Source organism: Kogia breviceps, chromosome 6 (genome assembly GCF_026419965.1).
Source record: "Kogia breviceps isolate mKogBre1 chromosome 6, mKogBre1 haplotype 1, whole genome shotgun sequence".
In the NCBI taxonomy this organism is placed as follows: Eukaryota; Metazoa; Chordata; class Mammalia; order Artiodactyla; family Physeteridae; genus Kogia; species Kogia breviceps.
Genome location: NC_081315.1, coordinates 113297495 through 113441673, shown reverse-complemented (window position 1 = coordinate 113441673; position 144179 = coordinate 113297495). Strand labels below are relative to the sequence as shown.

Below are 144179 nucleotides of genomic sequence, written 5' to 3'. Positions count from 1 at the left end.
TATCTTAAAGTCTGTAACCTTAATTACATCTGCAAAGTCCCTTTTGCCATGAAATGAAATCTATTCACAGGTTCTAGGGATTAGGGGTATGAGTATCTCTTTGGGTCCATTCTGCTTACTACAAAGGAATACCCAGACTTTTGAGGACATTTGGACACAAGGCATGAGTTGATATGTATACCTAGAGGCTCAAAGAATTATTATTATTTTGCTCTAAGAATGGAAACATATGGAGGCCAGATAGTAAATGGAGTCCTCAGTAAAATTGGCTCGTGATAGGCTCCTTGGATCCCCAAATTCACCCAATAGTCATTTCCCCTTTCTATCAATGGAAAGTTGATATACTTGGTAGTTGGAGCAACCCTCACATTGCCTGTGCACTATCATAATGGGAAATGCCAAGCAGGAACTTCTGAAATGTTTTTGCTGTTCCTCTCCCAATATTCCAGTTAAGATTGTAAATAAAACATAACATTTTGAAGGGGTGGTAGAGATTAGTGAGACCATTAAAGACCCAAAGAGAGCAGTAAGAGTCCCTATCATATCTGTTAAATTTGTTATTCTTTTTTATTTTTGTATACATTTATTTATTATTTTTTTATTTTTAGCTGTGTTGAGTCTTCGTTGCTGTGTGTGCTTTCTCTAGTTGTGGCGAGTGAGGGCTACTTTTCGTTGCAGTGCGTGGGCTTCTCATTGCGGTGACTTTCTCTTGTTGTGGATCATGGGCCCTAGGCGCGCGGGCTTCAGTAGTTGTGGCTCATGGGCTCTACAGCACAGGCGCTCAGTAGTTGTGGCGCACGGGCTTAGTTGCTCCGCGGCATGTGAGATCTTCCCGGACCAGGGCTCGAACCCATGTCCCCTGCACTGGCAGGCGGATTCTTAACCACTGCACCAGCAGAGAAGTCCAAATTTGTTATTCTTGTCTCTGCAAAAACTGGATTATCCTGGCAAATGACTATAGATTACACCAATCTCTACCAAATGGTTGCCCCTGTAACATCTGTTTTTCTATATGTGTGTTTTGCTAGAGGAGATGAATAAGGCCCTGGGTACATGTTATATAACCACTGTTTTGTCAAATTCATTATTTTTCATTCTAAGTTAAAAAGTAGATCTAAAATAGTTTGCATTAATGTAGGGTACACAACAATTTTCATTTAGTTTTACCAGTAGGCTATTTTAACACTCTCCCCTCTGTTATGCTATAGTTTGAAGTAATCTGACTGGTGGCCATCCCACCAGTCTTCAGACAGATCCATGAAATATATGACATCATGCCAATGAGACAGGATGAATAAGATTTGGCTAGTGAACTGGAAACTTTGGAAAGACACATTCCACCAGAGTTTGGGAAAGAAATTCTGTGTAGTTTCAGGGACCTGCTTCTTCAGAGAAAATTTTAAGGGTTTGGTGGTTAGGGTACAGCTATATCCACTCCAAAAAAAAAAAAAAAAAAACCCCTCAGACAAATTGCTGCATAGTGCATCCTCTTTCACCAAAAAGGGAAACATAGGACCTGCTACACCTCTTTGTGTTTTATAAGCATCCTAAATATTCTACAGACATTAAAAGTATAATAATTAAATATTACAAACAATTTTATGACAATAAATTTGAAAACCTAGACAAAGTGGACAAATTCCATGAAAGACACAAATCGTAAAAACTGACTCAAGAAGAAATTGAAATTCCAGATAGTTCTATATCACTTAAAGAAAAATTTGTAATTATCTTCCCACACTAAAATTCTTTAGGCCCGTGTGGCTTTACAGCAGTTGTAACATTGAGAAGACATTATGAAGAATTGATAACATTTCTATACAAAAACGTTACACTGCCCTAATCATTTTATTGAGGCAAGAATTACTCTGACTCCAAAATCACACAAAGACATTGTATTAATTTCCTGACTGCTATAACAAAGTACCACAAATTTGTTTAAAACAGCAGAAATTTATTCTCTTAGAGTTATGGGGACTAGAAATCTAAAATCAAGGTTTTGACAGAGCCATGCTTTCTTCCAAGTCTATAGGGAAAGAACCTTCCTTGAATCTTCCAGTTTCTGGCAACTCCAGGCATTCCTTGGCTTTCAGCTGCAGTACCTCAATTTCTGCCTCCATTGTCACATGGCATTCTCTCCAGGTGTCTGGGTCAAAATTTCCCTCTTCTTATAAGGATACCAATCATATTGAATTAGGGCCTTCCCTAATGACGTCATCTGAACTTGATTAGTTGTGGTATTGACCTCGGTGAAATGCAAAGATTTCTTAGGTGAAACAGAAAAAAAGGAATCATATAGAAAAATTAATAAATTAGACCTCATGAAATTTAAAAACTTCTGCAAAGACAAGTCACAGATGGGGAGAAAATATTTGCAACAAATAGCTACAAAAGTCTTGGATCACAATATGTAAGGAGAACTTATGGTTCAATGATAATAAGAAAAAGGATCTATAGTAGTAATGGACAATATATTTTAACAGTCACTTTAAAATAGAAGATATGCAAATGGCCAGATGCTCAACATCATTAATGTAATGAAATTGCACTTTAAAAATAGCAAGTTACCACAATATTTTCAGGTCATGGGTCAAATTGTGTTATAGCCATACTATACATACTATTAGTATGTATTGTACTATGACTATTTATACTATTTCACTGTAAGAAAGAAATGAAATACTGGTATACTCAATACCATGGATAAAGTTCAAAAATATTATACTGAGTCACAAATCCAGTCCAAAATAATACATACTTTATGACTTCATTTTATGAAACAGACAAATATAGCCTTTTGTAACAGAAAGCAATCAGTCATTAATCATCTGTGGCCAGGTGAGGGTGGGTACCTAACTGCAAAGAGCAGCAGGGAAATTTTTGAGGCAATAAAAACACCTTATAAAATTGTTTTGGTGGTTATTTCAGTGTATACACTTGTTACAATTTGCCAACATGTACAGTCAAAGTTGCTTCACTTTACTGTATTTAAACTGTACCTAATTAAGTTGATTTTATAAAACTCATAAAGTCTCAAATAAGAAATTTAAGTAGCAGTATTAGACGAAAGTGGTCAGAGCTGTCTTTTTCTCCATTTAGTCCTAGTAGCGCATAAGGGCATTTTCCCATATGGTTGGGTATAGACCCTCACTACAATAGATATGACTTATTCATATGAAATATTCACAATTTGCATTAAAACAAACATATGTACTTACACACACTTTAAAAAATGTGAGAGCAGGCTAACCTTGTCAGTGTTCTTCAGGTGAGAAGCTTGATTTTAATAAACTGAATGAACATGTGTAGAAACAATTTGTTTCCTATGAGATGAGGGGAGATGAAGAGAACAGGGGATTTTGCTTGGGAGGCTGTGGACAGTTAGCGGTATGACCGGGAGTTACCATAGAGCCAATGAGTACGTTTCTGCCTATGTTAGCTGGCAATGTAGAACCTTTGGTGTTGGTTTAGAACTTGCATCTTTGTCATAATGTTCCAAGTGATTGCTATAAATGTGCATACCTCTTTGATGCTGTCTCCTGAGAACTCTACCTTCGCAGAAATCACTCTCCCTCTCTTTTTTGTTCTTCCTCTCTTTACTTCCATACTCAGGATGCATGGTCACCCTATCTAGGTGTCCTAGCAGTCAAGGAAGCAACACCTTTTTCCGTATCTTTGCTACCAGCTCTTTCTTACTTTTCATTAAAGTGGTTTCTTAATGTCTGAAATGTAATTTACGTGGAAGAGGATCTCCCATGATCCCACACAATATTTTTAAAAACCCACACCTGGGTCTTTTCTATAAGCCCATTTTATTTTTCTAGCATCAACTCTCATGCAGCTGGTATTCTTGGCTCCTCTCCCTATATTAAGCAAATGGAGAATGCAGATTGAAAAAAGTTTGAGAAGAACCACTTCAGACCTCTGTTCTGTCTCCCCACTGGTTCTCCTTTTCATTTGCCTCTACCTGTTCATGCCTTCAGTTCTTTTTAGATTCCAAACTAGATGCCATCAATCTTCTTATTTCTTTAGTACATACTCCTTGCCCTCAACCTCACCTCACTGTTCTTGCAAATCCTCTTGACAACCACCCATGTAATCTGGTTTCCTGGGAGACAATCTTGCTTATTCCTTGAAAGCTTCAGTTACCCACATTTACACAGTGATTACCATTCTCACCTCTTATAGACTCTCTGTATACATTGGATTCAAGAAAGCACATAATAAGTCAAAGAAGTTTCTCCTTACTATACTCAATACATTCATAATTGTAATTAAAAGCATTTAGAAACAGCTATAACTATGGAATACCTTTGTCCTAATACCTTTCTTTTTTTAAATTAACATTATAAGGATATCAGAAGAATAGAGTTAGTCATAACTTCTACTTTTTCATTTCTTTTTGCAAAAACAGCAAATTTTCCTTCTTTATGTCCCTCTTCTCTGAGAAACTTTGATTTTGCTTGTGTTCTCTCTCTCACTTTTTTTTAAAATGGAGTTGTTTTCAGCAGAATTTCTCTTTGTTTGCATTAGTTCTAGTTTTACTGTCACTTGGGATTTGAAGAGTTTTCCAAGGGAACTTCTTAACAAGTTTATTGGGGTTCAGAGTTGATGTTCACATTTTATTTTTCTTGGTTCTCTTGGAATCAGTTTTACTGATCTGATCTGATCTCTTGGAATCAGTTTTACTGATCTGCTGTTTAGAAAGGCTATAGTTACAGAAGTTGGGAGGGGGAAGTCCTTAAGATTAGTTAGCTAACATTTCCTGTTATAATATGAAAATTTTCTCAATCCTCAGCTTGTGGACAGAAAGCCATATTATAGCACAAAATCTGAGACATTCTAGAAGCTCAGTAATATTTGTTGAATTGTCAATAGATATATTCACCATGTTCCATATGTTATCTTTACTGATCAAGATAGAGGATGCCTTGTCTCTAATTTGAAAGAGAGGTTTGTATTGAAAACCTGTTATATGAGGAAAATTACAGTAAACACTTGGGTTCTTCTATCATGTATCACTGGTCAAAAGAGCTAAGAGAGTCTCTTAGCTTGACTTCTCCAGAAAGCAGAGTCAAAGCAAAAGGCTAATGTGCAGCTATTTTATAAACTGCATCTCTGAACCATTCCTGTGGAGGAATGGGAGAAAGTAGAATAATCTATCTACTAGCTCTTGTAAGCCATTGGTAAATTTTACCTCATGACATAATAGTGCCCCCGAGACCTGCACATTGTGCATACAGGGTATGGGAACTGAACAGAGTCCTGTGGTATCAACTGCAAGGCAGCCCCGGGATAGGAGGACAGAGATACATACATGGAAGGGGTGTAAGATGGGGCATCATCTGGTTACATCTGTGTGTATTTGGTTAGAACACACGGAGAGCTGGAACAAGGATGCCAAAATGAGGATCTGAAGAGAAGGAAGATTGGTGTCTGATACAAAGGTCTTTGTTTCCTTTATTTCCTTCTGTAAACATACATGATCTAAACATATTCTCATGGATATGAGACCCTGTGCGCTCAGTCTCTGCACTGCAGACAACTTCCTTCTTATTGGAATTATCTCCCTATTGGATATTGCTGATGAGATTTCTGCTACCAAAGGGTGATGCATGGGGGACATTTTAAGATGGATGGCGGGCCTCGTGATCCATACTGTAGAGGGGAGAATGTAAAGCATGCTTGGAAGTACAGTTCTTTCCTTTGATTCCTTTCTTGGGAGTAATATTTATGGAGAATTTGTGCCTTGTTACAAGGATCACTCACAAATGTGAGGGCTGTATATTACACACTTGGGAGTAGCCAAGAACAGCTAGTAATATAGCTGCCAACGTTGTAACTGACAGAAAGAGGATGCTCTGAATCGGTGCCCTAGTGAAGATGTGCAGAGGGATAAAATAAACTGAAAATAATGCTAAGAACAAGTCCTGGTTTACAGGTCACTACTGATTTCAGATTTCTTTTAAAACTGTTAGGCATAGATATTACTTTATTTACTTCAAGTATATTGCTATAAATTACTTCATTTTCAGCAAGGAAATTTGAGTAACAGAAAAATTAAACCCATTAGTTTTCTATTGACTTTAGTTTTGTCTCCGGGCTAGAATCCAGTCAGATTTTGCCTTTTTGAAGGACGTAGAGCTCCATCCTGAAAGCTATGAGTGGGTTTTCCAGAAAAATGCACTTTGCACATGTAACCTTATGCATATGGGTGCATGTACACAAGTTTGCATAAAATTTCAGACCCTTGAAATCTTTCTCTAATAAGGGCAGAAACAGAAAGATAATCTTACATGGTCTGTTATGAAACTGTGAATAAGAATTAACTTTAAGTAAACCTATTTCCCAAGTAGAATTTCATGCTTACTTTCTATCAAATTAGGTAAATTATACATGGTGCTATTTTTTTTTCTAATTTTCAGGAAATTACTAAATTTTGAATGCATTTTTTCTCTTTATGGATAAATTAATGTAGTTAAGAGGAAAACCACAAAATATGAGAAATTCAAGCAGGGTACGATGTATGATAAAAGTTTAGTAGAGCTGGGAATTTCCCAATCTGGAGAAAAGGCGGCTAAGGGAAGACATGTTAGCATCTGAAAATATGTTAATGGATATTCCCAGGAGGACAGGGACCAATTCTCATTAGTTAATGAGAGCAGAGCAGGAAGTAATGGGCTTAAACTGCACCTGGGAAATTTAAGTTAAATAAAAGAAAACTTTTTAACCATGAGAACAATTAAACAGCAATACAAATTATCAAGGGAAATAATGAATTCACCTTTACTAATAATATTCAAAGTAGCACTTGACACTCATACATCAGGTATAAGTTAGGAATAATAAAAATCAATTCTACCAACATTCTGGGAATAGATTAGATGATCCAAGAGGGAATACTTTTCAAAATCCCCACCATGGGGCTTCCCTGGTGGCACAGTGGTTGAGAGTCCGCCTGCCGATGCAGGGGACGTGGGTTCGTGCCCCAGTCCGGGAGGATCCCACATGCCGCGGAGCGGCTGGGCCCGTGAGCCGTGCTCGCTGGGCCTGAGGGTCCGGAGCCTGTGCTCCGCAACGGGAGAGGCCACAGCAGTGAGAGGCACGCGTACCGCAAAAAAAAAAAAAAAAAAAAAAATCCCCACCATGTACAAAAATAGACTCAATGGAAAGAAGAACTTTTAAAATATGTAAGATGAACAAGATATTCTACAAATAATTATTTGTTTACTACCACGTGCAAAGCTCAAATTTAGCCTCTATGGAGGAAGTAAAGATAAATCCTAAATGACTCAAGCCCTCAAGTTGCTTATTTGGTAGTAAATTGGTGCCCCCAATTTTTTAAAATTATGTATCTTTATTAGGAAAAATATTTTGAGCACTCAACGCTAATAAAAGTATATTAATTTATTTATGGATGTAACATATACACAGTAAAAAATAAGTATAATATAAATTTAAAAGGGTAAAATAAAGATGAAATAAATCTTACTTTAAAAATAATTTGCCAATACTTGTACACTTATCTATCATTAACTTGTTATTTAAAGTCACGATAATCAATTAGACCAGTTTCATATTTAACAAAGATAATTGTTACTCTTTATGTAAAATCAACTTCTTCATTAGGTTAAGGTTCTTGGCTGGCTTGTCACATCTAATTAGACTGTCATTATTTTTACTTTGTACAGTGGCCAACAAAGAACTCATACTGGTTATAGGAGAACTGTGAGCTCTGCTACTATAGATTGTTTTTTATGCTTCAATTTAGTGTAACTTGCAATCTGTGATTTTTCTACAAGAATTTTTTAAGGTTCTTATCCCTTATATTAGGCTTATTTCATTGGAACTAGATAATACAATTCATAAAGCTACTTAATTGTTGACTGTAATATATATCAATATTTTAAGCAAAAATGCATTCATGAAGGGATCCCTATCAACTCTTATCTGAGTTGGGCAAATTCCTCTCTTTCCTCAAGACCGCATGTTCTGTAGGTGACTTTTGACCTTAGAATCTGTGCAATGAGTGATGGCACATCCCTCAATCTGTATATTGTAGTATTTGTAAAACTTAATTATGTTTATAGGTAAAATAATAGAAATAGACTACTGCTTCCAGAATTATAGGAAGACTATAATAATAGAATAGATTATTCTAAAAGCCTTCTGGTGCAAATCAATTTAGATTTTAAATGAACATTTTTTATTTATTTATTTTTTTATGGTACGTGGGCCTCTCACTGTTGTGGCCTCTCCCGTTGTGGAGCACAGGCTCCGGATGCACAGGATCAGCGGCCATGGCTCACGGGCCCAGCTGCTCCGCGGCATGTGGGATCTTCCCGGACCAGGGCATGAACCCGTGTCCCCTGCATCGGCAGGCGGATTATCAATCACTGCGCCACCAGGGAAGCCCTGAACATACTTTTAAATGCATTGATAAACTCACAGGAACATTTTTTAAATCCCCAAGGATTTTCCCCCTCAATAAATTAAAAACTAGAAAATAATATTTAGATTTTATGTACAATAGAAATATATTTTCCAGTAATGAGGGACTTCATTACAAATTTACCCTCATCAATCAAAAAAAAAAAACTTCTAAAGGATGCATATAATAGAAAAGAAAAATGGCCATAGTAGATCTGAAGTGTAAGGAATAATAATGAACAAAGGTATTAGTGAGCATGCCAACAAATGTAGACATACATTGTATAAAAAAAGAAATGGTTATGTTCAGTGTATGAGGTTAGATTAACTAGAAAGCAAGAGAGAACTAAAATACTAGACAGTAATATAAGGTCATTTTCAATGGAGGCAATCAGAGTTAAAGTATAAAAGTTGAAATATTCTAAGGTCTTTTTATTGTCTGGCAAGAGGAATAATAAAGGGATTTTTTAAATGTTAAGAATACAAGGTAAATTTTCAAAGATAACCACCAAGAACATAGAGTCAAATGGTGTAATGAAATTTAAAAAAATCAATGCAATCAAAGCAAAAGAAAGAGGAAATGAGAAAAAGGTAGCCTAAAAAAGTGGGACAGATGAAAAACAAAATAAGAAAGTAGAAAAAAATGTACCAGCAATCACAATAAGTGTAAGTGAACAAAGTATTAAACTCATTAATGAAAATGGTAATATTTCTAGATTGCAAAAATGCCAACATATAGCAAAAGCTGTTTTCCAAGGACACACCTAAAACATAAAGGTAAACAAATATTTTAATGTAAAAGATGGGAAAAAAGGCAAAACTAGCCTGAAAAATTTAGATAAGAATAATTCAAGATTTTATGTCAAAAGCAATACCAAGGTGGAAAGGACTCACTAGACAGTGATAAAGTTCCAGTTCACTTGGAACATGTAGCAATTCTAAACCTGTGTATACCTGATGAAATAGCCTTGAACATATAAGGTAAAACTTGACAGAACTAAAAGGATACATGAACAAATCCACTATCAGAATGGGAGATTTACACATCTCTCACATTATAGGATATTATTTATTTTTGAATAACACAACAGTTTTAATGAACTTATAAAGAACTCTGCACTCAATAATTATAGAATATCCATTCTTCTTCAAGTACCTTGAAAAAAAAATACAGATTTCAAAGGATAAAATCTGTGAACATTAGACAATGAAATTAAGCTAGGAGGTGAAAACCCTCTTAAACATTTTGGGAAAAGAACCTCATAAATAGAAATGAAGGAATCTTAATAGAAGTTTGGACACATTTAGGATGGATAATAACAAAAACACTTGTGTTAGTTTGAGTCCTCTGAGAAGCAGATACCAGTACAGAATGAGATGTACATGAGCTATTTTGGGGAGATGCCCTTGAAGAATAAAGAGGGACGGGGAAGGATTAGGCCACCAGAGGCTTCCGACTGAGATGCAGGACTGACGTCTGTGAAAAGACAGAAGGAAGGAGGATTGGGAGGGAAGAACTTCACACAGTCGCAGTTCTGAGAAAGTCTCAGCCAAGCTGATGGGAGTCCCCAAGTCAAGGCTGCCCACTGAAAGAGTCCCATATCCAGCAAATGAGGCCCTGCTCTGGCACCCTAGCTGTGCTTGGTCCTTGGCTCTGAGCAGCCTGGGAGGGTATCAGAAGGTGCAGCAGCTGCCAGTCAGCCATGTTCTCACAGCACAGCCTTTCGAAGGAGAGATGAGCAGTGCACCTCCATGGTCAACACAACACAAAGCACATGCACCGACGCTTCTGGAATAGAGTTAGACCACATTTTGAGAGAAATGCATGCTAGTGAGTACTTACATTAGAATAAAAGCTTAAAATTAATGAGCTTTGTGTTCACTGTAAGATAGAAAAAAAAATGTCAACAGAATAACCCCAAAGAAAATAGGAGCAAGGAAACAGTAAAGATAAAAGCATAAATTAATGTGATATAAACCCCCCAAAATATGGAATACACGTTAAAAATAAATTGTTGAAACAGTTAGTGAAATATATACACCATTGGCAAAATGGATCAAGAAAAAAAAGCATAAAATATTAACCTAAAAAGGAACATAATTGTAGTTACAATATATAGTTAAAATGATAAAGGAATAATATGAACAATGTGAATTATAAATAGAAAACCTTAGATGAAATGGATAAAATTGCTAGAAAAATATACCAAAAGTGACTCAGAAGAACAGGAATACCAAATAACCCTAACTAATCTAGAAATTAAATCAGTATTTTAAAGTCTTCTTACCAAGAAAATACCAGGGCCAACTGATTTTTATGTGAGTTCTGCCAGACATTTAGGGATATGATCATTCCCAATAAATAAAAATTCTTCTAGAAAATATAAAATGGCAAGCACTTCCTACCTCATTTTACATAAGCACGTATAAAATTATAAATGTCTATTATATATAACATATAATACTTATATATAAATATTTGTATATACATAGTATAAACTTTAGTACCCAAACTCAGTAAAAAAAAAAAAGTATAGAAAATTATAGAGCTAACTCATTGATGAATACAGATGTTAAAATCCCATCATTTGTACACATCAAAACGTACGTGTCTCATTAAGCATAAGTAAAAAAACAACTTAGAAACTGCACGCAGCATGATATAATTTTAGAAAGTTCAAAACACAGAAATAAGCACTGTATTGCTTAGAAATGCATGGATTCATTCACGAGATCATTTAGAATCGAGACTACCTGTGCATGGAAGGGAGGAGAATAAGGTCTCTGCGGGGACATGGCAGAGATTCAGTGTTATTAGTAATGTTCTCTGTAGTAAGCTGGGTGGTGGCTCTTTGAAATTGTTTTTGTAGTATAAGATACTTTTAGAGGTGGAAAGGACCTCTGAAATAAACAAGTCTGGTTTCTCATTTTACTAGTCAACAAACCAGGCTAGATATTTCTAAGTGCTTTACATACAGTCACACTAAATCATGTGACTCTTTACACATGTTCTTTTCATCATAAAACACTTATAGAAGTCGAATGATTTTTCTGTCTGGATTTTTTTGGTCCATTTAAACTGTCATTAGGTATGAAATCCTTATGCCAAACATTAAATAACCCATTACTTGGCATTCACATTTTAATATTTGTTTCAATCATTTACTTTACATATGGTATCAGAAATTATTTTTAATTAGGGAAATATAAATTGCTATCATTTATTAATTGCTCCCTATGTGTTGATCACTGTGATAAATTCTTTTTATTTATTTATTTTTTTTAAATTTTTGGCTGCATTGGGTCTTCATTGCTGCGTGCAGGCTTTCTCAAGTTGAGGCGAGTGAGGGCTACACTTCGTTGCAGTGTGCAGGTTTCTCATTGCAGTGACTTCTCTTGTTGCAGAGCACGGGCTCTAGAGCGTGCAAGCTCAGTAATTGTGGCTCGTGAGCTCTAGAGTGCAGGCTCAGTAGTTATGGCGCACGGGTTTAGTTGCTCCGTGACATGTGGGATCTTCCTGGACCAGGGCTCGAACCTGTGTACCCTGCATTGGCAGGCAGATTCTTAAGCACCGCACCACAAGGGAAGCCCTGTTATACATTCTTTATAAATATTATTGACTAATTTGATGTCTGGTTTTATCAAATTTAGAGTCAAAGTTTATTCTTGGGAACAATTTTCCTGATTGCATCATTATTAACTGTAATATAGTGACTTAATTTACAGAAACACTTAGGGGGGTGAGGACAGTTTTCCTAGAGGAGTACAATGAGAAGAAGTCGGTTAGGTAAGAAATGGAATTGAAGGGGGCAGAGGAACAGGTTGCACAGGAGAAGAAGAGAGATGCTCTAGGGGATAATGGACCCTGCAAGTAGGAGGACAGTGGAGTCCTTACGTCCTAAGTGTAATGAAACAGAAACAGCAGAAAAGATATGGATCCTGAACAGCAAATGTAGGCTAAGGTACAGGGAGATCTTTTTAGAAATCTTGAGGTCCAGTTGTAAGGGATGTGCTACTTAGCTCTCCATTCCAACCCCAATGCCCATGACCTCAGAGAGGCAACATTACTTGCGGGGACCCCTAAAGGAACTTGTTTTTTTTTTTTTTTTTTTAATCAGTCTATAGAGTAACATCTCTGAGATGGAATTTCAAATGAGTTGTAATTCTTTTTTTTTTTAATGTCAGTTCATTGGTTTGTTTATTTTTATTTATGTTTGGCTGTGTTGGGCCTTCGTTTCTGTGTGAGGGCTTTCTCCAGTTGCGGCAAGCGGGGTCCACTCTTCATCATGGTGCACAGGCCTCTCACTATCACGGCCTCTTTTGTTGCGGAGGGCAGGCTCCAGACGTGCAGGCTCAGTAGTTGTGGCTCACGGGCCTAGTTGCTCCACGGCATGTGGGATCTTCCCAGACCAGGGCTCGAACCCGTGTCCCCTGCATTGGCAGGCAGACTCTCAACCACTGCGCCACCAGGGAAGCCCGAAATGAGTTGTAATTCTTAACTGTCTGCTTTTGTGGGTTGAATTTCACACCCACAAAGGAGTGATTAGCACATACTGTTGAAGCCATGGGAGACAATGAACATGTTACATGAGAGTAGAGGGTACCATTGGCTGCAACCTGAGGGACAGCAGCATTTAAAAGAACAGAGGGAGAAACACCGGCGACTGCAGCTGAAAGCACATCCATGGAGAGAAGGGGGAAACCTGACAAGTGTGGAGTCATATAAATTGAGGAGAGGTGGAGGATTTCAAGAAGTTAGGGTGAAGTCAGCAGGGCCAAACACTGCTGAGGATTTAATGAAGATAAAGGCTGAGATGTTCACACTGGATTTCGTGACAATGAGCTCACTGCTTTCGTTGGAGTTGTTGGGAAAAACAGATGGCAACATGTAAAGCAGTGACCACTCAGTGAGGAAGAGGAGACAGCCAGGGTGCGTGACAGTTTTGAGATGTTTGCTTCTGAACAGGTGATAGAGATAGGACAGCGATTGAAAGCAGATGTGAGCAGGGGGAAAGGTTTCCTTTGTTTTTAATGTTTTTGAAATATAGTTGATTTACAATGTTGTATTAGTTTCAGGTGTATAGAAAAGTGATTCAGCTATACATATACATATACCCACTCTTTATTAGATTCTTTTCCCATGTAGGCCATTACAGAGTATTGAGTAGAGTTTCCTGTGCTGTACAGTAGGTCCTTGTTGGTTATCTATTCCTTTGGAGTGAGTGAGAGTAGAAGATAAAGAAGATGTGGTACATATCGGGTTGGCCAAAAAGGTCATTTGGGTTTTTCTGTAAGATGTTTTGGCCAACCCAGTATATACAATGGAATATTACTCAGCCATTCAAAAGAATGAAGTAATGCCATTTGCAGCAACATGGATGGACATGGAGATTATCATACTAAGAGGAGTAAGTCTGACAGAAAAAGACAAATATCACACAATATTGCTTATATGTGGAATCTAGAAAAAAATGATACAAATGAACTTATTTACAAAACAGAAACAGACTCAAAGACTTAGAGAATGAACTTATGGTTACCAGGGTGGAAGAGTGGGGGGAGGGATAGACTGGTAGTTTGGGACTGATATATACACACTACTATATTTAAAAAAGATAACCAACAAGGACCTACTGTATAGTACAGGAAACTCTGCTCAATATTCTGTAATAACCTAAATGGGAAAAGAGTTTGAAAAAGAATAGATACATGTATATGTGTGACTGAATCACTTTGCTGTACACCTGAAACTAACACAACAATGTTAATCAACTATACTCCAATATAAAATAAAAATTAAGAAAAGGGAGTGGAGTGTGTTAAGTACCAATGGGGAGTGGACAGAGCAAATAGATGGGAGTGACTGGTGGAGAGAAATTATAGAGATTGTGGGAAGGGACAGAGCCAGAAGAGAAGTCTAGGGACTAACCGTAGCTAGGAGGAGGTTCATCCGTGACTTTAATGGCAGAAAGGAAGGATAAAATAGTTTTTTTTCTGATAGCTTCTATTTCCTCCATGAAGAAGGAGGCAAGGCCATCATCTGCTGTGAGTTGGAAGGAGAAGATTGGAGAACTGAGGACCGTGTCTCTAGTCAATGGGTCTTACCCTTGTCTACACATTGGAATCACATGGAGAGTTGTCAAAACTCCCAGACTGTACCTTAGGCAAATTAAATCAGATTATGTGAGGAGGGGAACCCAGAATCAGTACTTTAAATAACTTCTCAGGTGCTTATTATCTGCTACCGAGGCTGAGAACAGAGCTGTAAATCCTGACTGTGTTAGAATCATTTGGGGAACTTTGAAAATTACCAATGCCTCGATCTTGCCACCAGAGGATCTGATTTTATTGGTTTGGGGTGAGGCCCAGTTATCAGGATTTGTAAAAAGCTCCCCAGGATTCTAATGGTAGCCAGGGTTGAGAATCCCTGATGGAAGTGGTGGTCAGGCAGTGTTGAGGACTCAACACAGATTGGAAACCTCAGGTCTATAACAACAGCAGCTTACAGAATTGAGTGATGCCTGTGGCACTCAGCAGTCCTGATACAGAATGCAAGGATGGAAAGTTGGATTCTTCTGAACCCAGGGTTTTGTCAGTTGTTACTTTCTTGGAAGGAAAAATAGAGAACGAGACTTGTAGATTTTTGACAACAGAAGGATTTTTGGAAAGTTTTATTGAATTATAGTTGATTTACAATGTTGTGTTTAATTTCTGCTGTACAGCAAAAGTTGTACATATATATTCTTTTACATATCATTTTCCATTATGGTTTATCACGGGACATTGAATATAGTTCCCTGTGCTATACAGTAGGACCATCCTGTATATAATAGTTTGCACCTGCTAATCCCAAACTCCCAATCCGTCCCTCCCCAGCCCTCTCCCCTTTGGTAACCGCAAGTCTGTTCCCTATATTGACAACAGAAAGATTTAAATGATGGATTAAGAAATGTAAGCTTAATAGGGAAAGAGGTAAAGAGATGAGGGGTTCCATAAGAAAGAAAGAAAAAAGGATCCTGAGGCAGGAGCTTCCTATGAGGTTGAAGAACAAATGTAGACAAGCAACTGTGTGAAAGAGCTGGTAATAATTGTGGAGAATAATCTAAAATTGTTTAAGTTTCTGAACTCTTTCTTTGTTGTTTATTGACATCGCTGACATAAGCATATGCTAATTTCAGTAGTTATGCAAAAATGAATGAACTGATGAGTATTAGAGATGATCCTTATGTAAAACACTGTGCCACTTTAGGATAATATAGAGTAGACACAGAGTCTTACATTTCTGTGTGTATTTTGGAAGTGTTGACTCGTATTTGGCCTTGGCATTTAGAAGTGGCAGTTATGACAGATGCCTGATTCTGATGCTGTTTTAAGAGATTGACCTCCTTTACGATCCTGCCATTTGCAACAATGTGGATGAACCTGGGGGACATTATGTTCGGTAAAATAAACCAGACACAGGAAGGAAAAACCCTGCATTGTCTTACTTATATGTAGAACCTAACAAAGTTGAATACATAGAAGCAGAAAGTAGAACAGTGGTTATCAGAGGCCACTGATGGGGGACATGGGGAGATGATAGTAGAGGGATAAAAAGTTGCAGTTATGTAGGATAAATAAGTCCAGAGATCCAGTGCAGCATGGTGACTATAGTTAACCATACCATGTTGAATACAGGAAATTTGCTAAGAGGGTACATTTCATGAGCTTATATGACACACAAAAATGGCAAGTATGTGAGGAGAAGATGTTAATTGGTTTGAAAGTAGTGATCCTTTCACTGTGTATAGCAAGTCATCATGAGGCCTTAAACATGTATGATTTTTTTAAACAATGAAATTTAAAACAAAACAAAAAATATGTTGGCTTCCTTTATATAAACTCACACAGAAATCTCCAAGGCTTAAGATCTCTCTGAAGAGGTTGCTCTGTAGAGGTCTCTCTGTGGCCTTAAATAAGGCATTTAGTTGGGCCACCCCTCCTTGCTGTGTACCCTTCTTTTTGAGGGTGTTTCATCTTGATAAACTGCCTCGATCATGTGTGGCTTTTAGGGATAGGGTTGCTATCTTGTTTACACTTACAGCTTAAATGATGACATTATTTTCTTTTTGAATTTTATGATTTCTTTTATACAGCAGTTTCTTATTAGTTATCTATTTTATACATATTAGTGTATATATGTCGATCCCAATATCCCAGTTCATCCCATGCTCACCCCGCCCCGCTTTCCCCCCTTGGTGTCCATACGTTTGTCCTCTACCTCTGTGTCTCTATTTCTGCCCTGCAAACCGGTTCATCTGTACCACTTTTCTATATTCCACATATATGCATTAATATACGATATTTGTTTTTCTCTTTCTGACTCACTTCACCCTGTATGACAGTCTCTAGGGATGACACTATTTTTTCCCCAAAGTTTAATGAAACAGACAAAACCTTCAGGTAATAAAGGAGAAAAGAAAAAAGAAAACTGTAAAAAATAAAAAAGTTTAAAAAAAAATTCATGTTTCCAAAGCCCAAGTTTCAAATTCTACAATAATTGATTCAAAAATTTTGAAGAGATTTGCTGGTCTTGATTTCCTCCCTGCTTCTCCCAGCGCTTACATGGTGTATTTGATTTTATTTCCTGCCACACGGAAGAAGTTTTTAGGGAACTTGTATCCTTCTGAAGCGAGTCTTCAGTGTTTGATGTAGTCCTGCTGCCATTTTTGGGCTCCCCTGTTCTGTTGGGTTTGTACTCTTACAGGGTCAGTGGCAGGGCCACAGCGAGACGTACCTAATTTTGGAGTAGGTCCTTCTATTGCCCAGTCACCAGGGAGTACTTTTATTCATTATAGATCAACTGAATATATGTATTATACAACTTTAATTCATCTGTATTAATAATAACAGCTAATACTTGTTGAGCATGACTATGTATCAGACACAACTCTAGATACTACCATGTAATCTTTATAACAACCCTTTACTTTACAGATGAGGATGCCGAGATAAATGAGTTTCTCAAGATCATATAGATGATACATGGTTAAATTCTATTTTTGATTTGAAAATTAAAGTATCTTTCAGATAATATGGTTAACTAACCAAGGCTGTTGGTTCCCTCTTCAAATCCAATATGGGAAATGTCAAGGTGTTATAAGAAGGCAGGGATTCCTCAAGAAACCCTTGAGGAGATAGAATGCAGTTTCATCTAAGCTTGGGATTAAAAATCAGTCTAGCGTGGAGGAGGGTCAGCATCATAGATTGGGACAGGCTGGTAAAGTTTACTCTAGGTAAGCCTGTTATCCCCTGCCCCACATTTCCCTGAGGAATTTCCCCTTGCCATCATCACTGCAAAGCAGACAAAGCAAAATTTCTTGGCTAAGGTGCAAGATATCAGCTAGAGTGTTTAATGCCATTTCTTGTGTTAAATCTATACATTCATGAATTACTGAATATCAGAGCCAGGTCTCCAATTAAGGAACTATGCTTCCTATTCCTATGTCTTGGGCTAGCCTAGCTTTCCCAGCTGGAAAAGAATCTATAACAAGGCTTGATTGGGGGTAGTGCGTTTTGGGAAGTGATTTCCTGAGGCCGTAACATTCTTGCACTTCTAAGCTGTGCTTGTGTTAATACCTAGTGAGTCTCTTTAAACTCTACCTTGGAGACCTTCTGACCTTCACAGCATGACCTGAGTTTATAATTAGCTAATCTGAGGTTGTTATTCTTTTTTCAAGGTTCTTAAGAAGTTAACAAGTCCATGCTGTAGTAAGTCTGTGAGGATATGAGGAGGGGGAAGTGTAAGCTGTGACGAAGTGAGAGAGTGACATGGACATATATACACTACCAAACGTAGGGTGGATAGCTAGTGGGAAGCAGCCACATGGCACGGGGAGATCAGCTAGGTGGTTTGTGACCACCTATAGGGGTGGTCACCTATAGGGAGGGAGGGAGAATCAAGAAGGAAGAGATATGGGAACATAAGTATATGTATAACTGATTCACTTTGTTATAAAGCAGAAACGAACACACCATTGTAAAGCAATTATACTCCAATAAAGATGTTAAAAAAAAAGGTCAACAAAAGGGTTGGTAATGGGACATTATGTCCCTTTCACTTCCAGACTGCTCTCTTGCAGGGGTCTGGCAGTTCCCAGAAGTGTCCCATGCTGCTGAGGAGTCATTGAAGCCCCAGAGCCTAAAGCAAGTGATATTTGGAGTCCTTGAGACAAGGTACTGTCAGGATTGATTCTATGTTTCTGGTTATGGCAGTGAAGGCTAACGTATAAGATAGGCCAAGGGAAGGGCACAAGAGAAGGCCAGTCCATGCTTATTAAATACAGTCCTCCATTCTGGATACTGCTACAAGTGCTCCAATATACCTATTCTGTCTTAGAACATCAGAACCGAAAAGAACTTTAGGGATTTTCCTTCATCTTGGGATCTCCTGGCATGGGACTCTGTAGTACATCAGTGGTCCATATTTGACTAGTAACAACATATCAAGATAATCCGTTGATGAACTGGGTCTGCATGTTTGTCTCTTCTGCCATTTGGGTTATAACATTGGCAACACCCCCAGGAGGCCTTAGGCCTTAGTTGAGGGAAAGTGTTGGTTGAACAAAAGTAGGAGAAATAAGATTCTGGGCCTTATGCTCATAGAATTTCCTTGTACTCTCTGGACCTCCTTGCACACAATCCACCTAACCATCACTGCCTCATTTACCCAAACTTATGGCTCAATGGTTGGGATAATATTCAGCTAAGAATAGATAGCTTTGGTGGCATATTCACTGTGCTCCATGGTCAAGGTGTTCTGTCTCTACTAATGCTTGGTAGCAAGCCAGGAACTGCTTTTCAAATGGAGACGAGTTCTCTGCATTAAGACTCAACTAATGGAACTTACCAGACCCCACATTCAAACTCAGAACCCAGCAGAGACACCTCTAGGATCATTGGATCCACTGTGTCTCACGGCCCGTTGGTCAGGGCAGCTTGCACTGGAGTGAGGAGCTTCTGTAATGCCATCTCTTGCTCTGAAATCTACTCAAAACTGGCAACCTTCTGTGTCATCAGATAAATGGGTTTGAGGAGGATTCCCAAGCGCAGTGTACACTGACTCCAGCATCCAAATAGGCTTACTAGATGCTGTACATCTATACTGGTAGTGAAGGTGCAAGGTCCAACACCTTGTCCTTTGCCTTACAGAATTAGGTTAGGGTTTGGGGATGCCTTGGCTTGCCCCAGACCTTTTGACCCCTAAACTTTTGTTGATGTGGCAGGCTCATAGGTGTAGATTCTTTGGTCTCACATTAAAAAAAAAAATCATTCTGTTATTTCTTTTTTCTGAGGCTTATGACTCCTTCCTCAATCCTCTGCTAAGGCAGAGGATATCTCTGTATTATTTATTGTAGACCAAGCTTCAGGGTGCCATCCTAGCAGCATACTGAGAATGGTTCTAGGTTTCTTTGCTAGAATGTTAAATCCTAAAACATGAATGCTTTGATGTCAATAGATTTTCTTTCATGCGGCATTACAATCTAACCTCCTGGTATGAAATTCTCCAATCTCAGATCTTGGAATACCATTGATTTTCTATCATGTCTTTGACATCGGTATATAAAAGTTATATAAGCCCTGCAATTCAGTCTGCTTACAATTAAATGCAGGGCTCCGATTGGAGCAAAGTCTGCTTTGCAGATGCAGAAGACAAGAGCCCAAATACTTCCTTGGGATTCTTATGACTTATATAGCCTCTCAACTAAATTTTGGTGCTAGACTCAATAATGGTGAGGGTACAGCATGCTAAGGGTTATCAGGACTTCACCTGCTACTACAATGATGAGGTCTTTATCTCAGTGTGTTTGGTGAATGATTCCGTTCCAAAATCCCACCCTGAGGGTCTGCTCTCCAGACTTGTTTGTAAGTCTGTGATCTATCAGCAAAACATAGCACGAGACAAGGGCTTATGTTCAGGTAGCTTAATTTGGGAAGTGATCCCAAGGAACAGGAGTGGTGGTTTAGGAAGTATGAAATGGGGAAGAGGGAAAGCCAGTAAAGATGCAGGCTTGAGTTGGTCCCCACTGAGGGGAACTGGGTTTTCATCCTACCAGGACCCTCTGAGAAGCCCTATAGCATCACCTCAGAAATGTTTACTTGAGGGATAGAAGAAGGGGAGTTTTGTCCGTTGGATCTTGTCCTTCACTGATGAAAGTTTTCCTCATTGGGGTTTGACTTCCTTGCACTCCCAGGCTTCCCATGTGTGAGTGCTGGTGGGTTTCCTGAGGAGTCCGTATTGTGCAGTGAGGTTACAACGGAGGGAAGCCAGTTGCTGCACTGACTGGAGTGAAAGCTGGGCCAAGAAGCTGTAAGTTTGGCACAAGAAGTAACCAACCATACTCCTTTCTTTTTTCTAATGCTTTCCTCAAGTCTGGTCTTGCATTTTGGATTCTACTCCAGGTGTTTCATCAATCTGTTTCTGTCATAGAATCATAAAATCTGAGAGCAGAAAGGAACCTCAGGGAACTTTATTATGAGATCCCTATTATCCAGATGATGTTACTGATGTACAAAAAAAGCTCAAGAATTTGGGCAAGTCTCACAGCAAATCTGCTACAATTAGCCTTGGAACTCCAAACTCTTGGTTACCTGTATCTGGTACCTTGAAACTGAACTTCTTGGAGTCCAGGAGGTCATATAATTGCTAGTATGTAAATGATCTTAACATTCATCTGTGTTCTCTGTTCTCTGAGAATAACTTCAGTAATGTTTCTTATATTTATCCAGTACTTTACACTCTACCAAGCAATTTCATGCATATCAGTCCATTTAATTCTCACAGGAAACCTAAGAGAGCTGTGTTATTGTTACTTCATAGATTAAGAAACAGAAGTTTACAGATTCAGTCACTTGTCTGCTTATGGTCTCAGTTAGAAAATAGAAAGCTGTCTTCTGAAATAGTTGGGATTCTGTCCTCCAGATTTATTTATTACACACCATGGGAAAATGCTTTATAAATGCTAAAGGGGTACATGTATATAAAATCGTCATCATCAAGCAATCTTTAATATATTGTGGAAATGTGTGAAGTTCAAATATAATCACACACACAAACACATACACGGGGAAAAATAATTAACTTAAAATACATAAGCTCTAGATGTCATGCACAAAATAATTATTGTTTATGGTATTCATTCATTCAATAAAAATTACTGAGTACTTATTGTATGCCAGGCATTTTTACAGCACTGCAGATTATAGTGAAAACAGATAAAGCCTTGCTTTCAGGGAGCATATTAATTATATTAAAATCCACATAATTTGTTATTTGTACCTATGGCTAGAACTCAAACTGACCCCCTGGGTACTGTGATGTGTTTATTAAGCAAAGCACAAAAGAAGAAGTCACTTAATGCCTAGAACAGAGAGGTGAGTTGGAATACACATTCTTTACATTGTAGGTGATTTTCAAAATTGTTTCTCTGTTAGTAGGGAGATCAACAGGAGGAAAGGAGATGAAGCAAAGAACTTCTGCTTCCGCTAAGAGTTTCCTTACTCATTGGTACCATTTTCACTTACGTAAAATTATCATACCCTCATCTCCATTCCTCTTAGACCAAGTTCTCAATTCTGCTCTGCCACCAATAAAAGCATTGTCCTCATTTCTAACTTTCAACACTTGCCTGCTACTTCTGCCAGCTTGTGGTTACCTATGGAAGGCATTTTATGGACTGCAAATGCCTGGCTTAAGAAACTTTTCCCCCCCAGATATGCATAGCAAAACTGATGGTAACATATGGCCCTATATTTTTTCCCTTCTTGCCAGTTCACTAAAATAAATTTACTTTCAATTTACATATTCTTGTCTACATTTCAGAGCTTTAAAATATATTTGTAAGGTCTGTCCTGTCTATCTTTTTCTGAGATTATGCAACAGCTTTGCATGCTGTTTAGGAAATAAGAGGAACTTTTATGATTTTTAGAATCTTTCATTTCCTAAGAAATTTAGAAAAGTTTATGAGATCAGAAAAAGAAAGGCCAGCATATCCTTGGAAATGTAAAATTAGGTAAAATGTATTGTTTCTATAAGCTTGATAGTAACATACCTTTCAAATTTGAAAGCACGTCTGCTGCTTATAAAACTCTAATAAAATTCTATTAGATAGATTTTGCTGTCCTTATACAATTCTGTTTGGACCCTTTAATCAAAGGCCATATTACTAAGAATTGTAGAAATATGAAGGTGCTCATAGTTAATTTTTAAATGAAGAAGAAACTTATCATGGACCTTTGAATGTGCTGAAGTAGAAATAATAGTAATTTCATCTAGAGACAAGACTATTCTTTTGTTCTGTGAAAAAACCTGGCAGACTCTAAGAGAATGTCTCAGAAGACTGACTTCCCTCTTCTGGGTTCCAACCTCAACCTCAACCATTCTTGAGATTTTTGTCAATAGAGTGTTACACATAACAAAGGATGTCTTGTAGGTAAAGAGCATCATGTGCTCTTAGTTAGAGTGTTCCAAAAGTATAATGTGGAGACACCAGGTCTGCTTTGCTTGCTTACCATCTAGATTCTATTGTGGAGAACAGAGTTGTAACTGGGTCTTTATAAATCTGTGATGAAGCTGGGTCATCAACTTCCTTTTCTGAGCAACCAGGAGGCTGTTTAACTGTTACTATTGGGTCATAAATATGGAGTGTTTAAACTCTAAGGACACTTGCCTTTGCCCTGAAAACCATAGCAGGTAATATTAGAGATGCTTGTGAAGTCAAAAGTAAAGTGAGACATTTTAAGATTTTTAGAAGAGTGGTTGGTTCTCAAATGGAAGTTTTGTTTTCCAGGCAGGGGATGGATATCTGGGCTGTGCCTGGAGACTTTCTTGGTTGTCACAAGTAAATGAAAGGCTACGGGCATCTGGTGGGTAGAGGCTACAGATGTTGCTAAACATCTTACGATGCACAGGATGGTCATCACAACAAAGAAATCTTGGTTTAGAAATTTGATTTGTCTTTTTTTGGACACAGTCATCTTAATGTCCCAAACAGCCATATTAAGATACAAATACAGCTTATTGTTACCAAGTAATATGTGCAAAGACACTCGTTGTTTTACACTATCCTGGAGTTTACCCCATTCCTCCCTTCTTTGCTGAGTCTCGCATCATTCCCCATAATATCCCCAAATCTCTCTCCACTCCAAATGCCCATTGTATCCCATTCCTGACCCCATTCCCGAGCATCATCTCATACCTGAGTTTCAACTGAGGGATTGGATTCAAATATGTTGTGTATAGAGAAGAAGAAAGAAAGAAAAGAAAGACAAATGGTTTAGTTCTTTAGGCTGCAAAATGGCCTTACCGAATATGATGTGCCCATGAAGGAAGACGCTTCACCAACACATCTTACCTATAATACCCAGGTGACTTCTGGCTCCTTTTTCATTCCTGGTATTTTGCATTGTTGGGTAGGCATGCTCTGACACAGGAAATGCATATTGCCTCCCCCAAATGGGCTGCAAACATTCATATCTATGTAGGCCATGGAAAGGAGACACAAAAATAATTAATAATAAAAATTAGGAGTGGTTATTTTATTTAGAAAGCAAAAGAATATGATAAAGCATCATACAACATTCATTTTTTGCATAATGGAATAGATAACTTACGTTATCAGAGAAGAGAAGTAGAGTAGGATTCAGTCTCCAAATTATCAGAAAGATAGATATTTCTTAAATTGATAAGAACTACTAGAGAGTGATGGTCAAGGAGGGTAGAATTAGTACCAAGTAGGAGAAAAATTATAAGGCTGGATGGCAATTTGGAATTCGTAAAAAGTCCTACGTTTAAAATATATTTAGAGAGACGGAAAGACAAGATTAAAGATGCAGTAAGGGGGTGGCATTGCTGCATGTGTGTTCAATCATGAAGGTTTAAAAACAGTATAATTAAGCTTGCATCTCAAAGACAGCCTGTGTGATTGTGGGGAAAAGTCTTATTGTGAAAGATGGAGCCGATGTCATGCTTGTGAGACATGACAACAGAGATGTCTGATTTGGAGAGATCAATACTTTACGATTGTGGAGTTTGACATTCTTAATCTGATAAAGAAAAAAAATCTCTCACATGGTACAGTGCTCTCTGCTCCTCTTGACAAACAAACTGCGTTTAGAATGTGATTTATTTATTTTTTTGTAGGGAGACAATGAAAGACAATCATATGAAACTATTCCTTTCTAGGCATTTTCACTAGAATACAATGTCATAAAAATGCAGAGAGAAAGGAAAGATTAACAAGAGCTAAGGGTTCATTTTGCTTCACAAATTCTTTTGGAAGGATGGTCTCACCTTCTGATCACAATGGCAAATCACACTTTTTTTTCATTCCCAATTAGAATGTATTACTTGTGTTGGCCCCTTTTGAATGCTCCCATCTCCACCCCAAACACTTTTCCTCAAAAGGGAAAGACTCTTTTTACTTTTAATTTTACTTTAAAATTTCTCTAAGCCACTTTTTGTAATAGATTCCTTTAAACAAATGAGCCCAGCCAATTTGCCTGGGGAGACAAGAAAGGCTTCATGTCCTGAGGACTTTCTGTCTCCCATAGAGAGTTGAAATTTGGCTTCACACAGCCTTGTCATAGCCAAGAAATTAAAGGATTTTCTCTTCCAATAGCTAGCTGCATTCAAAGATGTTAGCCTAATAGGAACATGTGTGTACAGCCACTAGCACCTAAGACTGATAGGAAATGAGATGTGTCAGAGAATTCTCTCAAAAATTGCTGCAGCTGCTGGGTTTCTGCTAGAAAGTAAATAACAAATATATTGACATGCATTTTCCTTAGAAGAGCAGCTGCAGGGATCAATGTTGTTAGAGGGGCTGCCTGGCCAAGTCGGGGGTTGCAAGTGACAGTCTGAGTTGATGCCACATAAACTGATGTCCTTGTTAGTCTAATTTGCCAAAGGAGAGTCCAATTCTCCCAAATTGAATTCTCTGGATACTCTTCTAATCCGACACTACAATTTTATGTCATTTAGGGGTGATAATGAGGACCTCTTCGGTGTTTTCTCATCACTGACATTTCCTGAGTTGAATCATGAGGAAGGTATGTGACTCCCTTGCCCTCACCCTCCAGCTCTGTTTCTCCAAACAGGCAATAAAAACATTTTACATAAATAAATTCCCAATCATCACTAATCATATGAAAGCTGACAAAAGTATGTTATCTTACACTATGAAAATACTAATCAAAGCAGCTTGTCAATTGTTAAAGTTAATGATTTAGATCTGTAACACTCTGCCTAAATTTTGTAGGTAATTACATAATTATACACAGGTTAGCACAATCAAAAATAGTAATTGCCTCTTCAGTCTTTAAAATATGTCAAGGTACCACAGTCCCATTCTGGAAATGATGCTTATCTCACAGTGTTTGAGAGCCTGAGTATGGCACAAATATTCAACTTAGGGAAGATTTCCATGCATCTGGGTCAACTCCTTTGAGGAGGAGATTTGTCCGTTAGTGCTCAATCAAATTTATTGTTTAAAACACTGTATTTACAAGTTTCTATCTCTTCTGTAGAATGAGCAGGCTTATTAGACGTTACACGATGATCCATTCTAATTCATGGTGTCCATTTTCTGCATCTCAAACTTAGGGATTTAATACAAATATCTGTTTATAGATGTGAAGTGTTTCAGGACAGTTTCCCTCAAAACAAGTTTCTGGAAAGCAACATTTACCATTTTGATTTTTTTTTTTTTTTGTAATTTGAAAATTTAATAATTAAACATCATTTATATTTAAATTTATGCTTCTCTTTATATATATATATATTTAACATCTTTATTGGAGTATAATTTCTTTACAATGGTATGTTAGTTTCTGCTTTACAACAAAGTGAATCAGCTATACATATACATATATCCCCATATCCCCTCCCTCTTGCGGTTCCCTCCTACCCTCCTTATCCCACCCCTCTAGGTGGCCACAAAGCACCCAGCTGATCTCTCTGTGCTATGTAGCCGCTTGTTTCTCACTAGCTATTTTATATTTGGTAGTGTATATATGTCCATGCCACTCTCTCACTTTGTCCCAGCTTATCCTTCCCTCTCGCCGTGTCCTCAAGTCCATAGTGGCTGTATCAATTTACCTTCCCACCAAGAGTGCAAGAGGGTTCCCTATTCTCCACACCCTCTCGAGCATTTATTGCTTGTAGATCTTTTGATGATGGCCATTCTGACCAGTGTGAGGTGATACCTCATTGATATTTATTGTACTCTTGAAAGCATGTTTCAATCAGAAAAATATCTCCAGAGGATTGACTTAAAATATTTTGTGGTACAGTACATGAAATATTGTGATGTTTTCTAAAACTTTCAAAAATATGTAGCATTATTTTAACTTTGGATTCTCTTCTTCAAATCCAAAATCTGGGGACAAAGAAGGAAAGGAAGGAGACTGATAGAGTACATTCCTGAGGATTTTTTTTTTTTTCCTTCTCCTCTTTGTCCTTGTTCCCCTCTTTGGCCTGTCCCTTGGTTCCTTTTTCTCCAGTCCTTATCATGTCTCAAGGGTCATGAAACATATTGGGGATATAAAAGCAAAAGCAACACAATCTGAAAATTTAGGGAATTCCCACTATGGTTAAAAGGCCAGTAGAGCTCATCCACCAGAGAGCAGACAGCAGAAGCAAGAAGAACTACAATCCTGCAGCTTGTGGAACAAAAAACATACTTACAGAAAGATAGACAAGATGAAAAGGCAGAGGGCTATGTACCAGATGAAGGAACAAGATAAAACCCCAGAAAAACAACTAAATGAAGTGGAGATAGGCAACCTTCCAGAAAAAGAATTAAGAATAATGATAGTGAAGATGATCCAGGACCTCGGAAAAACAATTGAGTCAAAGATCAAGAAGATGCAAGAAATGTTTAACAAAGAGCTAGAAAAATTAAAGAACAAACAAACAGAGATGAACAATACAATAACTGAAATGAAAACTACACTAGAAGGAATCAAGAGCAGAATAACTGAGGCAGAAGAATGGATAAGTGACCTGGAAGACAGAATGGTGGAATTCACTGCTGCAGAACAGAATAAAGAAAAAAGAATGAAAAGAAATGAAGACAGCCTAGGAGTCCTCTGGGACAATGTTAAATGCAACAACATTTGCATTATAGGGTCCCAGAAGGAGAAGAGAGAGAAAGGAACCAAGAAAATATTTGAAGAGATTTTAGTTGAAAACTTCCCTAACATGGGAAAGGAAATAGCCACCCAAGTCCAGGAAGCACAGTGAGTCCCATACAGGATAAACCCAAGGAGAAATACACCGAGACACATAGTAATCAAATTTGCAAAAATTAAAGACAAAGAAAAAGTATTGAAAGCAGCAAGGGAAAAATGATAAATGACATACAAGGGAACTCCCATAAGATTAACGCTGATTTCTCAGCAGAAACTCTACAAGCCAGAAGGGAGTGGCTTGATATACTTAAAGTGAAGAAAGGGAAGAACTTACAACTAAGATGAATCTACCTGGCAAGGATCTCATTCAGATTCAATGAAGAAATCAAAAGCTTTGCAGAGAAGCAAAAGCTAACAGAATTCAGAACCACCAAACCAGCTCTACAACAAATACTAAAGGAACTTCTCTAGGCAGGAAACAAAAGAGAAGGAAAAAACCTATGATAACAAACCCAGAAAAATTAAGAAAATGGTCATAGGAAGATACATATCGATAATTACCTTAAACATGAATGGATTAAATGCTCCGTCCAAAAGAAACAGGCTTGCTGAATGGATATAAAAACAAGACCCATATATATGCTGTCTATATGAGACCCACATCAGACCTATGGACACATACAGACTGAAAGTGAGGGGATGGAAAAAGATATTCCATGCAAATGGAAATCAGAAGAAAGCTGAAGTAGCAATACTCATATCAGATAAAATAGACTTTAAAATAAAGAATGTTACAGGAGACAAGGAAGGACACTACATAATGATCAAGGGATCAATCTAAAAAGAAGATATAACAATTGTAAATATATATGTACCCAAAATAGGAGCACCTCAATACATAAGGCAACTGCTAACAGCAATAAAAGAGGAAATCGACAGTAACACAGTAATAGTGGAGGAATTTAACACCTCACTTACACCAATGGACAGGTCATCCAAAATGAAAATAAATAAGGAAACAGAAGCTTTAAATGACACAATAGACAAGATAGATTTAATTGATATTTATAGGACATTCCATTCAAAAACAGCAGATTACACTTTCTTCTCAAGTGTGTACAGAACATTCTCCAGGATAGATCATATCTTGGGTAACAAATCAAGCCTCAGTAAATTTTAAAAAATTGAAATCATATCAGGCATCTTTTCTGACCAAAATGCTGTGAGATTAGAAATGAATTATAGGGAAAAGAACGTAAAAAACACAAACACATGGAGGCTAAACAATACGATACTAAATAACCAAGAGATCACTGAAGAAATCAAAAGGAAATCAGAAAATACCTAGAGACAAATGACAATGAAAACTCGATGATCCAAAACCTATGGGATGCAGCAAAAGCAGTTCTAAGAGGGAAGTTTATAACTATAGAAACCTATGTCAAGAACAAGAAAAATCTCAAACAATCTAACCTTACACCTAAAGGAACTAGAGAAAGAAGAACAAACAAAACCCAATGTTAGCAGAAGGAAAGAAATCATACCATAAAGATCAGAGGAGAAATAAATGAAATAGAAACAAAGAAAATAATAGCAAAGATCAATAAAACTAAAAGCTGGTTCTTTGAGAAGATAAACAAAATTGATAAACTATTAGCCAGACTCATCAAGAAAAAGAGGGAGAGGACTCAAATCAGTAAAATTGGAAATGAAAAAGGAGAAGTTACAACAGACACCAAAGAAATACAAAGCATCCTAAGAGACTACTACAAGCAACTCTATGCCAATAAAATGGACAACCTGGAAGAAATGGCCAAATTCATAGAAAGGTATAACCTTTCAAGACTGGACCAGGGAGAAATAGAAAATATGAACAGACCAATCACAAGTAATGAAATTGAAACTGTGATTAAAAATCTCCCAACAAACCAAAGTCCAGGACCAGATGGCTTCATAGGTGAATTCTATCAATATTTAGAGAAGAGCTAATACCCATTTTCAAAGTCTTCAAAAAAATTGCAGAGGAAGGAACACTCCCAAACACATTCTATGAGGCCACCCTCACCCTGTTGCCAAAACCAGACAAAGACACTACAAAAAAAGAAAATTACAGACGAATATCACTGATGAATATAGATGCAAAAATCCTCAACGAAATACTAGCAAACAGAATCCAACAACACATTAAAAGGATCATACACCATGTTCAAGTGGGATTTATCCCAGAGATGCAAGAATTCTTCAATATATGCAAATCAATCAATGTGATACACCATATTAACAAATTGAAGAAGAAAAACCATATGATCATCTCAATAGATGCAGAAAAAACTATTGATAAAATTCAACCCCCACTTATGATAAAAAACTCCAGAAAGTGGGCATAGAGGGAACCTAACTCAACATAATAAATGCCATATACGACAAACCCACAGCAAACATCATTCTCAATGGTGAAAAATTGAAAGCATTTCCTCTAAGATCAGGAACAAGACAAGGAAATCTACTCTCACCATTATTATTCAACCTAGTTTTGGAAGGCCTAGCCATGGAAATCAGAGAAGAAAAAGAAATAAAAGGAATCCAAATTGGAAAAGAAGAAGTAAATCTGTCACTGTTTGCAGATGACATGATACTATTCATAGAGAATCCTAAAAGTGCCACCAGAAAACTACTAGAGCTAATCAATGAATTTGGTAAAGTTGTGGGATACAAAATTAATGCACAGAAATCTCTGGCATTCTTATATACTAATGATGAAAAATCTGAAAGAGAAATTAAGGAAACATTCCCATTTACCATTGCAACAAAAAGAATAAAATACCTAGGAATAAACATACCCAAGGAGACAAAAGACCTGTATGCAGAAAACTGTAAGACACTGATGAAAGAAATTAAAGATCATACCAACAGATGGAGAGATATACCATGTTCTTGGATTGGAAGAATCAATATTGTGAAAATGACTATACTACCCAAAGCAATCTACAGATTCAATGCAATCCCTATCAAATTACCAATGGCACTTTTTATGGAACTAGAACAAAAAAATCTTAAAATTAGTATGGAGACACAAAAGACCCCAAATAGCCAAAGCAGTCTGGAGGGAAAAAAATGGAGCTGGAGGAATCAGACTCCCTGACTTCAGACTATTCTACAAAACTACAGTAATCAAGACAATATGGTACTGGCACAAAAACAGAATCAAAGGTCAATGGAACAAGATAAAAAGCCCAGAGATAAACCCACACACCTGTAGTCAAGTAATCTATGACAGAGGAGGAAAGGATATACAATTGAAAAATGACAGTCTCTTCAATAAGCGGTGCTGGGAAAACTGGAGAGCTACATGTAAAAGAATGAAGTTAGAACACTCCCTAACACCATACACAAAAATAAACTCAAAATGAGTTAGAGACCTAAATGTAAGACCAGACACTATAAAACCCTTAGAGGAAAACATAGGAAGAATACTCTTTGACATAAATCACAGCAAGATCTTTTTTCATCCACCTCCTAGAGTAATGGAAATAACAACAAAAATAAACAAATGGGACCTAATGAAACGTCAAACCTTTTTCACAGCAAAGGAAACCATAAATAAGAGGAAAAGACAGCCCTCTGAATGGGAGAAAATATTTGCAAAAGAATCTACGGACAAAGGATTAATCTCCAAATATATAAACAGCTCATGCAGCTCAATATTAGAAAAAGAAACAACCCAATCCAAAAATGGGCAGAAGATCTAAATAAACATTTCTCCAAAGAAGACATACAGATGGCCAAAAAGCACATGAAAAGCTGCTCAACACCATTAATTATTAGAGAAATGCAAATCAAAACTACAAACCTCACCCCAGTTAGAATGGGCATCATCAGAAAATGTACAAACAAAAAATTCTGGAAAGGGTGTGGAAAAAAGGGAACCCTCTTGCACTGTTGGGAATGTAAATTGATACAGCCACTGTGGAGAACAATATGGAGGTTCCTTAAAAAGCTAAAACTAGAATTACCATATGATCCAGCAATCCCATTACTGGGCATATACCCAGAGAAAACCGTAATTCAAAAAGACACATGCACCCCAATGTTCATTGCAGCACTATTTACAATAGCCAGGTAATGGAAGCAACTTAAATGCCCATCAACAGATGAATGGATAAAGAAGATGTGGTACATATATACAATGGAATACTACTCAGCCATAAAAAGGAACGAAATTGGGTCATTTGTAGAGATGTAGGTGGATCTGGAGACTGCTGTACAGAGAGATGTATGTCAGAAGAATAAAACAAATATCATATATTAACGCATGTATGTGGAACCTAGAAAAATGGTACAGATGAACCAGTTTGCAGGGCAGAAGTTGAGCCACAGATGTAGAGGACAAACTTATGGACACCACAGGGGGAAAGCCAAGGGGGGGTGGGAATGGTGGTGTGGTGAATTGGGCTCTTGGGATTGACATGTATACACTGATGTGTATAAAATTGATGACTAGTAAGAACCTGCTGTATAAAAAAATAAAATTCAAAAAAAAAAAAAAAGGCCAGTAGAAAGGTAGGTGCTGTCTATGAGCAAGGTGTTGGAATAGAAGTATAAATAGGAGGCAGAAACAATTTTGCAATGAGAAGGAGGGACAGTTGGGGAAGTCCAAAAAAGGTCTTTATCTGAATCATCAGTTTTCAAGGTAGAAAGTATGTGTGCATACGTGTGTGTGTGTGTGTGTGTGTATGTGTAGGATATTCAGGGGGAATGAATAGCTTGTGCAAGGACATGGAAGTCTGAGAGCTTTATAGTGTTGTGTTTCGAGAAGTTCAATATATCCAGAATTTATGTGTAGAAGTATTAGAGGACACCTTCAGGAAAGTCTCTTATGGGGCCTAATACTTCTGGAACCACAATGTAATAATTTTTTTTTTTCCCATCTCACATAAACATATAGGATTAATAGGCAATCACTAATTTCCTAAGTTGAGATATGTCAAAGTCTTCTTGTCCTTTCCTGAAGATGCAATCAGGGTAGCATCTGTACCATCTGTAAATCCACAACTGAGAACCTTGTGTTTGTGCTTTTTATCCTTTTGTGTTTCTATAATAAATAGAGTGCACTTGATCCATAGTGTTCTGAATTAGGTAAAGACTTTTGATTAATATTATCATGGGCCAATAATTTCTGCTCATGATGGCATTCAATCAAAATAATGAAATTCATCAGACATCCACGTTTAGCCTTAGACAACAGAATGAATCTGAGGTGAAATCTATACGTTAATGCTTTATTGTAGAGTACAGTTCAGGGGCGGCAAGAGTGAAGGGAAAAAGGAAGTGAGGAAGAGATGAAGGGAAAGCAGAGGTAACACGATATGTTATCGAAGTGGCCACAGCTTCAGAAGAAGACATAGACATTTAAGTAGTCTTTTGGGATGGCTCTGGGGAACCATGTGGAACCATGGTTTCTTGTATAGTCTGCAGAGGGGAGGAGGCGAGAGGAATTTATCTTCTGGATTTCTCTGTTTACTGTTCAAAGTGTATCCCATTGAACATTAACTCCCTCCCCCTTCTAGGTTGCCAGCACATACCATATATGGCCATGCTACAGCCTGAGGTTCCAGAAGGAAAGGAATATGGAACATAGTAAAGCCCAATGCAAATGGGGAAGAGAGTTTGCTGAGAGGGTAGGAGTAGACTTTGAGGTTTAGAAATGAGTCTTTTAGCCAGAGGTAGTATGCTGAATGCTATCAGGGACAGGAAGGACTGCTCACCTTGAAGGATGTACTTACTTTACTAACCATATGTGTGCCAAAATTTTCTAGGTCAAATTTAGTCCTTGGGGAGTACTTGTAGATTAAGACAGGCTTGAGGGAATGCAATTCCTCTGAACAGACCTAGTTACCATAGGACACCAGGAACATCTGAACTATGGCTCACTCCTCTGACTGCACGTTGAATGGCTGGAAGTCACTTCAAATTTCATAACTAACATTAAGAACATTTATCAGAATGACTTTCCCCCTAGTTAACAGAGACTCTCCCCACCATCTCTTCATAATATGGCCTCTCTTTTTAAATTGTTCTTTACAAATGTTAAAACTTTCAAAACCTAATTCTAACTTTAAAAAAATGACAGTAGTTTTGTAAATGTCGTTACAAAAATAGGGTATTTTCAGTTTAGGCTGGCCGATTCCTTCTAGGCACAATTCCTGCATTGTAGGTAGCGGATCTGAAGTAGGCAGCATTGGCTATAGATTGTGGAACTCAGACTGAATGAGTTATTCTTTTCCTAGTATGATAACTTGAGATAGAGGAGAAAAAATATCACACTTCCAGGCTAGAGTATGAGTTCTTTAAAATACACACACACACACACACACACACACACACACACACACACACACACACACACTATATATATATATATATATATATTTTTTTTTAATGTCACCTTTCACTATTATTTTAATTTTGATTTAGACAACAGGAATATAATTTCTACTCTGCAAATTACATTTAAGAGTTCATTTCTCAGATTTGGGAGGCAAGACTGAAAGAAATACCAATACCTAAACACAAGTATATTTTTAATCTATTTTTAATTTCTGTTTCAGTCCAACCTGAAATGTTGATCTATTGTCCTTTGCATTGCATTGAACCTATTCGCTGCTCTGCTCACAAATGCTAATATTTCTGTGACACACGGAGCCTGGCTCCTGCAGCTTTTGCTTCAGGCATCACCTCATTATTCTTTTCAGCTCCTTATTAGAGAAAAGCCACTGACCTCTTACCTGGGTCTCTCTATCCAGTTAGTACTTGTGAAAGGGTAACTCATCTCAAGGCTTCTGTATACCTGCTGTGTTTCTAAATCACCTTATATTCTTATCTTTCCCATTTCCACCTCAGAATAGAAATATATAGACAAGGTACCATCCTTCTTCTCTTTCTTCCCTAGTTCTCAAAGAACCCATGATAACTTACCTCCATTTTAAAAATGGCTACTTTCACAATATTATTGCTGATGAAGAGAAAATTTCCTATTTGTCTTTTTAAAAATCACTTCTCTCACTTCATTTTTCTCCTTGTTAATGACTACTAATGAGTATTACTTAGAATACACAACTCTGATATTATATTCCCTATGTGCTTTTAAGGAAACCTGGTTTTATTCATCCCCACTCCATTTTAAATTTGAGTCCTTTGCAGGACCAAACTTTTTTCTTCCTTACATTTAGACATATTTTGAACATAACATGTCAGAACTGTTTTTAAATGAAGTGTTTGGTCACAGCAACCAACACTAAAGTCTTTCCATTAATGGAAATCTTTCCCAGGACCCACACCTTCAGGTGCGTTAAAGCTGATCATTCTAGAGCCTGAATTTAAGATACTTCCATACAAAGTCAACCAAAGAGAAAATTTTCACAGATGAAACCAAATTTCAGTTTCTTTTCTATTTTTGTGAGTCTGATTTATGTAAGACTTTTACTTTGATCAATGACCCTGAATGAGAATACGTCTATCATTTGACATCTGTGCTTCTGACCAGGTTGGAAGATAGGGTCAAACGGCCATGTACCACGTGAAATGAAAACATCAGTGTGTACAGATGATAGTTTTACAGAAACCAAACTGCTCACTACAAGGGAATAACACTAAAAGATGAGATAGGAGCAGTTTCAGGAAAAAAAAAAAAGTCTTTGAACAATAAGAGAGTAAAATATTTATTATAAATAACTGCAAGAGAATTATTTTTGTATGCTATAATATTTCTCAAATCAACATAGTCTCCTCTTTTGTCACTGAATGACTGGGTAAAGGCAAGCATTGAGACTGGACCAGGTAAAGCCCGATGTTTATGTGGGAGGGGTGGTGGTGCATACATTAGTGACTTTTGCTCCTCCTGTGCCTCTTTTCTTTTTGGAGTGCAAATCCTTTTGTCCAAAGGTTTCTTCCTCATTTCTCAAAATGCTGGGATTGATGGAGAAGAAGCAGAGTTCACAAAGTCTCTGCATAAATGAAATTTTTAAAGATATATATTTAAATTGAAAATGCTTTAAATTTTATTAAGTTAATCATTTTATATGAAAAAAAAGGGCCAGGATATTGAAAAAAAATTGGTTAAATATTGGGCAGTGAATTATTTTCTCTCTGATACAATCCTTGTGTTTGTGTTTATATCAGTATTGGTCACCAAGTGATTTCTCCAGCAAATGATATTATAGAAGACTGAAGAGAGTCATGTCTTTGTTAAGCATGAGTGAAATCAGAAATGGGAAAAAAAAAAATTTGTGCATAGAGAAAATAGACTTGAATTGCTAATCTAGATTCTGAAGGCTGGCATACTAATATTTCTGGACATTATCTAACAAAAATCTGAGGGCCACTTACTTTCCAAGTATAAGAGGTACCAGAATTCTTACCCACCAATTCTTGGATGCCAACAGAGTGTCCAAGGATTCACCTCAATTCTGACACTGTCTACCTGCAGATAGAATCAAATTCCACAGGTAGTTGGCTCAGTCTCACAAGACCACCCACCACTCAGATTCCAGTCACAAGCCCGTTATTTCCTCTACTTCTGACCAATTGGCTATATATTAGAGGTCCCCATGACCCACTCCTTGGGTTCAGTTAGTTGGTTAGAAAGGCTCATAGAACTCAAGAAAACCCCTTTACTCACTAGATTATCAATTTATTATAAAAGGATATTAAAAGATATGAATCAAGAGCCAGATGAAGACATACATCTTGTGAGGTCTTGAACAAAGGCACTTCTGTCCTCCTGGAGCATGGGATGTGGCTTGGTGGCACATGAAAGAATTCTGGTTTCCCAACATGGATGCTGTCCAAAAAAGGACCAAAAAGCTTTTCTGGGGAAGGATTTTATGGAGGCTTCATTACATAGACATGATTGACCAACTCATTGGCCAATGGCAATTGATTCAACCTCAAGCCCCTCTCTCCTTCCCAGAAATCAGGGCGTGGGACTGAAAGTTCCAACCCTCTAATCACTGGCAACCAGCCTCCACCCTTAGCTGCTCTCCAAAACTCAGCTCATTAACATAACAAAAGACACTTTTTATCATTCTCAACATTTAGGCAATTCTAAGGATTTTGGGAGCTGTGAGCCAGGAACCATGGATGAAGACCAAATATGTATGAGAAATATATTTGGGTCATCTGAATGACTAAATGTATATTTTTTATTAATCACAATATCATGACTAGTATATAAATTCATTCATTATTCAACTCTTGAGGAAATAAATGTTCAGTTTTGTCAAGCTACTTCCCCAGTTACACCATGCACTGCATCTGTTTGTGTTATATATAATTCCCTGAAGGTGACTTTTGCATACATTGTTCCTTTAGCTTGAATGTCTTACCATCCTACTCTTAGTATATTGGTCAGACCATGACTTAGTTTTTGAAAATCAGCTCAATATCACTCACCTTCAGAAAAAAAAAAAAAAAAAAAAAAAAAAAAAAAATATATATATATATATATATATATATATATATATACACTGTATATATAGTTTCTGTTCTCTGTATATGTTTTCATTGTTTTGCTCTTATCAGTCTTGTCATTTTACTTGTTTGTCTCTCATACTGTAAGCACTTTGAGGGCAAACTCTAGGCCTAATTCGTCTTGCACACCAGTGTATGGCTTGATATTTGGTGCACAAGTGTTACAAGATGGACATTTTTGTAGGAAAAGTGGCTGGATGAATCTAGGAAATTAAACTGTCCTAAATTGTTTCTGGACACTATATAAGTCCAGCACACTTAGTCTGGAAAATGGATCCATGTTCAAAGGTCAGTTCTGGATTTAGGGACATCTCCAAAGCAGGCTTAGAAATCTCTTATTAGAGTGGACCCTTTACACAATTTCAGAACTGCCTTAGCTGTCAATAATGGAGACAGTTAAGGTGATACTACTGAGCAAAGTGAAAGTTCTTTGTCCCAAACCATTGGTGTTGCCTGGTGTTTTTTTTTTTTGGAAGAAACCACTGAATAAATATTTTAATAAATTAATTAATTTTGAATTGGTTAGGTGTTTTAAAGATATATTTATTAAAGTAGAAAAGCTTGACACTTTCAAGTGAAGTAGCACATCTGCAAAGCACTGAACCAACTTGAAATCACTGACCTATATAGGATAGTAAGTATAAATAGGGAAGATAGGGAAAGAGTGGCTCTAAAATGAAGATAGTTTGTAATGAGAAGAAAAGAGGAGCATTAGGAGATGACTTATTCATCTTGCACCTAGAGCAGGGCTTGATACTTGGTAGATGCTCAATATAGTTTTGTTGAATAATTGAATGACAGAATGAATGAAGAAGCCAGGCAGACAGAAGGAGGGAGATATGAAGAGCTGCTATATTTGGGTGAGTTTTCAGTAGAAGATCACAGAATGAAAAATGTTCTACTCCGATCAGGAATAAAAAGCAGAGAAATATATGAAGTATTAGTAGAAGGAGAATAGAACAAGCCTTGATTTTTTTTTTCAAACTTTTTTTTTAGTGGTTTTAGTGTCTTAGTATTACGTCAGTTGTCCCTTTTAAGTGCCCTCACCATATCCTTGTTGACACGTCTATCTTATTTATCACACGTATAGCTGTGATTTTGAATAGTCCTAACTCCCCCAGAGTTACAAAGAAGAGACAGTTTTCTTATTTCTCATATGACCCCCTTCAAATGGCTTTCGCATTCAGTAACATCTCAGGTAAATCCCATGGTTGTCTGATCACTTTCAGGTGTTATAAAAAAGATCAGTCCCATCAAATTAAAAATTCTAACCTCATATCCAGGGTAACACTCCCATCTTTCCAGCCCAGGTTTGACTAATAGCTTGAGTCAGGAGTGGAGCTTATCTACTCAACTCCGATTTCCATTTGGTTTTGTGTTGAAACAGGTGGGAGGGATTTGATACAGGAGGTTGGTTCTGTTTCTTTAATGGCTCCTTCTGTAGACCATTGTCAGTCACTGCTCTTACCCACCCCCAACCCAATCTTCAACTGGTCATAGACAACATCTGCGGGGCAAAGTACCCAAATGATTGCACTTCTTTGGGGTTCACATGTGGACACTTCAGGAGTGTCCTCAATTTTGTGACACAAGGATCCACTCTAGCCTGACTTCTGACCTCTCCTCAACTCCTTCTTGATGAACCCCCCGCCCCCATCCTACAGCCTCTAGATGTCTGGGTGTTTTTGCCCAGTTGCTAGCCTTCTTAGGTATGGTATCAGCATGCTGATTTAAGTCCAGCTACTTCTTAGGCCATAGGAAAGGCAACAATTCTTGCTAATCCACTCCTGAGGCAACTGGTATAGCACCAAGCAATGTTCTAATTACACATCCTATTTCAATTGCCTGATGGCTGACTTCTACTACACTACCCTGAAAGAACCTTGAGCATGGGAGAGGGAGGGGATCGTGGTCATATCTGAATTTTCAGAACCAGGCTTAGTGCCTGGTACAGAGCAGGGGTCCATTAAATAGCTGTAAAATTAGTGAGTAGATAAATTAACAAATGCACTTTTACGGTTCAGAAAATCCCAGGATATTGATGATGTTATAAAGAAAGGTAACCATTTAGTTGAAGTATAGTAGCCAACTCTTTTCCTACTATTTAGTATTTTTAAAATTCCAAATATGAAATCCTATGATACTTCAGATGAATTGAGTATTATTTGTGCAATATTTATGCCCCATTTATAAAGCTTATCAATTTGGGGATAAGTTGTGAGTCATGGAGACTGTGTGACAGACAGATTTCAGGACACCTCAGCCAGGCAATCACTTTACTTAAACGTGTTGTCAAATATAAATATAGTTGACACTTGAACAGCACAGGTTTGATCCACTTATATGCACTGATCCACTTATGTGGATTTTTTTCAGTAGTAAATACAGCAGTACTACATGATGTATGGTTGGTTGAATTGGGATCTCGGATATGGATGGCTGACTAAATTAGATGGCATTTTTCAGCTGTGTGGAGGATCCGTGTTCCTAATCCCCAAGTCGTTCAAGGGTCAACTGTAGTCTTATAGCTTTGAAGAAACACCCGTTGTCCCTGGCAACAGGATGAGTGACATTTCTCTAAGCCATTCAGTTCACAGTCCACACTCCATTTCACCTCAATTCTTAGAGCCTAGAATTTCTACATGTGAGCATTGGGACCTTCAGGGCAGCGTGTGAGTTTTGTTGTTGCTGTGTGTTTGCTTTGTCTAGGCAAGGGAACATGGAAAACACATAATAGTAGCATTTTCACTTTTGACCAATCACAAAAATTTCTTATTGTGGTAATTTCTTAACACTACTGGTTTATTTTTATTTTTTTAATAAAAGTAAAAAAATACTAAACTGCATTTTGTAAATTAGTATTTTTGCTTTACCTTTGTATAAGTTTTCCTTAACCAATCCTAAATTCTACTCTCTACCCCCAAATTGTCTGTTAATTAAAAAAAAAAAAAAAAATTACAGACAACCCTTTTTGTTAACAAAGCTTTTTAGAAGCTACTTTAAAGTATCAATGGAAACAAAGAAAAGGGCCTCATGGGACAGGTGACTGAGTGCTTGGATTCAAGGCCCTGCTCCATTATTTCCTAACTGAGGACCCTAGGACAGTCAACCACATCTCTGCATTTTAGTTTCATCATCAATAAAGTAAGGAAAGTAATATAACTTACCACATGAGTTCATTAAACAGAGAGCCAAGGACTAACCTAATCTATCAATAGGTGAAAAGCTCTGGATTATTGACATTTGACCAAAGGTGTGTTTGTTTTAAGCACTCAATGTTCAGAACACATTATAACATGAAAAACATCAGTTTCAATTTCATTACCCAGGTTGTTTGTAGATTAGAAATCCAAGGCATAAAGAGTGGTTTGCTGACAGATATACATGCCTCCTCTGCTCAGTCCAAACATCCTGAATGTGGAAAGTACTTGAGAGGGGTATCCCTTGGCTATGGCTTCAGAAGGATGCTCCTGGAGGTCCCCTGTTCACTGAATTTCCTTCTGAGAAATGCTCTTACAAGTGCACAGCTCTTTTCCATTAAAAATGTGCTATGAGCTTTCCTAAAACTCTGAAAAGTTGTCAGATGAGGGATTACTGTCCCCATTTTACAGATAAGGAAAATGAAGCTCAAAGAGGTTAACTGGGGCACACAAGGTCACATCACTATTTAATAGCAAAGTTAGGATTAGAATCCCGTTCCTCTGCTTTTCAACCCCAGATTCCATCTGCTGCATGTTGGCAGAAAACCTGAAAGGTTATCACAACAGAAAGAAAGTTAATTCAGCTGCAGATTGATTAACCTAAAGGGGAATCCAATCAATGTTGGTAGAGAGCCAGAAGTGCTTTTCTTTCTACACTGATGTTTTTACCAGGACAGCCCAGTCTCTCGCATCTGGATCAAAATCAGAATTCCAAATATCAGAACAAGTTAAATGACTTTTTCCTCTCTGTAGCTGCATCTGTCTATTTTGTGTGGTAGTTAGATATATTGTTAAAATTTCTGGCTGACATCTTGCAGTAATTCTCTTCATTATACTGATTTTTGTGGTCATCACCAGCATCTTTCTGGATTTGTGATTGTTGGATGATGAATCTAATAAAAGATTAAATATTCACATGATTCAAAGTCAAAGTACGAGGGCAGCTTAGAATTTCTGTTAGATCGATTACCATTTAGAAGGGTACATCTGCAGCAAAACTTCCTCCTTTGAATGGAATACTGGCTCGCATTCAGGAAATGACATTTTAAGTGCGGCCTTACCAACTTGAACTGAGAGCTTGTTTTGCTTAACAACCCGAGGGAATCAAGATCTAGGTAAAACCAGGAGGGTAAGATTTTATGATTACTATAGGAATATGAAATATGTGAGTTCCTTTCGTTTTCATAACACATAGTCATAACTTAAAGCCATCTACCTGTTGCAATTTTGCTTTGTGTTGCCGTGATCCCCTTTTTATTTTTTTCACAGTCAATTTTTCTTTGTGAGCAAAAAAGTCTGGGTATTCATTTTGTATTAATTGGAATACATGTGCTACTTTTAGCAGAAATGTCTATATTTTCATTTATTATAATCAATTTTTTCTCATTAATTCGAAAACTATCCCACCTTACCATTCTATATTTCTACAGTGCATTACCATCTGTACTTGTACATTCATGATCTTATTTGATTCTCACAATATCTGCTGAAGTAGAACTTTATAAAAGATGTTGTTTGCCATTGTAAATTTGTATATTACAATGAGATGAGACTTTTTGCTTTGAGGAAAATATTATTTTGACTTGAATATTGCATAGTTTGTGAATGTGAAAACAACTGGGATAGTCCCTTAATTCATAACTTCTTAACTTCAGGTGATTTTCCAGAAATGCTTACTCCTTCAAAGTAAAGACACATTCTATTATTAAAGAATGATTAGAAAAATGGGTAACAGTGATTACTTAAGGAAAAAATTGGGGCAACTTCATCTTTAATCAGAAAAATGAAATAATTCTGTAATCTAATCTGTCTCTTTAAGATGTGCAACAAGGGCCAGGAGCAAAGACTCTGCAATATTCTTTATAATTTCATGGGGTCTTCTGAGGAAATGTGCCAATTTTATGGGGACTCGTAGGGAAAAATTTTGATTTCATGTGGATTTGAGTGAAAAGGTAAATTTCATGGGATTTCTAAAAATGGCTGGGTTTCTCAGGATCCATGAAATCTATAGCAGCCATGGAGAAAAATGTGCTGCTCTTGTTATGGAGTAAATTTTAGTACAGTTTGGCAAAACTTTATTTCTTATACACCTGCTATGATGTACATTACACATTTTGAGTCTTTTTTAAACACTTACCTTTTCATAGAGGTGTGTGAATACTAAATAAAGGTGGTACTTTGTGTACATAATGACAAGGTGGTTACTTTGTCAGCTGCTTAGAGCATATGTTAGGTGGTCACTAACACACATGTGACTCATGTGGTCACTTATGTTGGAGCCAAGGTCAGGATGGTGGTGCTTAGAGTTTTGGTGCTCCTAATCAGGGAATGGATAGAAGCCCCTCATTCCCATTGCCATAATCTTCAGCAGGTCAGAGAACATTAGGCTTAGAGGAGATCTTAGACATCATCCCGTGTAGTGGTTCTCCAAGGTGTTCCAAGGCCTTAACGTCTGCAAGCGTCCCCTGGGGACCTTGTTAAAAATTCAAACTCCTTGGCCTTACTCCTTGAGAAGACTCAGATTCTCCGAGGGTAGAGCTTGAGAATCTGCCTTTTAAGTTCACCTCCCGGGGTAATTCTTATCCTCATGTACAAGTACACTGGAGTTGGAGCGCCACTGTACAAATCCAATTTTCTTTCCAATTCAACTATTACATTGTCTCTCATGACTTCTAGATCTTCTTTAAGACCACTCCTTACAGGAGGGTTGGAGCCTGGTGAGGTACCATTAGCAGGACTTGTGGCTGGAACTGGGGCTGGGCCATAGAGAAGGCTGTTGTGAGAGAAAAGATGTCAAAGCTCAGGTCTGGAAGCTTGGGCCCGTGGAAGCATAGTCACTACAACTGCTATAATTCAGGTGTGCTACATCGGTAACAAACAGTGTTTCCATGATGCATTTTTTTTTTCCTCCTCTGAAATGGTGAACAGCTCTTGATAAAGTCCCAAAAAAACAAAATACAATTTTACCTCAGTTTATATGGTACCCGCCTTCATGCGAAATTCACTATAAATTAAAACAGTGAAAACCACTTTGTTTTAATATGTAAAATGGTGCTGGATTCTAATTCAGATATTAGGAAAAGATTTTTCGCATACGTGATTATCCAATGCGACATTAAGAAGTAGTGTTTGGTACAGGAACAATCTTCCTTGTTCAGAGCTGCTGGCATTGGGAGACCTCCAGCATCCCTGTCCTTTTGTCTTCTAAATGCTCATAATGCCTCCTAATACTGTGACAACAAAAACTTCCCCAAATTTTCAAACTGCCTTCTAGGGTGGTAATTTCCCTCTGAGAACCATTTTCACTGGTTTTCTTACTTTTCAGCCACACCATGTATCGATCTTAGTAAAATGGAAATCTACTCATGTAATTCTCTTGCTTCAAGTCTTTCAGTGTTTCTCCATTCCTTTCAGGGTCAAGTTCAACAATTTAGCTTAGCACACAGAAACCAGCATGGTCTGGTCGCTTTCATTCCTCTAGTTTCATCACTCATAACTCTAGGCATATTGGTTTGTTTAAGCACCATGCTACTTTACACCTCCATGTCTTCAGATGTGCATTTTTCCCCCCCTAGAGTATGGTCTCTCTTCACTTTGCTCATCTAAAGCTCAAGCGTGACATTTTTGGCAAGGCCTCTTGGGCAGCCAACTTTGATTATGTGGCCTCTCCTCTGTGCTCTTGTAGCAGTAACCTAAACATACATTTTACTGTGATTGTTGGTTTATTTAACCTCTTAAAGTAAGAACTTTGATGTTCCTTTGTAAAATATTTATATTTTTTTAACATGGCCTACAGAAATCTTCAAGGTATGCTCTTGAATATCTGTCTGGCCTCATGGCTCGTCATCATCCACCAACACTTAGTTTTTCAGCCATATCTAAACTTTGCCTTACAATTCTTAGAACTTCTATTACCCTAGAGCCTCTACTCTTGGACATGCTGGAAAAGTCATTTCTTTTCTCGTAACTGGTATAACTCTTGCTCATTCTATAAGTCTCAGCAGAGATTGTCATCAAATTCATTGGGAATCTATAAGGGGGTATGTATAGTGGTTGGTTTTGAGTGAGGGTGTAGAAGTTATGGAGACATGGCCTTAGTTGATATGGAGCTAGTAATCCAATGATAAATCTTCCCTTTCTCCTGAGGCTGGATTAAGAGCCCTTCCACCATCCAGTCTCTAGCACAGCACTTAATATGGACTGTCAACTTCTTGAGGAAAGACAGTGATTCATCTCATTGTCAGCACCTGGCAGAGTGCTTGACTCATAGTAGGCACTCCACGAGTGGGTGAAAACCTAGGACGTTCACTAATTATCAAGACAGCCAATATACTATTTATTAAAAAGTTCTTGAGTAACAGTGTTGAGGATACCTCCTTCTTATTTTGAGTCCTGATCTTTATCTAGTACAGTATTTTGAAATAGATCCTCACATAGTTTTCTAGTGATTTTTTTCCTTTCCTTCTTCATTTTTTAGTAGAGTTTTCCTTCTTGATAACAGTCCTGGAGTTCTGACTTACCACTTCTGACCTCTCTAATTTCCTATACAGGAGAGGTCAGGAAGGGGAGGTTAACATTTATACAAATCACTTTGTGTGGACCCTGGGTGCAATGATGGAGGTCAGCTGTATGTGCCCTCCACCCCCCAAATTAAATATCTGAAAAGAAATATTACTTCTTAAAATCCCCCTGCTTCCTAGTTACCAAAAAGTTGAAAGGAAAACACATGGCAGGCCTGGATCCTACAGACTGTACATTTTCTTAATTCTTTATGGAATACTTGGTTTTCTAGTTAGGTAAAATCTGATTTTGTTTATCTGCATATGAGTAGGCTTCTGGGAAATATGAAGGAAATTTATAAGTTCTGGAAAAAAGTCTGCATGTTTATAATTTTGATTCCTAAAGCACAAGACTACAAGACAAACAGATGTCCCTTCCCAGTTAACACAAACTAAAAAATGAAATTTCTTGGAATTTACTATTCTGTTTATTTAGAATGAAATGAAAAAATATTAAGGCCCTTTCTAGCATAATAAGTGACCTTGAGAAAAGTTGTAGAACTTTTCATTCTGGACTCAGGGGTAACCTTTAAAAAACAGAAAATACCCACCCTCTGTGTAGAAATATACTGAATGTATATTTTTTAAGTATTGCATAAAATAGTTATTAAGTTATTTTAAATATAAAAGTCCAGTAAAACTAAACATGTTACATGCTATGTTTACATAATGATCTTAAAACAATCTTATCAAATTCCCTGCCAGTAAACATTTTTACTTTTCTCTTTGAATTACAAAATTACATTTGAAAAGTATGTTACTTTTATAGTAGAAAGCAAGAAAGAAAAATTCTCAGATAAGAGATCCATGGACTCGGGGCACAATAATTAAAAAAAACATCTTTCAAATAATGTAGATTGGGTACTGGGTCCATCTTCATTGTCCACTGGTCTAGACCACTACTCTCAGAGCCGAGAGGAATTGACTTCTGGCCCTGGCTTTACTTTCTTCCAGCCAGGGTCCTTGGCAAAGAACCTTCAATTCTCTGAGCTCCTATTTCCTCATCTGTATAAAAGAGAATTTCACTTCACAGGGTTGTTGGTATATAGAAACAATAAAATGAACTGTGTGTAAAAAAATATTCAAATAAGCTAGATACTGTATGATAGTAAAATATTATTATAATTATTGCAATGTCTTATTCTTGCCTAATGTAACCTCTAATCCTAACTTTGTTCTTTGTGAAGATAGAAGTTGCTCAGATACACTTGATATACAGAAACTCACTAAGCTTTTAAAAAATCTTTTAGGGTACATTAGCATTCATCCTGCTGGATGCATTCTTAAGATACCTCCATGATATCATTAATACTTTGGGTACTTGTAGAGTTAAGTGATTTTCATAAATCAAGCCCTTAAATTACAGAAAGTAAGCAGGGTGGAGAAATGGATATTTAAAATAGAAAATTAAAAATACATAAATTTCTTTAAAATCAGCCCCCAGCTTTATTTTGGTGGCTTCAAACATTTTAAATAAAATAAATTCAACAAAAAACTAAACATATTACTAATATTTAGCTCTATTTCCCTTCCAAAAGGACCATGGCATGATTTTTAAGAAAATATTTCATACAGCTTCATAGTATGTTGTTGTTCTTCCTTGTATAATTACATCCTTTTTTTTTTTTTCTCATAGAATCAGAGTTTCTATTTTTTCTAGCTCTTGGTACCAATTTCACTACTGAATTCTGTGAATATCAACCTGGGCAATCAAAGGAACTCATTCAAGTGCTCCCACCCCCTTGAGACATGATCAAGACACAGGGCTAAATTTGGGGTTCCAGATCCTACCCCCAAATGGCAGTGGACTGAAGCCACGCTTAGCCTTTATAAAAGATTCATGACAATCCGGGGACTGGCTGGGCTCTGACCCTGTATTAGGTATGCGAAGATCCAAGCTGCTCTCTACATAACTCAGGGCAGAATAGGGATTGCTTTGTAGGTACCCCGGATGTTTTAAAGTTTTCTTTTAACCCAGTGACTTTGAAATTTCTCAGCATTTTTTTTTGTGTGTGAGTGAAGAGAGTCAGAGGAGAGCTGACGTTCCCTAGGGGCAAATCCTGTTTTCAGCTCCTCTTTATACCAAAGGTCTTCTTGCATTTTATCTTATATCTCCTCCTACAAGCTAAAATTTGAGCAGCTCTTCTTTTCTGACGAGATTTAAGGGATGGACGCTGCAAGGACATCCATCGTCCATTGGATCTTAAATGCTTTTCTCGATGTATAGAAAGTAAATGCAGGAGTTTTCATTCATCCCTAACCTTCTTGTTTGGCCCTTAGGCCTTTTTATTAGAGTTCCTCGATTCCCAAATCCCTAGACATTTCTCGAGAGATATTTGAAATCTTCACTTCAAAAAGCAAATGATAAAGTGATATTTTTATCATAGGATACTTTAGAAGAATTAGCTACAAGTATTTTTTGTGTTTTTCTATGAAGACAAAGAGAGGTAGTAATAAACTTTCATGCCCCAAGACCACTTGGGTGTGCTACTACACAGTAATTTAACTGAATTTTCACACAAGTCCTAGTGAGTAGGTATTATAAATGCAATTTTAGATGGGCAGAAACGGGCTCAGGAAGGTTAGGTAACATACTGACATCACACAGCTAATATGTAGTTGATCCAAAATTTTAAACGAATTTTGTCTGATTCTAAAGCCCACGCTTTTTCCACTGACTCCTAATGCCTCACAGGAAAAAAGAAATTGAGGTACATGACCTAATCAGGGAACGATTGGAGATTTATGTTCCAGTTCCCTGGTTTCTGAGTAATTCTTCAACGTAGTGGTGATAACATCACTATATTTCGTTTCAGGGTTGTCGAATATAGTGGACACTGGTAACTAGAACCAGTAAAACAACGTAACATCTCTACCTCTGTCCTATTCACAGTCCTTCTAAAACTTGTATAAACACTTCCTCTCAAGAGATTTCCTCTCCCCTCCACCCATGCTTTGCTTTGCTAGAATTTTCTTGAGACACCTACTTTCCCACCTCACTTGCTGCATGGCACTATGAAACAACCAGGTAGATAAACGGCATCAGAGAAGAAGGAAGGGAACCATAATAGGTCAATTAGGGCTTACCTTCTCCTGGATTAAAAATGATGCATGAGGTATTTTGGTAACATGACTGCCTAGTAATTTCTCATTAAACAAAAACTTCTCATAAAATAGAGCAGAAATGAAAAAAAAAATCCTTTTGCACTTGACTCATCTTTACTTCCTAGTCCACAATTGGCTAGGATCAGGTGAATTTTAATCCTTTATTTGCCACTGACAGTAAAGTAAGCCACTATCTGGCTGGAACCAAAAGGGAGGCACTTCCATGGAAGGGAACTAAATTTATATATTTATTTGGTAATATTTACTCAACCTTATTTTATAACAGAAGACTGTGTTTGCAGCTCCAAAAGGTTCTAAAGAAATAGAATAAAAAATATCCAAGATTTTCCTGTCACTATCAGCTGTTTCTGAGGAGTCTTTAACAAGACTCTTTTGCCTTTTCATAGAATCATTTATTCACACTTATTGACAAAACTTATGGGTTTTGAGACTTTTGCTAGATGTCAGGCACAGTTCTAGGTACTGGGGGGTAATAGCAGAAAACAAAACCTGAACTTTTGGTAAGCAGCTGGTATTCCAATGTGTGTGTATATGTATGTGTTCGTTGAGGGAGAATTTAAGGGTGTTTATGTGTATATGGCAGGAGAGAAACAGATAATAAAATATATATATATAATCTATTAGATGTCATAAGTGGATGCCACTGATGATGGTTGCCATAAAGAAAAGTAAAGCCAGGGTAATGAGTTTGAGAGTGACTAAAGGGGCTGGTAGTTCCCATCTTAGAGTGTCCAAGGAGCCTCTGATAGGTTATTTTTTGAGCAGAGACCTGAATAAAGTGAGGAAATGAGCCTGGTGATTATCTGGGTAAGAACATTCCAAGCAGAGGAAACAGTCGAGACAATGGCCCTGAAGCAGGAGCACATCTAACATTTTTCAGCTACAGTGAAGAGAGCAGTTTGGCTGGAAGGGAGGAACGAGGGGAGTGGTAGGAGCATCATCAAAGGCTGAACTTTATAGGGTCTTCTAGGCCATAGCAAAGATATTGGACTGTACACTGTATGAACTGGGAAGCATTAGTGGGTTTTGAACAAAGAGGGCTCGCTCTGGCTGATGTGTTCAGAATAGACTCGAGGAGTATGCATGGACCTTTGTTATATTTATTTACCTCCTCTGGACAAAATTATAAGGTTGTAGAGGGGACTGAGGGAGATAATACATATAAAGGGCAATTAAGTTCATATGCACTAAGATCCTAAAACATGAAAGTACTCAGTACGTTGCTGGAGAGCCAGCATCATTAAGTGGTTTGGAGACGAGCTTGGGCATTTCACTGTCTGGCTTCAATCCTAGCTCCATTTCTTATTTGTGTGATTTTGGAAAAGTTACTTAACTCCTGCATGCCTTTCATTCCTCGTCTATAAAGTGTGAATAACAATAGTGTCTACTTCATAGAATCATTGTGAAAATTCAAATGAGCCCATCTTAGTAACATACTTAGAGCATCACATGGCACATAGTAAACACTCAGTAAAAGGTTGGGAGTATCACTGCATAGCATTTTTACTTTACAAAGTGGTTTCATGTGCTGTGTCTCATAAGAGTGATCCACATAAGTATTGTTATTCCAACTTTGTTGATTAAGGAGTTGAGGTTCAGGGAAGTGAGGTGGCTTGCTCAAGCTCACCTAGCTGGAAAGCAGTCAGGCTAGGATTAAGCCCAGATCTTCCAAATCCAAGTCCTCTTTTCATTATGCTCTGCTGCCTTTGAATATTTACATGAGTCTAAGAGGAAGTCAAGGTCAGGCCTCCTGACTCTAAATTGATTATTACTTCTATTTTATCATAGCTCTTAATAAAGTCTTTGTGTAAAAAATGAATATATGCATTAATGAAAGAAATGACATGAGAAAGGAAGACCCTTTAGAGAGAAGATAACACGTTCAGGTTTCTAGAACATGAAACATAGATTTGGGAGACTAGATATCAATCAGTTGGTGACACACTGTATAATTCTGAGAAAATTGCCTAACATCTTGAGTCCTTGGTTTCTTCATATGCTAAATGAAATCTCAGTATATTCTCATATCTGCTGGCTAGATTTTTGAAAATATATGCCAAGATAAAGATGGAAACATTTAGAAAAAAAATGCTACATATACCACATGTGTTGCTACTATTAAACTTCTCTGAGAAAATTCAGATCTAGACACCTCTAAACTACCTTCTGGGGTTGGTTAGTAAGCATTTGCTCAAAAACTTGAATTCTCTGCATTTTTTGGAGGGGGAGAGTAGATTAAAAACTTTTTTCTAGTGGCTTGAATTCATGGGAATTTTTCCAGCTAGCTTGGATAAAGTCATCCATTCCCACCTTCTTCTTGACTTTTCATGGTAGAAGAAACCACCTAAGTTCTTTCCCAACCACTGGTACCATGGGAACTTGAACATCCCACTCCTGGGAAACACTTAACAAAACTGTTGGTGTTTGTTTGACACCAACTGTCTGTTCGTGTCACTGAGCAATTATTGTGCCGTAATAGAGACTTTTACAAAGTGCTTTTGGGCTGTAGTAGTTCAAAGTATGCCTAACTTTGGTGCTGGGTGGGGAGGATCAAGGAAGATGGGCCACAGATGATGCTTAAACCAAGCCGTGGAGTATAAGGAAAGGTTTTCCAGGTAAATAATTGGAGTGGGAGAAAAGGTATTTAAGCAGAGGAGGACCTTTTCAATGTCATCAAGCACAAGAGAATGTATTGTTCTCAAGGACATTAAAAGGCTCAGGACAGGTTGGATGGAGCACAATGGCAGGGGATGAGATTGAATACAGAAGCAGACTTTAGAGCACTTTCTCTGGGGGTGATAGAGTAAATGGCCCAGATTAAGCAGGACAGTAATGTAATCAGATTTGATTTATAGAAAACTTTGCTAATGGATAGATTGGAGTCTGAAATATCAATGAGGTTGCTATTTCAGTAGGCTGAATGAAATATTCTTGAAGCAGGAACTAAGGCTATGAAGCTGAGAGATGGAAACTGAATCTAAAAAAATAACACTTTTTTTTTTAAAGTAGAATGTATAAAACTGTTGACCAATTGGATGTGGATGTTGAAGAAAAAAGAAAAATCTAAGATTATCTCTCCATTTACGAGTTTTCATTCACAGAGGTAAAATGGGAAGAGGAGGAGGTTGGCAGATAGGCAACGGGACTTAAGGTCAATGAGTTACAGCCATGCATGTAATAAGCTTGGGGTATGTGAGGGACAGTCAGACAATGTATTTGTAGACAGTTTCATATAAGGTTTTAGAACTCAAGCAAAGATTTGGAATGGAAATACAGAATTGGGAGGTTCAGAATGTGGGTGATAATTAGATAGGGAAATTCAGGGTAAATAATAGAGTGAAAAGGAACAAAAATAATGAGATCATCTTGGAAACACCAACTTGAAAGAGTACATAGAGTGAGAGGAATCCAGGGGGGAAAAAAAAAACAAAAAAGGAGGAGCAAACAGAGCAGTTGGAAGGACAATGAGGAGGCCCTGATGTCTTTGAAGCCAAAGACGAGAGTTTGAAGCAGAGTGTAAACCCCACACTGAAAATGCCCTTTGTGTTTGCCTATCGGGAGGCCATTAGTGACCTTTACCGAAGCAGTTTTACTGTAATGGTGAGGCCAGAAGCCAACTTGCTGAGGCTTGGGAGTTAATGGGGTCTGAGGGCTGTGGAGAAGCAGAGCCCATGAGTCTGTGCTTTTTTTTTTTTTTCTCTCCCCCCCCCCACCCGCCGCCGCCACCGAGAGAATTTCTAAAGGGATGGCATACAGCTGTAACTAGAGAGGACATTTTTGGTGGGGAGATATTTGAGCATACTTACAGGTTGAAGGGAAAGAAAGAGACTGATGTTTTAGAAGGGAGGAGAGATTTAACAGAACGAGGTCTTAAGGAAGGACAAAGGTTGAATCTGTTTGGAAGGAGGCAGAAAAATTCTTTCCATGAGACTGAACCTCTACTCAGTGGATGGACCAAGGAGGCTCAATCATCCACTGTGTTAAGGCTGTTTTCTGGATTTAACACCTTTCAATGTTCAGGGAGAGTGTAACCTAGAGCACATACATCCCCATAAAGAAGAACAAATATTGGTTTGCCCCTAAACCATGAGACAGTTGGGTGTCAAAATATTTCATAACAGTGATAGACCAAAGCATGGTAAAACTGATTTGTATAGGTCATTTTTTTGAATTTCTACCCTCCCTCCAGAGGATAAGAACTAGTCAGGTGATTGGAAGAAGGTCCGAGGCTCTATGGGACTGACCAGTTTAGATAAGTACTCAACATTATCTGATGTTTAGCAAGACTGAACCCGAATTCCAGACCTGGAGGTTTGCCCAGCTGCACATCCTATCTGGCTTATGCTTCTTCCCATAGGCAAATAAGTCAGGATCAGACAGCGGGTGGCAGATACCAGGCCATATGCATATTTATAATATTGCAAACTTGCCATCAAGCTGACTAAGCCAAATTAAGCACATAAGAAATGAAAAGTTTAGATGGAAGCTGATGTTTTTAGGATTCCAGGATGTGGCTCTGCCAGATCAGTGTGTTAACTTAATGAGAGAGAGCAGCTCGCATTTCAGGAAGGAAAGCAGCCACATTGCCCTGACAAACTCAATCCCTCCGTGCAGGTCGTGTGCCTTGTAGAGCCCCTCCCCCCATCCCCCCACCCCAAAAAGCAGTCATTTAACTCACTGTAAAAATACACCCAGGGTTAGGGTACTGCCTGTCTGATATCGGTAGCCTTTTCTGCAGGTGGCAGTAATTACTCTATAAATACATTGCTTCTGAATTCCCTTTAATACACAGTTCTTTGTTCCTTTCTGCTCATGTCCTCTTTTGCTTTTGAGCCATTTCCTGTCTCTCCCTTCTCAATACGCAGCGGAGTTTTAGACACCTCAGTAATTATCCCTTCTAATCTCTTTTTTTCTAATGAACATAAAGCTAACTCCCCCCACCACCTTCGCAGTTATAAACATTGATACTATTTATCATTTTGTTGCCATTTCTGTGCCTTTCCAAGCCTCTGATATACTTTCTTGTAATCTACTTGAAACCTTGCACAGTATTTCAGTGGCCTATCCTACTGTGATTAGTGTCCATTGCTAATTTTTGTCAGATCTCTAGTTTTATGTCACTCTTTGTTTTGAGTGTTTTACATGGCACTGAGTAAGTGGTTTCAAATTTCTACTTCCTTTTGGCTCTAGATCTTTCTCTTGGTCCATATATACTGTCTTAGTATGTTTGGGCTGCTATAACAAAAACACCACAGACTGAGTGGTTTAAACAACAGCATTTATTTCTCACAGTTCTGGAGGCTGAGAAGTCCAAGAGCAAGATGCCGGCAGAGTCTGTATCTGGTGAGAGCTCAGTTCCTATTCATAGTCTTTTTACTGTGTCCTCACATGGCAGAAGGAGTGGGAGAGCTCTCTTGAGCTTCTTTTATCAGGGCACTAATCCCATTCGTGAGGGCTCCACCCTCCTGACCTCATCACCTTCCATAGGCTCCACCTCCTAATACCATTATATTGGGGGGTTAGAATTTCAACATATGAATTTTGGGGCCACGCAGACATTCAGTCCACAACATGAGCTTAACAGATTGTGAGCATTGCAGGCTTTATTTTCTTCTGAGGTCCCAGCCTGAAAATAAAACAGGACTTCACTTGTCAAAGTGTGGAGTGTAAGGAAAAATGTCAAAGCTCTTCCAGAGTGGATTTATGAAGTCCATGATATCAATGTTTTTCCAAGTGAAATGCTGTCTCTCTTAATTCATTCCCCTTTACCTACTAAGCTTACAGGTCCAGTCTGCTCTTGTTTCCTCTACCTTCAGCTTATGATCACCAAAGCAAGCACCTAATTGCAGAGCTAGATGGGGAAAATTTCTGTGCCAGATGGTAACCTCTCTCCCATCTCTCCATACCTTACATATATACTGAGAGACAGACTGGGCCAAAGGCTAAGGAATTGTTCTGGCTGCAGAACCCTCACTTTTTCATTTTCTGTGCACAGCAGTTAACCCCCAAACAGACTTACTTCCTGTTAAAAGTACTGTGTATCACACTCACCTTTCTGTCTGGGAAAGGAAGTTTATGTGGGGCTTTCCACTTGCACATTTGATAAAATTAAGCTTTGTGGGAGACAGCAACATTTTGCCTTTGTCTCATTTGGGTGACGCAGGGAAGGAAAGAGGTCCAACAAAGGAATATTCTGGGAAGAAAGTCTATTCCCTAATAGTTCCAGTTTATATATAGAACCTCAAGAACCTCATGAATTTTAAAAAGAATTTAATTTGGAAGTATGCACATATTTTATCTTCCAGAGATGTGGTGGTGACTTTACGCAAAAACTCAGATAAGAGGATACCTTCAGGGCAGTAGCTCAGTGGTTTACTGAAAGTATATCTTTCACAAGGCAGTGAGCCTCACAACAAAGAGGATCGAAGTGGCTGCAGGAGGACTCTGGTGGAGGGGGCAGTCTGGCCATTTAGCATGGGGGATGGTGAAGGGTTGGTAGTGTTAGCTCACAAGGTAGAGAAAGGTTGGGGTAGTTGAGGGAAGATTTCCACTGCTGCCCAAAGAAATTCTGAGATGCCCACTGTGGGAAGAGAGATGGAGCCCTTCCTGTGTAATGCAGGCATTTAGGAGGAGTGGGCAGAGTTAGAAGAAGAGGTGACTCCAACTGCAGTTTGTCTAGGACACCACGATACAGCATCTGGAGAAGGACTCCCCTGGGGTAGAATCCAGGCTGTGGTCCAGTCCATCCGTGGTTGCGGGGATGATGGGATGTACCAGCAACAGCTGCAGTGATGAAAATGGACAGCAAAGGAACTGAATCCTGGCTCTTACCCATTCTTTTTCCCTAAGTGGTACCTGAGGGAAATATTATTACTTGTACAGTTAAGAAGAGAAACTTCAACTCATTCAGGTCAATTTAACAAACACTTATTTGGCCCTTTATATCTCAAATACTTTGTAAGATTCTGGAAAAATCGGAGGAGCGGCACATGGTATTGCATTCAGGTTGTGTTTTGGGATGTTTGCTGATGTGAGGAGATCACTGTTTTTCATGAGGTGATGTGTAAGACCTCACACAAATGGTCTCTGACTAATTAAAATGACAAGTTGATACAAGTTGCTGGTGAGGTGCCATGCGTTCTATTTCCTGGCCAAACAGCACAGATGGTGATTGCATGTAATAGAATATGTTCAACCTGGTTAAACCCTTAGGGAAACTTGAGACCACAAAGTATGCATACTCTGGTTCCTGACCTAGTTGTGTCTTTAAAGACTTATATAACTGCCTACCCTTGTAACAAGAATGAAGGGTAGGGCTGTTTGATTTAGGGGTTTCAAATGACTTACTTATGGCAGGGAAGTATCCAAGTTCAAAGGGTACAGAGACAAAACAAGTAGAATTAAAGTGGCATAAACAGAAACAGTATCACGTTTGTGACAGAAACTGATGGAAATAAAACAGTCATGGCTAAGGTGAAAATCTTGCTTTAGATAGTACTGAAATAGCTGTCATGTTTCTGACCACTTTCCCCTATTCCTACTACAGTGAGGTTTTCCATTTTTCTATTTTTTCCTTTTTTATTAAGTTCTTTTTCATTCCATGAAGACAAAGGAACATACCCAAGGACATAGGACCCTGTATTGGAGCCAAGGTTGGAGCTCAGATATTTTTGGCTCTCAATTCTCTACTGAGTCCATTAGACTATGTCTCCTCTTAGTTCCATTATTTGATTTGCTGTTCTCTGTGTGTTTACATTCTCGAAGTGATAAAATACATTTTTGTTCTTATGTTACTAATGCAGTAGAGGTATTTTTCAATTTTGCTGAACTACGGCGCTCTAAACATGGCAAATAACTGCTTTCAACAAAATGTTTTCAAGGCATGACTTGAAATGGGAGTTAAAAATAGGAATGCAAATGTTAATAACAGTATTGATAAAAGAAACTCTGGCTTCAAAAGCGAGAAATTCAATTAGAAAAAAAAGTGAAAGTATTTGAGGAAAATAGAATATATGAGAGTACTAATGGAAAATTCAGTCCCACAGCATTATTACAAATTAGATAAAGTTTTCCACAACATAGTTCCCTGCAGGTCAGCTAAGATAATAGGGGAATGGTTTGGGGATTGCCAGTTCTCTTTGACTCTAGAGGTTACATCCTAAAACTTTGATCCCTTTGATATTTGTAAACAATGAAAATCAGGACTATTTAGTCAAGGGTTTACCCACTGGACCCAGCTTCTTAATGTTCAGACACTCATGCCGATCCTAAACTTTATCCATCTGCATTTCAAAGAGGTTAATGCCTACCTATGTTTTAAAATCATCTAATATACAAGTGCTTAGGTATGTTGACAAAGGCATTATTATATGAAAGTACTTTAATTTTTATTCGGTTTTCCCAAAAGGAGCTCAAAGTATTTATTAGACTGTCTGTTATTAATTTTCACAGCATGTCTGTGAGGGAAAATCATCCTGTTCATTGCTGTTATCAACATTTTTAGACAATATACTCTTAAGAAACTCTGTGAAACATAAGAAAGCTACTGTGTCCATCTGAACGGTGCTTACAACCTAAGAGAGCCTGATAAGTTCAACCTCACAGATGTCAAAACCATTTATAGTAATGAAATGTTAAGTGCTTTCCAGAGCCAAAGATTCCATGTTCTCCCTCCTTAACACATTCCAGTTAATAACTGGAATCTTAATATTTTATGTTTTGATATAAAGCTGCTTACTCTGGATCTTTCCTCAAAGGACATACAGTTCAGCTCATCACTAAACTTTGTGGGAAAGACCTGAACTTATATCTCTGAAGACCTTGAGTGAGCAGGAAATTTTCATATCAGATTGGAGTTTTCATATAACTTGAACAATTGCCCATAGTTGATGTGGGGATGGTCAGGATAAAAACTTTTGAGTACATATAGATATGTGGAATTCTTTTATATGCTGTATATTAATAATATTATATATTTAGAAAAAGAGTTGGGTGAGGAATAATTCTTAAGCCAGCATTTTAAAAAGTATATATTCAGGAACACCAGTTGCATAACATGCTCTTGAAATAAAAGGTCATTAAATTTGGTAAAGTCTTCATGACTATCTCTCCTTTAAATATTAACCATATGCAGTAAGTAGTATATTAAAGACTCTGAGATGTCTTTAAGAAACATGTTTTAACCTTGTAAAATATGTCCAAACTTATTTTAACACCAAACTATTTATCATGCAGCATCCATAAGGGACAAACACTAGGAAAATAATCTTAATTCATTTCATCTGTGTATTTACCAAGTTTAGTGCATTCCCTCTACACTAGGGGAGATATGTAAGCCATGGTACTTAAATTCAACAAGATCACAATCTAGAGGAGATCTTGTATTTTGTTCATGACACTAAAAAGTTTAAAAAGTTGTATAAAATTATAAATGCTAAGTTCCAAATGACTGAGGCAGGCAAGCACATGCCTTGGAAGTTCAGAGGAGTAGTACAGGAAGTAGATTTTTGGTGTCATCTTTGAATTGTTTGTGTCTCCCGAATACACGTTGAAACCTAACCTCCAATGTGATGGTGCTTGGTGGTGGTACCTTTGGAAGGCAGAGCCCTCATGGATGCAATTAGTACCTGTTTAAAACACCCCCAGAGAGGTCTCTGGCCTCTTCTGCCAGGTATGACACAGAAAAGATAGCTGTCTAGTAGCTAGAAAGCAGCCCCTCAACAAACACTGAATCTGTTAGCACCTTGATTTTGGACTTTCCAGCCTCTAGAAATATGAGAAATAAAGTTTTGTTGTTGATAAGCCACCCAGTCTTCATGGTTTATAAACCACCCATTATAGCAGCCTGAATGGACTAAGGCAGTTGGACAGTCTTGGGCTATGCAGGAAGAAACAAAGCAGTCAGAGTGTGTGTGGGCGTGGTATGGAGTAGAGGCTGGGTGAGGGGAAGGAGGCATGGAGCATGGTATTGCATCTTACAAGGATGAGCAAAGAATGCCTGATGGACCATCTATATGCATAGTAATGACAGGTTAAGGAAAATAAGCTTCATCCCCTGATCATAGGCTTAACTACATCAGTAGAGCTTTAGACTTCACCTCATAGACTCCCACGTGGCTGCTGCCACCACAGTTACTTTTCATTGAAAGGCAGCCTCCAGCTCTGTTCATTGCCTCTCAGGTTCCTCACCTCTCTGTCCAGGCACATCCACCAGATCTGCAAAGTTGGAGCAGGAATACTATTTAAGACCTACATACTACATATCTAAATACTTAAAATAGTAAAGTTGGAAAACTCTTAAATAGTATATGTTCTATCTTCCTACATTGACAAATATGCCTTCATAGAAACCTTCAAGGCTGGGTTCACATTTCTAATTCTTGTGGTAGGCAGATTTCTTAAAGTAGTCCCTAGTATGAGCTGAATTGTGTCCCCCCAAAATTCATGTGTTGAAGTCCTAACCCCCAGTATCTCAGGATGTAACTGTATTTGGAGATGGTATCTTTAAATAGTTAATTAAGTTAAAATGAGGTCATATGGGTGGGCCCTAATCCATTATGATTGGTGTTTTTGTAAGAAGAGGTAATTAGGACACAGACATGTATGCAGAGAAGATTATGTGAAGACACAGGCAGAGGGCAATCATCTCCAAGTCACTGAGAGAGGCCTTCAAAGAAACCAACCCTGCTGACACCTTGACCTCAGACTTTCAGCCTCCAGAACTATGAGAAAATACATTTCTATTGTTTAAGTCCCCAGTCTATGGTACTTTGCTGCAGCAGCCTGGGCACTAATATAGCTCCCAAACATGTCTGGCCCTGATCCCCATAACCTGTAAATATGATGAGACGTCATTCGACATGTAAGTTTGTAGGGTACAGATAACCTTAAAATAGGGCTATTATCCTGGATTTTCTTGGTGGGCCAAAGAAATCACATGAGCCATTAAAGGCACAGAACTTTCTCCGTCTGCTGGCTGAAGAGAAAGTCAGAGAGATGAAAACTCCATGAGCTATTGTTGGTCTGAAGATGGAGGGGCCATGTGAGGAGGAATGCAGAGGGCCTTAAGGAGCTGAAAGGCCCCCTGAATAACAGTCAGAAAGGAATTGGGACCTCAGTCCTACAACCATGGCGAACTGAATTCTGCTAAAACCTGAGTGAGCTTGGAAGCATATCCTTCCCCAGATCTTCTGTAACACCCTAGCCCAGCCAACATCATAGCTTTGGCCTTAGGAAACCCTAAGAAGAGAATCCATCTGAGTCCACTTGGACTTCTTACCTGCAGAACCGTGAGATAATAAATCGGTGGTGTTTTAAGTTGATAAATTTGTGGTAATTGGCTTATGCAGCAATTGAAAACTACTACAACACCCTTAGTGTTTTAGCTCAGAACAGGAGAGTGGTGGGCCTACAGCGCATACCCTTTCTCTTCCTACCCCTAGCTCCATCCCTCACTGTGAAACCTGGGGCACATGAGCATACATGTTTCAACTTTATTCACACCCTCTGTAAACACCTATTCCTTGGCCACTCTTTGGACCCAGACTTGGACAAATTTGCTTCATGACTCCATCAGGAGGACAGATTCAGGGAAGAGGGCCACACAGGCTCCAGAAGCAAGCCCTAGGCTATTTGAGAAGGAACCATCAGGGTCACAGGTATCTGGAGCGTAGTTCAGATTAGGGAATGAAAAGCTCTCCACGGGTAACTGTCCTGCCCTATGGATTTCTTGTTGGGGGTAGAGGGCAGGGAATTGCTGGGAAGACATAGTCAGAGGAGGGCCAGGTGGGATCTCGAAGTGTAGGACCCAGGATTGGGTCTAGCGATGATACAGTCTCCTAGTTAGTGCTTTTGAGATCTCAGAAAAACAAGAGTTCCTGTACAAGATAGGTTAAGAAACTTTGTTATATTGGAAAGGTAATTAAGCTTTTTCCTTTTAAGTCAGAGGAATGATGTGATAAAAATGGAATTTGAGTTCTCTTTAATTCGAAGTTAGGTATAAGTTGGATTTTGAAGTGGAAGAGATTGAAGGAAAAATTTCCAGACGAGAATGCATGGCAGTCATCCGAACCCAAGGTGAGGACCACTCAGATGCAGGGAGTAATGATGGGGATTTGTTTAAAAACAGAGGTGGAAAATATTTTTTAAAAAAATATTGGTGTATTTGAAGTGTTCCAAATGGAGATGTTTGATGCAGTTAATACTATGAAACAGGGATTCAAGAGAGAAAGAGGGACTTCTCTGGTGGGCCAGTGGTTAAGACTCTGTGCTCCCAAGGCACGAGGCATGTGTTGGATCCCTTGTCGGGGAACTAAGATCCAGCATGTCTCATAGCACAGTCAAAAAACCCACAAAACACAACAAAAAAAACAGAGAGAAAGAGGCACTTTAATATAATTAACATTATGAGAATACCTAAAACTGTTAAGAGTATAAGGTTTTCCGGGGGGCGTGAAAGGTGTGAGAAGAAACCTTAGAGGACTATCAAAGATCAGGCACAGAATAAGGAAAACCACAGAATAAAAAAGAGAAAGGGCATGCACAGAATGAAAAGCTTTTCCAGAAGTTTCCTATGGAAATGCACCTGAGTGAAAGAAAGGGGCAGGCTCTGAGTCAGGTGAATGTAATCCTCCCTTTCCTTCCAAGATCTGCTTCTCTCTTGCAATTCTTGCCTCTGAACCAACATCTGATTCTCTCTACGCTGTTCTGACTTTGGGTTGATAACCTTGTTTGGATATTCTGTCTCTGAGCTTGTTCCTGTTCACGGACTCTTTTTCCTTGCAGGCATATCCTAGACTCAGTGTTTCTGACCTTACCTTTGCCCTCAGTTCTCCCCCATTAGAGATGACTGCACTTGAAGGTTTGAGACCTTTCTGTAGCAATACTGGGTAGTCCTCAAGGTTAAATGCAGCGATAAGGAGACTGAAGGTTAGGGGAAGGAGTAAGAGTTGAGGTAGTCATCGGTGGCCTTGAAGTGACATCTCTTGCCAGAAATATTAAAAGAAAAATCAATGGATAAATCAACCATCTAAACTTAGTCTTATCACTTTGCATTATTGATTTTCTAGGGAATTTTCAGAGCGTCCAATCTGAAAATTAATTTGGTGCTCATTATTTGGAGGAAGAAGGTAGAGCCAGAGTTCAGGGAGTTTTGTCATTACATTTCTCATTTCTGTCCTCTCAGAATGTCAGAAATGACCCCAACTTCATTGATTTGACAGGACAGGAAGCAAAGTACCACATGAATACTTAGCTGAAGATGCTATGTAAACTATGAGGGTTCCTGTAATCAGGATCTCAGTCATATTCAGTGGGCTGTCATCCAGTGCATACATATTTATTGAGCCCTTACTCTGCACTGGGGACTATTCTATGTGTGGGATTTAGAGTGGTAACAAGAATTATAAAATCCCTGCCCTCAAGAAGTTTACGTTTTAGGAATGTGGAGTAGGCAGAATTAAACATGAAAACAAATGAAATGCTTTCAAATACAGAAATCACCCATCGCATAGTTTAAAATCCAAATCGCTTTTTCATGTGCTCTTCAAATTTCTTCTAATGGTAGCATTTTCTAATCTTTACCACAACAAAACTTTACCATGAATTTTAAACCTAGCCTGATAACTGGATCTTTGTTAGATGTTGTTTATTTGCCTCCCCATGACTGTAGAGTTAGTTCCTAGTATGTCTTTGATTTATTAAGTAACCTAATCAGAGACCTAGGAATCACTATAGACTCTGTTCTTAGCAAGGAAATCTATTGGTCCCTATATCTTGTCATTTTCACCTTTTTGATATGTCTAGAATCATCCTTGTCTACTCCAGTTCCATGGTTAGTTAACCAGATGGGCACTATATATTGCTTTGGGTTATTTAGCTAGTTTACTAATTGGTCTCTCTGCTTCCCAATTTGATTGAGTCTCTACACTTTACCCCTTACCCAGAATAACCTTAAAGCTACAATATGATCATGTCATTTCCTCATTTAATATCTTTCAAAGGTTTCTTGTCAACTAAGAATAAGGTGTAAACACTCTCACTTGGCTTACACAGCTTTTTGTGACCTGTGTCTGTTCAATTCACCAGGCTCAATCCCACCACTTTCCTTCCCCCCTGACTCTGATCCGGCTGCACCAGTGATCCTAAGACTTTGGAAAGAACAGAGACCGTAGAGATGCTTGGATCTTAGTTTCAAACCAGTCTCTGACATGTCAGACATTTGGTAGGTTACTCAAAACTTTCCTGGGCTCCATCTTTTCTTCTTTAGGATGAATGTAGTATCACCTACTTCATTAGATCATTATGAGAACCATATAAGTTATGTTAATTTGATAGTTATGTACTTGTACATTAAGAATCTAACACATAGCAAATGCTTTAAATGATAGCTGTTATTATGATTACTCACCCTTTGTCTAAAATATTCTTCTCCAATGTTCACCTGTTCATAAAACAGGCTCAATACTTTCTTCAGAATTCAGAACAGACATTACCTTCTCTGAAATACTTTGGTTAAACTCACAAGAATTAAGTTCTGAGTTTGTTACAACTGGGTTCTATCTTAGTTCCATTACATGCTGTTGGTATAGCTTTCATCAAGTAACAATTTCTCAGATCTTCAGTTTTCTCATTTGTGCAATGAGGATGAAAATCCCTATCTTATGGGTTTCTGTGAGTATTAAAACATTTTTGGAAAGGACAAACAAATCTATGCCTTCTTTCCCAACACATAAAGGTTCTCTCACTTCCACTTTTTCTCTCCATCTCTTCGGTGTTTTTATTGTTTCAAATAAAAGGAAAGCTAATTATATTTTCCTAAATTATGAGTTTATTATTTGTCCCCTTTCCTTGAAATCCTCGGAATCATTTAAATTATTTCTTTCTATATTCCTTTCAGAAATAGGAAGACCTTTATTTATATTTCATAGGATCAAGGTATGAGTCAATGTGCATTTTTATGTTTCTATTTATCAAATATAGATGTGTGATGCTTCATAAAACCTGCACCATCAGAGCCCAGCACCCATGGAAATATCCATGTATAGTGGACAGAATTAATGAATGTAGGTGATCTGGTTTTGTGCTGGATATTGGCAAATGAAGTACAAGTCCTGTGTGGGGTGAGAAACACCTAGTTTCTCTGGAAAAAGAGATAACTTATTTAATGTGGTAGAAGAGGTTCTATTAAGGATAATGGGCCAGCTCTGGAAAAGGCACATTTTCATGAGCAGAAGAAATTTTAAACAGGCACCTTTAAAAAATTACTACATGGTTATTTCTATAAATATGCACAAAATACACTTTGATCATTGCCTTTTAAATAATAAGGGCATAATGGAATAAGGTAGAATTTGCAATCTGTGGTGTTTATACATTTCTTTTCTGTTTGTATTATCCATCTTCATTAGTAATTTGCAAATACATTCCTTCACAAAACTCTCCTGATAAAACTTCAGAATCTCTGCACAACCATGTTATTTGAATAATATGCACTATTTGAATGTTCATATCAGGTGTTGAACAGAATTGATAGAACATCTTCCTAGATTTTTAATAATGAGAGGAGTGCTTATACTGCGTGGTGCAGGCATTACTTGTAACACTTAACAATTAGTCACTAAATGAAATCTACAGTAGGCAACCCACAATCTCATTTCCATCTGCCTCTCTCTTTCTAAACATAATTGTCTTCAATTAGTTCTTACTCTATGTGTTTTTAAAGTCATGTAGAAGTGCTTCCTTACTGGTACAATATGGGATATCGCAACTTTATCCCCATCGGTTGAGGTGTGTCTGTAATAACCTCTCGAGTTTATAGGTGTTATACTAGCAACCGATTGCTAAGTTGCTATGTACTATACAGTCTTATAAAAGTTTTCATTTTCTTTCAAAATGTTTGCAAACCATTTGGGCCATGCTGAATGATTTCTTGAATAAGTTGACTCATCTTTGGCTGTTTTCACACACACATACTCCTGAAAGAGATGAGTCACCAAGATGAGTGAACCCTGAGCACAGACTGAAGCTCTGCCAAGGTAAATAACAAGCCAACTAAATCAGCATTTCCTTCAGCTGGGTTGCCTGTGGACTAAGGAAGAATAAGCTACACATACACAGATGCCCTCAAATCTCAATGAATAGAGAGGAGAGGGAAGCTCCAGGGATGAGGAGATCCTGACACAGCCAACCAAATCGTTCTGGATTGGAAAGGCTGAGGGAAGCTAGAAGATAGAAAATGCCTTAAAAATGCATCAAGTTAATTTCACGCTCTTCCACCTTCAACTTTTGCACAAATTAAATTTAATGCTCCTCAGCCTGACTGGTCTGCATGCAAAATGGTACCACAGTGGTTGGGGCTGATGGAGATAAAAAGAGTTCAGTGTTATTTACAAAATAGTAAGAGAATATTTGTTCTGTGCTCATGAGTAACTTCACAGTAATTAAAATGTCCTCTTCTCCTCTCTTTAAATGTTCTGAAACTCTTGTAATTCACACAGCATTAACATTAAACCATTTACTGTTCCTTGATATGAGATACCAAGTTAAGGTAACCAAATAGTTCAACCTCTCTTAATTTCCATTTCAACATAGAAGTGAGGGCTTTTGCTCATTAGATAGTTATCTTTGGTACCTTGTTGTCCTAACTCTTTAAAATTTAAATTTTAAATTGGTAACTGTCTCAACATCAGTGTTAGAATAAAACGCCACAGGACAGGGAGATGTGGTGTGTGCATGGCCTGTAACATAGGTTAACTAGATGTTAACTAGACTTATTGTGGTGATCATTTCGCAATATATGCAAATATCAAATCAATATGTGGTACACCTTAAACTAATACAACGTAGCATGTCAGTTACACCTCAATTTAAAAAAAAGAATAAAGCTCCACAGGACAAGGAGATGTGGTATGTACATGGCCTGTACCATATCTAGAAACAGACACATTTCTTTTTTAAAAATTTTTAACTTATATTGAATTATAGTTGATTTACAATGTTGTGCTAGTTTGACACATTTCTGATAGTCACTAAAATTGCTGACACCAGTCTTTACCTAAGATGAAACAAATCCAAACTATCTATGCCCACACAAGATACCCCTCATCAGTACCAGAGTGTTTGACCTGTAAATATTTGTGAGAAAATCATAAACAAATGTATTCTGCCTTCCTCTCCTATTTGGTCTGACTTACCAAGGTGCTCTGAAGAGTTTTGGGACTTAAGGAAACGTTCACCTCTTCTAGATCTGTTCCCTCAGGAATGAGGAAATGATAGAAACTGTTAGGAAATATGTATGTTTCAAGAGCTGGAGGGAGAATCTGGGGTCAAGGAAGGAACCTGGCAGAGCTGTCAAAAATGTACTTGGTTTGTCCATTTCTCATCTCAGTTAACATACTCCTCCTGCACTTACACACTCCGGGAATATTTTTTTTCTCTACTTTATCCTAAAACATGGTTATGTTCCTAATAACTCTTGAGAGAAGCTTTTCCTGACAGTACCTCCTGTATAACCCATTGGTCTTGGGATGGTGAGTTAAAGCCGAAGTCAAAAGGTTGCATTTTTGCTGGTTGTCTTCACTGGGTTGGGCTTGCTTTGCTATAATGTTACTTTTTTGTTGAGGCAGAAGAGGTGCTGAGAGCTTTTTTTATTTTAATCTTTTCCCAATCTGGGAAGGGATATAAGGGCACTCGAAATGCAAATGCAGACACTGGGTTGCCATAGCGGTCGTCGTCCTTTCTTCCTATTGCAAGGTCACTCTTAACGAGGAGAAGAGAGGGCAGTGGTGCCTTCTGAACTGCACCACGAGAAGGCGGATGAAAGACAAGAGAAAGTGTGATCACTTCAAACTAAACTGATCCTTCTTCCCTGGATGATGCTTAAAGGTGTCTTGATAATTTTGTTTACTGCAATATCTCTATCAAGTATGACATGAATCTCAAAGATTTCATCTTTTCGGTAGGAATTAGAGGGACGGCATATGCTCTTGCCTTGAGCAATCTCAGGCATTTGTAGAAAAATTTTTTTTTTCTTTAGTCCATGCAAAGCATCTTTGAGAAATATTATTTCATTTTCCCCTGAATTTCATTTTGTTCTTTTTTTGTTTTTCCTAAGCCTCCCCTTAAAATCTTGCAGCTAAGCTAATACCCAGGTTTTCTCTGCTGGAATCCACCCCCCTCCCTGCTCCACCACACACACACACCCAACCCCTTGGTCTGTAGTGACTCTCTCTCTTCCTTACCCATCCTCACTGCCACCTCACGGACTGGTGGCCCCTTAATCATCTTTTTAAAAGATGTTTAGGTACCTCTGTGAAACTTCATCTGTCCCAGAAGAATTAGTTGCCTCATCATTCATGCTCCCAGAGTACCATGGAAACCCTCCCATTACCATTTATCTAATTGCACTGTGGGTATCTGCTCACATCTGTTTCTCCCACTGGACTGTAATATCCTTCAGGGCATGACTGTGCCTTTGTCAACTGTGTATCGCTAGTGTCCAACCTAGTACGTAGACACTCAGTAAACGTTTGATAAATGAATGAATCAAGAGCAGGATAAAAGAGAGGAAAGCAGAGAGCTGCATTAAAGAATGAGAGCAAGCATATAAAGGACAGCATAAAAGGCTTTCTGCTCTCTACTATCCCTACCCATGTCCCCTGGGGGAGATGGTAGGCAGTATCAATGTGGACAACATGAGGCAACTTTGAAGAGGAAGCTGGAACTGGTCAACAGGACGCAGCAAAGCAAGTAAAATCACTGATCTGGTGGACTCTGGCCAGGAAGTAGAGGTTGTCAGGTACCTGTGTGATAAAGGACTGGTGATTTTAAAAGCACTTAGGTATGCTTGTAACTTGTAGATACAGTGGTGATCTGGAATAAGTGACAATAATAATGATGAGATACCGTTTATGAACTACCTACGAGGTGTCAGATGCCTACTGTGCTAGGCAATTTTTTACATTATCAGTAATCATCTCAGTATCCCTGTATCATTTTTCATAATTTTATATATAGGGAGTTAAAAAAAAAAAAAAACTAAGGAAGTTCAAGAACTACTTCAGCTTGGGCCACACAACTGTTAAGTTTTGGAACAATCCAACCTGGCTCCATTAAATGAGGCCAGAATCAACTGTTGCCAGAGATCCATGCCGGGAAAGGTTCCTAGAAACCAATTTAACCATTAGCCATGCAGCAGTGGATTATTTCTGATGTGTCTAATTTTAACTGTCACTGGCCTCCTATGACTTGCTGCTTTTTGCCAGAAGAACGTCAGAAAGGCCTTAATCATTTCTTAAAAGTGTTTCATTAGAACTTTGGCCAAAGGCTACATTTTGCCAGAGTCACCAAGCTTACAGCAATTTAGAAGCTTTAGCCTGCAGAAACACCAATACAACATTCCTCCTGAGTTTCATTTAGAATCTTCAGAAGGGAAAATGCCTCACGCTTCACATTCTCTTTTTCTTGTCCAAAGTCATCATGAAAGTCTCTGTTGCCTGTTCCTCTCACGCCTACTCATTCTAGGACTGTCATGTGGTTCTTCCCAGATTCATTCTCCCACTTCTTTACTCCCTCCTCCTTCCCTTCCTCTGGTACCTCTGTAACACTGTAAACAAAGCTTCCCACACCCTCAGTCTCTTCTTAGAAAGCTCCTTCCACTTTCTTCTTTATCTGAAGCTGGAATCTCCCTTAAGGACACACACCTTTCTCCTGCACCCATCTCTGGAGACCAGGAGTTGATCTTCTCAGCCTGAAGAGCTGCTGGTGAGGGCTGCCCTGTCTCATCAGTGCCCCAAACCCCAACTGAGCTGCCACTCTCAGGCTTTGTCACAAATCTCTGCTCCTGCTGGCTAATCTTTAGTTTTTCACTGTGATTTGTATAATCTTCCTTGAAGGCAGGAGCAGGTTTTCATATCTTTGACTTCTCCTCAGTAATTGGCAATTCTGTAGATATGCAGCATTTTTTTAAATAATAAAAATAATAGCAAAAACCTATCTTATTTATTTTTTGCGGTACGCGGGCCTCTCACTGTTGTGGCCTCTCCCGTTGCAAAGCACAGGCTCCGGACGCGCAGGCTCAGCGGATATGGCTCACGGGCCCAGCCGCTCAGCGGCATGTGGGATCTTCCCGGACCGGGGCACGAACCCGTGTCCCCTGCATTGGCAGGTGGACTGTCAACCACTGCACCACCAGGGAAGCCCTCTTTATTGAGACTCCTTTCTCTCTCATCACCTACTTCTGCTCATAACTGATCTGGTTGTATTCTGTTGTTCTTACTTTTTTGAATAGTATTTTTGGTTTTTGTTTTTGGTTTTTTTTTTGGCTAATTAATTTTAGCCTCATGCATTTAGAGCATTTAAGAAAAAAATTTCCCCCAAATTTCTACTTGCACTGCATCTCTAAGTTTTGATATGAAGTACTTTCATTACTGTTCAGTTCAAAATTATCATTTTGGTTATGATTTCATTTTGATCAATGAATTTTTAGAACTTTTTTAAAAAAATTGTAAATGTTATGCTTTAAAATATATCTGTTTTGCTTTGGAAATTTGTAGTCAGAGTAGATATTCTGAGGACACATATTCTTTGAAATTTAGTAGAGGATTGCCTAGTATTTGCCCCTGCCCCACTTGTAAAATGTGGCTCATGTGTATCCAAGAAGGAAGGAAATTCTTTAGTTATTAGACCTAGGGTTCTATATAAGTCCTCTAGATCAAGATTGTTGTATTCTTTATCTTCACCAAGTTTTCCATCTACTTTACCTAAGAATAATGTGGAGAGGTGTGTTGAAACCTCCCACTATGATAGTGGGGTATCTACTTCTCTCTGTAGTTCTGGTATTGTTTTTGTTTTGTAATTTTTAAGCTGTTTTATAAGGTGCTACAAGTTTTGAGTACATTAATCTTCTGTGTTAAAACTTTTATCACTAAATTGTGAGCCCCCCTTTTTTAACTCTACTAATTCTTCCTTTGACATAAGATTACTATAGATACCCTTGCTTTATTTTACTTGATCTTTGCTTAGAATATTTCTTTGCATCCTTTTACTTTCAACCTTTTAACAGCTTGTATTTTAGGTGTGTCTCTTTGAAAACAGCGTAAGGTTGGATTTATTCCCAAGCAGAAAAATCCTCTCTTGAAAGGAAGTCAGTTCATTCAGTTATGGTTGCTGATACTTGGATTTGTTTCTACCACCTTACTTTGTGTTTCCTAATTGTCTCACTTTTCCATGCATTTTTTTCTTGATTGATTGAGGATTGTTTGTTTTCTCATTCCATTTTCTCTACTTCTTTAGAAGGATAAAATCTATTTTTATTCCTTTAGGAATTATTCTTGAAATTTTAACATCCACGCTTAACAAAGGTTAATCAATCTTAATCTACTCCCAAAGAACATTAGGACTTCAGAACACTTTCAGATCATCTCTCATCATTTATATGCTGTTGTGATCCAGTATTTTGTCTTTCTCCTTTTTATGAAAGCATTGTAAATGAAATATTTTAATATTTTATAATGTGGAATTGTCTAACTGATCACCCGGCTTCCATTCCGGCATCCTTCAGGTCAATTCACAGTAGAGCAGCCAAGGAATCATTTGTCTTTAAAAAAACCAAACTTTACTTGTATTAAAATTTATAGTATGCATGTAGAAAAATACAGAGACCTCACATGTACAGCTTGATGAATTTTACAAAATGAATACATTCATACAACTATCCATCTCTAGAACTGGAAGATTACCAGCATCCTAGAAGCATTCTTTGTATCCCCTCCCAAACATGAGACCCTTTGTTCTCCTCTATGGGAGCCACTATCCTGACCTGGAACACCATAGATTAGTTTGTCTACTTTTCAATTGCATGTAAATGAAATCATGCAGTACATATTCTTTTGTGTTTAGCTTCTTTCACTCAACATTACCCATATGAGATTCATCCTTGTTGTTTAATTTAACAGTAGTCTGTTCAGTTTCATTGCAGTGTAGTATTTCACTGTATGAATGTATGAAAATGCATCCATTCTACTATTGATAGACATTGCGCCTTTCTCCAGCTTTTTGCTATTTTAAATAATGTTACCAAGCACATTATCATATATATTTTGGGAGCACATATGTATACATCTCTGTGTGATATATCCCTAGAAGTGGACTTATTACAAAATAGGGCATGTATAGGATTATTTTGAGAAGAGGTTAAGTGGTTTTTCCAAGCATTTGTAACAATTTATATTTTATACTGATGATGAACATCAGTGTATAAGAGTTGCTCAATATCCTCAATTCTTTCTAACTTACTTTTGAGATAATCTTAGACTTACACAAGAGTTGCAAAAGTATGACAGAGATTCCTGTTATCTATTGCCTAGACTCCCCTTTAGTAAACATCATACAAAATCATAATGTATTTATCAAAGTAAAAAATGAACTTTGGTATAATACTAGTAATTAAACTACCCATTTTACTCAGATTTCACTAGTCCTTACTAGCCCTTCTATTAATGTCCCTTTTGTGTTCCAGGATCCAATCCAAGGTCCCACTATACACTTAGATGTCATGTCTCCTTAGTTTCTCCTTTACTTGGTGACCTTGTCTTTCATGATCTTCATATTTAAAAGGTACTGGTGGATTCGTATGTAGAATATCCTTTTATTTGTGTTTCTCAAATATGTCTTCATAATTAGATCAAGGTTATGCATTCTTGGGAAGAAAGCTGCAGGGATGATGTTCCCTTCTCAGGGCATCAAATCAGGTTAATGATGTTGAAATACACTCATCTTGATGATAACTTTGATCATTTGGTTAAAGTGTGTGCCAGTTTCTTCATTGTAAGCTTACTGTTTTCTCCTTTTTGATGAATAAACATATGGAGGAAGATGCTTTGAGAATCTGCAAATACCCTGTTTAAATTTTCACCATGACTTTTCGCATCCATAGGTGAATCCTGCCTGCATAATTAGTACCATGCTCTTCTAATGGTGATTTTGAATTTTCCTCATTTATTACTTGTAATTTTTATAAGGAAGCATTATACCTTTTATCTCACTTATTCACATTTTTATTTATATTAGTATGAACTCATGGATATTTCTTTTATTTTATGAGTTAGAATCCAGTACTATTGTTGTTTATTTTCTTACTCAAGTTTTTATCTCAGCAATAAGAAGCCAAAGGGAGGATATACCCTTATTCTAAAAAAAGATTATTTTTGCATACTTTTTTTTCTTTCTGGTACCACAAGATGCTTCAGGTTCCTCTTGTGTCTTCCCTGCCCCACCCCTGGAAACAACCACTTCATCAAGAATCTCTGGTTGCTTTCATTGTAGAATAATAATTAGAAACCAGAACATCTGTATACTAGTTGTTCTCACGGCCACAGGGATGTCATTGCTTCTAATACTTCTTGTCAATAGAGCTAGGAAATGTGTATATGTATACAAATCCAGGCATAAACATATGTCACTGTTTATCTATTTATCAACCATCTGTCTATCTAATATATGCTTCTTTATGTATCTATCTTAAATAAAATCCAGGAGTCCATACTGACGGCTATGACTTCAGCACTCTCCAGTGTTCATGCTACTGTTCTCCATTTCTTTTTCTTTTAATTAACTTTTATTGGAGTATAGTTGATTTACAATGCTGTGTTAGTTTCTGCTGTACAACAAAGTGAATCAGCTATATATATACATATGTCTACTCTTTTTAAGATTCTTTTCCCACATTGGTCATTACAGAGTATTGAGTAGAGTTCCCTGTGTGACATAGAGTCAGGTATCTGACAACACGTTTTCTTACAGAAGAGTTCCATCACCCCCAAATTCTCTTGCTGCCTCTTGTAACTAATATGCAGTACCTTCCCCATTCCCAGCTTACTTCTTTTCTGTATCTGTATTTTTGCTTTATCCAGCGTGTCACATAAATGGAATCACTCAGTTTATAGTCTTCGGGGTCTGGTATCTTTCACTTGGTAAAATGAACTTATGATTCATCTATGTTGCATGTTTGTTCCCTTTTATTGCTGAGCAGTATTCCATTGTATGGATGTACCACATTTTGTTTATCCATTTACCATTTGAAAGACATATGGATGATTATGTCTTTCAAAAGCTGCTATAATGCAAAAAGCTGCTAAAAATATCTATATACAGGTTTTTGTGTGAAACAGTTTCTATTTCTTTTAAGTTAATACCTAGAAGTGAGATTGCTGGGTCATATGGTATATATATGTTTAACTTTATAAGAAAACTGCCACACTGTCTTTTAAAGTGATGGTTCATTTTAAATTTCCACCAGCAATGTATGAGCACTCCAGTTGATATACATCTTTGTCAGAACTTGGTAGTGCTATTTTCCTTTTTAATAAGAATGGGTGGTATCACATAGTTTTAATTTGCATTTCCTTAATTAACTGCTTATTTGCCATTCACATATTTGGTGAGGTGCCTGTTCAGATCTTTTGCCAATTTGTTTTATTGGGCTGTTTGTTTTATTACTGTTGTGTTTGGAGAATTTGTTTTATAGTATAAACACAAGTTCTTTGTCAGAAATGTAATTTGCAAATGTTCTCTCCCTTTCATTCTTTTAACAGTATATTTAGCAAAGCAAAAGATTTTAATTAGATAAAACTCAATTTATCAATATTTTCATTTACAAATTGTGCTATTAGTGGTATGTCTAAAAGCTCTATCAACAAAACCAAGGTCATTCAGATCTCCTCTTATATTTTCTTTCAGAAGTTTTAAAGTTTTATATTTACACTTAGGCCAATGATATGTTTTGCATTAATTTTTGTGTAAGATGTGATGTACGGATTTCCTGTTGATATCCAATTATTCTAGCACCATTTATTGAAAACACTAATCTTTCTCAATTGAATTGACTTTACATATTTGCCACAAATCAGTTAACTATTTGTGAGGGCCTATTTCTGGGCTCTCTATTTTGTTCCACTGATCTATAGGACTATCCCTCACCAATACCATACTTTCTTGATTAATATAACTTTATAGTAAGTCCTGAAATTGGACAGTTTGATTCCCAGAATTTAGTTCTTCTTTTCCAGAATTGTTTAGCTATTCTAGTTTCTTTAGAATCAACTTGTTGGTATCTACAAAAAGTCTACTACAATTTTCATTTGTATTGTGTTAAGTCTGTGGATTAAATTAAATAGAATAGTATTCAGTGTTCTAACACATGAATACAGTATATTTCTCCACCTACTTAGGTCTATGATTTCTTTCAGCAGTGTTTATAATTTTTAGCATACAGACCTTGAGATTATGTTTTTAGATTTCTATCTAAAATTTTATTTTTTCAGTGCTACTGTAAATGGTATTCTGAAAAATTTCCAATTCGTTGCAAGCATACAGAAATAAAGTTGATTTTTATATATTATACAATATATATTTTTATATATTTTATATATTATGTATTTTATATATTATACAATATACACAAGTATATTGAACTTGTGTCCTGCAATTTTTCTAAGCTCATTTACTAGGAGCTTTTGTATAGATTCTTTGAGAGGTTATCTACAAAAAGAGACAGATTTTATTTCATCTTTTCAGGCTGGATATCTTTTGTTTCTTTTCCTTGCCTTTTTGTACTGGCTAAGACTTCCAGTGTGTTATTGAATAGGCATGATGAGATAAGACATCCTTACCTTGTTCCAGATCTTAAGAAGAATACATTAACTTTTTCATATGTATCATGGTAACTTTTTTTTTTCGAGATAGGCTTTTTCAGGTTAAGAATGTTCCCTCTATTCCTAGTTAGCTGAGACTTTTATCACAAATGGATGTTGAAATTTATTAAAACCTTTTTCTCCATGTATAAAGATGATCATATGTATTTTTTCCTTTAGTCTCTTAATACGGTGAATTACGGTGTTTGATTTTTAAATATTGTACCAGGTTTACATTCCTGGAAAAAGCACCTACTTGGCCATGATATATTATCCTTTTTACATATTATTGGATTTAATTTGCTAATGCCTGTATTTTTAAGGTTTATTGGTCCACAGTTTTCTTTTCCTGTTATGCCTGTTTGGTTCAGGAATTAGGGTATGCCTGCCTCACAAAATGAGTTGTGAGTTCTTATCTCCTATTTTCTGGAAGAGATTGTACAAAATTGTAATTATTTGTTACTTAAATGTTTAGTAGAATTCAGTGGTGAAAGCATGTTCTGGATCTTTCTCTTTTCTTTTTCTTAAGATTTTAAACTTCAGTAGAAAAGGTTATCTATTTCTTCTCAAGTGAGTTTTGATAGTTGGTGTCTTTAAAGAAATTGGCCTATTTTATCTATGTTTTTGAATGTGTGCATATAGATTTTCCTAGTATTATTTTTTAAGGTCTATGGAGTCTGTAATAATATCACCTCTTCTGATATCTGTAATTTTTATTTTCTCTCTCTTTTTTCCCTTTAAAAGTCTGGTTACAGGTTTATCAGTTTTATTGATTTTTACAGTATTAATTTTTGTTTTCATTGTTCTTTTTTCTATTTTTTGTTTTTAATTTCATTGATTTTTGCTATTAACTTTAATATTTACTTCCTTCTGCTTAATTTGTGGTTAGCATGCTCCTCTTTTTTCTACTTTCTTTCTTTTTTTTTTAACATCTTTATTGGAGTATAATTGCTTTACAATGGTGTGTTAGTTTCTGCTCTACAACAAAGTGAATCAGTTATACATATACATATGTTCCCATATCTCTTCCCTCTTACATCTCCCTCCCATCCTCCCTATCCCACCCCTCTAGGTGGTCACAAACCACCTAGCTGATCTCCCTGTGCCATGCGGCTGCTTCCCACTAGCTATCCACCCTATCTACTTTCTTAAAATGGAAACTTAGATTACTGACTGAGAACTTTCTACTTTTCTAATATAGCATTTAATACTATAAAGTTCCCTGTAAGTATTGTTTTAGCTGCATCCTGCAAATATTGCTATGTTGTGTTTTCATTTTCAGTCAGTTCAAAATATATTCTAATTTCTCTTGAGATTTCTTCTTTGAACCATGTGTTACATAGAATTATATTGTTTAATTTCCAAATACTTTAGAATTTTCTATGTATCTTTCTGTTATTGACTGCTTCTTTAGTTCCATAATGATCTGAGAACACACTTTGTATGAATTTCCAATGTGGAATTGAAAAATGTGTGTATAAACACATTTGTATCTATATTATGGTGCTATTGTTGGTAGAGTGTTGAGGACTCTCAAGGTTCCACACCAGACAATCTTCTATTCTCATTATTATGCAGACTCCTGGCTAAACTATCGTATTCGTTTTGAGAACTGTAAAACCTGTCTCTGCAGGATAGATATTTATTTTATGTCCAGGCTTTTGTGTACACTCAAATATTTATTGCACTTCTTTTCTTGGAGGTCACAAAGGCTCTTCAAATTTAATAGGTCTCCAAATTATTTATAACAAATCTACTCTTCTTTTTTTTCTTTTTTTTTTAGATGTTGGGGGTAGGAGTTTATTAATTAATTTATTTATTTTTGCTGTGTTGGGTCTTTGTTTCTGTGTGAGGGCTTTCTCTAGTTGTGGCAAGTGGGGGCCACTCTTCATCGCGGTGCGTGGGCCTCTCACTATCGTGGCCTCTCTCATTGCGGAGCACAGGCTCCAGACGCGCAGGCTCAGTAGTTGTGGCTCATGGGCCTAGTTGTTCCGCGGCATGTGGGATCTTCCCAGACCAGGGCTCGAACCCGTGTCCCCTGCTTTAGCAGGCAGACTCTCAACCACTGCGCCACCAGGGAAGCCCTACTCTTCTTATTTTGATGAGTATTATTTTCATTATCTACCCAGTTGACCAATCCAGAAATATGTGGTTCAACCTTGACTCCTTCCTTCCTTATCTCCCATTCCAATAGGTCATCAAATCCACCAATTTTCTCTTCATCAACATAAACAGTCTTTCTTATTTCTTACCCCGATTTTTCAGTAGTATCCTAATATTTCCTGTCTCCAGACTTCAATTTCATCCAATTTAGTCTCCATAACATTATTGATCTATTTGAAACATACATTTAACAATTGCCTTTCACCCATCTCTCCTTAAATTTTTCTGACTTTTGCTTGCCTTACAGTTGTTAGAACAAATTAGCAAACACTTTAGCCTAGCACAGTAGGTTGTTCATAATCCAGCTCTTCCCTGCTTTATCTCAGTTTTATCAACACTATTCCAATCTGCTTCCACCTTAAATTTTGACCACACTAAACTACTAGCAAAACCTTTCCTACCCTCATCTGAAATAATTTCATCTTGTACATTACTTTTGCTCCATACATTTATGTTTAATTACTTAATATATCACTATAATTGTTAGCTATTTTGTGTATCTCCCCTATTAGATTATGAGATCTTTCAGTTTAGGGAATGTAATTTCATCATCTACACATCACTTCCTTATACCCAGCAGAGTATCTGACTCATAATAAATACTTAATAAATCTTGCTTTGAATGAATGACTAAATGAATGATTTATTGAGTAAAAGAATAAGCAATTGAGCCAGGACTGGAAACCACATATCCTACTTCCAAGTAACACATTGACTTTATTTTCAGTAGAACAATAGTTACTTATTGCCTTGTATACCATTTCAGTAAAGGATAGGTCTTACTTTATAAATGGGTAAAATAATATTTGCTCTTTGATTTTACTTTTTTAACCATGTTCCAATGTCTTGAATATTCTGCACATATACTCAGGTCTAGTATTTTTAAAAGGATGTAACTGATGGCTAATGCATTGCTTTGCAATTGCTCCCATAGGAGCTTGGCTACCATTTTTATGCCATCTACAGTCTCACATTATCTTGCTACAACATACTCCCATCTGTTTCTTTCATCACTAACTAGAAGAGCTTAGTGTTATCTGTAACTCATGAGCTCCCTCCAGTTAATTTATAAAAGGTTAAATAAAAATTGTCCCAGTTCAGGTTAAATAACAAAAGTCTTTATTTTTATTTTATTTATTTATATTTTTGGCCACACCCTGTGGCATGCATGCAGGATCTTAGTTACCCCACCAGGGATCGATGGAACCCACACCCCCTGAATTGGACCACCAGGGAAGTACCAACAAAAGTCTTTAACTACTCTTTATTTTGTAAATCTCAACTAGTTTCTGATCTGCATAGTAGTACTCTTATCCTTTGGGGCAGAGCTTTGCCAAAAATACTTTGAATATTTAAATACATTAAACTCAATGTTTTCTTCCCTTATATAAGAGCCTAGGTTTACCCTTTAACATCTGTAAGGCTTTAGCCAATAATAAAGTCTCCTTACAGACATTGAATTGATGTGGCATGGTAAAGCTGTAGAATTTAACAAATAGATGCATTGGTTATTCAGGAAGTCCAATAAAATGTGGTACGTGGGTATCCTATAAAGAAATTTAGATTTTTTTTGATATAAATGTTTTTGAAATATTGCCTCTTTAGGTCTGATTACGGTGGATTAAGTGGTGGATTAAGGATGGATTATGGTGGTCTGTAAGGCATCAGGGCAATTCACTAGGCACAGAGGTTAGCACATAGTAAACTCTTAATAGATGCTAGCCTTTATAACTATTCTGTTTTGTTTAAATTTACTCTTCAGGAAGCTGTAAAAATGAATGCATTAATTTCTGTAAAATCCTTAGTAATCCTAGAAAACATTTTAAAAATGAGATTCTGCTGTTGTTTGATTCTTGTTAGTGATATGTCTTTTGGTTCTTATATTGTATTCTATAATCTAGATTGTGAATATCAAAAGGATTATTTGGTCTCAAAAGAGGACTGTTTTGGAAGCCCTGTTTGTGGCCTTCCTATTTATTTCTACCTCCAACTCAACATTCTCAACATGAATTATAAGAAATATAAGAGTTTAGTATTAACTGTTATGATTTTATTTTTCCTTCTCATCCATTTTCTTACTGAGAAGAGAATTATGTGCATAATGTCCCCCTTCCTGATTGAGAAGGATAAATGGAATGATGTATTTTCATTCATTGAATATGGCACATTTCCTCTTAAGGATTAAGTTAATTTCCCTTCAAAATGTCCCTCTCCACCATCTCATGGTGTTCCCCTAATTTCAGATGCTCATTCGCAGAATAGGACAATATTCTGCATGGAATAACAAAACCAAAATGTAACAAAGATGGAAAAGCAGATCTGGTATTTGGGAGACAGTTCTAATATGGCACAAATTCTCACATTCTAAGATGGCTGCAAAGTTAATAGACTTATTGCATGTCCTGTGGCACCCTTGTACAGAAAGAACTGATAAGGAAACAAGTTAGCTGAAACAGAGTTAAGACACCTCCTTTGTAGTGATTGATTAAAATTTGGTTCACCTTATATTATTCGTGACTGATGCAAAACAAGGAGTCAAACCAATTAAGGTCGTTAAAGAGCCCAGAGAACTTTACTCCAAAAATCACGTTTACTATTGCTTCCAACTTAAAAACATTGTTCTCTGTTCACCTGAAATTTCCACTTCACTCATCCTATTCCTTGAACAGAAAACCTCAGAATGCTTTCTCACGATTAACCTTGCTTTGCTCTCTTTCCTATCCTGCATCTCTATCTGCTCTCCTCACTGTAACCCACACCCAGCAGATCTTTTGAACATCGGCTTCATTTAATTATCAGTTTAGCACCTTCTCTTAAGATGATCATCTGCCAAGAAAACCATAATCTCCCCAGCTGTGTTCCCTTTACCTACCGAAATCACTTTCACAGGTATTCTGCAACAACAGGATGACAAGTGATCGTCCTGGTTCTGACCCTTCAAGCTATATCCCTCACCTCTTTTCTTCACTCTGCATGCAATTCATGTGCATTAGGATCTGTTAAAAGAAATGCAGTACATCGGGAGGAAGTAGCCTTACTGTCCTCTACAGTGGTCAGGGAACACCTAAAAGAAGTGCTTCAGTCAGTGCTGGCACCACTTTTTAAAGGGGACATTGTCAAACAAGAAGTAACCAGTAGAAGGTGTTCAGGTTACTCAGGAGTATTAAAAAGATATCAAAAGATAGTTGGAGGGCTCCTCAATACGGAAAGGAGATTTCAGGAAGGTCATGTGTACTGCTTTTCCGTACTTGAAGGGATTAAACCTATTCTGCATTTCCTTAGAGATCCAAACCGAGTCAGTGAGTGAAGATTATGTGGAGACCTTGTAACTCAATTTAAGGAAGTAAATCCTATTGACTCAACTTATACCGCATATTCTGCTCTTTCCACTTCCCTTCCCCAGGCCAAGACACCACCATCACTCACACCAACTGCATCAGTAAACTTCCTGGTCTGGTCTTTCTGCTTCTACTCTTTTTGTCACTCTAATCCACTCTCTAAAGAGCAGCCAGAGAGATATTTTTAAAAACAAAATCATGTTGTGCATTTTCTACCTAAACCCATTCTAGTATCTTCTTACTTAGTATGAAAGTATAAAATTCAAGTTCTTTTCCATTGCCTCCAAGGCCCTAAATGACACAGTCCCTGACTACTACCTTTTGCCCTCTTCTTCCCTGCTGTTCCATGTGTTCCCGCCATACTGGCCATTATTCTTCTCTAGGAATATGACAGACTCCTTCCCAATTTCAGACCTTTGCACTGGCTGTGGCCCCTAATGCTCCCATTGCTGACTCCTGATTGTTATTTAGCATCAACTTAAATGTCACCTTCTAAGAGAGGCCTTACTCAAGCCAAAGGAACTCTCCCTTGTCGTTGTAATTTATCTTTATTTTACTTTTCCCCATAACCATGATCACTTCCTGAAATCATCCATTCTACTTACTTGTTTTCTAACTACAGTATTAGATTCATGAGAGCAGAACTTTGTTTTAATCACTACCACTCCTAGGACAATGTCTGACCCATGACAGAGAATCAGTAAAACTTTGTTGGTCTTGGTTACCTCTCCAGCCCCTCATACTCTAAGATTCCATGATTTGAGATCTCATTATTCCTTTTTTTTTGGGGGGGGAGCTTGCTACACAGCATGTGGGATCATAGTTCCCCGACCAGGGATTGAACCTGTGCTCCCTGCAATGGAAGTGTGGAGTCTTAACCACTGGACCAACAGGGAAGTCCTAGGTCTCATCATTCTTAATTTCATCATAACCGAAAACAACTTCAGTGCAGCTTATTCCTTAAGTGAATGCTTATTTACATGTAAATATTGTATCTGCAGCATATTTTGTCTACCACATGATAGCACAGTAGTTGAATGTGTGATCCTGGAGTCCCTTGGACTGTGTGAATTTCCAAGACTAGATTCTAACTAGATTCTGTCGAGTAACATTGTGATAGTTAATTAGACTCTATATTTTAAATATTTTCATATACAAATTGGGGATAATAAGAGTGCCGCCTCATAGTGTGTTTGGCTGAGTTAATAAGATATATGTAGAGTACATAACACAGTACCTGACATAGGCTACATTTTCAAATATTAGTTATTCATAGTAGTAGCAGTTTTAATGTTTTTACACAATTGTGCAACTGTTAAGTAGGTCCTTTTATATGAGAATAAGTCAGTACCAAGGTGAATTGAATAATGGCCAAGAATTTAAGTATGTCTTTAAAGTTGTTTAGTCCAGAAAAAGAAATGTATACCACTTGTCAGTGCTATCCTCTCTAACCTTACATGTTTATTTTGACAGGTGATAAGTTTTCTGATTACTTCAGAGAGAAAGAGGGGGGAAAAAAAGAGAGATTTGTAAGGATATTTCCATCTTTTAACCCTTATGTAACTCTGGAATATTCTCATTCTAAGAGATCCTGGTGCAAAAATAAGAATTTAGTGTGATGATAAACAACTGTACTCATATTGTACATATATTCTAACTACTTTCACTTGTATGTGTTATTTTTATGATAAAAAAAGGAAAAATACACTGATTTTTAATATGAAAGTGAGATAATTTAAAAATACCAGTAACTATGTAATCAACGTTATTTAGCAAGAGAAATGAACCCTGCATGTTCTTGTCTGCATTCATAAGAGCATATAGAAGTCAATACAAGACATACATAATTATGCATATCTACTAACTGTTACAATTTAACTTAACTATTAATTCTTCATTCATATGAATAATTAGAATTAGCTTTATTTTCATTTTTTTAAAGTGTTTTTGAGAACTAGCACATTTCTAAGGACTAAATACGCTTAATCTATGCTTTTTCATCATCATGATTCAATGAGATTGTTCTGCTTTCTATTTTTCTTTGTACAACATATTAAGTAGCCAACCCACATTAGGTAGTACTTCATGACTACCCCTAACTCTTGTCAAGGAATAGCAAACTTATAGTCCTGTCAAAATTATTAGCAACTGTAGACAATCTTTAGCTACCTATAGATTTCATGCATATTCATATTCTTAATATTATAAATATAATGTTTGGTTGAAAAGTACATTGGTTCAATCCTATTTAGTAAAGCTCTCTCCTTTACTAAAGAATAGGTGATTATTCAGTTTATCCTGTACATTGTATTTTTTTAGCATGGTAAGTATGATTTCCTTAGCAAGGTAAATTTCCTCTGACTTGTGAGGAAAGTAAATTAGAAAATGAACCAAATTATTTTCAATAGGAACCCAAGGAAACATGCTTTCAGGAGTTTCAACAAGTGCCCTGTTAGTTAAAAGAAAATCATGTGTGGGCTGAGTATCTAACTAAGCTCCTAATTTCTCTGCACATATTTATCATTAACCTATAAACCTAACTACTCATTTTCACATCTGGGTGTACACCATGGTTATTGTTACAGAATCAGGTATTTCACCAGACACACTTTTTTAGCACACAGCAAACATAGTGTGTTTGCCTCTTTCATTCAACTCTCAACAACTAATGCTTAAGTCAAGTATGCATTTTCCAAAATTTAATGAAACTACTATCAAAATAGAATGTCAAGGTGCCAGCTGTCTCCTGTTTGGCTTTCTGGAGTTTTATTTATTGATTAAGTGGCTTGCATCTCTACAAGGCCACCACTCACTTTTCTTAGGCCTTGACCACAGACCAATCTATTGCTTGGCTGTTAAATTTTCAGCAGACAGTGTCTACTTGGATATAATCTACCAAAAGTTCAGTCTTCTGATATAAGCCACAATAAATCAGTGGATAGATACTTAACCCTCCCAGAACTCAACCTAGGGGAAACAATTCTCATCCTCAAGGAGTCATAACAACAACTGAGAAATGCTTCAGGGAGAGCCAAATGTGCCTATTTATGGGTTATTTAAGCTTTGACTAAGTAGGAGTTTTATGTTGAGGATACTCATGAACCATGCTTTACAATTTTCCTAGTAGGATATATTGCATATGTGATGATCTAACTACATGTGGAAGTTGCCTTTGTATGTGGGGAATTCTGGCAGTGACACCTACCACTCCTGATAGACAGGAAGCTCTTGATGATAGGACTCTAGGAGGGTTTTTCCCTCCTTCTTGGCTACATAAGCATTTCTCCCTTGTCTATACACTCCCTTTGGAGTATCTTTATTTTGAACAGTGGCAAGCATTTGGGATATAGTTAACTGGGGTTACAGGATTAGGGTTAAGGAATTGAAGTGTTCTGTGAGTCGGTGATGAGGGCCTTCCCCTAGGGGCACATATTACCCTTCCTTCTTGTACTAATGAAGAAGTATGCAATGGGTACTGCCATTTCTTCTAAGCCTAGCATCTCAGTGATGTCACTTCAACTTCGCAAGCCAGGTAATAAAAGATGTGGTAATGGAAGGGAATGGAGGGAGCCCAGAGAGAGAGAAACAAAAGGATAAAGGCTATGCTGTACGCAAAGCCTGGAAAAGAAATTTGTAGGCTTTTATCACGATTTTAAAATAATAACACTTACCATTTACCAAGAAGACAATATACCATAGCTGAAATATTGTAAGAAGGAAAGAAATTTTGTATGCTAAACAGTGCAAATGTATACAAGTGACAACATGAACAGTCAAATTTATGGGGATGGGCAGATAGAATGGGAAGCAGATAGAGGTGGCATGATGATGACAATGTCATCCATGATGAATAATATTTGAGTGCTTATTTGTGTTTTTTTTCCATATTGATAAAACAACTGTCATTTTGTACTGAATTTCAACTAAGGGTGCAATCTAGAATGATGAAGGTAAGGCAGCTGGTCATGGTCACATGCTTCAAGTTGGGTGAATAGACACAGATGGCACCAGATACCACTGGCATGTTGAATATTTGGGTCATCTGTGTCATTAAACATGATTATTTTTTCCATTAATGCATTAGGAAGAAATAAGACATTTTCTTTCTAAAAGAAGTCTATTGAACAGAGATTATTTATAGACATTCACATGGAATGTCTGACACACAACAGGAGAAAAGTAATGGTACATTCAACTAAGTATAAATCTGTGAGTAGATGAAGTTAGATGCCTTGGAAACAAAGTAACAGATTATGCAGAAGAAATGTAGTTAAATATATAGGGCTGGGATAATTGGAGTATCACACCTACATAGCTAAAAAGCTGAACACTATGGGTAGCAGCTAATTTGCAAAAGGACACACATAATGGTAAGGGAAATGCAGATTCCTACAGAGGTACCATGTTGAAGGATAATATCCGCAATCCAAATCTGAGCACCATGATTCTAACCAATCGTCTTCCAGAGTTCCCAGTGCCCGGTTCTGGAAGGATATATTATATCCCTCTGTGTTGAAAGTCTGTGGAATATTTTTGTCTCTCATTTTGAGCATACTGACATACATACCAAGAAAAGGCCATATTTAATAACTATCATCAAGCATAATCAATAAGTCACAGAAAGAGTACAATTCTAAGCATTCTGTTAAATTGGTTCAATAGATGTGGCACTGCCTTATATCCATATCTTTGTGCAAGACTTGGTATTTGGTAGGTAAAAGGGTGGGAGGTATGGGGAGGAGGTCAATGAGACCAGTGAGAGTCCTGGATCAAGCTGGAACTAAATTGATTAGCAAGAGGGCAAATAAGGAAACAGGATTGATATGTATTAAATGTATGTTGTGTGCTACACTTTGTCATGTATTCTACATATTCTATCTTAATAAATAAAAAAGCCACTGTAACCTGTTATTCCTAGATGCTCTGAAGTATCACCTGATAATGTCTTCTCTGCCCTTTAAGCTGTGCTGAAAGTCTCTGCAATTTTAAAGTCTGTCATTTTGAACATACCACCCCCCAACATTTTAATGACCATCATCACCAATTAGCACTTATCAAATATTCACAGAAAAAGTGTCAGTGTGAACATTCTGTTAAATTGGTTGAATAGGGCTGGCACTGCCTTACAGGCAGTTTAAAAATAAATTTTATAGCTATGTTCTAATTAAGAAAGTAATATATAATAGTATAAAAAACTGGAAAATATTGAGAAGCATAAAGAAGAAAGTAAAAGTCATCCAGAAGACTCTCACTTATATTTGACCATTATTTATAATATTTGACCAAACTTTGACAAGTATTTATGTATTGGTACATTTCTATTCCTCTTCATATAAACATGCACATTTTAGCATAGTTGAGAGCATATGATACATAAAGTGCTATAGTTTACTTTTTCATTAGCCTTTACTTTTAAATAATTTCCTGTATTAAGAACTTCAGAAAACATAATTTTGATGCTTGTACATTTTGTGTACTATAAATTATTGAACCACTCATAGGATACGCAGGCTCAGTGGCCATGGCTCACGGGCCCAGCTGCTCCGCGGCATGTGGGATCTTCCCAGACCGGGGCACAAACCCATGTGCCCTGCATCGGCAGGCGGACTCTCAACCACTGCGCCACCAGGGAAGCCCCATAGGATACTTTTTTTTCCCCTAATTCTTCATTGTTTCAAATAGTACTGTGGCAACTGTCTTCCCTCCTCTTTATTTGTTCTTTCAACAGATTGTCATCAAATGCATTTTATGTGTCAGGTATCCTATGCCAGGCACTGTGCTGGGCTTTGGAAGTACCAAAGTGAATAAAAGAGGAGGGTAGCTTATAAACACAAACAAGTACACTAAAATATGATAAATGCTAACATAATGTTGATATAAATCTATGTTTATATTTCTAATCATGTATTATTGGGTCAGTGTGAAAAAACATTTTGAAGACTTCAGCTATGTGCTGCCTAATGGTTTTCCAGAATGATTCTCTCAATTCACGAATGCACTGGGAGTGTGTTAAGATCACATTTCTCACCAAACCACTATTAGCATATTAACATTTGATAATTTTATAAGTAAAAATATTTCCTAATTGACTTATTTCTCATTTCCTTATTAGTGAGGTTAAAGCATATTTTCATATGCTAGTCAGCTTTTTCTATATCTTTTATGAGCTATTACTCCACTATCTTTTCATATTATCTCATTACAGCATTAGTATTTTTCTTATCCATATGTACTCTTTACACAGTAAAGTTATTTACCGTTTTTGTGATATGATTTTAGTAAATATTCATACTCAATTTGTGTGCCCTTAAATTTTATTTATATTTTTGCTATGCATTAAATTTAAAAATGTAAATGTTTATTTTGATATTTATTTTGGTGATTTATTTCCACATAGAATTATATATTTTTTCATAAGCATTTAGTTGAAAGGTGTATTTAAGTGTTTCTCATTCATATATAACTTTTTTTTTTCAGTTGTAAAGACAGTTTCTCATCTAGGTCACCATGAGATACAGAGGGTTTATTGACTGGTACTAGAATGGGTCAAGGTAGACATCAGGAATGTAGGGAGCTCTGGCAATCCCAATCCGCTGGTTCTAGCATCTCCCTCTGGTGGAATTTCAAGTATCTCCAAGTACAAATTCCCCCCTGTAACTTGGCTTCGTCATGATCCCACATGACCTCCACTTACTTCATTCTCTCTCTCTTTATATAGACTGTTCACATTTGCTGACTGAAGCTCTCCATGTTTGCCTATTCAGATTCCAAGCACCATGGCCCACTTCATCTTTATATACCAGATCTCAATCTAAATAAATTGCTGGTCAATATATAGATTGGCTGTTCTTGTGTTGGGGTCCACCGAACGAATAGGAAAGGAGTGTAGTGCCAGCGAGTCAAATTGAACAAGATTTGTCTGTGGGCTGGCCGGTATCCCTTAGAATGGATTGTGGGTGTTGGAAGTCCTGTGATTGACACTGCTGTCAAAAAAGTTGCAGGTAGAATGTAATTGAGCATTCAGGAGATGACAGTCCTAATCTCAGCTCTGCTGCCAACCAGCTCTGAGTCCTTATTCAAATCTCTTAACCTTTCATAAAGCACAGTTTGCTCATCTGAAAAGTGTCATAATTGTATAGTCTTTAAGGTTCACTCCAATTCCAAAATATCTACAGTTCTTTTATACAGTATTTGACCATCTGAAAAAAAAAAAAAAAAAAAAAAAAAGCAGTTCTCTCTATTCCGTAAAGCTGCTGGCTTTGATGAGTAATCAAAGCACTAGTGAGTATTAGCATCACTTAGCTGTGAACTGAATGAAGCAACACATTTCAGAATATTCAAGTCTTGAGGTAGTTTAGAGAACTGATATTCAGGAGGAATAAATATGCAGAGTCTTTGGTTGATTACAAGGTAGTTCAGTTAATAATATGGTGTGAGCAACTATTATTTTAGTTATTTCTTTTGAACTCAATAATAAAATCTCCTAAATTCCTGCAGAGAACAATCGGCACAAAATGCTCCTCACACTACCAAAGCTAACACTTAAAACACAAAATCAGTAGAAAACTTTTAAGGGCAGGTTTGTTATTCAGGGATGATTGATGCTAGCTGCCATAAGAACCCCCAAATCTGAGTAACTTAGTAAAGTAAGTGTCTATTTCTGGATTATATCACAGTTTGGATATTTGATGTGTGGCCTTTTGCATGATGATTGAAGGATCCTAGCCCTTTCCATCTGTGGCACCATTGTCTTCTAGGCCTTCTTCAAAGTTCTCCATAGGTTTCTCTGCTTTGAACTGGCAACAAGCAAAGAGTGGGTGAGAGGAGCTCCTGGTCAGCCCTGGAAGAGCTATAGAATACTTCCACTCATGTTCTTCCAACAGGAGGCAGGAACACAGCCCTACCCTGAACACAAGGGACTTTGGGCAACAGTCTTCCTATGTGCCAGGGGAGGAAGCAGGACTGATAACGTCTAGCCAGTCGCACAAAGGGGGAGACGTGAACTATATGCTAAAATGAACACTCAAGGGACCACGCAAAATGATGTTTCTATCTTATGGCTGCACCAATAATAATGAAATTGTCTGAAGCAAATTTACTTCCTAGAAACTGGAAATAAATTTTTAGATAGAAATAAAAATCGTTTACCAAGATAGTTTTGGGGAATTCTTATTGATCAGGGAAAAATGTTGATAAAGTTTACATCAAGCGATTACATTTAGCACAGAATTTGGTGATATTCTTCCCAAAGTAAATTTTTTCATGAATTCTTTACAACAGAATTTTAGATCTCAGGCACATTGATGTAAGGTGACTGCCAACAACACTGACAATGTCTAGGAGGAAGTGTTTTCATATTGGTAGAGATACACATTATAACAAACAGCTCAGTAGGAGAGTCTGGATTTTTACATATTATTTTGTACACAGATGTCAGTCACCTTTTTACAGTTTTTTTTTAGTTTCACATAAGAAAACTAACAAGAAACCGTATTTCTTTTATCTTCTAGCTTCATTGATCTTAGTATCCTGAATTACTCCTCATACTTGATTTTTCCTTCTCCTTTCTACTCATCCTTCATCCATACCCCTAAACAGAGTATTTTCCCTCGTTTCTACTATCTTATTCTTTCTTTATGAATTTTTTTAAGGCTTCCAGTAGACTCCTTAGCATCTTTTCCTTAAGCTATATCTCTATTCCCAGTACTTTTGTAACTTGTCTATCAGTTACACTTACCCAATGATTCAGAGTATATTTAAAAAAATAGAACTTTAATTAGTGTTAATTAGATGACCTATATACATTCTGTCATGCACAGAAAAATAATATTGTTGTTTAGAATATGGGAGTAATTTCTGACCACATTCAGTTGTGTTGTGCAATGCCATGTTAACCAACAAAAGAAACCAGTGCTAAAATTCTAATCTGAAATGATTTTGATTTTTTAATAGTGTTTTGTTTTCTGGCTGATTGATCAATATATGTATATTTACATTTAAGGTTTCCTAGATTCAATTGTTTGGGGCCTGAAGGTGACATTTTTTTATTTCATATGCTTGACATAATTCTTTTCCTCAAATAGATAGCATAGAAGCAATATCTTGCATCTTTTTCCTTTCATACACAATCATTGCCTTATCAGAAAAGCAGAATATAAAGCTTATTCTCCATCATCTTGGTTAGAAACCCATTTATCAATAAATAGTCTTCCTTAAGTTGTCTTCATTTTGTCACAATAAACCATCAACAATTCCAAAGAATGTTTCAATAAAAATATTTTTAAAGAATCATAGTTGTTATGGATACTGCTGAATATTCTACATTGTGGAATGGTGCATTATTGTGAGATCTAATATTTATCAACCCTTAACCCTATTAAGACCTTATAAGGAAAAATATTATGAAATTTACATTTCAGTCTCAGTTCCACAATTCTGAATAACAGCATCAGGTGACAGTTCCTAATGGAGTCATTTTGAATTGAACATCTAGTAAAAGAGAATTATCAGTATAAAATTGAAGTTTTGCAATACCACTAATTAAATCTACTGGCTTATCCCCTCTTGTGGTAAAAAAACATTATTGTAACCATTTTTACGATTGATCTACACTAACTGAATACTTACTAAATACAAAACATTGTTTATTTTGCCTATAAAAAATAATGGGCAGTAACACACGTATGCCCAATATATTTATTTATATAATGTATATAAATAAGTATGAACATCATATGATGGAATGCTAATTAACCATTAAATGATTTTTTAAGATTGATATTTGCTAATGTGGGAAATATACACCATATGTTTTTAAATGAAAAACTAGCAGACTCCTTGATATCTGGTTGTCTTGCACAGTAATATGTTCTGAACTTACTCTTGATTCAGCGGCATAATCAATGTAGTTTCCGGTGCGAATGGATTGTCTTTTGGTCTATCTGCCTAATGCACAGGTCAGCAAATTTCTGTCAAAGCACATGTGGCTCAATACATACTGCTAAACATTGCAGTGAAATAAAGAAGTGATTCACATACTTTTATACTAAACACTCTGTAATTGGACTATTTTTCTGTGTTTTTTAAGATCCACAATGAACCAACCAATGAAGAGTGCATTAACCAGAACTTCATAAAGGATATAGTCTTCAGAGGAGATGATAAAATATGGCTGTACATAGAAAGAAAAAGACTTGCAAAATCATACCATTAGCTTATGCGTCTTTAACAGCAAAACAGAGAGGAAGTTATAACAAAGTATAAACTGGTACACGTGACAGTAGTTGTTAAAAATCTTAAAAGCAGCCCAGACCTGGTGTGATGGAACATTTCTGGATAGCTGGTGGGAGGCGACATGTTTGCATAACAGGGCCCTAAATGAGAGAAACCACAGACCCCGATTCACAGCATCTTTAGGATTTACTGACTGTTCAGTCATGCCTGCTATTTTCAGGCTGCTCAGAACATTTCTTCCTTAGATTTTTCTGGCCTTTCCCTAACTCCGTCCAAGAATCAAAGCAGGAAAACAATCTGATTAGACTTTTTGCCATCAGCATGGTGGCAAACAAATGGTCTGACCACTCTTTTCAACCTGGTAGAATGACATATTCTACAGTACTGTGTCCATTTCAGGTGCTGAATACTATGCATGTGTGAATGTGTGTGAGTGAGAATGAGTGTGTGTGTATGTGAGTATGTTCTAAAATGGAGATAGGGATAAAGATAGAAAAACAGAGAGATGGAGATGAGGGCAAGACAGACGCACAAACTGTGAAGACTGATAATGAACATTTGCCTGGGTTTCTAGACAGGTTTCCCTGCAAAGCCAAATAATATTCCTAATTTATCAGGTTCTATAAGTTCATATTTTAGGGATTTATTCCTTAGACCTAAAATTTTGCCTTTTATCCTAGCAATTTCACACCTCAATGTGAAGCAGTTTGCTATAACTTTTTCTGTTTTGAACATTCAGTTAATTTTCATGGAATACTCTTTCTCCCATACCTAATGGTTCAAGACCTGGTTTAAGTGTCTTTTCCCATTTAAAACCTTCTCTGAATCTCCTAAGTGAAGTTGATATGTTTCTTCTATGACTCATGTTTTTGCATAGTATCGAACTCTAAGTATTGTATTTATCATATCAGTTATTTTGTATCTTTCTCCCCATTAGACTATGAGTTATTAAGTTTATACTTTATGCCTTATGTGTCTTAATAAGTCTAGCATCTGGCACTTGACCCTTACAACTTGTTCATTGAATGAATACATGATTAAATGAGTTTGTGTAGTCAGAGAAGGGGAAAGCTTCAAGCATTGAGGAAGTTTTCAGAGGAAGAGAGGTGAAGGAGGAAGATACCACTGTGTGCACTGAAATGAATTTCACTTACTTCAGAATTTCATTTAGGGCTGACCCTTTGTGCCAGTTACCACCTGAGCTGAGCTCTGTGTACCTACAGCCGGGCCCTTGATTTGCAACCAGAGCTGCTATTTGCAAAACCGGTAGGAGATTCTGACTCTCAGAGTCTGCAGAAAGGCTTTTCTTTCTTTCTTTTTTAATATAAATTATTTATTTATTTATTTTTGGCTGCATTGGGTCTTTGTTGCTGAGCGTGAGCTTTCGCTAATTGTGGTGAGCAGGGGCTACTCTTTGTTGCAGTGTGTGGGCTTCTCATTGCAGTGGCTTCTCTTGTTGCAGAGCATGGGGTCTAGGCACGTGGGCTTCAGTAGTTGTGGCTCACAGGCTCAGTAGTTGTGGCTCACAGGCTCTAGAGTGCAGGCTCAGTAAGTTGTGGTGCAGGAGCTTAGTTGCTCCGTGGCATGTGGGATCTTCCTGGACCAGGTCTCGAACTCGTGTCCCCTGCAACGGCAGGTGGATTCTTAACCACTGTGCCACCAGGGTCCCTGAAAGTCTTTTCCTAAAAGAGCGGTTCTGCTGTTGCAACCACCTACTATGATTTGTCTTTTGTGGTAATTTCCCAGAAGTCTTCACCAAATTGTTTGTTCAGTTAATCCTCGAAGATCTTCAGTGGCCAAGTAGATGGCTTTAAAGTATTGAGGATCTAAAAGAAATAACACTGCATGTAGGAGGAAAACAATCTCATAACAATCTCATTTTAGAGGTGTTACAGACGGGAGAGGTAATTTACAACAGTTCTTCAAGTTAATTACTGACAATATCAACAGATACAGCTCTGCCATGACATAGGGATTATAAAGGTAAAAGGTAAAATTTTCTGGGATGATTTAAAAATGGGCATTTGTAAATGTATATAAATAAATCTGATTTAAAAGGAATACTTTATCTGTACTAATCTTCCTGAGAGATAGAGAAGCAATTTTCAACTTATTTAAGTACAGTTTATAATGTACTCTGGAGAATTAGAAAGCAGTTCAAGGTCAGTGTTAAGGTTGTTCTTCTCTTTCAGAGAAGATACTGCCAAACCATGAACTACTTCACAGCACTTGTGTGATACTGAGATGCTAGAAGACTCATGATACTCTATCGTCCTTACTTATCTGCTCCTATGTATTCATAGGATGCATTGGTTAAGCTCTTTACTTATTTATTGTCTACTTATTACCTGAGTGTGTAATACTGAGGGGTTTTATCATATTAAGTTCAGGACTATTTAACTTACAACTTCGACAACTTTGTTATTCCTCAGAGATTTATATAAGTCTTGATAAATTGACCTCTCCAGCAAAATAGAAAGTTCTCTTAGAAGTTTGGGATTAGAATACATGCTTTTGCCCAATGCACTGTGCTAGGTACATAGAATCTTGTGGAACTGAATTAGTTTTTAATAGATAGCCAAAAATGGAGTGTTGAAGAGGGAGATACAGCAGCAAAGTTGATCTTTGTTATAAGGGTAAAATATAGAATAATTGGAAAACCTACCCCAATTTTTGATAAATGAATAGGTATTGCTGAATTCTTTTCCCTAAATATAATTCTGTAGGTGTTACAGAAGTGATGGTATGGTTGATTCTGAGAAACTAAAATTAACAGACTGAGAATTCTGATGAAGACATAAGCTGATTATTTTTCATGTATGGAAAGACAACCTAGATATGAAAAGAGCTGGGTAGAAGGACAACAGAATTTTGAAGAGGAATTTTAAGTTGTAATTCCTACCTTTTCTCACATTGCACTGCATGAATTATTGTCTACAGTAAGAAAAAAAAAAATAGTACCACCAGCCCTGCACCAGTGACAGATGGTGGGAAAATAGCAGAATGGAACTCGTGCTTAGCTGGGGTAGAAGGTGAATAACAACAGATTCTCAGGCATTTTGGCTGGCTCCTGAGAATCCCCTCTTCCCCACTATCCCTGCCAGGACCAGACAGGAGGAAAGGAGGATCCCCCAAGAGTGGAGGTGCTGACTGTGGGGAGAGATATGCAAAGAGTGGTTCAGCTCAGATTGTAAAGTTAGAAAATCTCAAACTTGAGGTGAATCCCTCCACCTAATACTACATAATGGAGAGTTAGTGGACCAAAAACTTAATATAAACAAAAAGGTAAGTATAAGGCAAGCATAATCAGCATTCTCAAAGACATAAAAGAGAATATTGGAAAAGAGAAGCAGAATAATGTTTTAAAGAAAAAAATAGTCAGTAGAAGTTTAATTCTCATTAAAACATGTGAATAAGTACAACTGGTTAACAAATTAGTGACTTTAAAGATTTAGTTGAGGAATTCAAAAAGGATATCAGGAAGGGACAAAGAAAAAGAATAGTAAAACAAATTAGGGATGTGAAGGGAGGGTGTGCAAGTGTTAACTTCCACATTAAAGGTTTTCCAGAAAACCAATTGGAAAAAAAATGGCAAGGAGGATATGTTTGAAGAAATAATGACCTAGAATTTCTAAGAATTAAAGAGAGATAAACAATGACAAGTTTCATAGTAAACATTGACAAGTTTCATAGTACCACAGCTTTAGGACAACAAAAAATACAAACATATTAGAGTGAATTTTAAAACATCAAAGACCTCTCTTAAAGCTCCCAACAGAAAGAGCAGACTAGTTAAAAAGACACAAGAAATGGACAGTAACGTACTTCTCAATGTAAATCTTATATGCAAAATGCATATAACATTTTGTTTTGTGGATAAGAGGGGTAACATTGCTAGAGTCAGAATAAAAGAACTTTAAATCTAGACTACCATATTCAACTAATAGTAGTTTAAATATAAAGGATATATACTTACATATTCTTAGATAAACAACTCAAGTTTCATTAAGCAAATAGCTCTTTTGAAAACTCTTTCAGAAGTGTACCAGTAAGTTGTCAAATAAACCTAGGAAGATCTACTTTCTATGGAATGTAGAGGTGAGTAAATAACTTAGTAAGTTTTCTTGTTGCTAAAGCAAACCTAAAATCCATAAAAGATCCATAAATCTCAGAGTTAAAAACGTAAAAAATATAAACGTGGTGGTGGGAGTGAGGAGAGCATGTCATGAGAGACTTTAGATGATATAGATATTGATAGGCATTACAAATGGGTAGAAAGTAAAAAAATTAATGCAGACATATGTCATTTTCCTGGTAAACAACATAAAAAATTGAATGCAATGTCAACTTCTATACAATAAGAAGAAACTTGATATGTCCAATGGAATGTATGAAAGGAGAATTAATGTATAGAAAATATGTAGTAGAAAGAAATCAATAAAATATGAAGATAGAAATGAGTGCTAGCAACAGTTGTAATAAATGTAAATGTGTTAAATTCACTGACAAAACAGATCTTTAGAATGAATTAGAAAAACATCACCCAACAATATACAAAGTATAAAAGAAACACTTCAAATCAAAGATAGTGAAAATTGAGAATAAAAATGGGGCTTACAATTACAAAAAAAATGTATTTATTATTAGAACCAAGCCTCTCATTATAGACAACTAAAAAACACATGAAATATTAAAATTATTTTTATATTCCCAGAAGAGTTGATAAGAACAGGCTAAAATTGAAGGGAAAATAAGAACAAAGAGAAGTAAGCAAGTACAAAAGCTATTTTGACTAAAATCTGGCATGTTTGAAATATTCCTCTACTTTAGGAACTCCACTCTTTCTACTGAAGTTCTTTGTCCACACATGCAGAAATCTAGAAGTCCCTGGGAATATAGTCCTTTTTTGTACAGCCCTTGCCCAGTGGCTGACAGATACAGGAGTATGACAGCTTAGCTTCCTTGCCTTAGACATCTGAGAAGTGTAACTTCAGAGTTCCTCTGTGGGATCAGGCTGAAGCTATGCTCTACAGGTCTTTGTCTGAGATTATACTCTTGCTTGGCTTTCTTCTCTTCCCTCTTCTGCTTCCCTTTCATATAAGCATATGAGCAATGTGTGAGGTTTACAGTGAGCAAGTCTTTTATGCCTAAAATAGCTGTGTGTGTATTTGGTGGTATATTTGGGAAATGAGACAACAGAGAGAAGGTAGGGATTGTTAAAGGAACAATTGTGTCATTGGGCATAAGATTGAAAAATTAAGCTGGGACTGAGTTTTGCAGCATCCTTAACACCACACTAAGTAGATTCAGTTACTCTCCAGGTAATGGGAAGTCAGTGAAGGCTTTTTAAGAATAGGAGTGATGTGATAAGTTCTGTATTTTACAGCAAAATTGTTGGAACCATGAAAGATAGCATACAAGTTTTTATTGGAATCCAAAGAAAAAATGATGAGGAATTGAGCTGAATCAGAGAATAAAGAGGAGTGGATGAATGAGAGACAAATTTTAGAGATACAATTTACAAGACAAGTTTACCATTTACATGTGACAAAGGGCAGGGGGAAGAGTTAGAAATGACTTCAAAATCCTTCATTTTTTAATTTAGGTAGCATATTTATTGATATATGGAAGGAAGAATGAGGAACAAGTTTTGACAAGAAAGATATTGAGTTTAACTTTGCATTTTTGAGATACATAATGAATAACCATGTGAAAATAAATAAAACCTGTAAAAGGGAGTCTGTGATTAGAGTTTAGAGATTGGTAAAATTTTATAAAATGAGAAAACATGAAAGCTGAGGAAAAAATCCTGGGTAAAAACAACATGTAAGGAGTAGAAGCAAGAGTTGAGCAAAATAGACATAGACAAGAGGAAATAGAACTAGATAATAGGAGACTACAGTAGTATCATAAAAACAAATGAGAAAAGGGTGAAAAATATAAGGGTCATTGCTATAAAGTGTTGCAATAAGGATTGAAAATGTGCTGTTCTGCTTGGCAATTAGAATGTCATTGATAACTTTTCTTCGTACAGCTTTGAAAGAGACTTAAAAGTAAAACTAGAGACTGCTCTTTGAAGAATTTGGACTGTGAAGAGTGAGACAATGTCAAGAAATGATCTTTTTTCAAGAATAGGGATAACTAAGCGTGATTAGTTATGGAAGTTAGGAGAATAAGAAGAGGCCAATGGAAAGGTGGAGGTTAAATAAATGAAACATTTGATTAGAAAATATTTTGAAAAAGGTATGGCACTTAAATTGAATTTATGTGAGCTAACACATAAATGTTGCTCTAAAGGAGTCCATCAGCTGATTCTGAAATCCACAGTAAATTCAAGACACCAAAAATAACCAAGGCAATCTTGAAATGGAAGAAAAAAGTTGTAGAACTCAGTTCTAAAACTTATTTACAAAGCTACAGTAATCAAAAGGTGTGGTACTATCATAGACATATAGATCAATAAAATAGAAATGAGGGTCCAGAAACTAACACTTACATCTGTGGTCAATTGATTCTAACAAAGATGCCAAGGCAATTCAATGGGGAAGGAGTAGTCTTTTCAATCAATAGTGATGGGACAACTAGATATCAAGTTGCAAAATATTGAATCTGGATGCTTAACTCACATTATACACAAAATTTAATGCAAAATGGGGCAAAGACCTAAATGTAAGAGCCAAAATTATAAAGTTTGTAGAGGAAAACACCTGAATAAATCTTTGTGACTTTGGATTATACAATGACTTTTTTAGCTTTGAGATGAAAAGCACAAGCAAAAAAATGAAAAAGTGATTAACTGAATAGCATCAAAATTTTAGATTTTTGTGCTTCAAATGACATCATAAAAAAAATTGAAAAAGAAAATATTTGCAAATCCTGTTTTTGATGAGACCTGTATCGAGAATATATGAAACTCATTAACAAAAGGATTGGAAAATATTTTAAAAGATACAGGAACATCTAATAAGTACATTAAAGATGTTCATCATTATTAGTCATCACAGGAATGCAAATCAAAGTCACAGTGAGATACTACTTCATAACTCACTATAATAGCTGTAGAAAAAAACAACTAACAGTAAAAATTTGGTGAGGATGTGAAGAAACTGAAACCCTCAAACATTGCTGGTGGGAATGTTAACTGGTGCAGCCACATTGGAAAACAGTGTGGCAGTTCCTCAAAATGTTAAATATAGAGTTGCCATATGATCTACAAGTTCACTCTTAAGTATTTACTCATAAGAAACATATGTCTACATCAAAAGTTGTACACAGATGTTCACAGGAGCATTATGCATAATAGCCAGAAAGGGGAAACAACCCAAATTTCCAACAACTGCTGAAGGAATAAACAAAATGTGGCATATCTCTTCAGTGGAATGTTATTAGGCAATGAAAAGGAATGGAGTACTGATAACTGCTACTATGTGAATGAACCTGAAAACAGTATGCTAAGTAAAGAAAGCCAGTCATAAAAGACCGTAGAGGGCATGATCCCATTTATATGAAATGTCTAGACTAGGCAATTCTATAAAGACAAAAAGCAGATTAGTGGTTGTCTGGGGTTGGCGGTGGGGAGGTTGAATAAGGGCAAATGGGAAGTGAATGCTAATGGATATAGATTTCTTTTTGAGGTAATGGAAATATCCTAAAATTAGATTATAGTGATGATTGCATAACTCAGTAAATAAACTAAAATATCATTGAACTTTAAATGAGAATATTATGGTATAATTTTATCTCATTAAGCTGTTTAGAAGGAGTCCACCCTATTGCTGCTTATCACAGAAAATGTGCTACTTAGGTTCTAGTAGAAAGGCTTTTATTATTTTGGAATTTTTCCAAAGGCTACTCTCAGTTTGGGCCATATAGTGAAGGAATTTAATGCTACTGTTTAGGAAGATTGACTAAACTGTGGATCTGGGTTATTGCTGGACTGTTCTACAACTCTACTTTCACCCTCAGAAGAATGAAACAAAGGCAATGGAACCAAATAATTTTTAGGATGAAAACCCCATATTGCCTATCATGTGTTTACAGTTTGTTGACTTGATGTTCATTATTGATTGGATTTTCTTTTGTACTTGAATTTTATCTCTGCTTCTACTCTGAGATTATGAATGAAAACTAGTATTTTTCAACTTCACTCTTAAAGGTAAATTGACCTGCGAAGATTTAAGTTTCACAACTGAGGTCAGTGCACTGATCATTCTAGCTCGGAGTGCTAGGCAATAGAAAACATAGATGATAAGGTTGTGTCAGTCTCATTCATGCTACTTTGATTTACTTTAAGGACTAAATTAATATTTTTTGACAGGACAGTAAATTCTCACTTTTAATTGTAAACTAAGTAAACAGGATTATGTTGGATAGTCTTTTTTTAGTCTATTATAATACATGCATTTCTAAACACAAATAATTTTTAAAATTATTTTAAACAGGATTTAGAACTGCTCAGAGCTTAAATTTCACGGCATTCAGATTCTTAAAACAGGATCACTATCCTAGGTGTTATGGACTAAATGTTTTTGTACCCCTCCCAAATTCATATGTTGAAATCCTAACCCACAATGTGATGGTATTGGGAGGTGGGGCTTTGTGGGGAGTAAGGGCATGAGAGTGGAACCTTCATGAATGGGATAAGTTCCTTATGAAAGAGACCCCAGAAAGCTTTCTAGTTCTCTTTTGCCCATGTGAGGATACAAGGAGCAGTCAGCAGTCTGCAATTCACAAGGGGGTTCTCACCAGAATCTGACCATACTGACAACTTGATCTTGGACCTCCAGTCTCCAGAACTGTGAGAGACAAATTTCTGTTATTTATAAGCTACCCAGTCTATGGTACATAGACAACCTGTTATAGCAGCCTGAACTGACCAGGATACTAGTCAATTCACTTGTACGAAAATTAAAAAATCAGTTTATAGTTTGTACAAATATACACCAAAGGCATCTACTTAAGATCAGATAACATACAAAAACCTTTGTTTCTAAACGGGTATTGTACTATTTGTTCATTTAGTGCAAAAGCTTGTTAATAGAAGTGTCTTTTGATCCAACTGCATTTGAATTTTCCCAGAATGTGAAAACCTTTGTTATAAGATGCTTAGGAAATAAAGCACTCAAAAGCAAAGCTTAGATCTCTGATAAAATTCAAAGTCAAACAAGAGACTCTCTACAGTGAGCTGAAGTGTCAAAGTGCCACATCTCTGGGTGAGATTCATTGGAATAATACAGCCTGTAGTAAGTCCCAGCCCAGGTCATGAGTTTTTATGCAGTCACTGGACTTGAACTGGCAGTACCCCCAAGCAAACACAAGCTTTGCTTGGAGGAAAGTACCATTATTGTAGTCTTCAAAATATTTCCCAAATAATTTTTCAAATACAATGTCTAGAAAAAATGTCAGTAAATGTCTAGTAAAAAATATCAGATACACAAGGAAATAAATTCTATGAGTCAAAGAAAAAAAAACAAAACAGAAAACAGTTTAATAAAGGTCTTTGACAGAGAATGTAGGTAAATTACAACAAAATTGGAGCCTATTACCCACTCAGCTATAATAAAAATAAAGAGTGTGTAGAGTTATGGATTCAGGAACATATCTAGGGACAAGTTAGAACTAAGAGTACTAATTTTTAAAAATGTATAACTTAAAAAAACAGAAAAAAAGTTTTAATTTTTCATTTACATAAAAAGAATGTCAAATAATTTGACCTAAGTAAAAGAGGGATAGAAAACTTTCTACCTTTTCCTCATTTAATTAGATCCTCTTGTCGTGGAGGGAAGAATTATGCCTCACTTTCGGATTCTATCATTATGAATGAATGAACTGTTGAGGAAAATGTTGCTTTAAATGAAGTAACATTGAGCTTATATTAGTTGTAACCAGTATGTAAATAATTTTTTTATTGAATTTTCTTCAAGGATCAGTTGAGATTTTAGGCTAGGTGGGAGTTACAAATAGGATCAAAGTCACAAGGTGATGAAAGTAATAGACAAGGATCCCTGTGAAAAGGTTTAAGAATTCATAGGTGTAATAGAGACAATGAAAAGGATTAACAGTACTTGTATAGGTGAAAATATTTCCTCTCTTTTGGTAGTTTCTAATATTATTGCTACCAAGGATCATTTTTTATTATTAATACCCACAACTTTGGGTATTAAAAATATTTTATTCCTCAAACTTAAGAAGAACTCAATTCACTTTTCCATAGTCAAAGGTATATATAATTGGACATCAGATCAGCAAAAAATTAACAATAGACTACAGGGTTGATGTAGACAAAAGCCAATGTTCTAATTTTTTTATTCATTCATTTACTTTTTTCATTCATTCTCCCATTCATTCCTGAATTCATTCATTATGGAGTGGTTTCAATGTATCAGAAACTATACTGGGCTTGTAAATCTCTATTGTGGTTAAGTACAAGGTTCCTAAGAGTTTGTTGACATATTAAAAATAACTCAAGGACTCCCTACTACAAAGTTCCTAAATTTCAACTTTTGGAGAGCCTAATGTTTTATATGGAAAAATTGAGACCTAGAGAGGTTGATTTGCCCCAGATTGTCCAGATAATTTATGGTTGTATTAGCACGAGGTACAAAATGAATTGTAAATATATTAGTAATACTTAAAAAATTAAAGACAACTTTTTTGTCTTCTCTTTTGGGATCTGTCATTACACTTGGCTAAAGAATTGTTGCAGAATAGTTTGTACAATAACTTTCAATTGTACTAATCAGCAACAATTTTTCTCTCTTAACCCTAATCAGAGAAACATACTTCTGGGTCTCAGTCAATTGTAGTTGCTTGTAAATGACCTTTGACTGATTAGTTTGGTCAGGCAAGTTGTCATCAAGCATGTAGACATAGCCCAAGATAGTTTGAAAAGATACTGGAGCAAGTGATCTGTGGCAATAGATCAAGACAATTGCTGTATGCCAGTGTTGAACAGAAAAAAAAAAAAAAAGTAACCAAACAGGATATTTTTGTCAATTGTTTGAGAACCAATCTGGCTGAAGTCTACTTAAATTTTAAAATCAGATGAAGTCAGGACTATTCCACTTTCCTGTTGGTAGATAACTTCTTAAACATTCACACCCTACACTTTTAATAGAAACTGACTGTGTTTTTATTACTTATTCATCCCAGGATGCACTTATAAATATGAAATAACATTATTTGAGGTTATTATACCATTAGCTTTAAAATTTTATAAACTAGTGAACAGGTGACAAATTGGATAAGCTAATGAGGTTTATTGTTGTAAGAAAAGTGAATCAGTAAGAAATACCCTCGGTAAAATCAGAAAACTAAAAACTGTAAAATTTACCAAGAGCATTTGATTAAAAAATGTATTTTTCAAGCTTTCAAATATTAAATTTGTCTCAATGTCTGAAAAGAGTTTTAAAAAATTCTAAACCAGGAGATTTGTTTCATTTTTGTCTTTGCAAAAATAGTTACCTCACTTTTGTTTTCATATGTTCCCATTTGTAAGGATACATTTCACATGTCTCAAAAAGGAATTTATAATGAGTCATGGCTTTCTGATTGACTAGGTATGGATACTAGATTTTTTCCTTTCTTTTTTCATAAGAAATATTATTTTGATAAACACCTTAGAGGCCCAACAAGTACCCTTTAACTGGAAAAGCTCTGAAAAAATTGTTACATTGGATTTAGTTTCGATCACCAAGGAATCTTGTTCATGGTGACATGGCCATAAAAGAAATCTTGGAAAAAAATATAAGAATTGGAAAAATGCCAACATTAACAAGGACCTTTACATTTTCAATTAATTTAATAATTGTTAATATTAAGTACCTCTTAAGTGCTAAGCACTAAAAGTCTCTGCAGAAAAAAAAATAAGGTAAAGGCCTTGCCTTCTAATGTCTTATTTTTAAATGGGGAATTGCAGATATGATAACAGGCAATTACAATTACAGTGTGCTAAATTTCACAGAAGGCTATCATGAGGGAATGTAGGATGTAGGAGAGATGCTTAGTTTAGGTTTGGAGGATCAATGAAGCCCTCTCAAGGAGATTATTTCTAAGGTCTAATGGATGAATAAAAGATAAGAAGGTTGAGAACAAGAAGAGTGTTCCCAATGAAGAGGATTGATGTAAAGGCTAGGAATCATAATTATGAATATACAATAGATCTTCCCAGTGCTTAGAAAAGATGGTGAGATGCTAGCAAATACAGAAAGGAGGCAGAATCATTCCACTTCTATTTTGCATCTGTCCTTGTCATTATGGAAAAGTTATTATCAAACTAGAATGAAAAGAAAAACACCATTAAAAGTGAATTGCAGTCCCAGAAAAAAATAGATTATCAAGTCACCCAGACATTTAAAATGAATTCTAGCTTGTAGCCATAGATAAATTACATCCCAAAGTTTTGAAAGGGCTTACAGATATAATCACAGAATGATTGCCAGCAATCTACAGGAATCATGGAGGGAAGGGAGTGTTGCCAGGACATGTGATCTGAGTGAATGTCATACCAATTCTCTCAAAGGTAAAATGGTAGATTCTAGAAACTATTAGATCAGCAGTGTTGATCTTTAATAGCATTCTAGAATGGATTACTCTAACAAGGAATTGTGAGTATTTAGAAAATAATGAAACTACCTGTAGGATCCATTAGTTTTCCATAGGTTGAGTTACCTGGGAGATTTCAGGAGGTTGGGAGGTTGCACTATTTGTATCTAATTAAGGATTTTGATGAAATCACTCAGCATGTCCTTGTGGAGTGGTATAGAAATATGTCAGTAGGGGTAGGTAGATATGTAGCTGGTTGAACACTACGTATAATTAGTAATTTGGGGTTAGCTCACAGGGAGATTTCTCAGGCTGTGTTTCATGGCTTTGTCCTTGGCCTTGTCTTGGTCTCATTTTTAAATCTAGTCTGACTGAAGAGACATCAGTCTGGAAGGAGCAAGTTCATATATTGACTGATAGAAACAGAATTCAAAAATGCCTTAGAACAACACATAAAAATCTGGACTTTGAGATTTAGCAACAGAAATGCAGGTAAAGTTTTGGCTTTGAAAATCAGTTACCTAAGAGATTTTTAAAGTTCATCTCAAAAGCAATACAAAGCAAAATGAAACTCTAGGTCCTTTTGTTAACCACAAAATCCAACAGTTGTACCTGCTTAAACAAAAGTGAATTCAAGCTAAGACTGTATTAATAGAGGAAGAGTTTCCAAATGAGGGGAGTGGCAATAAGACTGACTTGGAATATTTCACTGAACTTGGACTCTGGTCAGACTCATCTTGAGTATCACATACAGTTACAGATGCAAGATATGGCTATTTCCTCAATGTCCATTCCACCTGCCCTGTTAATACCAGCAGTAAAGTTTGAGTGGGCTTGACCTCACTCCAGCTTCAAGGGTAGGCAATGTCCAATGAAGGCCAATCAGGGAAATTCCATCTTCCTTTGCACTGTAATTGGTTTAATTAATCCAGGCCTAAGCTTATCAGTGTGTGGCATTTGCCTGATTTTAGGGATTGGTTCAGGGGTGGCCAGTTGATGTAAATCTCAGTGTTTTCTTTTTCCCAGCAGTTAACGGGAAGCAACCTGCCCATCCTGCTGAATGAGGCATCAGGCAGCACTAATTGCTGCTGGCAGGCATCCAACAACTATGAGGGAAGTCATCAGTCTGAGAAAGTTCACAAACACAGATATAAAGGCAGAGAAGAGCAAAGCAATGGGAAATGGATTCAGAGCTCTGACCAAACTATGCCTAAATTGCACTGAGGCTGGAGTTTTTAGTTATTCTTTAAGCCAAATTGAGTTGTTTTATTTTGTTTTTTAATCACCTTTAACTGAAATCATTCTAACAAGTCCAAGGGCAAAATTCTAAGATTATTGTCAGAACAGAGGAAGGCCATGCCATACGAAGAAAGTTTAGAAGAACTCGAGAAGAGGGAAACTTAAGTCACGTGTGTTGTTTAGAAACATCTACCCCCACGGAAGGGAGAGTGGATTGTTGTTTCTGTTCGAGAATGCAAGGCTAGGACTATTGCTACAGAGTTGTGGAAAGGCAAATTTTGGCTCAATATAAGAGATGGAGAATTACTCTTTCAAAGAACATGTCTAATTTTTAGAGGCATTCCATTGCAGAAAGAGCTGTTTGCCAATTATTGGAAGTGATAAAGCAAAGAATAATGAACCATCTGTAAGTTGTATTCAGTTCCAGGATTTGATGGTATTTTGCCATGCTTCATTATTTATATGAAGATAAGGTAGTTGCCAGATTAAGAGAGCTTGATTCCTGCCTTGGCTTCTCTATATGACCTGATCGATGTTTTCTCTGGGTCTGCGTCTGCGTCCTCATCCGAAGAGTGAATAGGTTAGAATACATGGTTTCTAAAACTCTTTCCAGCTCTAAAACTTTTTGCCACCCAAGGAAAATTACTGGAAGTGTGGCAGCAAGACTCTTGACCTGCTACCTCTCAAGGTAATAGTCAAATCTAAAAATGGGAAATTAGAATATCACTTTCCCATTAATCACATCACTTCTCAAAGTTAGAATGAGGGATTGCCTTGGGAAATACCACCTAGATCTAATTCCTGAAGATATTATGAGCATATTTCAGAAATGGAATCTTCTACTGAGTGAATTATCAACAATTCAATCAATTAACAAGAAGTTATTGAGCACTTACCCCCCCCCCAGGCATGTGCTAGGCACAACGATAGAGAAAATCTTACCTGTCTGGCTTTGTCTAAGATGTAAAGTAAATATAAGCTTTCAGTGCAGTACGTTTTCTGTTATCTAGAGGCCACATAATAAATACCTCCCTTAGCTTTTGCTCTTAGTACTGAATCCAGGATACTGCTAAGATTTTTTAATACAGAAAGAAAAAGAGAAGAGAAATTATCACTTTAAATGCTTATTAGATTCTTTTGAGAGTTCCAGAAAGATCCTTTAAATAAAGACTATAAATTTGTTTTATATTACATACTCATGTGTAATAACATACTGAAATTATATTAAACAATAGATAAATGTTTATACTAACTTATTTAAATGTATACTTTTTAGGAAACATAAATCAGCACAGAGAGGGTTTATAAACATCCTAGGTGTCTGTCTATAAATTCCTGCTATGTATTCATTACTGAGCAGGTGCTATGAAATCTGTATAAAATATAGTTCCTCCCTCTTAGGAATGGATAATTGGAGGAACCAAAATGGTTGAATGAGCCTTTGAATAAGTTTGGTGGACATGTGCTCATCTATGTGGTACAGGCCATGGGTGTCACAGGAGCACAGAGGAGAGGGAAACAAGGGATGCAGATAGGAAGCTAACATGGAGATAGTGGGTCTTAGCTGGGCCTTGAAGGACAGGCTGAAATTTAAGAGGCAGAAGTGGTGAAGAATGCTGCTTAGGTGAGAAAAAAAGTTTTGAAGGCGCAGGAAACATAGATTTTCGTATGGCTATGAGGATACTGACCTTATTAAACAGAAGGGAGATCTCACGCACCTGGCACGAAAGGGGGCAACCCACCTTGGACAGGTGGATGGCAGACAGGATGCAGCAGCAGTCTTCCCTCTCAGAGGGAAGGGAAGATTTCCAGTTATACGGGGAATTACCTCAGGTTGGCTCATTAGTTACCAGGGAAACCAGCAGAGGGGCAAGGCCCTCCTAGCCCCTCAGGCTAAGTGCCTTCTTGGGGCGGAGGTCTTCCCTTTGTTAAACTATCATTCTGATCTAAAGACTAAAACAATCATTGGCTGGGACCAGGGGACAAGTATGTAGGCATTAACTGATTAGGATCTACAATTAAGGGGAGAGGTCAGTCCTGTGAGTGGGGTGTAGGTGCAGGTTGGGCAGGGGATGTATGGAGAGAAAGTAAAAAGCCATCTTGAGTGGTCTGATCACACACTGGTGTTAATATTAATTTAAATAGCCATGGACCATCATTCTAGAAGAACTAAACTAATGCTTCCTTTTATAAGAATGAGATGGAAAAATGAAAGAAATTATTTGTTATTGATCATAGCAAACTACCCAGAAGGTAAATATGCATAAAAGTTTGCATAAGATCCCTTACTTTTTAAATATTCTTTTCATCTTTTAATCTTGGGTGACACATGCGGACAGCTCAAGCTTTCCTCTTCTGGTTTGTCTTGCCACCAGAAACATTGGACACCAGGGTATAGTTTGCTGTCTATATTATATGTTGTATGTTATGGATGTGGTTTTGGACTATGTAACTGATTAATAATTTAAAAGCTCAATATGCTGAGAAATGCAGAATTCGTTATGGGAATCCAATAAGAAAGTGAAGATGTTACGTCTATTACTTATTTCTGCAATCAATTGTGCTGATAGGTGCACAGTTACTTTGGGGAGAATAAAACTGCTGGGATAGATCTTGAGAGGAAAACAGTAACAGCTGAAAATTTTTAAAACACATTGGATATAGGTTCATTTGGTTTTACTTTGTTTAAATTTTTAGGATATATAGTTGGATTTCTAAATGATATTGAGAGTTAATTATATTGTGAAATAGAAAAAAAATGTGGTTGGAAGTGGGCTTAGATTGCCATCCCTTTTGCAAGGAATAGAGGCAGAGTAGTGTGCAGGTATGCAAATAGGTTGGAGGTTAGCAAGTAGGAGGGTGAGGATGGTCTATTTTATGGATTCTTACTGTTCAGGAAACAAGAGGCAAGATTATCACCTATGCAGGATGAAGTAGGTGATATTTCAGGTTTGTGGAGGGAGGAAAGTCAATGAAATTGTTATCTTGAACTGGTAGAGAGAACTGATTAGTAAAATGTAGAACTACTAGACAGTGCTGAGCTTTGCCTTCATTTAAAGTAAGCCCGACGACATATTTGCTTCAGGTTCAGCTTCACAGGCTTGTACGAGTAGGTGAAGAACTAGATTCAACCAGGAATAGAATTGTGTCAAGCAAGAAAGACTGAGAAAGAAAGGGTCAAGGAAATAGAGGGTGTATTCAAGGGAGCAATTGTAATAATAATGCATGGAATCCAAGCAAATACGAAGAAAGTAGGGAAGTGGTGTGGTAGAAAAATTGTGGGAGTGGAGGTCCTAGAAGTTTGAAGTGGAAAGATGAGAGGTAGTGATTACACTGTGGGACATTTGAAACAGATTGGGAGGATGGGGCGATTACTGGTAATGACCAAATCTAGTGGGCACTCAAAGAGGTGCATGGTAGAGGGGATGGGCGTCAAGGAACTGTGAGGCCTTGGTACTGAAGGGATCTTTCCCATATCTATTGCAATTACCAAGACTGATAACAGGACTACTACTGCAAGGGAAAAAAAACAGTGAGCTAGGAGTTAAAATCTTCACTGAATGAGATGCAGTGGCTGGAAAGATGGAAGATAATGGCACCAAGTGATGGGAAGCAATATGACACGGTTATTAAAAGAATGGACTCTGGAGCTCAACTGCCAGTGTCCAAATCTTGGCTCTAACATTTTCTAGCTGTTTGACTGTGGACAGCTAACTTTAACATCCCAGTACCTCAAATGCATCTGTAAAATAAGGAAAGCAATATACATAACTCACAGCTTTGTTGTAAGGATTAAATCAGATCAATGCCTGGCAAAGAGTAATCAATATATAAGTGCTATTAGCTTGTGGAATAAACTGAGAGGTGAGATTTTCAGAGTGTGTGTGTGTGTGTGTAAGCGTGTAAGCATGTTTTTATCAGGGATCATCCAGGAATGAGCAATAAAGAGCAAGGCCCAGCAAAACATGAGGTGTTGGAGAGAAAAGAGATGCCACTTGAGAAAGCTTCAGAGGAAGCTGTGACCTTAGGGAAGGTCAAGTTGCAATGAGAGTTTAGAAGTATGGATGCTCAGCAGAGGCTGCAGATACAGAGCTTAGCTGATAACAGACTCAGTTCTGGAAGGCACCAGCCAAGGATTTAGGGTGGTGCAGAGGAGAGGAAGACTGGGTCCGATTTTAGGGAATGTACAGAGCCAGATAGGGACAAGTGTCCTTATAATGATGAATAACTTGTGTGAGATTTGGGCTGGTTCTGCTTTGAGAACCAGCCCAAATTTTACCTGATTTGAGTCAGGTAAACTGATAAGGTGAGGTAAGAGGCTGACAGTCCTGATTATATTCCCTCTGGTGACCAGTCTCCCCCAGTTGCTCAGAAGATGGTGTGTGAATGTCCTACAGAAGCCTGGCAGAGCTCCTCTGTGGCCAGTGTGTAGGCTAGAGGAGTCTTTGCCAGGCAGAGAGGCAGAATAATTCCAGGTGAGTGATGAGAAGTTCATTCATCGCTGCCGAAACTCAATCCTAACAGCTAATTCAGGTCCCCGAGACTAGATCAAAACACCATTATACATTTTCAAAGCACCGGTATTTCTTCTTCAAGGCGCATAATATTCATTATATACTTAATTGTATGTTTATTTACTTAATGCCTGTTTCCCCTCACAGAATGGGCAGGAAGTGTGCCTTTTCTATTCCTTGTTGGAGCTTCAGGGCTTTGTATGGGTGGTAGGCACTATATCTGTATCTAATCCATATCTATGCATCAATATCTATGCATCTCTTTACATCTCTATCTATAGCACCTGTCTTTGTGAGGGGGTTATATTAGAGGTTAAGGTGCCAAAATAGATTTATTGGCAATGATCATATCTAATTTCAAAGTTTCACTCCCTAAGCTGGCTGTCTCTGTGTTCACTTATCCACGGTGAATCAAGGCTATTTGGAAGAGCCAGCACAATGAGTAATGGAGGTCTGGTCTCCAGCTGCCCTGAGAGCTTTACTAGCAGCATCTTTCTAGACTTTCCTCAGGGAAAAAAAATGGGGACTTGACCTAAGGAATGAAACAGTCTTTGAACTGTTTCAACTTGACTAGCAGCGTGTGATAAGCCTAGAAAGGATAAGAGTTCACTTCAGACGTCCTTCTCATAGCCTAAATTAATGGACAAAGAGATCTTATTTTTATGTTGCCTGGAATTGTTTAGTGAGTATTTCATGTAAGTACTTTTTTTTTTTTTTGGTTCCCCAACTAGATCATTACTCCCTAGTGACAAAAGAAGGAGTGTCACTCAGGCTGGAGACGACTAAGCCTCATTTGGCCAAAGCCAGTGGTTTCTTATTATACTACGTGAGCTATGTTTGGGCAAGTCAGAGTGGTGTCATGTAATTCTACATGAAAAAGGCCATCCTGTGGTCAGGGCACTGTGGTTAATGGGTGAGGAAACAAGGTTACAGAGCATTGCCACCTTTGTAATGGGGCCTTCTGGAATTAATGAGGCTGTGTTCTCAGGGCAAATGGGATGAGAGCAGACACTAGATCATTTACTGCTGCATCCTCCATAGTACATAATACTGTCGACAGTGGCTATGGGGTACACGTTAATACTTATTTTTCTCAGTGACTGGAAATAGTGTATTTTTTCACTGTCACATTCTCAGCTGCTCTAGCGTTACTCTTTTGTACGTGTCGTAGCACCCTCAGTTGAAGCTGACAGTTTTCTAGGGTTGAGAACGCTATTAGGAGACTCTGCTGAAACAGGCAGCTTGTAGTTTGTTCCCTGGGCTTCTTTCACTACCTCTAATTGAATTAACAAACAGTTTAACAGAAATATCTGCATTCAAATGGAAGAAAAGGAAAAGAAAAGGCCCAGGTAGGGATTTCATGGAAAAGCTATCGTGCTTTGCAAATAGCTGGAGTCCAGTGAAATTGAAGCAGTGACCCAAGATGGACCAAGCTAGAACAGGTAACATCACAGATTCAGAAAAAAATGGCAGGAAAATGAATAAAAAGACATGGTGGGAGGAACAGGTGTTGGAGCATAAAAAATTAAGGGACCTTGGGATCAGCTAGACCTGAAACAATTTGCACATTTGACCTTGTGTTCTGTTCTTCTCATCCGAGCTTTGTCTGTTTATTTGGCTGAAATCTGTGTCCCAACGCAGCCATTTTAGGTGGGTTTGAAAGTGCGATCATAGAAACTCTGTACATAGAGGCTTGGTTTAAATCCACTCAGCTCACTCCGTCCTACCCCTCTGATCCTTTCACTTCTCCAGCTGACAAGCCATACTGGCAGAGGCTGAGAACGAAGGCTAACTTGTTCTTGGCCTTTCTTCCTACAAGCATATTCTACGCGCACAAACAGCACACGAACACAATTCCGAAACGCTCATGCGGAGTTTTAAGATCTGGTACTCAAATGGCAACATCCAAAAACATGCTATGTTGTCTTAGTAACTCTTGAATAAATTGTTGTGCTCTATTCTCTATGATGACATTCTTGACTCTCATTCCTCAAGGATGATACTATAGCCTCCAGTCTTCCTGCCACTCTCCCCTCACAGCCTGAGCCATCTTTTCAAAAATGTGAATCACATGGTGGAACTTTCCTGCCTAAAATCGTGTAATGACTTCTTATGCCTCCTGGAATAAAACCCATATCCTTAGTCTCCAAGGTACTGAAAATACTTCCCTCCAACCTCCTCTCTTACTGTTTCATGAAAAGCCATTTCCTGCCAAAGAACCTGTACACTGACTTGTCCCTGCCTGGAATGTTCATTTTCCACTGACTATTTTTTGAACTTATCGATATTTCTAGTTACTTCAATAATACACATGATTGCTTTTTAAATACATTTTTAATGTTTGTCTCTCCCACTAGAATGAAAACTGCATGAGGACAGGAACTTTGTCACATTCATTCATTGCTCTTTCTCTAGCACCTAGTACAGCATTTGAGACATAATAGTTAACCTACAAAATATTCACAGACTAGCTTAAAATTCTCAAAGCATCTTCACTGTCATGAAAGTATCACTTTTCTCTTGGACTGTAATTACATTTTTTTCTTTACATTCATTTCTTTTTTCTTTAGCTTATGATTGCTTATGAAACGCATATTTGCCTTTCTGACTCCACATTTATAATTAAATATGGGCTGCCTGGTGTTGTCCTTCATAACTAGGAATAATCCTATTTCTAATATTGATTATTCTCTAACATGTATAGTATCCATCAGGCTTCTCCCCAGTATTACCTTGTGACCTGGGACACTGGGCCCAGCTCTGAGCCCTGCACTTAGAGGTCCTCACCCTGCCTCTCTGCTGACCTCATCTATGGGATCAGAGTGCATGAGGTCAAGGGGATGTGCTCACTCACACCTGAGCACTGCTTTCTTTGGGTGCATTTTCACTTTTTTTTTTTTAATTGAAGTATAGTTGATTTACAATGTGTTAATTTCTGCTGTACAGCAAAGTGATTCAGTTATACATATATCTACATTATTTTTTTAATATTCTTTTCCATTATGGTTTATCATGGGATATTGAATATAGTCCCCTGTGCTATACAGTAGGACGTTGTAACCTATTCTATATATAGTAGCTTACATCTGCTAACACCAACCTCCCATTCCAAACATCCCCCCTCCCCCTCCAACCTTCCCTCCTCCCCCTCCCACTTGGCAACCACATGTCTGTTCTCTATGTCCGTGAGTCTGTTTCTGTTTCGTAGATAGGTTCATCTGTGTCACAGTTTAGATTCCACATATAAGTGATATCATATGGTATCTGTCTTTCTCTTTCTGACTTACTTCACTTAGCATGATAATCTCTAAGTCCATCCATGTTGCTGCAAATGGCATTATTTTGTTCATTTTTATGGCCGAGTAAACACATCTTCTTTATCCATTCCTCTATTGATAGACATTTAGGTTGTTTCCATGTCTTGGCCATTGTGAATAGTGCTGCCATGAACATAGGGGTGCATGTATCTTTTTGAATTATAGTTTTGTCTGGATATATGCCCCGGAGTGGGATGATATGATAATTCTATTTTTAGTTTTCTGAGGAACTTCCATACTGTTTTCCACAGTGGCTGCACCAACTCACATTCCCACCAAGAGTGTAGGAGGGTCCCCTTTTCTCCACACCCTCTCCAGCACTTGTTATTTGTAGACTTTTTAATGATGGCCATTCTGACCTGTATGAGGTGATATCTCATTGTAGTTTTGATTTGCATTGCTCTAAAAATTGGCGATGTTGAGCATCTTTTCATGTGCCTGTTGGCCATCTGTATGTCTTCTTTGGAGAAATGTCTACTTAGGTCTTCTGCCCAGTTTTCAATCGGGTTGTTTGTTGTTGTTCAGTTGCATAAGCTGTTTGTATATTTTGGAAATTAAGCCCTTGTCTATTGCATTGTTTGTAAATATTTTCTCCCATTCCATAGGTTGTCTTTTCATTTTGTTTATGGTTTCCTTTGTTGTGAGCACTGCTTTCTTGATCACATTTCACTACTTAGGACCCTGGACTTTCATGCTCAAGTTGCCCAAGCCATCTTCCAGGTCCCATGGGACCCCTTTCTTCAAGACCTGGTCCAGTGTGCACCACACCCCTTGGCCTTGGAGTAACTGTTGCCATAGGTGTGAATGGAGCTTGAACAAGCAGGCCAGGGTGTGCACATGCCTCTGTGTAGGACTGGAAAGACCAAGAACTGGGGTTGGATAGAGAAGTGGGTGTGCGGCCATCAGTAATCCCAAAATTAGTCAGAAAGACTTGGTCTCTAGTGTAAAGAGGGTCTTGCTTCAGAGATTTATTCCAAGATTTTTGTTGGTTTGTTCTATAAACTTGGAGTTAGAATAAGCAGACTAGTCATAGAAAATTAAGAAAATAAACAGACTAGTCATGGAAAATTAAGATAAAAGAAAACTGAAGAAAGTGTGCTGTTAATAAGAGGCTCTTAAGAGTTAAAGAAACACTAAAGTGAAAATTATATTACCAGGAAGGTGATTTATTTATTTTGTTTGGCCAGAGTATAAAGATTTTTAGAACACCCCAAGTTGTATATGTCACCTTTTCTCATGGGCCAGTTCTTGAGGAAGGATGGAAAGTTGCTTCCTGTTTCTTCATAAGTGTTCTCATAGAATTTAATAGACTAGAAAGTGATTTTTTTTAATGCTTCATGCCAGCCTTCCTGAAGTTATGCTCAGCTGTACTGATTGCCTCTGTGGCTATAAAGTGGCAACATTTGTGATTTGAGAGCAAAAGAATGACATGTTCTGATCATTCCCTGAACCTACCTTAGTATTTCATGCTCGTGTGGGAGGATGGCTACGGAGCTGTTTTCGTGGACCAACTCTTGCTCCCTTCCTGAAAAGACATGAAAGTGGCCTTTTGCTCTAGACTAAAGGATCAGCTATCTAAATTTATATCCATTCCCTCCTTTTATTCTGGCTTATGTCCACACATGCAGGATTTAAGCAGTATGAAGTATGTATCCCCCAAAAACAGAATCATAGAAAAACAGAGAACATATAAGTAAACTATTAATACATTTGCATTTTGCAGAGAGCCTTAAAGTGGTGAATCTTATGATTTGGTTATGTAGATAACAGCTATCATCGTGCATACTTAAAATTGTCTGACTGGAGATACAAATGTTAATTGTATATCTTTTTAACAATTGATTTTAACACTATAGAGTTGTTGCTTAGAAATTCTTATTAGTTTTTTCATCACAGAGATAAGGTAATTGTTAAAAACCGAAATGAAATCAGTAAGGACCGGATCAGGAAGGTGAAAGTAAGAAAAATAAAGAGGCTAAACAGAAATACAGTTGGGTCTATTGATGAGGCCAATAAAAGTAAACAATGCAAATTATCCTCACTAGGCTGAAGGGATTTGCAGTGTTAAAAGGCCTCCTTTCCATTTTAAAACAAAATAAAACAAACACCTTCCTTTCTCTGTCTACAAACTCATAAAAATATCATTGTCTCCATCTGTCCTCAGTAGGGTGTGTGATCAGATCAGAAGGATGTTTTGACAGTCCAAATGTAGATTACGGCAAAGTTAATATTATAAGTCACAGATTTTGCTAATGGAATAAAAAAATCAGCACCCTTATTCACGCACATTCATATTTCTCAAATTAGCTGAAGTAAACTATAAAAAATGACATATTTGATTTATAACATACCTATTTTATTCTAATTTGAGTAACTTTTCAAATTACAAGTTATTATTGGTTTATGTAATTTTCTTTTGAGATATGGTATTTTAACTGTTTTATCTTCGATTAGTAAAAACAGAGTTTATACAGGTGTAGTGAATTCTGCTGAGCAGGCATGAAAGTTTAGACATTAAACTTTTGAACTATTACATGGTAGAGTTTGGAGTAGGAAGAGATGGTAGTGAAAGTGTATCTTTTTTATTTTTATTTTTTTGGCGTATGCGGGCCTCTCACTGTTGTGGCCTCTTCCGTTGCGGAGCACAGGCTCGGGACGCGCAGGCTCAGCGGCCATGGCTCACGGGCCCAGCCATTCCGCGGCATGTGGGATCTTCCCAGACAGGGGCACGAACCCATGTCCCCTGCATCGTCAGGCGGACTCTCAACCACTGCACCACCAGGGAAGCCCGAAAGTGTATCTTTGATAGTGTTACAGACGAAGCATCGTGGAGTCCAAAATTTTTGACAGCAAGGAGCTATTTTCAGGTGCTATATTGCCAATCTGGTACCGTCTCTCTGCCAAAAATCCAGGTGCTTATGTGAACATATACTCAACGCCATAGAACAGATTAGGAAATGCACAGGAGTTGTCATTCTCCAGGAAATAAGCAGCTATGGTTGGCATTTTGAAGAGCATATAGAAATCAAGTATACCTTACATTTCAGGATGACATGGACCAGGCATAGAACTATAGAAATACTGTCGGTGAAATCTGAAGTTTGAGATCTTTCTGCCAGAGAGACTGAAATTAGGCAACGTTCAGTATAGATTGGCATGGTACACACATATAGACTCAGAACGTAAACATTCAGACAAAACTGGTTTAGAATACAGTTCCCTAATGTGGATGACGTGGAAGTTAATGCAGAATCACTCTGCATACTAGTCCTAGTTCTTGAAAATACAGCCAATTAATTTTTGAAAATCTGTCATTCCTAATAAGTTGTATGTAGTTTTTTATAATTTGTATTTTGTGTTGTGGAATTATTCATTGTCATGTAATTTTGAGGATTTAAGAAAAAATTCCTGATTAAAAAAAGGGTTTAAAAAGTAGGTATGTAGGCTTTCCTGGTGGCGCAGTGGTTGAGAGTCCGCCTGCCGATTCAGGGGACACGGGTTCGTGCCCCGGTCCGGGAAGATCCCACATGCCGCGGAGCAGCTGGGCCCGTGAGCCATGGCCGCTGAACCTGTGCGTCCGGAGCCTGTGCTCCGCAACGGAAGAGGCCACAACAGTGAGAGGCCCACGTACCGCAAAAAAAAAAAGTAGGTATGTATAAGGAGAGTTTTTAAATTGCATAAACTCACACTAAAAATTACACTTAGGATTCAGGTGTTTAGATTTGAAAGACAGGTAACAATTACTCCAGATGAATGGTGTTTGAATGGAATAAAGTTTATTATTTTCTGGGTGGGTTTCACATAATCCTTGAATGCATAGGATAAAACAGTCTGTAGTCTATGGTTTTTGTACCTAAAATCACTCAAAGTTTCCCAGCGTGAAATTTCTGTTTTGTTCTTTCTGAAAGTGCATCAGAGTCACAGAACAAAATAATGACAGAAATAACTGGGCCCTAGGTCTGCTCCTTAACTCTCCCTCCCAATGGTATCATTTTTGTGGGGGACAGAATTAAAAGTTTAATATGATACCACTTTGATAGACTGGGCCTAAGAGCTAATTGCTGCATTTCGTAAAGTGCAATCTAAATATTCCTCACCTAGCCTCCCAGGATATCTCAGCTGATTAGGAGTGTGGTAACCAGGCAAAATGCAAAAGTAAGGTTTAAAAACATTCCACTTCCTGTTCACAATGGAATTTAATTGGTCTGATAAATCATGTATGTGCTATCAAGTCTCTCTTTTATTGATGATGGGTCAATAAGAGCATATGCAGTTTTAACTCTACAAATGGACATATCATACTTTGGATGTAAAATATTAAATCTGAAAAAATTTAAGCATCCATTATTCAAAATGCAAGTAGGTGGCTTTGTCGAAATACTTGCGTTTCCCAGATGCAACCTGTTCTCTCATACCACTTTGCCTCCACACAAGCTCCCCAGAAAGATCTCTCCCCTTGTTCTAGTTTGGCTAATTCCTGTTCATCTGTTAAACCTCAGCTTGGCCATCACGTTTTCCAGGCATCCTTCTTTAATATTCTTCTGCCCAGTCCAGCTAGTCAATTTTGGATATTCTTCCTGTGTACTTTTGTCTGTCATAAGACATTATCATCCAATATTGCATTCGTGACTTAGTTTATCTGTCTTACCAGAGAACACCAAATTTATCTTTTAACTCTGAATTATCAAGGCTTAATAGAGTAGCGGGTAGATAATAGGTGCTCAATACTAGTTGCCTAAGAAATTAAAGTTTAGAAGAAGTACTACAGCCTATCAGCGATGCAAGGAATCAGGGCAGGCTTCTGATAAAGCCTTTGATGTGTTAAATGGTGAAATATCAGTTACCATCAGTGGAATTGTCTTATTACTGGATACCTAGAACAGGTCATACTTTATGAACCTCTTGAATGTATAGTTCTGCTGAAGAGACCTCTATTAGATGAGACTGAGTTATCTTTAACCAAGAAGACATTGCTGGCCTTAGAGCTAAGCTAACTTTAAAAGGTCATAAAATGGAAGACTGTTGATGCAGTTTTCTAAAACACCAATATCATCATCATCCTAGGTAACATGTACTGAGTGCCTATTCTGCAACAGGCACCATTAAGCACTTTCTGTGAATATTTTTTACTTGACCATCACAACAATCTTGTGAAATAGGCACTGGTATTTTATACAAACTACAGATGAGAAAACTGAGGCTTAGGGAGAATAAGTAACTTGTCCAAAATCATATAGTAAATGTGTGAGGCAGAATTCACACACCAGTCTATTTGTCTCCCGTGCCCATGATCTTCACTGTTGGGCTATCCTGTTTCCATTATGTACAACACAGATGTGTCCACAGGTGTTTCATTTCCTTACTGCCACCACCAGGTATTTTCTAACTTTTCCCCTTCATGTCAGTGGATCCTGTAACGGCCTGTGATTCCCCAAACAAAAATCCTGCTTCTTTTTTTTTTTTTTTGCGGTACGGGGGCCTCTCACTGTTGTGGTCTCTCCCGTTGCGGAGCACAGGCTCCGGACGCGCAGGCTCAGCGGCCATGGCTCACGGGCCCAGTTGCTCGGCATGTGGGATCTTCCCAGACCGGGGCACGAACCCGCGTCCACTGCATCGGCAGGCGGACTCTCAACCACTGCGCCACCAGGGAAGCCCCAAAATCCTGCTTCTTATCTTTCCCAATGTTCATCTAGCAGCAAGAATAATTGATGAGGTTTGGACAGAATAAAAGAAAAGTGTGGTCCTTCCACTTTCAGCTCCCACTTGTAATCCTCCATCTCCTTCTGCTCTAGTATTAATTGTGCAGAAGGGAACATAGAATTAAAATGTGAGGAAATGGGTGGAGAGGGGGAAGTAAACTCCCTTCTGCTTCTTTAATCCTGATCTTAATTGCCATAGCTGACACTTCTACTGAAGCACTGCCAATATAGACCATGTGTTAAAAAGCAAAGAGTAAGGATGAGAAAAGAGAATAGTGTGGAAAATATGAGGTTAAGTACCATTCAGCTTTTTTTCTTCTGCCTTCTGCCAGCCAAATTCCCCTTATTACCACATCCACTTACCCCTTGTAGGAATAAACATTTCTATTGAAATATGACATACATATAAAAGTGCACAAATCAGAAATGTACAGTTGGATGAATTTTCAAAAAATGAACACACATTTGTAATCACCATCCACATCGATAAACAGAACATCATTGATACATTGTGGCTTTAAATTGTATTTTCCTGATGACTAATGAGGCAGAACACCTTCTCATGTTATTAACAGACATTTCAATAACTTTTTTAATGAGAGGATTCTTCAAGTCTTGCCTATTTTTTTTACTGTGTTGTCTTTTTCTTATTAATTTGTAAGGTTTTAAAAAATATTCTTGACATAATCCTCTATCAGTTGTATGTATTGCAAATATTTTCTCCCCCTTATTTCCTTGCCTTTGAATGGTGTCTTTAATGAACTAAGCTTTTTAATTTTTATGTAATTTTTAAAATAATTTTATGTAATCCATAAAATTCTAATATGACATATCAATAATTTTCTAATACTACATTTTGTGTTCTGTCAAAGAATTCTTTGGCTTCTAATAAATTATAAAGCTATTTTCTTATCTTCCAGAAGCTATATTTTCTCTCATAAATTTATATCTATAATCCAAGTAGAAGTGATTTTTGTGGGTGGTGTGAATTGTGCAAGAATCATTTTTTCTTCTGAACATGCAGGTAACCCAGAATTATTTATTGAAGAGTCCATCCTTTCTCCACAGCCCTGTGTCATCTTTGCCCTAGTCAAGGGTTGGTGTAGGTGAAAATCTGTTTCTGGATTGTTTTTGCTCCCTTGGTTTAATTGTCTAAATGTCAATACCACATTCCTTCAATTAAGGTAGCAGTGTAAGCCTTCGAACTTTGTTCTTCAAAATTTGGCTATTTGTGACTCTTTACATTTCCATTAACATTAAAACCGATTGTCCATTTTTACAAAAACATAGTATCTGTTGGAATTTGTACAGGATCTGCATAAAGTAGGGAAATCAATTTGCAGAAAATTAAAACCTATAAATACTGTCTTCCAAACCAAAAACCTGACATAACCTCTCAGTTTTCTAGGTCATTTTTAATACTTCTCACAATATTTTATTGATTTATGTGTTGAGAAATTTTACATATTTTGTCCTATCTGTTGTTTGAGTTTTTGATACTATTTCAAATGTCAATTTTTAGTTTCATTTTCTAATTGGTGGTACAGTACATATAAATACCTTTGCTTTTTTTATATTGTCCTCCTGTGCAAAGGCATTGCTAAAGACTTATTTAATAATTTAGCTGTATATCATTTTAGATTTTCTAAATGTACTATCATGTAAACTGAATGAGTTTTATTTCTTCATTGTCCATTCTTGAGCATTTCCTTTCTTTCCTTCTTCTCTTCCTCCCTCCCCTCTTCCCTCCTTTCCTTCTTTCCTTCCTCCCTTCCTTTTTTCTCTTGTTTTGTTTTTGCCTTTATTATACTAGTAGGGACCTACAACATGAGGAGAATATAAAGGGTGAGAGTGTACATGTTATCTCATCCTAGTCTCAGGGGGAAAACTTTTAATACTATATAGCATTAATACAAGGTTTGCTGTAGATATAATTTTATAAATACTCTATCACATAAGTAGGTTTTATTCTAATTATAGTCTTCTGAGGTATTTTAATTTTGGTGTTTAATTATTTCAAATGCCTCTTTTGCTGCTATTGAGATTGTCATATGAGTTTTCTTCTTTATTCTGGTAATGCAGTTAATTATTTTAATTTTAGAATGCTAAAACAACCTTGCTTTTGGAATAAATATAACTGTTGTAATATAATTTTTTATTTTATTTATTTTATTTATACATTTGAATTTGATTTGCTTTTTCAGGTTTTGCATTGTTCATGAAAGATATTGGTTTGTAAATTTTCATTCTTAAAAATGAACTAATCATTTGGTATCAAGATTTCATCAGCCTTAAAAGTGACTTGTGAACTCTTTTTTTTTTTTTGATTATTTCTCTGGACTAGTCTGTATGGATAGTTGTTATTTTTCTTAAAATATTTGAAAGAAATCACTATAAATTTGTCTGGTTCTTACATTTTTGATATTATTGGAAGATTTTAGTTTCAATTTCAATTTGTTGAATAGATATAGAACAGTTGTTTATTGCATATTTCTATATTTTATAATAAAATATGTAAAAGAAATCCATCTATTTGTTCCTGATACCAGTAATTAGTACTCTTTCATATATATAATTTTAAATGTTCATTTTTAGAATATAAAAAAGCAATTAACTTTTGTATCTTGACCATGTATCCTGTGACCTTTCTATACTCATTAATTCCAGGAATCTTTTTGTAGATTCTTTGAGACTTTCTACATAGACAATTATGCCATCTATTAACAAAGGCAATTTTATTACATACTTTTCAATCTATAAATCTTTATTTCACTTTCTTATCTTATTGCACCAGCTGCAACTTCCACTACAATGTTGAATAGGAGTAGTGAGAAAGGACAGCTTTGTCTTGTTCCTGATCTCAGTGGGAAGGCATCCAGTTTTTCACCTTTAAGTACAATACTAGTTTTTCTATAAATGTTCTTTATCAAACTGAGAAAGTTCCTCTCTATTTCCAGTTTGCTGAGGGTTGGTTTTTTTTTTTTTTTGAATCATGAACGGATGTTAGATTTTGTCAAATGCTTTTTCTGCAACAATTAAGATAATCATATGATTTTTCTTAAGCCTGTTGATACAGTGGATTGTACTGACTGATTTTTGAGTGTTGAACCAGGCTTGCATACCCAAAATAAATCCCATTCGGTCATAGTACTTAGTTTTTTATACATTGTTGGATTCAATTTTCTAGCATTTTGTTGAGAATTTGTGCAGTTATGTTCATGAGAGATATCATTCTGTGGTTTTCCTTTCTTATAATGTGTTTATCTGGTTTTGGTATTAGGGTAATGTTGGCCTCATAGAATGATTTAGGAAATGTTTTCTCTCCTTCTATTTTCTTGAAAAGATTGTGGAGAATTGGAATCATTTCTTCCTTAAATGTTTATTAGAGTTCACCAGTGAAACAATCTAGGACTGGTGCTATCTATTTTGAAATATTAACTATTCAGTTTATTTAATAGAAATATTTATATTATTTGCTTTTTCTTGTGTAGGTTTTGGTAGTTTGTGTTGTCAAGGAATTAATTCATTTCATTAAGTTATTAAATTTATGGGCATAGAATTGTTCATAATATTCATGTTATCCTTTTATTGTCCATGAGATCACTAGGGATTTATCTTCCATTTCTAATAGTGATAATTTGCATCTTTTCTCCATTTTTCTTTGTTAGCCTGGCTAGAGTTTTATCAATTCTATTAACCTTTTCAGATTTAGGGTTGATTGGTTTTATCTAATGTTTTTCTTTAATATTTCAATAGTTTGTTTTTATTTTTATGGTTTCTTTTCTTATGCTTGCCTTAGGTTAAATTTCTCTTCTTTCTCTAGTTTTCTAATGTGAAAGTTTATATTATTGATTTTAAATCTTCTTTTCTGATATATTCATTTGATGTTATAAATTTCCCTCTAAACATTACTTTCACTGAATCCCATAAATTTTGATAAGTTGTATTTTTTATTTTCATTTCGTTCAAAATGTTTTTTAATTCCTCTAGAGACTTTCTGATCCATGTGTTATTTAGAAATATGTTTATTTAATCTACAATATTTGAGGATTTTTTTTGTTATTGATTTATAATTCTTTTGTCATCTGAGAACATACTTTGTATGAGTCTTATGCCTTTAACTTTAATAAGGTTCATTTCACGGCCTAGAATGTGGTCTATCTTACTGATCCATGTGAGCTTCACAAACATGTGTATTCTGCTCTTACTGGGTAGAGTTTTCTATGAATGTCAGTTAGATCAAATTTACTGATAGTGTTGTTTAGATCAACAGTGTTCTTATTGGTTTCTCTGCCAGTGGTATCTTATCAATTACTGAGAGGTGATGAAGTCTCCAATTACAATAGTGGATTTGTATATTTCTACTTTCAGTTCTATTAGTTTTCCCTCATATTTTGATGTTCTGTTGTTAGGTGCATACACTGTAAAAATTGTTATATCTTCTTGGAGATCCTTTTATCAGTATCTGGTGTCCCTCTTTATCCTTGATAACTTTTCTTGCTCTGAGATTTGCTTTGTCTGAAATTAAAACAGATACTCCAGCTTTCTCTTTAGTAGTGTTAAGATGATGTATCATTCTTCATTCCTTTACTTTTAATTTACATGAGTGCTTATATTTAAAGTGTGTTTCTTGTAAAGACATACAGGTGGGTTTTTTTTTTTAATTGGAGTATAGTTGATTTACAATGTTGTGTTAGTTTCTGCTGTACAGCAAAGTGAATCAGTTATACATATACATATATCAACTCTTTCTTTAGATTCTTTTCCCATATAGATCATTACAGAGATTTGAGTAGACTTCCCTGTGCTATATAGCTGATCCTTATTAGTTATCTATTTTATATATTGTAGTGTTTATATGTCAATCCCAATCTCCCAATTTATCTCTCCCTCCCCTGGTAAATATAAGTTTGTTTTCTACATCTGTAACTCTATTTCTGCTTTGTAGATAAGTTCATTTGTACCCTTTGTTTTTTAGATTCCACATATAAGCAATATCATATTTGTCTTTCTCTGTCTGAGTTACTTCACTTAGTATGAGAATCTCTATGTCCATCCATGTTGCTGCAAATAACATTATTTCATCCTTTTTTTAACTGCTGAGTAATATTCCATTATATATATGTACCTCACCTTCTTTATCCATTCCTCTGTTGGTGGGCATTTAGGTTGCTTCCATGTCCTGGCTATTGTAAATAGTGCTGCAATGAACATTGGGGTGCATGTATCTTTTCAAATTATGGTTTTCTCTGGATATATGCCCAAGAGTTTGCTGAATCAAATGCTTGTTCTACTTTTAGTTTTTTAAGGAACCTCCATATTGTTCTCCATAGTTGCTGTATCAATTTACATTCCCACCAACAGTGCAAGAGGGTTCCTTTTTCTCCACAGCCTCTCCCACATTTATTGTTTGTAGATTTTTTGATAATAGCCATTCAGACCTGTGTGAGGTGATACCTCATTGTAGTTTTGATTTGCATTTCTCTGATGAAAATATGCTCAACCTCACTAATTATGTGCTTTTTGGCCATCTGTATGTCTTTGGAGAAAAGTCTATTTAGATCTCTTGTTCATTTTTGGATTGGGTTTTTTTTTTTTTTTATATTGAGCTGCATGAGCTGTTTGTATATTTTGGAGATTAATCCCTGGTCGTTTGCTTCATTTGCAGATATTTTCTCCCATTCCAAGGGTTGTCTTTTTGTTTTGTTTATGGTCTCCTTTGCTGTGCAAAAACTTTTGAGTTTAATTAGGTTCCATTTTTAAATTTTTGTTTTTACTTTTTTTTGAAAATAAGTTTACTGGATATAGATCTTGCTGTGATTTATGTCAAAGGGTATTCTGCCTATGTTTTCCTCTAAGAGTTTACAGTATCCAGTCTTACATTTAGGTCTTTAATCCATTTTGAGTTCATTTTTGTGTATGGTGTCAGGGAATGTTCTAATTTCATTTATTTACATGTAGCTGTCCAGTTTTCCCAGCATCACTTATTGAACAGACCGTCTTTTCTCAGTTGTATATTCTTGCCTCCTTTATCATAGATTAGGTGACCATAGTTCATGGGTTTATCTCTGGGCTTTCTATCCTGTTCCTGTGATCTATATTTCTAGTTTTTTGTGCTAGTACCATACTGTTTTGATGCCTGTAGCTTTGTAGTATAGTCTCAAGTCAGGGAGCCTGAATCCTCCAGCTGTTTTTCTTCCTCAAGATTGCTTTGGCCATTCGTGGTCTTTCGTGTTTCCATAAATTCTAAAGAATTTTTGTTCTAATTCCGTGAAAAATGCCATTGGTAATTTGATAGGGATTGCATTGAATCTGTAGATTGCTTTGGGTAGTATAGTCCAAGTATAGTCCAATCCAAGAACATGGTATATCTCTCCATTTGTGTCATCTTTTATTTCTTTTATCAGTACCTTATAGTTTTCTGAGTATAGATCTTTTGCCTGCTTAGGTAGCCTTATTCCTACATATTTTATTCTCTTTGATGTGATGGTAAATAGATTATTTTTTATATATTCTAAAAATCTGTCTTTTAATTGGTGTTATTAGACCATTCACATTTAAATTAATACTGATATAGTTAGATAAATATTTGCCATGATTATAATTATTTTCTATTTGTTACATTCATTCTTCTTTTCGTCTCTTTTTCTGCCTTTTTCTTGTTTTAATTGAACATTATATATGGTTCCATTTTCTCTCCTCTATTAGCACATCTGTATATTGGTTTTTAACCAATCTAATTCCACTTTCAAATAACACTGTACTGCTTCAAGTATAGTACAAGTAACTTAGAGTATTCACAATTCCTCCCTCCCATTCCTTGTGATATTGCTGTTTTTATTTATTGACAGGCTATAATTACCCAAAACATTATTACTATTATTACTTTAATAAAGATTTTTGTAGCTCAACTGAGAAAAAAATTATTTTACCTTCATTATTTCTTCTTTGACTTTTACCTTTTCTTTATGTAGAGTTGAGATTCTTGCTCTCATCTTTTACTGTGTGGGCTTCTTATCTCCCAGGTTCCATGTCTAAGTCCCCTCTGGATTTCCCTCCTTGCAGCAAATAAGAAATCAATGCTAAGCATTGATTGTAGTTACCATTATCACTGTCTTATTGTATAGGTTGCATGTCTAAATATAATGATAATGTATATTTCCTTCTTGTACACTTGTAACAAAATTTAATTATAACTACCATACTGGTAACAGACATAATGTTGCTTCAATACACTAACACAGATTTTCAGTTTAAATAATATCCAGGTATAACTTACCCATTAGAAAAAAAAAAAAAGCATGAAAGAACTTACACAGTAGAAACACTGCTTGTTGTTTATGCCTATAATTAATGACCCAGTATCCTTACTGTATGATCAGTGAATGAAAAAATGGTATGGAAATCCAACAAGTTTTACAAAGAGATCCATCAGTAATGTGTAATTTTCATTTGTTAAATTTCCCCATGATTAATGTCAAATTCATAGTTGTAACATTTGTTTTTACATATCTCTAGACAGGAAAGCCACATGAGGTCATCCTCCTTGCTTGAATCTTTAGTTCTGATCTGGAATAATACATATTCTCCTCACCTAGGGGTTCTCAGGCTTTAGAGGGCTTATTTAAGATGTTTCTCTATGCAAATGAGATACAAAATATCTTCTTTCCTCTTTAATAATTTTATCTGATTATCTTGATAGCATTTTTTATACATCTTGCTTACTGGTTTACTCCAATGAAGTCCATGCTTGGGCCCCCCAGACTTTCAGTCAGTGTTCTCTTTAAAAAGCTTAAAGAGAAGGGAAGTCCAGAATGTACTCCTTCTCCCCACCTCCTGTGCATTAATGTTATGTAATATTTTACTTAGCCAAATTTGTTAGAGTTTGGATATTTATTTTTACAATTGAGACTATAGTAGAAATGTAATAAAGCATTTTATGTCTTTTTTTTAATAATTCAAAATATATTAACTGAAAAAGAAAAGTAATACTTACAAGAAAATCTCACCATCCACCTCCCATACTGCCCCATTGCAGCCTTTGGTATATTTCAGGTCTGAAGGCTTCTCTTTAATTCCAGAGCAGAAGATAAAGAGGGAGTTAGAGCTTAGAATTCTAAATGTAAAACATAATATATTCATCAAAGACATAAAACAAATACAATCAACTATATTAGGTTAGTACAGAGAAAGAGATCACTGATTTTAAATTCTCACATATAGAAGGAAAATGGAGAAGGGAACCATTTTTGAAGAAAATACTAGAAGCTAACTAGTATATAGATATAATAGTCAATCTTAAAATGACCAACCACTCCCTCCTCTCCATGAACCATATATCATGTTAAGAGGAGCATTTATTTCTCCACCCCTTGAATGTGGGGTGGCTTTTGATCAACAGAGTGCAGAAAAGGAGGCATTAAGAGACCATCAGTTTCTGCTTCTCTAGTCTTGAAATTTTCACACTTAGGGTACTCCCTTTCAGAAACCAGACACATTGAGAGGTCATATGGAGGAAAACTTAAGAGACCTACTTGCCAGCAGTTCTCAGCCAACAGCTAGCAACAGCTGCCAGCCATGTGAGGGAACAACCTTGGATATTGTAGCCCATTCAAGCCCCCATATGACTATAGCCCTAGTTGATGTCATGTGGATAAACCATCCAGCTGAGTCCAATCTACTCACAGAATGGTAAGAGAATGTTAAGTCCCTAAGTTTTGGGGTAGGTTTCTATGCAGCAGTTGATATATAAATATATATGTGATGGAAATAGTTGACCAGTGTGTGAACCTGGTAAACAAAGTCCAGTATAGAAGTAAACATATTAGGCTGATGATGGCAAAGGGAATTTAAGATAAATACCTGGCTAATATATGTATCTTAGTTAAATAAAATATCCTCATACAGGATACAGATTTTTTCATTTTAGGTATTTGAAAGTAAAGGAGACAAAATTTTGGAAAGCATCTCTTCACAGTGCAGTTGCATACCTAATGTGCAAAGAAAAATAGAAGAGTTTAATGATACTTGATAAAAGCCAAATTTTCTATGTTATTTAAAGAGAAAAAGCACAAAAAGAAGGGAAAAATCCTTACATATAAGTTATTTTAAAAAGAGAAAATTATCAAAAGTTTACTGAAAAATATGGAGGCAGGGGGAAGAATAGAAATGTGATTCTGGGATGGAAAAGTAACTTTCAGTAACAGAAGTGAAATAGAGTTTGAAGGTGTTACCATGTGCCCTTTTCTCTCATAATCCTTTTTTCATGTATGTTGTGGAAATTACCATACTCTATTTTAAATGATTTGTTCATATGTGTTTCATATCACTAAACTATAAACATTTCCAGGGCAGAGATTAGTCCTATTTACATTGTTATCACTAGGATAATATAGACATCAATGGATGGGTGTTTAGTGAATCAATGGATGAATAAATGATTTAGTATAAACTGGTATGTGAAATTAGTTATGAAATACAAAATCAACCTATTGGCAGAAGCAGGTCCTTTGTCAGAGATGCCTGTGTTATTTTTATGGGGTGTTCTATTTCTCTAGACTTGAGACTCAAAGAATGCTGGAAAATGCTCTCTTCTAGAGAGCCCAAGAGACTAACCATAATATATAAGGAAGAATGCAAGGAATGCATATTTTTAAAAAATCAATAAATATACACTAAAACCTAAAGTTTTACAACAGCTCTTAGAGTTGCAAACAAACTAATTCTCAATATATACCAATCATTTTAAGTCACTGAGCACCAACTATGTGCTAAGCATTTTATCTGGAGACATGCATGTGGATACTCTATGGTCCCTGCTCTGAAGAGGTCATGGGACATTGGGCAAGATTGACATGTAAAAAGGGGATCATTAAAGAAGTGCCTACACGTGCAAAGGGATTAGTCTAAAGTCCTTTGATTTTATTATCTTTTTATAAGCACACACTGAGGACTAGTTTTATTCCCATTTGTAGTTAAAATATCAGGATGAGAGAGATTCCAAGGCAAGCTAATAAAATGAGAGCCAATATTTAGAAATCCATTTTTTTTTCATTTTTCTCTCTCTCCAGCCCCCAAACTACAAATCGCAATACCATGAATTGCAAGTATTGACATAAATCTATGCAAGGTGCTATGAGGGCAGGAGCAAAGCTCACTTGGAATAAGGAACCTCTGCCTATATGGGATACTATGATAAGGCTCCCATTGTATCTGCACCCCTATTCTCCCCTGCTCTCCACTGGCGTGGCTATTCTGTAGGAGCATAGAATGGCTAGGAACTTTTGGAGTCGTGCAGACTGGGGCTTAATCCTGTTAAGTGTGTTAGATCTGTGACTTTGGAGAAGTTACTTAGTCCATTGGAGACTTTCTTTCCTGTCCATAAAATAGGAATAACCATGTGTACCTGATAGAGCTTTATGAGGATCGCACATGAGATATGTTAAGCACTTAGTACAGTGCCTGGTGTAAATACCCTCTTGGCAAGTGGTCAGAGTTAGTCTAATGAATTTTTCATTATAGCTATTCTGATTTGTGGTTGGTTGATCTGATTCTGTGGGTCTGGATAGGATGTTTTCCCAGAGATCCATGAAATTGGCAGATATTCTTAGCTACTCTTGTTAAAATAAGGGAAGGGACTTCCCTGGTGGTCCAGTGGTTGAGACTATGCACTCCAATGCAGGGAACCCAGGTTTGATCCCTGGTCAGGGAACTAGACATTGCATGCTGCAACTAAGATCCCACATGCTGCAACTAAAAGATCCCGTGTGCTGCAACTAAGGAATCCCTCATGCTGTAACTAAAAGATCCTCCACACGGCAACAAAGATCCCGCATGTTGCAACCAGGACATGGTGCAGCCGAATAAATAAATTAATTAATTAATATTAAAATAAGGGGAATCTTGGAGCATCTTTTCTCACTTAACCAGTGATTACAGTCATTAAATTTTAGACCATATCTCCAGGAATGAGGTATTAAATATCCTTTAGAATCCCAGCCCCACACTTTATGATCTATTTTTTCCACATTCAGAGACAAGAAATCATTCATGAATGAAGGCTTTGCTTCACATCATGGGGCAATCTCTCCCCAGCCTCTCTGGTAATCATCTTTTGCCTGTAGTTCTAATGAAGCAAGCAGCATTGTCTCACTTTGCTAGGAAAAGTACTCCCTAAGCATGAATTCTTCACAACATTAAAAATAGAGTGTTTGATCAGGGATCTTTAGGCACATCTACTGGTTAATACTTTTACTCAGCCCCTGAATCTGAACAGAAATAATTTTCAGAAGGCTGTAAATTTAAAAAATTCAGTGCTTATTTCCACCCCAATCCTGGCCTGATCCCAGTCAAAGCTGGATCTTCAAAAATCTAGAATATTAGAGGTCTGAGGGTCTGCCTTCAATTCTCCTGGGCAGCAGGACAAGGAGAGAGGTCAGAGCTCAGAATCCTGACTCCAGGTAACAAGGGTGGCACAAGAAACATAGGAGAAAAGACATGAATTCACTAAAGAGTAACAGCCAGAGCAGGCACTTACCAGATGAACTGGGAAGGAAATTTCTTAGAAGGCCTTCAGAACATGGAGGAAAAGGAACAGTTAATCCGAAATACAAAATTGAAAGGCATGGCAGATGCACGATTCTAGTCTTTCAGATAAGATTCCTTCCAGAATTCAAAAGCATCTAAAAGAAGCAAGACAATTGGTTGCTGGGCTCAATATGTAAACACAGTGCTGGCTGACACAGTGAAGATGTTTATTAGAAAAGTTAATGCAATGTCAGGGTGGAAGATCAATGTTTAACCTGATTTCATTGCAATTATTGGCCTGCCTTGGAATGCAGAATGGAAAATTAGCAAACCAGAAAAAGGAACATGTAAGGGACTTTTTCATAAGCAAGCTGTCAAATCATGGACACTGATATTTGTAATTTAAAAAGTCAAGAATAACTTGCATTTTTAGTTAATGCATGCCCTTATAATGTATATGCACATATTTTTATTAATTTGTGGAATATATTGAAATTTCTATTTACCTCAATATCCAGGTAAGGTCACAGAATGTTAGAGATTCACTGAGCTCAGTTCTCTGATTTTACAGATTAAACCCTAGGGAACAGAGCTGCCACATGACTTTCTGGAAGTTAGTCAGGTGGAAGTAAGGTCAGTGAAGTGCAATGGCTCGTTTTACAGGTGAAGGAAGAGGGGCAGGAGACCAGTGGAAAGATTGTTGCCTGAGCCATGACTCCAGTCTTGTGTTATTACCTGATGAGCCTGTGCTTGATATATGAGGCTTTCTCACTTTAAAAATACCCTTAGAATTCTTTGATGAAAATATCCTGTGAGTGTTATTTAATCCTCATCATACTGTACACAAAATAAAGGTCATTTTCCACAGTATAAAAATCAAAATATATACATGATTGCTGGACACAGAGATGAGTTAAAAGAGCTTTTTGATGCCTCCCCATGAACTCTAGGCTTCTCTTTTTACTTGATAATTTGGATAAAATCTAATGAAGTTACCGTAATCTTTTTCTACAGTGATTATTACAGCTGATGTTTCAGTCTACATTTAAGAAATTCTTACTGGAAAGGAAACTAAGAAGTGTTTTGTTTTGTTTCCATTGTATCATACTTCAGAAAGAGGAACACTCAGAAAAAAAAAAAAAAAAAAAAAGCTGTGTTTCCTGGGCATGAGGACGCCTGTTCAGGGCCCGGGGAGAGTTAAGTGCGGGCTTCTGTACGGCAGTCGAGGGTTGACGTCACAAAACCCCTGCTGCAGAGCTGGGCCCACCCGCGGAGCATACTCTCGTCCCAGGCACGATTAGTACAACCCCCAGTGCAGCTGTCCATTGAGGGTGACCAATTGAAAAACAAGGAGTCAGCCAATTAATTACACTGTCAGCAATAAATGTAACAATGGGCTGTAGTGGCAATCCCGTCCCGTGAGGCATCCAGGCAGCCATCTGTACGTCTGTCTTCCCCATCCACTGGGCACTTGTTGCTGCAGAACTGGTTTAGACAAGTGGCTTAGCTTGTCAGGCAGCAGGCAGGAACTGTCTCTCCTCCTCTGTGAGGCTGTCTTCATTAAGTTTTACCTCTATCAGAGGAATCGACTATGAGTACAAACCGTGGATTCAGCAAAAGCCCTGGCCCTAATGATAAATAAGCAGATCACTAATTCAACCTTGTGTTTATTCATTTACTAACATTTGTTGAGAGACTTCTGTTTGCCAGGCACACACCAGAGAAGGAAGTATGTGAAGAGAACTGAGTCCATCTATATAGCAGAAGTTAATGTACATTGACATAGCATCACTAGGGATAGCTGTGTATTTTGTGGCCAATGCACTGGATAGCTGTCCCTTAGAAAAATCCATTTTTATGACCCATGTGGACAATTAAATTTGCTGAGTTTTTCCTTTTTTCCCCCAATTGTTTTTGCTACTCCTTTTTCTTTGAATTCTTTGAATCAGTTTTGAAGATGCTTATTTAAAAAGCTAGAATAGAAAGGCAGCACAGAGAAGTCTTATCTAATACTTGTCAAATTAAGAACAGTGAAGCCTGTTACTTTATGTTATTGATTAACATCCCTTTAGCCAAAGATGTGAATTGCTGGTTTGATAACCATATCTTAATTTCGACTTGATTTCATCAAATTCCAGAGGGATATCGCTCCAGTCCCACTCCTCAGCACCAGCGCATACCTGAGGATCATTTGGATTGTTCTCCTGGTCACGCTCCGGAGGAGCATTTAGAGTTTAGGATTAAAACAGCTGAAGAGCTCTGAACAAACATTACTCTGAGACGACAACTTCTATTTCTTCTTTCCATTGGATCATCTTTCTTTTTTTATGGCTCTATTTTTAATCTTTTTTCCCCATTACTAACCAGATCTGGGCTTCTCATGTCTAATACCTAGCCATAAATGTGAAGCACAGGTAAGTATTTTAAATGAATGAAGCTGGGCTTACCTGGTGGCGCAGTGGTTGAGAGTCCGCCTGCCGATGCAGGGGACGCGGGTTCGTGCCCCGGTCCGCGAAGATCCCACGTGCCGCGGAGCGGCTGGGCCCGTGAGCCATGGCCGCTGAGCCTGCGCATCCGGAGCCTGTGCTCTACAGCGGGAGAGGCCACAACGGTGAGAGGCCCGTGTACCGCAAAAAAATAAAAATAATAATAATAAATGAGTGAAGCTGAAAATTTCCTGTACTTAATATTAAAAAGCAGATGAGACACATGTTCTATATGTGTCTCTTGTTAGAGGCTCCCCCCCCAACCTTTTTTTTTTTTTTAACAGATCAGAGCCTTTTCCTAAAATGAACAGGAAGCAGAAGGAGAACCAGGTGGAGAAGAATGGGAATTTCAGTCAATCTCCCTGGAGTCCATTTTGCCCCAAATCGGTTTTATGATGAGTAGACATTTTAAAATGAACACCCTATTACTCTGATGAGAGGAAGAGGACACACTGACATGGGATTCGATGCAAAATGTAGATTTGGGTGGAAATGAGTTTTGATGATGCTGTAGTAACTGTCTTGTTCCTTGAACATTCTTTTCAGGGAAGAATGAAAACAAAAATAACCTTTTATTTCTTTCCTCCTTTCTTTCTTGCCTCTCTCTCTTTCCATCCTTTCCTCCCTTCCTTTCTTCCATTTTTTCTTTTACCTCATGTCTTTAAGCACTTAGCATGTGTCAAGACTGTGCTAGGTGCTGGTGAAAAGTAATGACATGGCCTGTGCCCTCAAAGACCTTATAGTACAGCTGGGAAGATTGACAAGTCAAAAAGCAATTTTGGACTTCCCTGGTGGCTCAGTTGGCAGAATCTGCCTGCCAATGCAGGGGACATGGGTTCGATTCCCTGGTCCAGGAAGATGCCATAGAGCAACTAAGCCCATGTGTCACAACTACTGAACCCGTGTGCTGCAACTACTGAGGCCCACGTGCCTAGAGCCCGTGCTCTGCAACAAGAGAAGCCACCGCAATAAGAAGCACGTGCACCGCAACTAAGAGCAGCCCTGCCCCTCGCTGCAAATAGAGAAAGCTCGTACTCAGCAACAAAAATCCAACACAGCCAAAAATAAATAAATTAAATAAATTTTTTTAAAAAAGCAATTTCAATTCCTTGTTTAAGGGCCCTCTACCAGGATTTTATAAGAGAGATGCTCTTTTATAAGAGGGATGCCTAACCTAGACTCGGCAGAGTCCTCTAAGCAGAACTCAGAAGATTTTTTTTTTTTTTTTTTAACTCAGAAGATTGATTAAGTGCTAGTTAGGTAAATAGACATGTGAATTATTTCAGGGCATTGGAAATATCAGGAACAAGACCACAGAGCAAAGAGAGAACACAGGACTTTCAAGTCGTCTTTTTCCTGTCAACTTTCCCCCACCTAATTATGGAAAACCTTGTGAGTTCTAGGGGTGTGTGTCTACGTGTCTGTCTGTCTAGAATAAAGAGAATTACACTTGTCCAGAGAATGTAGGATTGTCTGAGAATTCTGCTTTGAAATTTCTGGAGAGGAGAAAGGAGTATATATGGATGATATAATAAAAACTACTATTTACTTGGTGCTTTAAGATGTGACAATCCCTGTGTTAAATTATTTATTGTAATTTTAATTTAGAAATGTATGACTACTACTACTACTACTACTATTATTTGGTTTATAAACAAAGAAGTTAAAGCGTTGAGGGTTTAAGCAACTTGCCCAAGGTGCCATCAAGGCAGGTCTCAAATCCACCTTGGTTTGATAATCTACCCTTTTCATGTCTTATACTGCCTTGTGAGAATATAAAAAAATAAAGATCTAAAAGAGTAAAAACAAAGACACAAACAAACATACTTAGGAGGAGGAGCAGCAACAGTAGCCATATAACACTTCCCAGTACGCTCGACATGTAAGGCCCTGTGCAGGGTACCTTGGCAAATATATGAAATAATTATATTTCTTATATAATTCTCACATAGTTGTTATTCTTATGTAATATATGCTTCTTATATAATTATTTTATTTTTATATAAAATGGTCTTATCTCTAATATTTTACAGTTTAGAATGTGGAGATGAGAAGTATATATAAAATAATTCACAATACTGAGGAGCAATGATCATAAATAACATCTGAATTGTGATTTTCAATTTCTAAAATCGTCTTCAAATAAATATTTTATAAAAGTATGTAAGATGGTTATATTATTCAGTTTTGGCTGAAACTAGGCTATGTGACAATCCTCAAATGTCAATGGCTTATAACCTCAAGCATTTTTTCTCTTGACATTTGATCTGTGGGTTGGTTTTGGTTCTCTGATCTCATGGGGGCTTGCCTGGCTTTGAGTGGGTTACTCTCGACTGCAGGCTTCCATTTAGGTTTGGTTCAGCTTCATTTGTCTCCATTCTGAGGCCCAGGATAAAGTTATTGCTTCTTGGGACATGTTATCCACAGAGTGGATCATAGGAGCACAAAGAAAGGCAAACAGAACCATGCAAGCACGCTTAAAGTAGCTGCTCATGTCATGTCTCTTAACCTTCCATCAGCCAAATCAAGTCACATGGCCAAGGCCAACATCAGTGGGAGGAGGAAGTGTATTCCACCCACAGTGGCAAGCAATGCAACGTCACAAGGCAAAGGATGTGGATGTATCATCCTACTACAGGTAGGAAAAGAAATGAAGACAATAGTCCTATTTACAAATGAGGACAGAAATCCAAAGAGTTTAAGTGGCCTGCTCCTGATCACACAGTTAATAAATAGAGGAGCTGGGATTCAGGTCATCTTTGGGTTCCGACTTGTATGTGCAAAGTGTTCTAAAAAGGGAAAATGATTACTTAAGCCCAGGGAGTCTAAAAACTTTTTCTGGAAAGGTGAGATTTGATATATAGATATCATTAGATATAGATATGAAAATATACATAGATTATACATGCTGGCTTACCTGAGACAGTCCCTGAGTAATCACTTCTCTTCCTACCTGCCTCACCCCAACCCCACCAAAGGGTTTCCATTTGGAAGATAAATTGTACAGCCACTTTAGTTTCTAATAAGTGGATCAGAATAAGAAGTGCGTTCCACTGAAGTAGAACCTTGCATACAGTTCCTGAGAAAAGGCAAAAATACACATGGTATATTCAAATGCAATGAAGAGACTAGTTTGTCTGGTATGGAGGCTACAAGTTGGGGAGTATTTGGAGAAATTTATTGGAGACACAGCTGAGAGCAATTTGTTGGTTGCCAGACAGAGAAGATGGGGCTTATTTTCATCGTAGGGAGCCACTGAAAATATTGGAGCAGGATGGTGGCAATATTACAGGTGGTGATTTAGAAAGATAAATGTAGGACAAGTTGAATAAAAGTATGGGGTAAAGGAACCAGTTATTAAACAAAATCAGTAGTCTTGATATGAGTCCATGATAGACTATACCAAATATACCACTCAAGAGGAAATGTAGAGAAGGCAGTTGAATATATGGAACTGGAGCTCAAGGAGAGGTCTATGCTAGAAGTATGATTTTGAGAGTCTAGTCTTGACATTTAATGTGTGACCTTATACAAGTTACTTAACCACTTTGAACTTCGGGGTCTTTGTTGTCCAATTTCTTAAGAAAAAATAAAAGTCACACTTCCATGAAATAGCATGGGTCCACTCCTCCAAAAAGAGTTAGCTATGATTATTCATGTGTACCTTAAGCAAGCAAACATTTATTGTATTCCTGCTATTGGCAGGAACATTGAGTTATTGGCACTGGAGTATTTTCTCTGAGGAATGCATTGCTCACTAGAAGTAGTTCTACTCTTAGGCCCTTATGGTCTAGGAGAGATACACTTGATAAGCCAAAATATACAAAACAGGAGGACAGAAAAACACTGTTGAATTTTGGGGTGGGAGTTATTTCCAGTTGTGGGAAGCATTTACAAAGAAGGAAGCAAATGAGTTGGGCCCTGCTGAATTATTGGTATCTGGATATAGAAAGATGATGGGACAGAACATGTGTAACAGAATGACCAATATAATAATATTTAACTTTCAGCTTTATATCCTAACAAATAACAATCCAGAGGTTAAGTTTAGTTTATCTTGTGGTTATATGAGGAGAATTAGTGGGAAATGAGCTTGGGAATGAGGTCATGGAGAGACTTAATGCTTTAAATGTTAGGCTAAGGAATGTAAAGGAGCCACACTGAGAGATCTGAGGGAAGAGGAAGGAATGACAGTATTAGAGAAGTGCATTATTTAGAAATATTTTGACCATATTTTAAATGAGTTAGTATAAAAGAAGGCTTCTGTTAGGAGGTTCTTGCAATAACTTGAGAGAAATAATAAGGACCTGAACTAGGATATAGGCAATGAGATTGGAGAGAAGAGGGTGGATGAAGGAAATATTAAAAATGGAGATTCAAAAGTGCTAAGAAAATGGCTGGATTGGATTGTGGGGTTCATGGAGCAAGGGAAAGAAAACAATCGCTGAGAGTGCTGAAGTTTCAAATGCATGAAACATTGGCAGAAACAGTGAGGATAAAATTTGTGTAGAAAAACAAGTTCCATTTTGGCTTATCAGGTTTCGTGTGTAAGTGGAATAGCCAAGTAGTGATATTTAGCAGATGACTGGAAATGTGGGTCAAAAACTTAGGAGAGAGGAAAAGTCTGAAGATATTAATCTAATTACCAAATACATGGAATTGAAATGTCAAGAAGAAAATGTAAAGAGAAGAAAAATAAATTTAAGGACAAAGATGGAGAATAATAACCTTGAGAGGGTAAGAAGAGGAAAAGAAAACATGAAGACATGAACTAGAAGGAGAGCCATGAAGAGGTAGTGCCCGGTAAAGGACAGAAGGATATGGAACCTTTCTAAGGAAATCATGCTGGGAGCTGCCATGGGGGAGAAGAAAGTCCACCATCTTGGTATTTGTAGAATACATTGAATTTGACTTGGTGGTGGAATGATCACAGAGAGATTCAGAGCAGCATCAGAAAGGTTGGCCCTGTTGAAGTAGACCTGTGAGTCTTTTTTACAGAAGGATCAGATAAAGCTGAGAAAACCGCACCTGGTGAAGAAAGTTTAATTAGAACAGAACATTGAGGCCAAAAGTTAGAGACAAAAGGAGGATGTGAGTGAACCTTTCTGTGGTTGTCTCAGGGATAAGTAAGTTTAAAATGTAACAGCTTACCTACTGGGGTTCACTAGGCTCATAAGGAACATATAGCAGAAGTTTAGTCTTAAAGATATGCCTGGATCTGTATGCTCTGGATCAATATCTATTATTTAAGTACTCCTGCTTGCCTCCACTTTTTTTTTCACCAATAAACGCTTTCATTCAAAGTTTATTTTCTGGAAAAAGACCATTTTTTAAAAAAGTCAACATTCTAGTGTACTGACAGCAGTTCTTCATAATTTTCTATTTTGATTTAACTCACTCAAAGCTAAGGTCATTTCTCTTGGAATGAACTAGGCTTGGCTTTTGTGCGGACTGAACTTATTGAAACTTCAGGTTTCATTTAGAGATGAGGGTTCAGAACCTGCACAAGCTCCACTGGATGTGTGTGGTAAAGGCAGGGAATCTACCTTATGACAGTGTGAAGTGAACAGGTCACAGCAAACAGGAAGGCATATGCCCCATCTTGGGGGCACTTTTCCTTAGTTAACGCTTATTTGTTGCTCATTCAGTGTACCTCACTATAATATATACCACTGGGGATTTTATGGCTTAGGAAAAACCTGTTCTCTGTTCCCAAGGATTCTCTGAAGGGATCTAAAACCATCTGTAAGATTAGGTAACATTCTATCATGCTATAGAAGAAGGCTCTGGTTACTTTACTAAAATACTTAACCTTACAGAAGATACTGGATGTTTTCAAGAGGAGAAAAGCATAGGGTAGTACCTTACATCTTCTGTATTTTTCCAGAAGGATACTATTTCCAGGTTGTTTCCATTTATTTTGTCCAGTTTTCTTCTTTGTGTGTGTCTTACTAGAAGGCACCTTACTGCCTACTGCTCTGTTAGAACCAGGTAAGAGCTTAATTCCGTAGCTTCTTCCTGGTTAGCTCCTTTGGAGCTGCACCTATCAATTTCTGCCCCATCCCTTTTTATCCCTAATAAATATGCCATGATATTATGGATGTCTCCATGCATGTATAACTTCTCTGTTCTCTTAAATCTCCTAGGTCTTTCTTAAGTGATACATATTCTTGAGCTTCAACTCAGATTCTTCCATTAGTGCAGACTTCCCAGTTCCCTGCATGCTATAGCAAATTTATGGCAGGAAGTATAATATGATGGAAAGAAGTCAGGAGTGTTTCATCAGACTGGGGTTCTGACTTCAGGTTTTTTACTTTGAGTAAATTTCAATCTTTGGAGTCATAGTTTTCCCATCCATAAAGATAAAAAGGTTGAGTCAGATAATCTCTAAGAACCAAGGCCAGGCCAAGACTTGGCATCTCTCCTTGCCAAATGATTTGGCAGTCCTTCAAACTGATAATCTTCAAAAATTGTTCAACATGTATTCAGTACAGCCAAGGTCTATAAGGTCAATGCTGTAAGGATTTATTTTCCCCACTTGAGGTCCCTGTCTATATTGGCAGCAATGAGATCAATTTATATTTTCCCAGTTATATGAGGACTCCATTACTCTTGTTAAACTGACCCTTTATTTCATATGAATTCCTGCCCTGTTTCAGCACCCTTTTTAGAGCAATACTCAAAAGCATCCCTTACTATAGCTCTGTTAATGTCCCTTGGATTCTCTATGATCTGCATGTGCCTAATTTAACCAGTGGCTCCATGTCCTGCCTATATTCTCCTGCCTGGAATATCTTCACTCTTCCTCTCCCTTCTTTAACCAAATGGTCCAATGTTGTTTTCTCCTATGGACAGCTTTCCTTCAACTTCTTGACAGAATTAAGTATTCTAAACTCTGTGTTCCCATGTGCTTTTTCATACCTCTTTGAAAAATTACTTTATTGCTATGAGTTATACATACATACATACATATATATATATATATATATATATATATATATATATATATATATCTTTGTTAATAAACTGTGAACCTGGGGAAGTTAAAATCCACATATTTGGTTTTGTGTCTTATGTCTCTAGCTTTTAGTCTTTTTTAGTCAACTACTGCTAAAATGATGCTATATGGCATAATAAACATCTGAAAACTCAGTGGCTGCAATAATAAATATTTATTTTTTATTATGCATCTGTGGATCAGCTGGGAGGGTGCTGCTTTAATCTGCATGTCTGTGGGTTGGCTAGAGCATCTCTGTACCATATTACCATATTTTTAAATTTTTTTTTTAATTTAAAATTTTTTTCAGGTTTATTGAGATATAATTGACATATAACACTGTGTAGGTTTAAGGCATACAATGTACTGATTTGATACACTTATATATTGGGAAATGATTACCACCATAGCAGTAGCATCACATCACATAATTACCATTTCTTTTTGGTGGTGAGATCATTTAACAAATTATTGACCTGTTGACCAGAGACATATTAATACGTCTTTTGTTACCCAAATGCTATTAACCGGAAATGTTTCAATATTCATTTACATGACAAATTGCCAGCCACATGCATTAGTTGCTGCAAAAATTCCCTAGTCAATAATGAGTTAAGATCTACTCTCTTAGCAACTTTCAAGTATATAATACTGTATTGTTAACTCTAGTCACCATGCTGTATATTATACCCCTAGAATTTACTCATCTTATAACTGAACATTTGTACCCTTTGACCAACATCTCTCCATTCCTCCCACCCTCCAGCCCCAGGTAATCACCATTCTAGTTTCTATTTTAATAAGTTCAGCTTCTTTAGATTCCACATATAAGTGATATCATACAGTATATGTCTTTCTCTGTCTGACTTATCTCATGTAGCATAATGCCCTCACTCCAGGCTGGATTTGACAAGATGGTGGAGTAGAAGGATGTGAGCTCAACTCTTCTTATGAAAACACCAAAATAACAACTGCTGAACACCACTGACCAACAAAAATGCTGGAACCTACCAAAAAAGATATCTTACACCCACAGACAAAGAAACCACAATGAGATGGTAGGATGTGTGCAATAGTGATAAAATCAAATCCCGTACCTACTGGATGGGCAACCCACAAACTGGAAAATAATTATACCACAGAACTTCTCCCACAGGAATGAAAGTCCTGAGCCCCACATCAGGATCTCAAGCCTGGGGGTCTGGCAACAGGAGGAGGAGACCCCAGAGAATCTGGCTTTGAAGGCCAGTGGGATTTGATCCCAGGAATTCCATAGGAATGGGGGAAATTGAAACTCCACTCTTGGAGGGTACACACAAGGTCTCAGGCACACCAGGAACAAGGGAAAAAAGCAGCGACCTCAGAAGTGCCTTGGCCAGACCTACCTGCTAGTATTGAAGGGTCTCCTGCCGGGGGTGGCTATGGCTCACTGCAGGTACAAAGACACAGGTAGTGGTAGTTCTGGGGAGTACTCATTGGCATGAGCCCTCCTAGAGGTGGCCATTTTCTCACCAAGACCTGGCCCTGCTCACCAGAGGAACAAGACCCAGCTCTGCCCACCAGCGGGCAGGAACCAATCCCTTCCACAAGAAAGCCTGCACAAGCCTCTCCTACAGCCTCACCCAGCAGGGGGCAGACAGCAGAAGAAAGAAAAACTATAATGCTACAGCCTGCAGAACAGAAACCACAATCACAGAAAGTTAGATAAAATGAGACAGCAGAGGAATATGTCCCAGATGAAGGAACAAGATAAAAACCCAGAAGAACAACTAAGTGAAGTGGAGATAGGCAATCTACACACACACACACACACACACACACACAAAGAATTCAGAGGAATGATAATAAAGATGATCCAAGATCTCAGAAAAAGAATGGAGGCACAGACTGAGAAGATACAAGAAATGTTTAACAAAGATTTAGAAGAACTAAAGAACAAACAAATAGAGATGAACAATACAATAACTGAAATGAAAAATACCCTAGAAGGAATGAATCAATAGCAGAATAACTAAGGCTGAAGAACAGATAAGTGAGCTGGAAGACAGAATGGTGGAATCACTACTGTGGAACATAATTAAAAAAAAAAAAAAAAAGAATGTAAAGAAATGAGGAAAACCTTAGAGACTTCTAGGACAACATTAAACATGTCAACATTCACATTGTAGTGGTCCCAGAAGGAGAAGAGAGAGAAAAAGGACCTGAGAAAATATTTGAAGAGATAATAGCTGAAAACTTCCCTAACATGGGAAAAGAAACAGTCAACTAATTCCAGGAAGCGTAGAGAGTCCCAAGAAGGACAAACCCAAGGAGGAATATGCTGAGACACATAGTAATCAAACTGACAAAAATTAAAGACAAAATATTAAAAGCAATAAGGGAAAAGTGACAAATAACATACAAGGGATTCCCATAAGGTTATCAGCTGATCTCTCAGCAGGAACTATGCAGGCCAGGAAGGAGTGGCACAATATATTTACAGTGACAAAGGGGAAGAACCTTCAACCAAGAATACTCTACCTAGCAAGGGTCTCATCCAGATTCAGTGGAGAAATCGAACACTTTACTGAAAAGCAAAAGCTAACAGAGTTCATCACCACCAGACCAGCTTTGCAACAAATGCTAAAGGAAGTTCTCTAGGCAGAAAAGAAAAGGCCACAACTAGAAACAAGAAAATGACAAATAGAAAAGTTCACCACTAAAGGCAAACATAATGTAAACTAGGAAATCATCCACACACAAATATGATATCAAAACCAGCAATCATGAGAAGAGGAGGGTACAAATGAATGATATTGGAAATGCATTTGAAATTAAAAGACCAGCAACTTAAAATGATCTTGTTTATATATAGACTGCTGTATCAAAACCCCATGGTAACCACAAACCAAAAATCTACAATAGATACACACAAAAAAAAGAAAAAAGAATCCAAAAACAACACTAAAGTTAGTCATCAAATCACAAGAGAATAAAAGAGGAAGTGAAGAAAAAATACCTACAAAAACAAATCCAAAACAATTAACAAAATGGAACATAAATATCAATGATTACCTTAAATGTAAACAGATTAAATTCTCCAACCAAAAGACACATACTGGCTGAATGGATACAAAAACGAAACTTGTATATATGCTGTCTATAAGAGACCCACTTCAGACCTAGGGACACATACAGACTACAAGCGAGGGCATGGAAAAATGTATTGCATGCACATGGTAATCAAAACAAAGCTAAAGTAGGAATACTCATATCAGACAAAACAGACTTTAAAATAAAGACTGATATAAAAGACAAAGAAGGACATTACATACTGATCAAGGATTCAATCCAAGAAGAAGATATAACAATTGTAAATATTTATGCACCCAACATAGGAGCACCTCGGTATACAAGGCAAATGCTAACAGCCATAAAAAGAGAAATCAACAGTAACACAATAATATTGGGGGACTTTTTAACATCCCACTTTCATCAATGGACAGATCATCCAGACAGGGAATCAATAAGGAAACACACACCTTAAATGACACATTAGACCAGATGGATTAAATTGATATTTATAGAGCATTCCATTCAAAAGCAGCAGAATACACATTCTTCTCAAGTGCACATGGAACATTCTCCAGGACTGATCACATGTTGGACCACAAAGAGAGCCTCAGTAAATATAAGAAAATTGAAATCATATCAAGCATCTTTTCTGACCACAGTGCTATGAGATTAGACATTAAATACAAGAAAAAAACAGTACAAAAACCCACAAACACATGGAGGTTAAACAATATGCTACTAACCACCCAATGGATCACTGAAGAAATCAAAGAGATATCAAAAAATACCTAGAGACAATGAAGATGAAAGCACAACCATCCATAACCAATGGGACACAGCAAAAGTAGTCTAAAAGGGCAGTTTATAGCAATAAAATCTTACCTCAGGAAACAAGAAAAATCTCAAATAAACAACTTATTCTTACACCTAGAGAAACTAGAGTAAGAAGAACAAACAACCCAAAGTTAGAAGGAAAGAAATCAAAAAGGTCAGAGCAGAAATAAATGAAATAAAGATGAAGAAAACAATAGAAAAGGTCAATGAAACTAAAAGCTGGTTCTTTGGAAAAATAAACAAGATTGATAAACTTTTAGTCAAACTCATCAAGAAAAAAATGGGAGAGGGCTCAAATCTGTAAAATTAGAAATGAAAAATCAGTTACAATGGACACCACAGAAATACAAAGGATCACGAGAGACTACTACAAGCAACTATATGCTTGTATATGCTACTATAAAATGGACAACCTAGAAGAAATGTACAAATTCTTAGAAAGGTACAATCTCCCAAGAGTGAACCAGGAAGAAATAGAAAATATGAACGGAACAATCACAAGTACTGCAATAGAAACTAATTAAAAAATCTTCCAACAAACAAAAGTCCAGGACCAGATAGTTTCACAGTTGAATTCTACCAAACATTTAGACAAGAGTTCTATCCTTCTGAAATACCATTCCAAAAAGCTGCAGAGGAAGCAACACTACCATACTCATTCTATGAGGCCAACATCACTCTGATACCCAAACCAGACAAAGATACCACACAAAAAATTACAGGTCAATATCACTGATGAACATAGACACAAAAATCCTCAACAAAATACTAGGAAACAAAATCCAACAATACAATAAAAGGATCATACACCATGATCAAGTGGGATTTATGCCAGGGATGCAAGGATTTTTCAGTATCTGCAAATCAATCAGTGGGATACACCACATCAACAAATTGAAGAATAAAAACCATATAGTCATCTCAATAGATGCAGAAAAGGCTTTTGACAAAATTTAATACCCATTTATGATAAAAACTCTCCAGAAAGTGGGCATTGAGAGAACATACCTCAACATAATAAAGGCCATATATGACAAACCTACATCTAGCATCATAGTCAATGAGGGAAAAGCAGGAAGCATTTCCTCTAAGATCAGGAACAAGACAAGAATATCCACTCTCACCACTTTTATTCATCATAATTCTGGAAGTCCTAGTCATGGCAGTCAGAGAAGAAAAAGAAATAAAACGAATCCAAATTGGAAAAGAAGAAGTAAAACTGTCATTGTTCACAGATGACATGATACTATACATAGAAAATCCTAAAGATACTACCAGAAAACTACTAGAGCTCATCAATGAATTTGGTAAAGTTGCAGGATACAAAATAAATACACAGAAATCTCTTGCATTCCTATACACTAACAATGAAAAATCAGAAAGAGAAATCAAGGAAACACTCCCATTTACCACTGCAACAAAAATAATAAAATACCTAGGAATAAACCTACGTAAGGAAGCAAAAGACTTGTATGAAGAAAACTGTAAGACACTGATGAAAGAAATTGAAGATGACACAAACAGATGGAAAGATATACCATATTCTTGAATTGGAAGAATCAATATTGTCAAAATGACCGTACTACCCAAGGTAATCTACAGATTTAATGCAATCCCTATCAAATTACCAATAGCATTTTTCACAGAACTGGAACAAAATTTTTTTTAATTTATATGGAAACACAAAGACCCCAAATAGCCAAAGCAATCTTAAGAAAGAAAAACAGAGCTGGAGGAATCAGACTCCCTGATTTCAGACTCTACTACAAAGCTACAGTCATCAAAAAGTATGGTACTGGCACCGAAACAGAAATATAGATCATTGGAACAGAATAGAAAGCCCAGAAATAAAGCCAGGCATCTACGGTCAATTAATCTATGACAAAGGAGGCAAGGATATACAATGGAGAAAATACAGTCTTTTCAATAAGTGGTGCTGGCAAAACTGGACAGCTACATGTAAAAGAATGAAATTAGAACACTTTCTAACATCATACAGAAAAATAAACTGGATTAAAGACCTAAATGTAAGACTGGATACTATAAAAACTCTTAGAGGAAAATATAGGCAAGAACAGATTTTGACATAAATCGCAGCAATCTTTTTCAATCTACCTTCGAGAGTAATGAAACTAAAAGCAAAAATAAACAAATGGAACCTAATTAGACTCAAAAGCTTTTGCACAGCAAAGGAAACCCTAAACAAAATGAAAAGAAGACGCACAGAATGGGAGAAAATATTTGCAAACAATGCGACCAATGAAGGACTAATCTCCAAAATTTAAAAAGAGCTCATATGGCTCAATATACAAAAAACAAACAAACAAACAAAAAAACCCAACCCAATCAAAAAATGGGCAGAAGACCTAAATAGATATTTCTCCAAAGAAAATATCCAGATTGCCAAGAGGCACATGAAAAGATGCTCAACATCACTAATTATTAGAGAAATGCAAATCAAAACTACAATGATATATCACCTCACACTAGTCAGAATGGCCATCATCAAAAAGTATACAAACAATAAGTGCTGGA

The 144179-nt window shown here is 37.0% G+C and overlaps 1 long non-coding RNA gene across 1 annotated transcript; it reads right to left on the bottom strand.

Annotated features, from left to right (window-relative positions):
• Nucleotides 1-42805: 42805 nt before the first annotated feature.
• LOC136794395 (uncharacterized) lies at nt 42806-128428 on the bottom strand. Its single transcript, XR_010841122.1, has 3 exons — nt 128284-128428; nt 124744-124816; nt 42806-43101 (listed from the first exon to the last, which is right to left on the bottom strand). It is a non-coding gene; the product is annotated as an uncharacterized lncRNA (long non-coding RNA).
• Between the last annotated feature and the right edge of the window lie 15751 nt (nt 128429-144179).